This window comes from Pezoporus flaviventris, unplaced genomic scaffold (genome assembly GCF_033815535.1).
Source record: "Pezoporus flaviventris isolate CSIRO_AGI_PZ_B2104156 unplaced genomic scaffold, CSIRO_AGI_Pfla_v1 ptg000090l, whole genome shotgun sequence".
Classification (NCBI taxonomy): Eukaryota; Metazoa; Chordata; class Aves; order Psittaciformes; family Psittacidae; genus Pezoporus; species Pezoporus flaviventris.
In genome coordinates this window covers 704,264-822,394 of record NW_026892638.1, presented here as the reverse complement: position 1 = coordinate 822,394, position 118,131 = coordinate 704,264, and the positions used below count along the sequence as shown (strand labels likewise).

General features: G+C 38.2%; 1 protein-coding gene across 2 annotated transcripts; it reads right to left on the bottom strand.

Annotated features, from left to right (window-relative positions):
- Positions 1-5,825: 5,825 nt before the first annotated feature.
- Positions 5,826-71,640, bottom strand: TNPO1 (transportin 1). 2 transcript variants are annotated; one of them, XM_061475865.1, is made up of 25 exons: positions 71,509-71,640; positions 71,181-71,294; positions 67,390-67,465; positions 46,142-46,291; positions 41,409-41,515; positions 39,804-39,937; positions 36,704-36,785; positions 35,916-36,038; positions 33,589-33,707; positions 31,430-31,490; positions 30,619-30,787; positions 28,404-28,556; positions 27,125-27,350; positions 24,747-24,918; positions 23,196-23,282; positions 22,272-22,379; positions 21,915-22,073; positions 21,733-21,820; positions 20,578-20,676; positions 20,263-20,358; positions 17,318-17,393; positions 16,427-16,526; positions 14,933-15,007; positions 12,770-12,912; positions 5,826-11,281 (listed from the first exon to the last, which is right to left on the bottom strand). In XM_061475865.1, exons 2-24 carry the CDS (start codon positions 71,283-71,285, stop codon positions 12,805-12,807), a joined length of 2,673 nt encoding a protein of 890 aa, XP_061331849.1. In that variant the 5' UTR covers positions 71,286-71,294; positions 71,509-71,640; the 3' UTR covers positions 5,826-11,281; positions 12,770-12,804. The 2 variants fall into 2 exon arrangements, 1 of the variants encoding a protein (XP_061331849.1); XR_009747303.1 differs by lacking the exons at positions 5,826-11,281; positions 12,770-12,912; positions 17,318-17,393.
- Positions 71,641-118,131: the final 46,491 nt, after the last annotated feature.

The window sequence follows — 118,131 nt, the reverse complement described above, 5'->3', positions numbered from 1 at the left end:
ATGGGGATGAGGAAAAGGAAGATAAGTGAATTGTTAGCAAAGTCCCTTTCAAGAGTTGTTTAACTTTGGTATGTAGTCAGGTTACTTTTTAGGATTTAAAGCATATTTTAAAAAGCATTATGTTCTAACCAAGCAATTGTACGTGAACACATCCAGGCATTACCCAGAAGTTTAATAATTTACTTGCTCATGACCTACACGTTACCTTCATGACTGGACATTTATTGCAGCCTTTTTGTACAAAAAGTGTAATGAACTCCTACAGACAGAAGTTGAAGCTATAATAGTTTAGGAGAAAGATATATTTGAGTAGGAGAAAGAGATTATGAAATTAGCAGTAAATGCAGCTAGCTTGAAATATGTATTCAAAGGGTACTGACAGTTCTCCATCACAATCTTAAGGCAGGCTAAGCACTTTTTTTAAGTATATGTAAAAACTCAAATTGTCTGACAAGACAACACCGTTGAGATTATGGACTACATTATATATGTCTTATTTATTTTGGATTTATATTTATATAAATGGATTTATAATTATATATGGACTACGTTATATATATATCTTCTGGGTAGGATGGATGTTTCTAAAGTCTTCTCTGAGTTTTAGATAAGCAAAAATACTTGTGCACAGAGTTACAGGTAGCCATATTTATTGCAGTAATAGATCAGCTGATTTTTTTTCAACTTGGTGCAATACTTCATCAAAGTTCTGTCAAAGTTAGTGATGATTTCTGTGTTCTGTTGAAGATTGACAGCAATTTTTAATGACAATTTTCAAAATCCCTGGAACAATGTATGCCATTAGGCTGCTTTATCTGACTCACTATATATTTAAACGCACAATTCTACTGATCTAGTCACCAAGCTATATTGCATCCCATTCGTTACTTTGGTTACTTGAATTATGAACCCAACAGGATTGTTTCACAATGAGTCACTTGGAGCCAGTACTCCACCTTTATTACTTTTCTGCTGTGTTGCTTCCAAAAGTATGTTTTGTCAAATTAGCCTTCAATCATATAGAAGGATTAAAAAGCATTGATGAACATTAGTAACTACAAACTGGAATACTTTAATGGCTGTAGTTTGCATTTTGACTTTTGCTAGTCACACTCCAGGCCTATGAGAAAAATCCTGGGAGATTTCTAATATATTCAGAAGTTGCATTACTATAGAAACACTATACTGAGTACAGTATAGTGGAATAAATGGCACTTGTGTTCTTAATTAAATCAAATACAACTTATAATTTACTATACTAACAAAGAAGTGCAAAGGTTTGAGAATAAATTTCTGAAAGACAGTAAATGAAGTAACAAAAAAGAGGTATTAGTCTGCACAGATTTATTTAGCTGCCTAGGCAAGAAGCAGCTGTTTGAAATTATTTGATTATACAGGTACTTAATTAGGATTGCATATTAAAAATCAGAATGGCAGTATGAACAGAATGGGCAGTGAATGGTTTGCATTGGGGCAGAAGTCATGCTATAATATATATAATTCTTACCTTTGATTCTTCACTGCATCCGTATATAGATTAGGTTGTGCTTACTAATGGCAGCCACCAGCGTGAGTGGCTGGAAGAAAGTCGTGAACTTCATAATGTCCTTATCACCTTGATAAAAGTCTTAAAGCCTAAGTGCTTACGAAGATACACAAACTTGTATTAGTAGCAATATAGAGGGCTTCCTGTCTTCACACACATTGATTAACATCTTGTTATTTATGCCAAATTTGAAATTAAGATATTGAGATTCAGGTGTTTTTTTTGGAGAGAGAAAAAAAAAAGAAAAAAGAAAGTAGAAACCTGCCTATGGTTCTTAATCAGACAAACTAAAATATTAAGTTGTTACATTAGACAGTTCTTTGCCCAACAGAGTTGGGCCGTGTTATCACTGCCATTTTATGGACTGAGAAACAGACAGATGAGTGAATGCTTGCAACAAAAAAGAGTTTCGGCCTAAGGTTCCAGCTAGCTTCCATCTCATTTTGGCCCAAAGGTGACAACAGTTTTGGTGCTTAATAAGGAGAATGGGGATAAGTAAAAATAAAATTAGGTAAATCTTCCTATGGGACAATACTGAGAAAAGGATGCAACTATCTTACTCACTTATGCTAAGGTCTGTAAAGAATTATAGAAAATGAATACTTGAATTCTTACTTTATCATGTGATTAATCTGTTCTTCCAAAGTATTTACTACCGCTAGAAGGAAAATGTGCACGTATATACATGCTTAGGGTTAGTTGGGACATGGTTCCAAAATATTTATTTGAGCATGTACATTTCAGAATGAAAAATATATATGTAAGACAATGACTATCAATTTGTTAAGGAGAAAAAAACCCATCACCATGTAAGAGGACTCAAAATTTCTTTTTGAGATAATGACAAAGTTGAAGGAAGACACTGAAAGATGCCTTGGGTCAAGATGCAATTGTGGGAAGAAAAACATCACCTCAGAATTTAGTTTTAAAACAATTTGCTTTTTTTTTTTTTTTGTTGCTGTTGTTAGTGTCAAAAGCCATCCATCTTTTTATGGTCTCATTCACTATGTTACATTTTTCAATTACATTTCAATGTAACAATGGAATCCTTCAGCTTCAATACCTACAAGCCACCCCTAACCAAACCCATGTGAATGTAAAACTGAAAGATATTCCGAGAAAACTGCAGATTAAATATGCTATACATGTAAGTGCATTCCTTGACAGTCATTTCAAGGTCTGGCAAATTAACATCATTTCTCATTGCACACAGTGCTTTACCAGAGAAACAAAACTCTATTTGGCATTTGGGTTAAGCACAGGGGGTGCAGAGAGAAATCATAGAAAAATTTAAAATATTGATATCAATTATATTAATACTGCAGTAGTTACACACCCAAATAAACTTGTACGCTGTTAACACAGGGAAAGACTTTACGTTCCCCTGTATGTTTAATAAAGGAAATGTATGACTATCCGTTTTACCAAGAAGCAATAAGAAAAGTTAAACTGGGTAAAACTGTCGGCATAAAATGTTGTATTTGACATGTTTTATTTCCATATTTTAAATATAAATTAAGGTTCAATAAAAATGATTTATACCTGAAGCTACAAAATAAATACCTAAATTTTCACTTTTCTAATTCAAATGAAAGTCTGGCAAAAAAGAATTGCTGTCACAAAAGCCCCCTTAAAAACTATGTTTCAAAAAGGAATTCCTTATATGCCATCGCTTCATAGAATCATAGAATAGTTAGGGTTGGAAAGGACCTGAAGATCATCACGTTCCAACCCCCCTGCCATGGGCAGGGACACATCACACCAAAACATGTCACCCAAGGCTCTGCCCAACCCAGCTTTGAACACTGCCAGGGATGGAGCATTTACCACTTCTTTGGGCAACCCATTCCAGTGCCTCACCACCCTTAAAGAACTTCTTCCTTATATCTCACCTGAACTTCCCTTGCTTAAGTTTAAACCTTTTACCCCTTGTCCTATCACTACAGTCCCTAATGAAGTGTCCCTCTCCAGCATCCCTATAGGCCCCCTTCAGATACTGGAAGGCTGCTATGAGGTCTCCACGCAGCCTTCTCTTCTCCAAGCTGAACAGCCCCAACTTCCTCAGCCTGTCTTCATACAGGAGGTGCTCCAGTTCCCTGATCATCCTCGTGGCCCTCCTCTGGACTTGTTCCAACAGTTCCATGTCCTTTTTATGTTGAGGACACCAGAACTGCACACAATACTCCAGGTGAGGTCTCACGAGAGCAGAGTAGAGGGGCAGGATCACCTCCTTCGACCTGCTGGTCACGCTCCTTTTGATGCAGCCCAGGATACGGTTGGCTTTCTGGGCTGCGAGCGCACACTGAAGCCAGCTCTTGTTCATTTTCTCATTTACCAACACCCCCAAGTCCTTCTCCACAGGGCTGCTCTGAATCTCTTCTCTGCCCAACCTGTAGCTGTGCCTGGGACTGTCCTGACCCAAGTGCAGGACCTTGCACTTACATGTATGTGCAGCATAACTGCGTCTGCTTTCCCGTGGGCCAAGGGGACAAAGAAGGTGTGCTCAAGGAGAATGGGAATTAACAATGTAGCAAGAAATGGTAGCAGAGAAACACGTTCATGTATCTGGTTAAAAAGAGTTGCTTAAGCAAAGAAGCATGGACACTAATGCGACTGGCTGAAAGGGCACATGATCCATTGGCTGGAGACACACATGGTGTGCTATGGAGAAGGATCATTGTTTCGTGATGGAAAAGTACTGAAGGAGCTAACCGCTACTAACCACTAGGCAGAGTACTATAAAAGCCTGTAAGCTCACTCAGTAAACGTCTTTAGTTGCACCACAGCTGGATTCCGTGCCTCATACGCCACGCTTTCCTTCAAAAGTGGACTGAGTATTGGAAACAACATCACTTTAAGCCTGCTGTTACTAACATTTGGGTGTCTTTTGGTATATACTGCACATATACAAACCAAGGGTAAATACCTCTGAAAGAAATGCACTTTACATATTTATTTATGTAACAGTATATTTCATTGCAAGTCATTCTGGGATAACAAAAGCTACTAAAATCTACTCTTGATATATATGAAATATTTTATACACTATTCCTACTGAAATACTTCTTCATTTGTCTTTAAATTAGATGTATTTTTTTAATTAAAGAAATAGCATAACCCATTTTGAAAGTACAGGGCTTTGCTCTTTTGCAATCTGACCACAAACTTAGTCACTAACATTCATTTCACTTATTCAAGATGCTCAGACTCAAAATTAGAGGCCATAGCTTAAGATCAGTCCATAAGCTGATAGCTGGAGACTTGAACAAAACATTGGACAGCAAGATGTTCTATCCTCAGTATCCCACAGGACTGGCGAGGGCTAGTGGAAGGAAAATAAAATGTAACCCCATGCCCTCCCACACAGCCGCTGGTACACTCAGCCAACAGGAGCTCTCCTGCTAATCAACTTGGTCTCTACACACCTGCACTGCTGTTAACAGATATCCCATAGCCTTCTTCCCTTTCCAGAGGCAGAAATCAAAGTCCTTCATTAAGCAGAGTTTCAGCTGAGTATGCAGCAATTAATTTTTCTATCTATTTTATTAACATGTAATTATAAAGATGCATTTTAATGAATTTAATAATTGCACTATGGAAGCTGTGCTAGACACTTGCGATTGTCTGAATTGTCTACATGCTACTGACCAACTGCTAAATATTGGAACTGAACATAAAATGTTCCAATCAACATGGGTGGATTTTGCCTAGAGAGCTACTACTGTTAGTTTCATACTTCCATTTGAGAGACTTGTGTATCAGAAAGTTATATAAATGAAGGACAGATCCTTAAATAGTTTGTATTATCACAGTCCCATAAAAGCTAGATAAAATTAGACTAAGACCACTTCAAGTTTTGGTGCAAAGTTTTGAATAATTTTAGTTTATTTCCAGTTAGCTCCTTTTTTAAGTCACATTATTGATAGCACAAACAATAACTCCCTTCCCCTCCCATCCCCCTAATTTGGTCAGACTTAGCAAACATCAGCTGTTTGAAACAAAAATACAGTCAATACAGCATGTCGCAATAGTAAAGCAGTTACCAGTTATCACCCAACACTCCTATTTATACATCAATCTGCCAGCATAAAGCATCTAAACTGAACTGACTTCCTTAACTTATCCAAAGACAACTTTATTTTAGGTCAAATATAAATCCTTATGCAAGAGACTCCAGAACTTTCATGCGTGAACCAGAAGAGTGTGCTACTGGGTTGGGCAAAAACCATAAATTTAATATGAAAATTTAATCTCTCATTAAAAATTGGAATGCAACATCTATATTTAAACAACTTTATTAACATAGTCAAGCAGTGATTAACATTCACATCTATTATGTCACATCATACAAATGTAAATACAAAATTACTACAGTACAATATATATTCTCTGCATGATCCAAAATATTTGGTGGCCCCAAAAACTCTTTAAAATTCAGCAGCTTATCAAAAATTAAAACCATATTCTATTTAAAATGAAGTTCTGTTAGCACATAGGCAGACTTCAAGAAATATCACTCAAATTTAGTACAGTTTGAGAGGTTGCAGGAGGATATGTTTGAAGGAAACATTCCAACATTGTGGCAGATACAGACACATCAGATTTAAAGCTTTCAAGCAAAACTCATACAACCTAAGTTGTCAGCAGAAAGATCCAGTCACCTTTAGTTTTAAACTATTTTGTATACTGCATCCAATTAGAAATTTTAGACGTGTCTAGTATTAGTAAGTCAGACAATGCACAACATAACTACCTATCCCCATGAAAAAAAGATTACACTGGAGATTTCAACAGCCAAATGGACGTGCTCATACCAGTGTGTTGTTTTTTTTTTTAATCACTCTCCTCACAAAAAACACCCAGGCCTTCTCAATTTTGTTGCTCACCCAAAATAAGGAAATAGATACCCAAGGCAAAAGTAGCACAATAGAAGCAGCTTATAGAAAAATGATACTGTACTGTAAGTGCTGAATTCTTTGAGATGTGGATTCGGCTTATTTTGAAATACACTGTAACACCACACAACAATTCATATTGTGGAGCCATTTTAAACCTCCCTCATGTAAGTACATTCAAGTAAGCATCATGGTTATTCTAGCAGAGTATACTCTACAGGGCAAGCAGCCAGAGGACTCCCCTCAGTGTCCCATTTAAAATAATCTAAAGCTGGCTTGCTCCAACCATTAAGTGCAAAAAGCAAGCATCAGCCTGCATCACAAAATTTCTATTGGAGAATAATACCTAGAAGACTGATGGATGCAAGTCATTCTGGAGAATGCATAGGTGAGTGAAACACACAGCTACTGAACAAGCTTTATTTAGCCAAGATGAGGTTACTGGAAATACTTACATAATATATAACAAATATGTACGCAAACTACACCAGCATCTGAGATAACTGCAGAATGTTTTGCCATTTCACTGTAAAGCTTAACCTTTATCTAAGACAAAAATTTACTCTTTAGACCCTATATAGAAGCTTTATGCATCTATCATCCCCATGAAAAAGACAGTATTGAAGCAGTTAGTGTTAAGTTGCCACTTCTTCCTTTAACAAAATCAGAAACAAATTATTTCCAATATAATGCTGCATTTAAAGCATTTTGCAATAAATATTTCAGTTTTTTGAATATGGATGCATTCTCCTCAGGGGAAGAATGGTTTTGCATCTTATCTGTTAATACATTCAATATGAATAAAATAGGTGAAGCAAAAGTCATTATTGTCCCCAGTAAAAGGTTAATTTAGATTAAGATAGAGGAGCTGTCTGAATGAAATACATAAACTGATATAATTAAGACACATTTTTGTTAGCATGTGTTCTAAAAATGAAAAAAGAAAAGAAAGGGTACAAGAGTATTCACCTGAGATAAAGCTAGTATTTGAGTATTTCTAAGTAGCAATGAGTTTCACTTGAGGAAAGCCACTTGAAGTTTGAAAATATACATTTTACTATTATACAATATATGCAGTCTAAGTAATTAAGATTGATGCTAACATAAAAGTCCTAACTAAAGTCCTAAAAAAAAAAAATCACAGTGTGTATCCATATTGTTACAAAATTTATGCTACTTCAGAACTTTTAAAAATGATAATGATTATAAACTTTAAACCCATTCTTCTGAAAGTTATCTTCTGAGTACAAGCTTTAAGGAGCAATAAACTAAAGCATAGGAATTATCTTATTACAATTTAAATATATACATATTCATTGATTTAGAAAATAATCAAGCTTTGGAAAAAAATTACAAAATTTATTGTTTTTTCTTGCACTGGCTAAAATAATGAACTATTCTGATATTTCTCCCCTAAATGAAACAAGTTGTTTCCTGAACGTGTAATGAAAAAAAATTTAGTATTGAACTTCACTTAAGACTAATTCAACAGCAATTTAGAACTGCCAAAAAGATGCATTTATAAGGATTTTCAATACACTTTCTGTTACCAACTTAGGTTGATCAGCAGCTTTTTTCACTCTCAGAATCCTTCAAAAGGGAAACTTAAAACAGGAAAAAGGCATATATAAAAACAGTAAACACTGACCTCCTGAGGTTCCTACAACAAAAGTATTCAAGTAGAAAATCTACATCATTACTTAGCAGCGGCTATTTCTGTAGTTTAGCACACTAACAGCACTTTATTCAGTGTGTAAGGAGCAAATGAAGTAAGCCGTGCTTTTAGCATGCCAAGAGGCAGAAACACTGGAATGTAACAAAGACAAACTCACAATTCTACCAGTAGAAACATTCAGTCAACATTCAATAACTGTCAAGACTACACCACAAGAATTAAGATGCTTTTTATATATCCCATGATGCAATAATTGAATTATAAATGTTAACGCTGATTCAGAACTTTTCTTGCCTCACAGTATACCCTAAATGGCTTCTGCAAATCTCTGCGCTATATGATGTGTTAGGAATATGGTTTATTTGCTTTAAAATATACCATGAGAGAACTTACTGATACAAAAGACTATTTTTGTCAGTACTGTTTATTTCTGCCTTATTTTATTTATTTTCCTCGCTGTTATACCAGATCAGTTCACATCTGTATAAATACCTATTAAAATATGTATATACAAAAGTGGCATCCTAAACTAATACAAGGTGAGGTGGAGTGGTTTTATTTGGTTAAAGGGGCTTTCTGAAATTTAAGAAGTTTAGTTAAACTCAGATTCTAGCTGTTATGCTACAGTATTATTTGAGCACATTTTCTATCTACAGACTTTTTAATGTAATTCCTCTGAAATTCTTCCTTAATGTTCAAACACACTCAAAACAAGTTTGGGTCCAAAATAATATCCCACCTTGTTACATATTAAAGGTTTGGGGTGTGTGTTTTTTTTTTTTTTTCCTTTCAGAATTTGGTTTTAAAGTGTTTTTAGTGACTATCACTAATTAACTTCAGAGTAATTAGTTAAGACGGAATTTTATACTTGTGACCAAAGCAATGCCATTTGAAAGCAAGTTATCACATGCAATTTTGACCAAATCAAATAAATACTATGTGCTAGCATTACCGAATGCACTTCATATAGTACATGTTCAAACTCTTCTTCAGGCATAACCCATTAAAAATTTGCAAAGCCAACAAAAACCCACGGAAGGGAAGTGGGGAGCATTTAAAACGTGCATGCTACCATGCATTTAAAGAAAAAAAAAAATCAAACCTCTTTAAACAGCATTTATAAGTTCACACTCACACAGCTCCAACTTCAGTGCAATGGCTAAATCATTCAACAGTCAAAGAACAGAACCATGCAAAGAGCAAGTTCTTAAGGAAAAAGAAAACCAAAAACAAACCCCAACAAAACACAACCAAACAAAAACCTCCAGAACTGTTATCCAGTATCCATTTTGCAATGCAAAGGTGAGAAACTAAATCTACAAAAAGGCTGTTATGGCTTAACTTTGTTTTGCAGATTAATTATGCAGCACTTGAAAAATGGAAAGGTGTGGCTTCACCTCTGACCAGCAGAGTTAAAAATCTCTCCATTTTCCTTTATCATCATGGGATACTCTTTAGGCAATCTAAATTATTAAAGACTTGCCACTTTCAGATGGACACAAGATCAAGTGTACCAGTTAGGATTTCACATTCACAGTACATAAGAAAATACACATGGAAGGAAAAGTAAAGGGTTAACTTAACAAGGATTTATTCACAGGAATACATGTAAGTAGAGGAAAAAAAAAAAAAAAACCACAACAGAAAAGCTAAACAAATGAAATGAAGAGGATCCAAACCAACTTTCACTCCGTAGCTTTAAACTTGCACCCTTGTGCATTTAACTACATCACAAAGGGCCACCAACATGCGCCGATACAGTGTAGATACCCTGCATTACATCCATCAACTTAAACATCTCTTTAAGATCATGCTTTGAACAAAAAGAAAGCGTAGAATATGTTGAGTGGGAATAAACACAAATAGAGCAATCATGTCATCAACTTCTACAATTGTCTTTACGTGCCAACTAACATTTACGCAGCCTTTAACGGGTCTTACCATGTAACTCATTTTTAGAGATTCTGATAAAATCACTAGTATATAACCATGCAGAAAGCACATCACACTGACAGCACAGAGGCAAGTATTTTGCACAGCTATATCAGCTTTCCACATTGTGCAGGTTACACACAATACAATATCAATCTTATTCTTAACAGATCCTAAAAAGGTATTTCAAGGCCTAATCGTTAACTACAGTACTTTATATCTATATTCTTAATAAAAATAAAATCCACAGAATCTTAAAAGGAATTTTAAATGCAGGGCTATATTGAATTGGTAAACTGTAACACAAAACTGGCGCAACATAGGTAAATGTATACCAATTTCACTCTATGTGATGCAAGCATGCTACTTCCCCACTAATTAAAGTTACTTCTGATCACTATGAGCCAGAACGCATGCCTGAACCTTAAACTGCACGTTAAGAATAATGCCTTACTCTAGAAATGAAATCTAATGAAGTACAATAATCAAATCATATCCACTACTTTAATTCTTCTTTTAATGTTAAAAATTAAAATGTCAATCTTTCCTTTGAAGTGACCCTCCCCTTACCCTAAACATGAAAGGAGTGACTCATTTGGCAGCTTGCAGGTTGCTTCATTTTGTCCAACTTAACCTTTATTACTTTATGATGGGGTTTCTATAGTGTACACTGCAAGTGCCTGCTCCTAACACAGACACAAGCTGCATTTTAACTGTACTAACTTCATTTGTGTAGTTCTTCATCAACATGCAAATACCTAGGAATCCCATCAAGCAGGATGAAATAATGTAGAAAACCCTTACTTAAAAAACATAAAAGAAAAAAGAAAGCCTTTTGCTGTTTGTGACCCCCATTCTTAGGTTTCTTTTATTGTGCGCAAAATAGATTTCCTCTTTACGTATCCCTATGGTTCAATTATATGGTTCTTATTTTGGTATAATTCCCCACAGTATTCCAAAATGTGCTGTTTTGTGACTAGATTCCTTTTTTTTTTTCTTCTTCACATCCAGTGCAGAGTTGTAATAGGAGACAGATTTCCACCCACAAAGGCTCCAGATGTTAAAACATTTCCCAACATCGACTTAATACAGTGACGGCAACACCTCCCTCCCGCCCCTCCCAGTAGGGTTGGGATTGTACTGTTTTCCCTACTGGTTTACCCTTCCCCCCAGTAAAGGGTAACATTTTCCCTGGGTGCAGAGGCTCCCTCATAGTCTCCCAGACTGAAGGACCTGTAAAGAATAAGATAAAAGTATAATTAAATCTTACCTTGAACCTTAAGTGACAGATCTGTGATAAACAATGAGCTTTTTTGCTTTTCTTTTTAAGCAGTAGGTGCCACCCTTTAACATAAAACAAATTTATGCCTAGATTTTTTCTTTTTTTAAGTCTGTTAAGAAAAGAGTCCATTTATATCAGGTAAATTATTATTCATGAAACAACAATGTAAGCTTTAAAGCTACAATAACAGTTCCACTATTGTGGCTAAGCTTAGATTTCAAGTAAGAGCAGTCCTATATATTCTAACAAGCTTATCCATTTTTAGCACAAAATTATGAGGTAGTTATAACATTGAGAAAGAAGATTAAACATAACTGCTATTGAACTAACAACTTCACAACTATGTTGTTAGAGAAGGCATAGTGTCTTCTCAGGTCAAGCTGAGAATAATGGCAGATTTTATCACTTTGGATTCCTCTTTACAAGAGAACTAAAATGCCCTCATTAGAAAATATTTAAATGTTTGAAATTCGTTTATTTTTAATCCACTGGCCAGATCACCATGCAATTCAAAGAGGACTTCTTACATTACTGACTCTGAAAAAATCTTAGGCTGACTTTTAAATAGTTGTCCATTCAACAATAAAACAGAATTACACGATTTACTCGTAATTTTAGTACAAAATTATACAGCAAATATCAAATTCATAAAAAGGGTGAATGAATAAACAATTCACCCTGTTTTTTGGGTAGTATATAGTATCACACTACTTCACACATGGGAAATTTGCTTCATACAATGTGCACCTTGCAGATACCAAGGTGGTATAACAACATAACTATTTTAGAATGTACTATCACTGTTCTTTGTTGTTCTTTTCACTCTCTTCAGAAAACTGTAACAATTCTGAATTCATATACAAAGACATGGCAATAATAAGCATATCAAACTCCCCAAAACATCAAGCTCTACAGTTACAGTAAAGTTACAAATCAGCATAACATCCTTTATTCAGTGCAAAGATCACCTAATATGTGGCTATGAGTATGTTTGACTTCTCATTGCTAAAGTGTTAGCAAACTTGCTTTCCTATCCTAGAGGAATAGTCCTCCTTGGACCACATCTGCCATTACTAATTTGTAAGACATAAAGTAGCCTGTATCTTTCATATAAGGGATTGACGATTATACTCATAATTTGCTTCTTAAACTTGAACAGGCGCTTTGTTAGACCTATGCTTCCAACCTTATCATGATGCATTAATTGTGCATATCATACACTCACTTTCTATTTCGCTGTAAAAATAAAGCAAGACAGTCACGTGCTTTCGCTACAGCTACCATCATTTAGGTATACTATCACCCCTTTTTTTTAACTTCTCATAGGAAGCACATCTGAAAAATTCCTAGTCTGATGAATTATTTATGTTTCATGTAATGCAAACAGGGAGGAAGTTTGTTACACAGCTCTGTTTAGCAAGGAAGATATGGGCGCTTACCTCTAATTATGGGACTGCAGCTACAGTGCATGAGGTTAAACTCCATAGTAAGCTGCAAGGCGCTCTTTTAAGGGAAGAGGAAACTGGTCAGAGAAACGCCTCCAATTCTCATCCCCAACTTGATTTTTAAATCCATGAAGAATCTACAAAAGAGAGAGATGGGAAGTCAAGATAATTACTAAACAGAGGATACATTATTTACTAGCAACACATACAGTGAGGTGCAAACTGTATATATTGCTGTACATCTGTCCATTTGAATTCTCCAATTTAATACTGAATTAAATTGTATTTAATTGACTTTATTGTATTTAATTAATATTGAATTAAATTGTACTAAGAAACAGAAGAAGTCTAGTAATGTCTTTCTTCACTGAAATGCTTTCTTTTAAGGGTGACATACTCAATATAGCTTCCCACAAAAATTAGTCTGTGTATACATATCTATATGTATTTTTAATGAGCAAAATTACTTAAAACCTAGTTAGGCCATTTCAGAATGGTATATATTTTACCAATTGACACAGTTTATATACGTTAAGATTACTGTATTCATGTTTCTTTTTTAAATGTACAGTATGTTGTGGGAAGAAAGCTGAGCCAAAACTACAGCCAGCTGTTAACTGCAGTTTAACAGAATGAAAACCTGTCAATTCCTAGCACAAATACAAAAGCATACTATGAGAACTCTTTTTTTTTTTTCTTTTTTTTTTTTTTTTTTTTACCATGGAACCTGTAAGACAACTCTTACTAAAAAGGAAGCTCTTAACATTTTTTGCGTTTTGAAAGAACAGGGATCCACAGCCAAGGGTAGTCAAAAGCCAGTGAAAGAGGGGAAAAAAGCCCTACAGGTTTCAGTCTGGACCTTCCAACATAATAAATTAACTGAAACCCACAAAAGAAGTTCTTAGTATGCTAGCTCTAAAAACAGGAGGTTGAAAGGCAAACGTTAGAAAGAACAAAAGCAGATGAAACAGCTCCTCCTCATAGGAAATTATGCAATGATAGTCCAAAGTTTTGGTTTTCTGTTCTAAAGTCAATGATACTAAATCGTGGAATAGTCAGTCATGAACATATCCTCACAGTAAAGTTAAAGCTCATGGCACCAAGTTCAGGCTCAACACAACATTCTCAAGCAAGCTGTTCTTCAACAGAACATAGTGATAACGACGTTACAGTATCACCAGTTAACTTTACTGCTTTTCTCCCTGAGACCTTCTATAAGCAGGCTCACCTCTCTTTCCTAACTCAAAGGGTCAGATTAGCCAGCTGCCAAGAAACTACTGAAAATCTAAGAACATTCAGGTATGACAAAAGGAACACTATTAAAATAATCTTCCAGTAGAGTTAAAGCAAGTGAGCTTCAGCTACAGTCTTCAGTCTTGCTTTTACAGAGTGATAAAATTCTTAGGGCATATATCAGGTTTCAACACTGGCAGCTCTTCTACCCATGCTCTTGGGAGTGGTATTTTCTCTCAGCTCTAGTGCTACAGAACAAAACAAAACAAGCAGGTTTTTTGAAATGTTTCTGAAAGGCACAATTATTGCTGGACAAACACCTAACTGGACTACAGCAGTTATGTATTCATGAAGAAGTAATCTAAAAATGCGCATGCCATCACTTGGAGAATGCTTTGTCTCCTTTCCTGAATGGCAAAAAGCACAACAGAATAAACTTTAAAAAGGAAGGGTGGCCTTATACTGCATGAAGAAGAACCATTGTGTCTAGTTTGAATGCATTAGATCCCACACAGACGACTTCGGAAGAATCTGAAAAAGAGGAGTCTTAACTAACTGAAGCAGGTGTCCAATGCTGAAGGACCAGTGCAGAAACACTCACTGAGACTGCTTTGGACAATCATCACAGACTGCATCCTGGACTTCCTTTTGAGCTTGTAAGTATTTGCTGTTTCCTACTGCTGATACGAAAATACTCATCAGCTGTGCATTTCCTGGACATGATGTTCCTTTCGAGACCAGTTATCCAAGAGGCTAACTAGGACAGGATTTTTATATTGTTTTGTCTGAAAACGTATGGCCTTGCAAAGAAGCCTCCACAACCACACATACAGTAAGTGCTAACAGTGGAACAGAAAACAAGAAAAAACCCAAAGGATCCAAAACAACTACCCGTAGGATATACTGTCATATTAGACACCTTACCTTACAGAACATGTCTCGGAGATCATCTTTTGGGCTAATCCATGATGCAACAGCATCACAAAAAAAAATAAAGTCCTATAAGATTAAACAATCATATAGGTTAGAAATCTCAATTTACATGTCTGAAAACAATACTTGATGTTCATTCTATGAACTATGTAGGGTCTTCAATCATAATTAACAACTGCTTTTGTTTTTGTGTATTTATTTTCCAGTTAATTCAGACAATAGTAGTAAGCTATTGTATGCCTAAGTGTTCAGAAATAGAAATAGCTGATTGTAGGAATTGCTTTGTTTAATCAGATTTTTGATTTAATAAAACCACAGTTGAAACCCCAACTGTCCCCTCCCACACTACAGCTGTCTAACGTTAATTCTTTCAGTACACATACCAAGTTCAAGAATCAATCACCTTAATAACCAGCAAGAAATTCAAGAATACGGTTGTAACACTCTCTCACACATTTCCAATTGGGGAAAAAAGCTGTTTTGTTTCTTTAAGCAGAGCCAAAAGATTTTTCTAGGATACAGAGAATGTTCATCACACAGACTTAAAACTAAAACCACCCCGAAATCCCTAATCCCCCAATCCGCTGTCATGCATTACCTCCCAGTACACTAGTAAGACATGAGTCTTTAATCATTAAATTGGTGATGCCCATGTTTTTGGCTAGGTACTGAGGATAACAACTACAAAGACAGAGAGATGGGATAATGAGGAGAATCTTTGATCATGCCCTCCCCTTATGGAATGTGAAAGAACAAATGGACAGCAGCAGAGAAAAATGCTAAGTACAGAAAAAGTGAAATGAACTGAAAATTTCAAAACAAGGTGTTCTTGTGTTTCACAAAGAATTACAGACAGAGAAGAGGGAAAATAACCTTCTTTTTCCTCTTAGAAAATATTACACTGGTACTTTATTTTGGAGGTGTGGAGACTAAAGAGCAAGTCACACTGTATTCTTCAGATGTACCTTTTATTTTAAAGACATGCATGTTCCTCGTCACATTGACTAAGCAACATATCCAAAGTTGAAACAGTATCTTCCCTACCCAAGTTTTAAGAATGAAGGGGAGGTTCCTGTTTTTGTCCTGTTTCTTGTTTTAAAAACATAGGTTACATCTAGAAAATAGGTTTAAGTATGTAAATTTTTGCCTTAGATTTTCATACAGATCCTGACTAGAACCCCACAAGTATCAAAATACAGTTATTTTAACCAAAGTTCATTACTTACATATTCTTTGTAATTAAAAGGCAAAATCTGAATTTAGTAAGACTCTTCTCCTTTCATTTGCTAGGTGATAATTACTTAAGCATCCTGATATGTATCATTAGCAATATAAACATTTTGGCCTCCCTGACCTCATAATAAGGCTACATCGTGCACTGCAGGGAATCACATCAAGCTGAACTTTTTTTACACTCCATATACAGCTTTCACTACATTTCACATGAGTAAAGAAAACAAGTTTAAATCTATTCATGTATCTTACTTGGACTACTCCACTGGGGTTGACTGAGATCATGGTACATATCCCACGGAACGCTGAATCCTTTTCCTCATTGTCTCTTATGTTTCTCAGAGAGGTGCACCTAGCAGGTTGGAAAGCAAAACTTAGCTAACTCTACTACTTTTTTCTTCAACCAAGTTAGAACTAGATCATGGTATCTGATGGAATAAGTCACACTGATTAAGATGATTTGAAACCCTATTTTGAACTCTTAGAAAAACATTTGTTGCACAGTCTTTATTAGTAAATTCCCATGAGGGATCATCTACAGAATCTCGTTCTCCTGTTGCACTATATACAGTTAGAAAGTGTGACCTGCATTCCATTAAATACGAAAGAGACATGTATCTGTAATATTTATAAAAACTATCATTATTAGAAGCGGGACATATAATACTATCACAGTATGAATTATGTCAGATACCACTTACAGAACAGCTATTTAAGTTTTACAGCAGCAAGCAAGCTATTTTATACATAACAAATCTATAACATATATTCCTTACAGCAATTCAAGCCTCAGACTGAATTTTAAGTAATGCACGGTTTAAATTCTACAGTATTTGCATGCATCGTATTATCATTCTGGTGGATTTTAAAATGCTCTTTCATAGTCAAGCTTTAACACAGCAAGCATGTGACAATCTTATCCCATGCATAAATTAGTCGTTAGCCACAACATAAAGAATACATGACGGTGCTACTAAAAACTCACAAACCTGATAGGACAAGATTAGTCACATGGTTGGCAATGATTAAGGATTGAGATTTTGTAACCAACTGAAAATATATCTAAAAGTGAGATAGAAGAAAGAAAGAAAGAAAGAGAGTGAAGAAAAATGAATTAAAAAAAAAAGATTGAATAATACACACCAGGGTCTTATAAACTGCTGTAGCATGGGGGCCACCTCTTGAGGACAAACGTAACCAAGACGACCAATTGTTATTGCTAAGGTAACGCAATCACGGTTATACACCACCAAACGCCAACCAAGACATGAGCAAATGAGGGGGGAGGAGAAAAAATAAAGAAAAAACAACAAATAACTCAGAAACAGAAACCAACAGAATCTGTGTATGATAATAAACATAAGATTTCACCAGTGCTGTTTATTACCACCCCCTGTATAAGAGGCAGCAACATATATGGTATACTCTCCAGGGTAAAAGAAAAATTAAAGAAGTAAATGAGAGAACACCAAAAACACAATTTAAAAACCAAAGGCTTTGTCATGTAAGCGGTCATTCTGTCCTCTTCAGAGTAATCTCTTCCAGTAAATTTACCTAAGTTTTGAAATGTTTATTAAAATGTAATTTTATGGATACTCTTGATAAAAAGGAATTAATCGTTTTCAATTTTAGATTCAAGCATTCTAAATTTTTTTTTGTCAATATTTAGAACTCAAATTTTAATAGGTTTACTTTATAAGTAAAGATACATTTATAAATACTTTTGCATGGAAAATACTGTGGTCTAGAAAATGCTTAATAGATGAAACACTTCTCAAAGAGCATGAAATATTTGTCTTCTTAACATTGTAATTATAAATGATATCATAAATCCTCTGATTTAAAGTGGTTGCTAACTCACAGCAACTGACTGCAAGAAAAACTGATTCTTTAATCCAAGTATTTCTCCTGTTCACAAAAGGCTTCCTCACAGGAGCTGTGTTAGAATCAGACTTCTGATACCAAGGCATAAAGATATATGAAAAGCAAAATTGCTTCATTACATGATTAGGTAGGTCTGTCCTTTGTTCTGAGGGACAGACTGAAGGAAAATATCATCATGCAAATGTGTTTTAATGGTGTTTGCTCAACTCACAAAAGATTAATCTTTAGAAAAAGGAGAGGGTGGGGAATAATGTATCAGGATCACTTGAAGCAAAATACATGAATAATACTAAAATCCAGCAGATTTATATGAAGCAGAGAAAGGAAACCTATGTTCAAGGGACATACTATGCAACACTCTAATTAACAGGCATTTGTGAACAGTTTCATGAAACATGCAATAAAGCAGATGATGCTTTCTCCAACAAAAGTTTGGTGTAGGATATACTAGCAGTTTGAAATATATTCACTTCATGTCATCTGCAGCTCACTGGCAATGTACTTTTTTGTCCTGATGTTACTCAATTTCAATATGCAGTGTCTAAAATCTTCAGCACTTATAACTTACAAAACTGCACTTGAAGTGCTACTTCCAAATGAAAATATATTTTTAAGTTTTATCTGTAAATTCTCACAGCTACGGTCTGTACAAGAAACAGTAATCTCTGTGAAAGCTCAACTTTTTTGTATGTACTGTTTATTTTCTACGCAATTACTTTTATTTAAGGTGGTTTAATGCTTCCGTGGAAGTGTTTTCATAGCTCACTGCATAGGAAGCTAAAGCAGAAAACAGTGATATTCTTACACATACTAGTGGCACACAGCACAATACCCCACAACAAACTTATAATAAATACACCACACTCAACATTTATTTGCAGTTATGCACCCACATTTAAAGTAACTATTCAGAGAATTAAAAAAAAGAAAAAAAAAAAAAGAAAAAAATGTCAGTGTTTGGATGCTTCCAAAAATTTTCTAACAATGATGGAAGCAAACATTTAAGTACTGGATGCCTCTCTGTTACAGGTGCTACACATCCATTAGTGTGGAGTAAGGGTGTCTGGGCAGAGGCATGAGGAAAGAGAATTTTTATTGCTATACTATTCCATGGTGTATTTCACAACAAGTAGGTGTATGCTTCAAAATTATCTTCGCAAGAAGTAGTACCTATAATATGCCAGACAACTAGGTAATTTTTTACTTTAAGTTCACCTTCCATGCCAAATGGGGGAAGGGAACAGGAACAGAGAAACTGCAGCATTTAAGTTTAGAGAATAACAGAGGAACAATATGCATTGAAAAATCTCTCTCCAATTAATCCCTTGTTTAGCTCAAAAAATACAACTGTACCACTGTATTTGCATAATTTTAAATCTTGTCAGGTGCAATGACTAAGCCATACTTTCCTTACAAGACAATTAGTTTTCAAACAGAGGGGGTGGGAGGGGAGAGTCTCAATTAGTAAAATAGTAAAACAGAAACATAATTATTAATAAAGTTTTGCTAAAGTATGGAAGGTGCTCCTTATACCAGAACATGCCCTCTATAAATGCAAAAGAAACAAGCCTCAGAAATTTCAATTCAGTAAGGCATTTGAGGATTGATTTGGAAGGCAAAGCTATGGTCCAGAACAGAAAACATGCATGCCATTATTGGAATTCTTTTCAGGAATTTGTTAAGTGACCAGATAGTAGAAGGTTTACAGAATCTTAGTTATGTTGTAAAACTGCCATCACAGATCTAGATTTTTTTAACTTTATCTTATTAAAAAGTACATTTTTTTGTAAATTCAGAAAGTTCATTATTTGTTTTATATATGCCAATTATGTTTGTTTCAGAAACTAGACATATATATACAGTACACATGTAAGGACATGCATATATTAAAATCAGTGTGAACTAAGTCTTTAAGTGTTACTGCATACATCTGTCAATTCAATACATAAATAAAACTGGAAGAATACTTAAACAGATAAATAAATATTGTAAAAGTGAGAAAGCACTTAGGAATCTAGATATATGATAGTTTTCTTCAAGACTGAGACTTGTAAGAACTTCTGCAAAACAGAGTTGCTTTTGCTTATAAAAGCCAAATACATAGCAACAGAATCAGTCCTGGTGTGGTTGCCCTATGCAGTTTTTAAAATAATTATAAAAAATATCTAGTTCTCTTCACCATGTATGGATCAGTTTTTGGGTACCTGTGTTCTCTAACAACGTCTTTGGTGTGTTGGGTCTGTTAATTATTTCTACAAGCTGGTGCAACACCATTGGAATATAAGGCTGCATCTCTATACCTGAAACAACCAAAGAAAAAAGAATATTCAGAAGAAAATGAGCTTTAATACACATAATCTAAATAGACTGGGTACTTACTAAACTGGAACTAACTGAAGTTACTAAAAAGGAACAAGACTCTTGGATTTTATTTAAATTTTTACATGAGAGTATCACAGTGCTCCCCACCTCCCAAATCATGCTAAATGTGCAGAGATTCAAGGAAAAAAACATCTTACCCATCTGTATGGAGATTTCTCCAATTGCCCAGGTGGCATTGTTACACACAGAAATGAATTCAGGGTTTAGGTTGGTTCCCAAAATTGGCATGAAATCAGCTAGAAAGAGCAACATTTTAAAATCTCACCACACAATACAATTATCTTGTCCCATTACTGTAAGATCATGGGGTGGGGGGGGAGGGGGAAGAGAAGTTTTTTAAAGAAATAGTGTAAGCCTATTTAAATGCTTGGAAAGTGTTACACATGAATTTACAAGAGCTATACTTCTGCTATATGTCAGATTAACCTGAATTTTAGAATCTAAGCAGATCAATGCAGATCTTTCCAAATTCTGTTTTAAAAATGTTTCTAATAGGCTTTATGTAACTCTAGAAACCTTTATTCTCCCCTTCCTTTGCTTGGGTAGGGGGAGTGAGGGTAAGAGGGGAGAAGAAAAAAAAGCTACAAGTACTTGCAAATTGATAGTATAGTTGAACAACCCTCAAATCACCTGGATAGCTATGTACACAGCTATGCTTGGGGGGAAAAAAAAAAAAAAAGCTGAGGAGGCAATCACATTTTTGATTAAATTTGAAGAAAAAATTAGTTACAATGATAGATTATAGCACCAGCCAAATGAATTCTAAATGCCAAGCTTATCCAAGCATTCACTTGGCAAGTTAAGTTTATCTCAAGAGTATCTGTGGGTAAAGCCAGCAAACATCACGGAAGTGTGTAACTGATGTTACTTCCTTACTGCAATTAAAGCAAAAAAAAAAACATCTAAAACCTTTCTTCACGCAAAGTTTTCTAGTTTATGTATATAATTTTATATAACAGTATATTCTAGTAGAACAAAAAAAGCTGTAAATTCAAGAATTTATCAAAGCAAGCAACTATACTAATTGGAATATATCTGTTTTGCTGTATTCCAGCACAACAGGCAGTTTGTTACATCATAAAAATCAAGGACAAAATTAACTTTTGCACTGTCTACAAAAATAAGAACATTTATTTTAAGCACACAATTTGAAAGACAGAAGACTAGATACTGTTCCTGATGAAGGAAAATGGAAACTTACATCATGAAAAGGCAACCCACAGCTTAACAATAGCTAAACCAGCCTCTTATCAGTTCGTAAGACAATTATTTAATATGTAAATGAAACATACCAATGCAAGGCTTAACATGCTGAAAACACGCCTTTGTCAGATCACCTAACAATGCAAAAGAACTCTGCCGTACCTCTGGCATTTTATCCTAAAGAGAAGAACAAAAAAAGTAACAATTCTAGGAGTGTTTCTGTCTCTCTTAAGAAAGAAAATCCTTAGATCAAACAGGTTACTCATCTCACCTGCATGCATTGGTACATTAGCGTCAGGATATTACTACGAGCCACTAGCTGTTCAATGTTGCCTCCAAGTCCTTCAGCTAAACCACTGAGCAAATCAAGGGCCACGATCATGAAATCTTTATCTGGAGCCTCATATTGGTCTGGCTGAGCATTGTGCAACTGCAACAAATAAGTACACATTTTCAACATATTAGATTTTTCTCAGGGGTATGCATAAAAAAAAGTTTCAGAACTGCAGCGTCATTTACATATTCAATAGTTACGCTACAGATTTCTCTGCAAACCCTAGCTTTATATAGTTAATACACTGGTTTAAGGAGATAAAATGCAAGCACTGGAATAGCAATAGAAAAATACCATGGCTTGTGCAAGTGTCTTCTGCACCAGATTTACACAACGCTGGTACACAGGTTCACAGTATGGAAGAAAGCCAGATTGCAAGGCAGTAGCAACTGACGACAGGCACTGGAATTAACAAAAAAGACAGAAAACAGTCACTACCTTTCCCCACATTCCTGAAGTGCCTTTTACTTGGAAGCGGTAAATTAAAATATATTAGTATTTTAAGTATACCCACATGTAACTGATTAAGTAAACACAACCTAGACAGGCAGTACCTGTTAGCTGAGCCAAGGCAACTACCAGCAAGTTGTTACTCTCTTCTCTGTATGCCAGTTGAGAAAATTTCTCAGCAGCATCATCTTCTTAGACGTAGCCAATATAGTGCATACAACACCAGTTACGACAATTCTGCCAGCATTTATATTAAGCTTCAGTATCTTGAGTATGTACAAGCCCTAACATTACCTAAGAGTTATGAAATTAATTTTTCTAGAGATGCTTTCTTGTTTCAGACTTGAAAAGTACAGAGAATAGACTACATGATCTGGTTCATACCTTCAGCTTGCCTGACAATAGTTTTAATGGAGGGATGAAGGGAGAGCAAGGAGAGAGAAGACAAGAATAAAAGGATAGAACATTTTTTCCTCTCAAAGAATCCCATCAAACACTCCAGAATGGCAGAAAAAAAAAAAAACACAAAAAAAAACCCCAAACAACAAACCAAACCAAAAACAATAAAAACCTAAAAGACTTCCTCTAAACCTAAGACAATTTCTCAGGCACAAAATTTTCCTCCTACAGTCAGAATACTTCCTCCATAATAGGAAATACCTAGCACTCTCAACTTTTATAGTCTTACTTCATAGTAGGAGTATGTATAGTAGGAAGTATAGTTCTTAAGATAAGTTGATTAAAAAATATCCCAATTCTAACATTTACCTCTAATAAAGGGAAGAGATCTTTATCCTCATCCTTCAGCATGTTCCACTTCTGGATTAATGGAGGCATTAGCATCTGAATATATTCCTGTTTAGGATGAAAATACACCAACTGCTGAAACACTTCACTGCATACTATTTTATTTCAAAGCTAGAAAATTATGTATTATGAACTTATATTCTACTTTTTCAGCAAAAAGACCCTGTTATAATGTAATTCAATCATTGTTGCAATATGCATATATAGTTCAATATTCGAATTTACCATTTGTGTTCTAAGATTTACTGCTGCAGTATGTAAGTCCCTTTGCAGAGTGAATCTGCTCCTCCAGGTTTGGGGTTCCAGTCTAGCTGCCTGAGTTGTTATAAATCTGTACGATTGCCTCAGGGACTATGGAAAATGTTTTTACTAGCCATGCAGTCTGGCTGTGCATCTGCCACCTGCTTTTCTCAACTATTTTCCACTGCCCTGATGCTACAGCTCCACCCCCACTAGTTCCTGAAACCACTCCATCCAGCAACTAACTACCCACGAAGAAAGTAATTTCCTATCCCTCCAGAAGTATGCACGTACTCATTCTGTATAACTGCTGCATGTTGCATCTTCCCTGTCACTGCACAGCCAGAGTCACAAGGACATTGAGCATGGCATCCCTATCATGCTGCTACTCCCAGAAGGTATCTAAAGAGCCAACATGCTACCAGCTAATGCTGTGTCCGAAGATACAAAATTCTGTGTGACTGAAGTCTCAACATCACCAGGAGCTTCCATTTAGCTTCCTCCTGGTACTGTTAAATGTTAAGATGGCTAGGGCCAAAGAGATTGAAAAAGAGGTCTTCTGATGGTGTGGGATTTTCACTTGCAAGTAAAATGCTATGGAAACAGCTTAAAAACTTTTATTCTAGTGTGTCTATGTCATATGAAGCGCTACAGAGAAATAAATTTCAATCACCATCATAAGTTGCACACATGTGACATGTATGCATATTCCATTAGTTAATATATGTGTACTAAAAAAAAATATCCCACTATATTTGCCTGTGTGTTTTCTGTCCTTTGTCCAAAGGACTCTGTTTTGATATATAAAATGTGTGTCTCCCTGATAAAACAATTTCTACTGACAGTGTGCTCCAATACATTAGAAAGAGACACACGGGGTAGCTTAGTTATGTTTAAAAGTGGTCACTGAAACAGTGTGGTCATTAGAAATTAAAACACACATTCTGCCAATTTCTCTGAAGTCCCATTTCACATCTATATTGAGATACTATCTATTCTGAGCTGAAAAACTTTGAGCATGAGAAAAAAAAAATCGAATCACAGTAAGAAACATGTTTCACAAGCCACCACCACACTGAATCATGTATTCAAAATGGCAAATGTTTGTGTATATGCAGTCTACCTAATTTACCCATACATATTTAGTGTTACTGAAACCTACACAGAAATAATAGTGTTTCTGTTTTATAGCATGTAAATCATGCTTCAAAAAACACTGAACCAGTTTTTCAATTATGAGGAGTGCTTCTACAGAATATAAGGTATACTCACTGGTTTATTTAGATGATGTCCTACAGAATCTGCTAGAGTTCCTATAGCATCATAAAGAATGAGCAGGTTTTTATGCTGGTATTTACTAAATGCGAAGACCAAAGTGTCAAGTATATATGCAAGATAAGGAACAAGCTCTGTACAAGCCTCCTCTTCTAGAGTAGCAAAGGCACTGAGGAACAGAAAAAAAAAACCAGGTCAGTTACTATTCTGGAAAAAACAAACTAAGACAACCCCAAAATGCCCCAACCTACCCACTTTTGTTTAAACATAAAACTGTATTTAGTCCTTAAATTCATCCCAAATGTTTTCAGATTGGTGTTACTGAGATAACCTTGATCTATTTTGACTGAACATGTAAGATTTAGCTCATACTGTAATGAACAAAATTAAAATATACTACCATAAAACCTGGTGTGTATATGCATGAAACCCCCACCAAAAAATATTACTGTACACAAGTTTCAGTATACTAACTGAAATAGTAGGAACCATTAGAAAATCTGTTCACTTCAGTTAAAAACAGCCCACTCTCTTTATGCTGTAACTGCATATAGAAGCCCTAGTGCTGTTATGCCAGTAGACTGCCAACATCAGCCTGTACTTTCAGGAGTTCACACAGACAAAATGTTATGGGGAAAAAAAAAGTCACAAAAACCAGATACATAAAGAAATGGAAAACTAAATGCAAAGACAGAGGACGAACACTTTTAGCCAGCCTTGGTCAAAGCACACACCACGGCATCATGGAAAAACATTTCAAGTTTTCTGTCAAGTGTCTGAACAACAGCATTAAGAAAACCCACCCAAAGCAAACAAAAAAAAGCCCCCACACTGGACATGCTGCTTTAGAAAAACAGTAGAGAAAGGAAAAAATTATGAGCTATTGAAGATTTACTGGCCTAGCTTGTGTCAACAAGATTATTATTAGCCTGTCTCTGCACTAAAAATGCATGCATCACCACATGAAGCAAACAATCCCCTACTAGCATGCTACCAAATACAGAAATGCTTTTTTCTTAACACAATGCAATGGTAAACACTAAGTAGCTAGCATTCTTATTTATCTGTTATTCTATTGTGTTATTATGAATTATTTTTTCAGAAAGGCATACAACATGAGCAGAAAAACATGTTTCAATAAAATATCTTTTTGGGTGTCACCAACTAAAGGCGCAGGGAGCAGTTTCTCAACAATACAGAAAAGAACATTAGACATCTGTTATGATATAGAGGTTAGCGATGGAGAACGCTGAGTATTCTATGACTAATTTTCAATTTGATAGACCCTAACAATCTATGCAACTATTCACTGCAGGAAAGCAGCTTTCTACCCCTCTCCAAGAAAGAACATTGTATTTTCTTGAAATTTAGAAAGCTAGTAAATGTTTTGACTTGTAACAGCTTTGTATTTTCGTTAAGTGGAGTTTCCCAGACAGTTGATTTTTTTTACTTGCAACAGTAATTTTAATGAATCTCTGCTCTAAACAAAGTATTTCAAAACATGCTATAAATCTGATCTTGAACTTTAAATAAAACCCCAAAACAGGTGTACTGTTGTTTTTATTAATTCCATGAGGTTATTTAAGAACCGCAACACAGCTGTGTTCAACTACATGCATATTTCAACCAAGTTTTGGGTAAGAAAAGTGTTAACAGATTTTGGGGGGAGAAGCTGAATCTGTTAGTCTTATATCACCATTTTCCTGCTGAAACAGTTTATCATCACTACGAAAAGACAGACTGGAACAGGTGTTAAAGCCTAAGGTATTTGCTAGCCCAATGCTTGAAAAGGTTTAGAGGCAAAAAGGAAAGTGTTTAATATGCAAATCTTGCGAAGCATGTTTCATTAAATTCGTTGTATCAGCAGACAAGGGAGATAAGGGAATCTTATCTTCCAGGATCTCCCTTCAAGAGAAAGAGACTATCCCTGGAAATAATCATAAGCCAAATGTTTTGGTAATCCTGAGCTAAATATAAACAAAATCAGTTATCAAATGATAGGATAGTATACCATTGTGATCAGTATTGACCTTTTTCGTATGTGTATTAAAAACCACCCAGATTTCTGGTCAATGAAATATCATATATTGAAAATAAACAAGTGTCACAAACAGACAATTTCTTTTACTACAATAACTTACTTAGTTTGGTGAGTCTCATACTCTGAAAACAAAAACTGGACAAGAGAAATACTAAATAACTTTTTTTCAAGTTATAACAATGTGGAATAACTTGCGACTACTCCAGGAAATTATGAATTTACTCCGATCTCAAAAAGAAAGAGATGGAGTTGTGCATTGATTGATAAAGGCATTAAAATAGTTTCCAATAAAGAAGTGTCATGGATAGTGCTGTTTGCTTAAGCTTTGGCTTACCTGCAGGCAGCTTCTTGTACTCTCTTGTTGCTATCCAGGATACGCTTTAGCAACTCAGTCATTAATGGCTTCAAGTATGTGTCCGGGGGTTGACTAACTACCCAGTGTGCATAGCGACTAAGAGTCCAGCATGTAATGGAGCGCACAAGAGCCTTTTTGTCGGAGAGGCACTGAATAAGGTGAGGGATCAGCTCTGGAAGATACGGAATCATCCCCTGCATGCAGCCTAGGAGAAAAAATACAGCTATTGCAGTACCAGAATTAACAAATTTTTTTTTTTGTTTCCTAGAAGGGACATATTTTCATTCTCTATCATGTAGGAATACAATTTTACAATATACAAAGCCTGCCTAATTTATATTAAGTACTAAAAAGAAACCTTATATAAAAAAAAATAAAATCTCCAATTATTTCAGTCACATTTCTACTTCAGTGCTTCCCCAATCTCCAGAAATTCTGCTTTATTAAATGGAGTATGGCAAGTACACCCAAATAAAATTAGTTTATAAAGGCTGGAGGTCCTTTTCAGTCTACTCAAAATAACCAAGACAACAAGTACAGAAAGACTTGACCTTGACAACAAATCATCACATCATTAAAAAGGATTCCTTAAGAAATTTATTTTTTTTGTTTTCTCCTAATATACAAATATGACTAGCAAGGAAAAACTGCACATTTCTAGTCAGCAAAGTTCTACCTTTCACAACTTAAAACAGTTTTCTATTAAAAAAGAAAAATGTTCATGAGACACTGTGGGAAAAGGATGATAATCCAGGCATGGACCCAAATGTGTTTCTTCAGCTTGCAAAAAGGACAGAGATGCTGAAAATACAGGCAAAAAGCCAAGCAAGAATGAGTAAATACAAAGGAGCAGAAGTCAACATATTTAAATTGGAGAACCATCCACAAAAAGGAGCTCAGAGCAGACATCACAGGAGTGTCTTCTCCATTTCTGAAAACACTTAAATGAAATACAAGGCTCAAATTTATTAAATATTCCTCTTCTAGGAAATCAAGGTAGTATTTCATGACAGACCAATAAATATGTGCTGCAGAGTTGAGAAAGGGAGAAATAAAACAAATTACTTAAGCTATTTTGCCTCCCAAACATGCACAGATTTGAAAATGAAAGTTAAATAACTCCAGTCACCAATTAGTAGATGTAAAGATTAATCAATGAAACCAAGCCAGCTAAGGACATACACTTGTTTGCATACGTAAATTCACCTGTAAGGAACGGATCAAAAATTCAGCAACATGATATGCACTGTTGCCTTACCTTCAGCAATCGCTCCAAGAACAAGGATACCAGATTCTTTAACTACCCATTCAGGATGGAAGAGCAATTCCTTCAAAAGGGGCAAAATGTGTGGCAGAAGTTCATCACGAAATACATTGGCCAGGACATCTAGAGCAGCAGCAGAACACTTCCCTGAGGGGAATTAACAGTGTTAATCTCTGCTTATTACACAAGTAGTTGTAGTTAGGAAATATAATCCCCATTTTAACTTTAAGCTGCCAGCAGAGTCTCAGGGCATTAAAAGATATTTCTATTTCATTACAATACACAGTGATCCACTTATGCTCTGGTGCAAAACCACTGCTCTAAGAAAGCAAGTTTTGCAGCACCTAAATAGCCATTAAAAGGATTTATACACTGGGAATATTAAAATCCTCACTGACAGGAACCACTCCATTATATTGCAACACTACATACAACTACATGATTTCGGGATGGCATAATAAAGTAAAAGGGAAGGTCTGTGACACGAAGGTAGCATACTGGATAAACTAATGAGAAATGGCCTACAAGTACCAGCACTTGATTAAAAATAAAGTGCTCAAAACCAGTCCATGCCTCAAAGTAAAAAAAAGGCAAAATGATTCAACTCTATAGAGACTAAAAGGAATTTGCTGGCCTCTGCTCTGAGCTTTTATACCTTACTCCTCTGCTGCGATACACCAATATGAAGAGAAACACCACAAAATTTGTTTGCAAGTTTTAACCTCAAGTTTTTAGCAAACAAAATCTCAAAAATCAGCAACAACTCTGAATATGAATCAGAAATCCTTACTCTTTCTTTTCTGCTGCATGTTGTCATGTCTAGTAAAAATAACGTGAAGGTATTTTTATAAAGAATGCTCATATAACAATTTATAACACACTTTTTGCTCATTATAACCTCAGTTCCTCTGGATCCAACTGGTCTCATTAGTAAGCAATGATACTAATTGTCAGGCTGCACTGATGCTTCCTCTCTGTTCAAACTGAAAGTCAAATATAGAACACCAGATAAGAAGTAGGGCACACAATTCTGATTTTCAGCTAATCCAAATTTCCTCAAGTCTAGATAACATATGTTAATACAGATTCTTAACTGTTCTGCTCTTTCTCTTTCAGGCCCCCATTCCTGATAAACTTCAGCTTCCTTACTACCTTACTTCCTTACTACCTTACTACCCTACTGTGGACCACAGGGCACCCTCTGTCATTTTTCAGAAAACATGTGTTTAATTCTGCAATCTCTACATATAGCAGTGACCAGAACAGCATTATGAATATAAAACAACACTATTTTTAAAAAGAGGCTTTATAGAACCAAGCTTATCAGTATTAATTTTAATAATAATAGCATATGATCTCAAAATTCATAAGCTTTAAGGTACATTAACCTTTTGTGAAAACTCAGGACCTTGGAATGAAAAAAGTTGTGTGGATGTATCTGAATCTCAAAACATTATTCCACAGTAAGACTGCTTGCAAAATGAATTTGTCAGATTTGTCAGAATTTCACTATTTTCTACCACTGAGCTTAAAAATCAGTTTGTGGTGTTTTCTTTCCTTATCATAATGGTCTATTGGCCTGAAGGTCCTAATGACCTGCACACAGGTCAACTGTGGTTTCCTCACACCTATCTCCTGTAATAACTAAGATAACTGTATCTCTTTTCATAACTAATGTACTATAGTCTGGTCAGAAGCAAACTCCTCACATAGAATAGAACTACTAGTAATGGCTGTCAGTGGTGTAGCATGTTCACATGGAAAAAAACTGCAACAAACAACAAAGGCACAAACAAAACACCCCACAAAAACCACAAAACAAAACACACAAACTGATTTTAGAGGGAAGAATGAAATAAACAGAAGCATTATTAAGCCCCCTACAGCTATCAGTGTGTAAAGGGTTGGGTTTTGTTTTTTTTTAATTGACATTAAACAGGTGATACATGGTTTTCGTTATCTTGTAGAAATAAAATTTTAAGTCCAAAAGTTCTGTTGAACTGCATCCCATAAATGTTTGTTGCTCGATCTGCCATATTCAAAATAAGAAATAAGCTTACAGATGGCTAACTTTTGCCAGTTACATAGTCAAGACTCCCCCTCCATATTCCATACTCTCAATATTCCTACAAAGTCCTCTTTTTACTGTGGTCCTCTTATTACATAAATAGTTGTGTTTTGAAACATTTTACACATTACTTTGACATACTTAAATTCCAGTCAGAAATAGTATCATCATCATCAAGTTCATCGTCATCATCATCATCATCTTCAATACCATCTTCTTCATGTTGCTGAGCCACTGTCCGTGAACGATGAAAACGAGGTCTAATGTCCTGTTCACTATCTGGAATAGCTTCGTCTTCTTCAACATCCCCCTGTCACCAAAATGTTTTATCAGATAAACTACTCCAACTATATTGGCCAAGGAAGCTAAAAACGTAGTTTTAGTTCAAGATTTTGTAAGCATATAAAAGATTCACATCCCACTTGTGCTGCCCAGCTAACTAAATTGTTCCATTGTTCCTCCATTCTGCTGCCACATTAAGCAGAAATGACAGGAACACAGAAGCAAGAAAGGTAAACTCACACTCAAAGTATATATCTTTTTAAGAAATTACTCTTGATGGAATAAACTAGAAAGACAGTAATAAGGAAATGCTGGTACACAGATATATTCTAAAAAGTAGCAGTGGAAAAAGCTGTGTATTCAATCTAAAAGGCATTAGAACTAATTATGAACTGTTTTTTAGGCTGCACTGTTGCAGTAGTTCATGGGTAATATTCTGCCTAAACTGGATGGAAGGGAGTAAGGCAAAGGAGGAAAGCTTGCAGATTATTTTGCGACAAACATGACAGCAGTTGTGTTTAGTGTTGAAACAGCACACCTTGCCCCTGAAAGCTAATTCTCCATTGAATAGATGGGAGGGCAGATCTGCCCATTCTGGTCTGAATCATTCTGACTTGTAGGTCGGAAGCTAACCAGATATTCTTACACAGTGAAAGAAGTTGATGCTCACCTTCAACAAAATAATATCAATCTCTGAATATTTCATACCATTTACCAGCACAGGTATCAGCCTACAAAGAAATATTGATATATGTCAAAATAATACATAAAAAAGCAAGCCAGTTTTCAGTTACCTGGACTGTAATCTTGGCTGTAACCTTCATCCCCAAAATAATAAACCCCCCAACAACTTAACCTGATAACCAAAGCTAGTACCTAAACCAAGCTCCATAAGGCTCACGGATACTTTGTAACTGAAAGTGTTAACTGCAAATAACAGATTTTTAAGCAGAGGGAGCCAGATGGCATAACTGAGTTTTAAATAAATTAAAAACCAGATATTCTTCCATATGATTAATTTATTCTGAAACACCTTTAATAAATTAAGTCTACAAGTTTTCAGTAAGAATTCAAACTCCCATAATATGCATGACAAATAAGTTGGCTCTCACAAATAATGCTCATCATTTTATTTACTTGTGGTTGAAGACTCTACCTTACTTTCATCTTAAAATGGAATACTAACTACATGAAGCCCTCCTATCTTTCTGTCATTACCTCAGTAAGACAAGTCTCCAACATTGCAGAGATCTTGATTGATCTACATTAAAATTTACTTCATTATTAAATTGATTATGGCTATGTACGGCTGTAGAGATGTATAGAGAGTATATACTTCACATCAAACCACGTTCTCCACTAAAAATATGTCTTAGAAGCCAAATCAAGCTGATAATGACCATGGACTGACCCAGCCCCACTGACAGACTCAATTTCTCTATATTCTGCAGCTGAGAAGTATTGTTTTCAAAGGTACTAGGCCAGCAGTAATATTCATGCATTGCAATGGCACGTTACCTTCTAAATTTTGAATGAAGGAATAGTAAGTATACGTATCAACAATTCATTGTCATTTCTGCAGCATACTTCATGAAGTATGCAGGAGCTACATATTTCATAAAAAAAGCCTATAGGAGCTAAATGGATAAAAAGATATTAGCTGAAAAGATATTAGATACTACATGTGTGGGTTTTTAGAAGATCATGTTCCACTTTCAATTGAACATTTAAAAAAAAAAAAAGATTATCATCAAGTACTGATAAACTTTTATCACTCCCGAGTTAAACGGGATTCACCAACAAGTAAGGTGCTTTGCACAAACATGACATTGCAAGGTTATGAGAGAAGTGTCATGTTACTCTTATGTACTTGTTCTTCTAGAAATTTAAAAGCTTAAAAAAATTAGTATGATGCTTCACAGTGTCGATATTCATGTGGGCCAAGACAGGTTTAATACCAGTAGTTAATAAACTACTGTTATTCTCAGTATAAACATGACGTGTATTGAGATGTGGGCAGTCACTCAATTGTGCTACCCTTCTTTTGTCTTTTGAGCTACAAGAGTAGGAAATAAGTAAAACCATTCTATAATTTAAAATTATTTCTCATAGCATCAGTTCTCCTGTTTTCAACTCCTATTCCTCCACTGCTACAACAGGTGTTTTTAATCTCAGTTATCAACTTTCTAATTGCTTATGAAAACCAAAAATTTGCTGATTGTTTACATCTCAAATATGGATATTCATTCCCATTTAAAGACCTACATTTTGAGGCATTTTTTGAAACTTACATGACTATCAGGCTGCAGAAGTAAAACGCTTCTTCAAGTTTAAATTGCAGTAGCAACTGATATAAAATTGATTCCTAAATCCAATGATGTCATTATATTCTTTATAAAACAGGGAACATTCTTTACACGGCTCTGCACATAGAAGCATTGCCCAGAGATGGCTACCTCAGTGGTAGTCAAGACAACATGCTCACAGCATACCAGATATGACAGGTAATGGCATGTAAAGATTTTTGTTTAAGTGCACATTAGCACATTTTTGCATCCATGTGAAGCCTGTTAAGCTTCATGTAAAGCACCACAGTGATACAACTTGAACTGCTTCTGGAAGTCACTGTGTCTGAAATCCTCCACAGTCCTTTCGGTGAACTCTGTGCTACAGTCATTTTTATTAGGCACAGGAAATAGCTACAAGAAAATTCTTCTAAGCATACCACAAGCTAGATTCAGTCTTTGTAAGACCAACCAGGAACGAGTCAACTGAAGTTTCAAGATTACTATTTCAAAATAAAAAGGAGTTATAATTCTTAATACTTACTTAGTAAGATGCCGACATAATACCTCTTTACAAATTGGCTGTTCAGCCAAAGTCAGCCAAAACTCACAAGCCTCCAAAGCCACATTTTCATCTTGGTCCTGGGTTCTCTGAAGCATGTACTACACAATATAAAAATGTATTACGTGTATAAGATAGAAGTTTCAAGTGTCCAGAAGTTACCAACATTGCAAATTATGGTCACAAAACCAGACTATTTCTCTGGGGTGAGAGGAAGAAACAGACATGAAAGAGTACTTAAGACTACTGTGAGAATAAGCTAAGAGACTTCTTTATTAATACTAGATGTTCAGATTCTAAATTTCTCCATTGCTTAAGTGAGAACATAATTACCAAGAAACTGAAGAGACCTAGTATAATAAACAGCGTATTTTTTTTTTACTGCCCCTTTGCAGTTTTGAATCAAAAGGTACAAATATATCCTTAGTAAGATGGAAATATTTTTATTTACAGTACCATAAAGAAACTTCCCTTCCAAATCTTGATTACTTGACCGGATGACAATGTTGGGGGGAGAAGGAAGTGTCAAATTTTCAAGCATGACTACAATTCATAGACTCGATATCAAATCTTTAAGCCTGCTACTAAAATCCAGTCCTCCTTCAATCAAAAATAATCAAATACCTGCATAAAGAAAAAGCTAAGTGGACTGCTGCTACAACAGTTATACACAGCTACCAAAACATTCCATGCCAGCCCTTATTTCTGATACAACTGATTCTCCTGTTCATTTTAGAAAACCTCATGGAAGTCCATGGAGCTACATTTCCTTGCACATGGATCTAGAGCAAAAGAAATCCTTCTTCAGTTGATTCAAAATACCATTTATTCTCAAAACTAAATAAAACAGAGGAACCTTTAATATCACTATTTATTTCAAGGATGCAAAACTTGCCAAGAACAGCACCCCATCCTACAGAATTGCACCATACCTTGAGCTTTTCCTGAAGAGTCACTATTGTGACTATGAACTCATAGAAACAGAAATACTGCTCTGTTCTGTGTTGCCAACAGACTGTATCTCAGTAAAGCTGAAGAATGTCCTACTCACTGCAAGCAAGGTTTCCTTAATGCACGTGGGCATTTTCCCCAAAGGGCTTGAAAATCCACTATTTTGTTGTAGATTTGTTATTCATCAAGAAGACGGAATGACGAAACGTAGACTGTTTAACAATGCCCCTCACACTGTCATTTCCTCTTTAAGTATCTATTATAAGTATCAGACTATATACTCCTTGAAGTTAAGATAGTGGTAGACTGAAAAGGCTAGTTGTACTCAGGGATGTAAGATAGCTGTATACACAGCCTGAAAACCAAGGACAAAGAAGAGCGGCCCTAGTAACAAAGCCCACTATAGGGAGGATATTTAATTTTTTTTTTTATTTTTAATATTGTAATGCCAAATTTTAGTAAGTACTTTTAATGAAAAATTTCTACTACTTTAGGCTATGCAAATAGTTGCTTTAGCACAATAAATTACAAACACCATACAGGAAGACTAGACAGCAGGCCAAGGCTGTGAAGGGTCACCTCAGTTTTACGCATCTCTAATGCCTGTGTATAGGAGCAGAAAAACATTATCACCTTCTTTGTGTTGTCTGGACATATTCTTTATGGAATTCGACACTGGGTTATGACCCACTTGTCCACATGAAATCTACATGAGAAACATTATGATCTTAGAAGTATTTCTGGTCTGGCAAGTAGCATATGTTAAACACTACCTAGAAACTGCCAGTATTTCACAGAAATTTGGAAATTACTCACATCTTGAACAGCTGAGCAGACAAAAAAACAGAGCTGACTGGTCCGCTGGTAGACAAGTCTGCACTAGTCTAGAATGGTAAAGGAACTATCAAACTACATTAACCTCTACAACTGAATGCTCAAAGAGTATCTCAGCTATATAAAATAATAAGCCTTATCCTGTAATGATCAACACATCTGCAAAAAGTGACAGCTTCAATGTGTAAAATACCACAGTATCAGCACAGGTACTGGACTTTTAACATGATCTTGTAAATTAGGGTTCAGCAGTGTCTGGCTGCTCTAGAGTATAACTGATCCTAGCCATTTCGGGATCAATAAAGGAAGAATATACAACTGTTGTATGCACTGCCTGTCAAATACTGTGTTGAGTTGGCAATTAGCTAAAAAGAAAGTTTTGCAATCCCAGTCTTGAAGGAAAATTGAAGAGTAGACAACTGCAAGCGTAACATAATAGTTCTGATGAATGCTTTTTATCTGTTACTATTCATGCAACCCCAGACATTTTTTTTTCAGCATGCAATCTGGGAAATAAGACTCACCTCAACTATACTAATCATATGAGGAAGCAGACGATCCATTCGAACTTCCAGCAACATTACCAGAGCACGGCAAACATTTTTGCGTACTTCAGGCTCCTCATCACCAGCCAGTGCAAAAAGATTCTGTTGGGAAGTAGTACCAGTTGAAAAGTCTCAGTTCATCAAACTGAAGTATACAAAAATGTACTTCTGTACTCTTTGACCCCACATCTCGGAATACCATTTTACTTCTTAAAGACATATGGTTTAGCAAATGAACTCTTCAGACTCTCAATGTGTATTGTACACATAACCAAAACACTATATAATGTTAACACTGGCAAAAGAACAGTGGTTTGGGTTTTTTTTTCTCTTAAGCATAAATGAAGTTTTGAGACTAGAAAGCTCCATCAGTACATAAGAGGAGAAATCAAATACTCTAGGTAACCCAAAGTACCACCCTTCTAATCCATGTTCAGTAGCAGTATTCAGAGGAACACAGGACTCAGTGACATGATAATCCTTGTACTGACTGCACTTTCCACGCCAGCTAAGTGCCGTTACTTTTACACCTTTCTGCAGCAAAAGTTTACTCTAGTCATGGAGAGGAAGCATCTTTCAAAATACTATTTTTTGGGCTTGGAGCGTGCTTAGACTAATCAATTCTGAGCAGAACCACACAGAATGAGCTTCAATCCACGAGGACTGAAACTAAGAATAGGCAACCAGAAATGGGGAGTTTGGGGATAGAGGTGGTTGTAAAACATAATTCAAAACACTCAGACCCCAAACCAAGAATGCACACCCACCTCAATAAAAGAATCTATGTGCAACATAAGAGCTTGAGTTCTGCTGATGATAAATTGATTGACGCATGCAACAGCATGAGATCTACAAATGGAACAGTTAAAATACACATTTTAAATGAGTTAAAAACATTTTCTAAACTGTACATAGATATCAGAAACATTAGGAAGCAAATTACAATGTCCAGTCATCATCAAGAGGGAGCAAATCTGCACATAGTATTACTAAGCAAAATTACTAAGCCAGTTATAAGTTTAGTAGTCTAATTAAACCAACTCTAGTTTAGTTAATAATGCTTATATTCTGACATATCTAATGAATATTTTAAAATAAAGTCTTCAGTAAATAAAAACTAAAGCAGGACGTTTGGCATATTTATTTCAAGCAGCACGCAAGGATGCTCTTTTTGAATATTTTATGATTATTGATCTTCTCAGATACTAACAATTCCATACAAACCAACTTGGTCAAATTTTTAAAAGCCCTTCTTTGTTGTCAAGTATCCAATTGCTTTTGCAATATTTTTAATATTTAGTGGGACCAGTAAGTGTCAACAATGTATCTGTAGCTTAGAACACAGACATACTTGTAGTAGGATACAATAAAACACTTGTGGTAGAAGCATATGAAAAATTTAAACACTGGTTCTGCTCCATTTCATGCAAAGCCATTACTTCCAGGCCTTTCTTATTCTCAGACACAGAGAAGTCAAATTCCATAAGTAAACGCACAAGGCTTTACCTGTAAAAGCCTTTGAAGTTTCGTTAAATTGTTTTTACTAAAGTAACTTCGAATTTCTACTCTGTTCAGACATTTTTCATAAAACATTGTTCAGAAGTTGCCCTGACAGATCTAAAGTATTTTACTGACACTAGTAACAGTTTTCATACGTCAGCACTATACTGAAAAAAGGCTGCAGGTCAGCAAGTAGCTTGCTTTAAACCTGAAACCGGTTTAATAGTTTCAAAGATACAAACATCACAGCACAGGAAAAAAGTGAAAAACTGTATAGTGTGATAAAGAAAAAAGTATGTTTTAATCCATCTCTCCTAGCTCCAGCAAAGTACTAAATTCGTATTTCCACAAGAGCAAGATACTGCTTTGTTACATACTTTTCTTAGTGTGCACCTATTTCAGGTGAGTTTCTAAATCTTGTTTGAATCTTATGATATATTACAAGTTATACTCCCTCCTCTTTGTCTTTCCCAGCTACTACTATTGGTGATAAAGAATTGCCACCTTCAAGTTGCAGCATCTTTCAATGTAATTTTCAAACGAGTTAAAAATTCATTTCACAGAATCATAGAATGGTTGAGGTCGGAAGGCACCTCTGGGGGTCATCTGGTTCAATTCCTCTGCTCAAGCAAGGCCAACTACAGCCAGCTGCCCATGTCCAGATGGCTTTTGAGTATCTTCAAGGATGGAGACTTCACCACCCCTCCGGGCAACCCATTCCATTGCTCACTCACCCTCACAGGCAAAAAAAAATGTTTCCTGATGTTCAGAGGGAACCTCCTGTGTTTCTGTTTGTGCCCATTGCCTCTGGTCCTTTAAGTGGGCATCACTTAAAAGAGCCTGGCCATGCCTTTTTTTTTTGTGCCCTCTCTCCAGATTTTTACATACATTGATAAGCTCTCCCAGCCCCAGGTCTCTCAGTCTCTCCTCACAGGAGAGATGCACCAGTCCCTTCATCGTCTACATGGCCCTTTCCTAGACTCTGTCCAGTATGTCCATGTCTCTTTTGCACTGGACAGCACAGAAATGGAAACAATACTGGCCTCACCTGGAAGATGAGGGGAAGGATCACCTCCTTTAACCAGCTGGTAACACTCCAGCACAGGAAACCATCAGCCTTCTTTGTGGCAGGGGTACACTGTTGCCTCATTTTAGGGTAAGACCTACCGTTCTTTCTAATGAATATTAGCAAAAAACATTTAACTCTGGAATTTTCACTCTATCCAATACTTCTTTTACTTTGGAGAGATTAATACAGGTTTACAGTGAAAAGATGATGAACCTTTTTAATTTGATTCAGCTGAAAGATAAAGAGCTTTCCAAACTTTGGTGCAGTTAAACCAGATTTTTTTTCCTGCAATATCCCAGAAACTACGATCAGCAAAAGAATTTTGACTCTCCTACTGCTGAAGTCATTACTAAATGAATACAAAATTGTTCATTCTGAACAGAAGGCTAAGTTCTAACCACAGCACTACATTTTTCCTAATAATATGCTATCATAGCTTAAGCCCAGGTGTTCCTGCCCATGGCAGGGGGGTTGGAACTTGATGACCTTAAGGTCCTTTCCCGCCCTAACTATTCTATGATTCTATGAACTACGCAGCTGCTTGCTCACTGTCCCTAGCAGCAGCACAGGAAGGAGAATTGGAAAAAGGTAAAAAAAATGGGTTGAGAAGAGTTTAATAACTGAAATTAAGTAAAATGTAAATAATAGGCAATAAAGAGAGAGAACAGAATAACCATTCTCAAAAAAAACCCTAGTGATGCACAGTACAACTGCTCACCACCCACTGACTAATGCCCAGCCCGTCCCAGAGCAGCGTTCAGCTCCTTCCAGCTAACTCCCCCCCCCCCCAGTTTATACACTGAACATAATATTCAATGGCATGGAACACCCTTTTGGCTAGTTCAGGTCAGGTGTCCTGTTTCCGCTCTCCCTCCTGGCTTCATATGCACCTCCTCACTGGCAGAACTGAAAAGCTCTTGAACTAGAGCATTACTTAGCGACAACTAAAAAATCAGTGTGTTATCAGCACTGTCCTCAGACTAAAGCCAAAACACAGTATTGCACTATCTGCTAGGAAGAAAATCAGTACATATGCAAAAACTTACAAGAAACAGTTTGATTTTCAAAGTCACAGGCTAATTGTACATTTGGAAAAAATGTATAAAGAGGTGAGACTGTTCATTAACTAAGCAGATAAACACTGAAATTACTAGTGCATGGAATCTCTGGATCTCTGCAGCACCATTTAAGAAAAACTATTCATGTTTTAAACAGATCTACAAATAGCAACCTTGCTGCTCATGTAAATAAAAGTTACATAAATAAAAAGGTAACTGTAGTACAACACCTAAACCTACCTTATTTTTGGACTGCTGTGCTTGAAGAACTGCAAGAACTTAGGTATCATGATATTAAGTGGTCGGTCCAATACATCACTATCTAAGATTTCAGCAGAATCTTCACATATCTTCTGAAGAGCACCAAAAGCACCCTATTAAAAAAAAACAAACAACAAAAAAACAATACAAAACATCAAACAAACCAAACTAAAAACTTTTTCACATCTGATCAAAGCCAGATTTCAGGCTTTGCACACAACAGGTAATTTCAGCATAACACAATAAACATAGCTATTTAACACAATAAATGCACCTAACTAAATACAGAATTGGAACATCACAGAATCATAGAGTGGTTAGGGTTGAAAGGACCTTAAGATCATACAGTTCCATGGGCAGGGATGCCTCACACTGACCATGTCGCCCAAGGCTCTGTCCAGCCTCGCCTTGAACACCACCAGGGATGGAGCATTCGCAACTTCTTTCGGCAACCCGTGCCAGTGCCTCACCACCCTCACAGTAACAAACTGCTTCCTTATATCTAACCTGAGCTTTCCCTGTTTATATTTAAAACTATTACCCCTTGTCCTGTTGCTACAGTCCCTGATGAAGAGTCCCTCTCCAGCATCCTTGTAGGCCCCCTTCAGATACTGGAAAGCTGCTATGAGGTCTCCACGCAGCTTCCTCTTCTGCAGGCTGAACAGCCCCAACTTTCTCAGCCTGTCCTTTAATATCCTTAAAGGGTTTTTATTTAAGCACTTTATACCAACATCTGTAAACTCTCAAGCTGAGTGAGTCACTAATGGATAAGTGGCAATTTTAATTTTAGCATTCAGTGATCATCTATTCAATCGTATTTTTAAAAATGCTTAAAAGCTGGTTCTTATTTGAGAAATAAATGTTCAGATGCCAAAGTATCCCTTTAATATATAAATAATTGTATGCCATTTATGGTTTGTTATGGGGCAGAGCTTTGGATATGATGGTCAATTTAAGATCCACTTTCAAGTGGTTGGTTGTTGTTTTTCTTTTTCTTGAGAAAACAGCACTAAACCTCCACATACCAGCATTGCATCCTGGACCATTATCCTACCTCTGAGCATTATTTTATACCAAATGCTTCACACACTCTCATGGACACAGTATCAAGCAATTAAAGTCATGTTATCGCAGATACTTGTAGATCAGACAAGGCCTTTTTTCTCATCATAGTTTAAAACAGTTAAATTGGTATTTTTAAATTTCCTTCATACACACTGAACAATAGTTTATTTCACCCCGATACAGCTTTTCCAGATTAAGTTACAAAACAAATGAACACTACTTTCATGTAAGAGAATTCAGGGTTAGCTTTATGAGAGGGATGATGCCTAAAAGATTAGACATTACAAAGTGGTAACTTCAGGACACTTCTCAGCTGAGATGCCGTTACTACCCATCTGCAGTCTTATTCTCCTTTATGCAAAGTAAACTAATTTGTTTGAATGAACAGTAAAAACATGGAATTCAGGCCAAAGTATCAAATTTGAGCCACTGTTCTCTGAGGAGAACATATGGGCATGTAAACACAAAGAGAAAATAATCAAATTCAGATTATAATCTGTTTTTGATAAATCTCCTTACCTCACAGGTATTGTAATCTTCAGAATCCAACAGACCACAAAGCTTTGGTAAGAGTTCAGGCCAATTCTGTAGTTCTCCTTTTGAGGCAATGGTTGTTATCAGAATGCCTAGAGGAATCAGATGGATGAGGGAAATGAGATTTCACATACCTCCACGTGTTTCATACCAGTTTTTCTCATTTTTCTCCTTTCAAAGATCTAAAGAGTTGAGAACTTTCTTGTTTTGTGAAGAAATGGCAAGCATAAAAAGAATTACACTTAATTACATTTAATTAGTTTTTGAAGGGCTTTGAAACGCAAAGGTGGGTTGCTCCTTCCTGCTACTATGAAGGGCTCAGATGTGCAAAATCAAGTAGAGTCACTCCAGTTAAGAAGATAATCATACTCAAACACTGCAGGGCAGCTTTGGCACTGAATTTAACAAACACTATAAAAAACTTGACCTTCAGTAAATACAGAGTATCCACCTCAAGTCACCGCTTATTATGGTACAAAAGCATGAATGTGCAAATATGTCATTCAATAAATTAACCACACAGCAGTAAGTTATGTGATCACAACTTTACTGTGTTTACACAAAACATTAAGGAGATATTCTAAGACCGAGATACCTACTAACAGCTTACACACTATGGCAGGTCATCCAGTGATCAGCTGTAACGATTGGCTGGTTGAGATCCAGCAAACAGGTCAGCCCAAAGAGTCACAAATAGTTTCCAGCACATACAGAAATCCCAGGAAAAACTAATTAGGTCATAGGAACAGGGAAAGCTACTTATAAACTAGGACTGACTTTGTATGAGTCCATTTTGCCTCAAGACAAAATGAAACAGGTAGAATAACCCGTTATGCTACTGACAGTTACTTCTAGTAGACCATATGAATACAAAAAACTTGCTAGTACTACAACTAGTAATCTCCCAAGTGACAAGTGATGGAAAAAAAATTCCCAAACTTTTTCATTGATAAATCACAACACACAATTTTTCCTTGCAATAAAATGTTAAAAATCTTGTTAAGTACACAAGAATACTGGACAACATTACAGAGCAAAGGGCATTCTGGCTAAGACACATAGTAACTAAAAGATACTTTGCATCATGTTTCCTTTGATGCAATAGGCTGGAGAACCCACACAGACAAAAGGCAAAAATGAAGACAGAGGTAAAACACAATTTTACAGCTCCAGAAGTAGTATCCATTTTCATAACTGCAACTGAAAAGATTTCCAAAAGCCTAAGGAGACCTATAGAGTCATAAAGACTGCATTTCTCCTGAATATTATGGTCCTACAATGCATTAATACAAAACATTTATTTTACTGTTGCTGAATCTTAATGATAAACTTCTTAAAAAGTAATTTCAATTTTTTAGATTAAACTGAACTTCACAAGAACAAAATAAATGCATTTTCTTGCCCCCTAGTCAAACTACTTAAATTGCAAAAATATCTCCCCAACTGAAATCTGGCGGATTTGTTTGAAAAATGAATTCCTGGAACTCTTTTGTACTGACATGTGACACAAGCTGAAAGACTCAAAGGAGCAGGTAGTTTTGGAAAAGAGTTGAAGATTTTTTCAAAGTCCTAGAGGTGGTTTCAGAGGATGACAAATGGTCTGGATATACTTGTAATCATATGTGAGCTTTCACAGCCAAAGGGAAGACTATCTGAAAACTACTTTAAGTGTTCTTCCAAAAGGCAATATGACAGCAACATGATAACCCGGGAGAAAATACTTCCAGACGAATAGGCAAGAAGCATCTTGAGGCCACTGCCCTTTGCAGAAGAGATATATGCAGTCCAGATCACATACATGTGGGACTTGGCTCTGACATCTTTTATGATGTCTCAGAAAATCTTAAGTTTCACCTTCTGTTCAAAACGGCCAACCAAAAAAGGACGACCGTGGTCGCACAGACCGTGTATTAGGGGCTAAGCACACCTCAATGTCAGCCACGAATGCCCCCTTTCCCCCTGCCTCATTCTCCTCCTGCTCCTGTTCCCGTGCCACAGACACTGATTGGCTGTGGCCAGCACCCACTGCAGGTACCCAGCAAGCAGCAGGAGGGTCAGGGATGTGAAGGTCCCGCCCATGCCCAGCAACACTGACATCACCGAGAAAGCGACTGGCATAAGACGTCTCATGAGGAATGAATCAGCGAAGCTGCAACTATAAAAGTGTCACTGAAGAAACCGTGTGTGCACCCACCGCCGACTGCTGAGGACTGTCAACAGATCCACGGGATGCTGCGGGATCCAGGTTGTGACTATTTTTAATCGCTTTTTCTCTTCCCCTCTTTCTCTCTTCTTCTCCATACATTAGATAATTACCCTCAGAGTGTAACTAATAAAATGATACGAGCTTAGGTTACCGTTACCGTGCTTTGTTCGAACTCAAGAGATCTCAAATCTATTTATCAGTCAGGATTCTTTAGATAGGTGTGCCCTCTATCCACAGGTGCATAAAGCACAGCAATAAAACTAGAGGCCAGTTCCACGTGGGGCTGACTGCACTGTGTTCAGTGGGGGCTGCTGTCAACGTCCAGGGGCTGGGTGACCATTGAAGCCTTGTGCTAGTAAAGCTGGCAATGTGTCATTGTGAACTTTCTTTACAGGTCTGTGGAGAAGCCATTTAACACTGCACTAGTGTTATTGTAATCATAGAGGCACTTTAGTGGGGACAAAAAAAAAAAAAGAGTAGTATCAGGAACTTAGAGAGGCAACAGCTTTGGCATTTGAAGCTTTGCAAAAGGTTTTAAAAACAATGAGGAAACAGCCACACAAAATTAAGTTTTAAGTGCTTATGTTCATGTTAAAAGAAATCTTCATGGGCTCCTAATGACCTTCATCATCTTTCAAATGTGAAATTTTTCCCACCCACCTGCAGCTTTATTTGGCCAGCAGAGAACCAATGACACCAGAGATTAGCCTTTGTGGCTTTCTCTGCGAAACTTCAGGCACAGAAACATGGACATCAGAAGAATAATCAAAGTAAAAAAATTATCAATTTGATAGCTTGCAGCTTTTTGATAGGTTTGGGTTAGAGCTGACAGTTAAAACAGGCCCATTCTTCTGACCAACATACTAAGCTGCAGGGTTAGAAATCTGAAATCTTTACAAAGGTGGCCTTTGTTTTTTATGAACTTCAAAACAGTATTACAGAATCTGTTGATACTTCATTTGACAAATGTGAAATCTAATGAATATAGCAGTTGGGCTAATTGAACAGTAAACATATGAGAGATCAAAACTTCAGAGGGACATCAGAAATTGCTAAAAACATAATTGTCATGACAGCATCTTTTATGTCACTTTCAGTTACATGCAACCTCAGTTTACAGCATCAATCTATAATTAAAAAAGTAGAACATAAAGAGAAAGCAGCTATGCTTCAGCACTTTCATGCCAGTAACAGGACAGTGAGAGGCTGTGTTTTTTGGGGTGGTGTTTTGCATCTGTAGCTCCTCAAGCTGCTTTCTGAACTCCTTTTCTGAAAAGCCGGACTTAACAAAATTCTTCCTCACAGGGCAATCATTAGCTTTCACTTTCCTTCTGCAATAAAGCTTTCCAGACCTGCTACTACTCTTAAACACTCAAACTATTTCCCTGTTTGCTTTTAAGCACAAGCTACACTACACTATAGACTAGAATCCCTAGAAGGTTTTAAGACCAGTTACAGACACTGCCTAAAGAGATGCATTTATTTCCTGGTAAGTCTGTGGGTCCTTAAGAGATGCAGCTATCTTTTTTGAACTTGAATCTGTATTTCAACATTAGCACATGGAGTTTAAAAACCTGTACTGTATAGCACAGAGAACTTCCACACTGTTACTCATTTGAAGATTAAAATGGGGAAAAGCTAAGTAAGGATATAAAAACATGTAGTTACCACTTGGGCTCAAGTCACAGCTCTAAAATAAACTATTGCCATGCTCATTCTCCTCAGAGAGGTGATTTCTGGGATTAATCAGCTTGCTTCCATCTTTGCAAAAGCTCAGGGTGAAAGCAAGTGCTAAATGGCAACTTGCACAAGCATACAGTTCATCAGTTGCTAGCCATCTTCAGAGTTCATATGTGTTTGAATAATCCCTGCAAGGATCACTCAAAGCTAAGCAGTAATTGAGGTACTAATCCACAGACATTTTGTACTAGGAGAAATCGAAGAATAAGTGCTTGAAAACAAGCAACCCAAACCATTCTATGATTACTGTACATCACACCTGATCTACTGTTTTCTGACAGAAGATATTTAAAAACTGAAACTTGTTATGTGAATGTTATGCATCGTATGATGATTCCCTGCAGGGATGTGTGTGTGTGTGCATACAGGGGGCGGGGCACAGCAAATCAGCCAACAGAAGTGCTTCACTGATGCAAGCAGAGTACCAAAAGAGTCCTGAAGTCAGACCTTTACCTTGTTCCTGGTTTTAGGTATAGAAATTGGGAGCAAGCTCGATTTTCATCGATTCAAATAAAATTATGTTCAGTTACATTTCGAGAGATATTAACTGAATTTCTAAATAATTTCTAAGAGAATAGGAAGTAAAAGAAAGTGTAACTTTTGTACATTCACACTGAAGATGAATATCAGCATTTAAACATGGTAAATTTGTGACAATTATCAGAAACAAAGAGTTTCAGAAGTTTCATAACTCTTTATGTCACTAGTGCAGCTCTCACTCATATCAGTAACATTTTCAGTATGCAGAAGACAGCAATAAGAGCAAACTTACCTACAGTAGCTCTAATTAAGGGGGAGGAATCACCAATGTTGTTCAGACATTCACTTTTAATGAAATCAGTTACCCCATTGGGAAAGTTGTGAAAATGTGCTTTTACATTATTCTTCAAGATGAGACCACTCAAGGAACGCGTCGGCTCATCTGCAACAGACAATAATTACAGTCAACTATTCAATCATAGGAATAAAGCAGATTTCCACAGCAATACAACAAGAGCAAAGCTTATACAGAGATACGAACGTTCATTTCCTTATCTCACCCTCCAACTGCACCCATCAAGTCACATAGCAAAGCTTTTCAGGTTCAGAGTTCACTATTTCTATTTATTTAAAATTAGAATATCAGTATTACAAAATCTACATTTTATCAGGAAGTTTCATATACAGATATAGGCAAGGAATAGACCTGAAGTCATAGGATCTAGGAGACTCATGAAAGAAATTGGTCAAAGACATTCAGACATTCTGATTATACTGACTTGACTTCCTGCAACACTGATACTGAAGGAAAGCGATGACAAATCTTGTTTTTCACCACAGTAATATATAGAAATGATGTAGGGACAGTAAATCCTCCACCCCGTAGTCCCACAGAAACACAGTATTCACTTTTTCTACAAAATACGGTATTGTAATCCCTTCAGACACCAGCTGTTATATCAATCTATTAATGTAATAATTAGGTGAAGAAAAAGTCTTCAAACTATGTTAGCAGGTGTTATGCAATGTGAACCATTCAGAATTGACCTGAACTAAGTAAGAATTTAAGCAACAGTTTGAGTTCTCTTCACTGAGCATTTTTTTGCCTGCAAATTTCTCTATATTATTGGGACAGGAGGAGGAGAAGAAAAAGAACAGCCTAGATTTTTCATTTCTACTCTAGCAGACTGGAGTAACTTGGTATTCTGAAATATGCTGGAAATGAGATCTGGATGTTTTACAGTCAAAAGACTAGTTTATAGTATAAGAAAGTTTAAACTTACCATTTACAATAACCCTAAGCACAGAAAGCAAAATTTACTTAGCATTTTAGCCATTTGTTTGGTTTCTTTTTTTTTTTTTCTTTTTGGTTGGTTTGTTGGGTTTTTATTTGGGTGGCGGTTTGTTTTTTGTTTTGTTTTTTTCTGTTGTTGTGGTTGTGGAGTTTGTTTTTTCTTTTTTTTTTTTGTATAAAGCTCTTATTTGGGCAAGAAATAAGGATATTTAAAGTTCTTTTGAGCCAAAAATTAGCTTACACATGGATCTGTCCGAGGCCTTCAAAGGCCTTCAAAACTGTTAACATCCCAACAGGAATAAGGATAAGCAAAGTAGGAAATAAAACTTTCAAATATAAAGTATTTTCAAACTAAAGTTACTGGATCACAACACGAAGACTCACAGTACACTCATGATGCCTGACTGATGGAAATTAAAGACACTTTCTATTATGATCTGTGCTAGTTAGAACAGAAGCAGCACTTTTCAGAAGAGGGGGGGGTTGTTTGGCTGATTAGAAATTAAAACTATTTTTTATCAACTGATAAAAACTGTGTCCTGGGTTCAGCAGTAGCAGTCATGTTTCTCCTCCTTGGTAGCTGGTGCAGTGCAGTGTTTTGACTTTCGGCTCGGGAACAGAGCTGATAGAGATGTTTTGGTTTGGCCAAGGACTTTGTGAGCCTCATGCTCTGCCAGGGGGGAGGGGAAGCCAGGAGGAAGCAGAGACAGGACACCTGACCCAAACTGACCAAAGAGGTATTCCATACCACAGCACGTCATGCCCAGGATGTAACTGGGAGTTAGCCGGAAGGGCTGGGAGACTGCAGGGTTGGAGGAGGTATCGGTCGGAGCTTGGTCGGGCTTGGGGGGGAGTTATCGGTCAGCTGGTGCTGAGGTGTTGTATTCTCTTCCCTTGTTATTTCCTTTGTCATTATTATTATTGGTGGTAGCAGTAGTGATTTGTGTTATACCTTAGTTACTAAACTGTTCTTATCTCAACCCGTGGGAGTTGCATTCTTCTGATTCTCCTCTCCGTCCCTCCGAGAGCAGGGGGAGGGCAAGAAAGGGGGGAAAGCGAGTGAACGAGTTACCTGACTGGGTTTAAACCACGACAAACTGATAAAAAACTATTTTTTTATCAACTGATGGACAGTGGGATTGAGTGTGCCCTCAGCAAGTTTGCCGATGACACCAAGCTGTGTGGTTCAGTTGATAAGCTGGAGGGAAGGAATGCCATCCAGAGGGACCTTGACACGCTTGTGAGGTGGGCTGATGCCAACCTCATGAAGTTTAACCATGCCAAGTGCAAGGTCCTGCACCTGGGTCAGAGCAATCCCAGGCACAGCTACAGGTTGGGCAGAGAAGAGATTCAGAGCAGCCCTGCAGAGAAGGACTTGGGGGTGCTGGTCAATGAGAAAATGAACATGAGCCGGCAGTGTGTGCTCGCAGCCCAGAAAGCCAACCGTATCCTGGGCTGCATCAAAAGGAGCGTGACCAGCAGGTCGAAGGAAGTGATCCTGCCCCTCTACTCTGCTCTTGTGAGACCTCACCTGGAGTATTGTGTGCAGTTCTGGTGTCCTCAACATGAAAAGGACATGGAACTGTTGGAACAGGTCCAGAGAAGGGCAATGAGGATGATCAGGGAACTGGAGCACCTCCTGTATGAAGATAGGCTGAGAAAGTTGGGGCTGTTCAGCCTGGAGAAGAGAAGGCTGCGTGGAGACCTCATAGCAGCCTTCCAGAATCTGAAGGAGGCCTATAGGGATGCTGGGGAGGGACTCTTCATTAGGGACTGTAATGACAGGACAAGGGGTAACAATTTTAAACTTAAACAGGGGAAGTTTAGATTGGATATAAGGAGGAAATTCTTTCCTGTTAGGGTGGTGAGGCACTGGAATGGGCTGCTCAGGGAGGTTGTGAATGCCCCACCCCTGGCAGTGTTCAAGACCAGGTTGGATGAAGCCTTGGGTGAGATGTCCCTGTCCATGGCAGGGGGGTTGGAACTAGATGATCTTAAGGTCCTTTCCAACCCTAACTATTCTATGATTCTATGATTTTGAGTGCCAAAATTGACTGCCATCATACACTTTTTAATCTTTTTTTTATGTTCATACTTTATTCTCCTGAAGAAGCGTTATTTTTCATTGTCTGTTACTATAAGTGTATTGATCTGCAAACAACATGTCCTTTACCTAGAATTCTAATGTTATGAACCAGGAAGCCACCCTATGCATAAGTATTTGAAACAATTCTGTAACTTTAGATATGCTGTATGTTTTAAATTGATGCCTTTAAGGATACAAGATAGAAGGGGTATTAAAGAAACAACTGATAGGCTTCTAAAATATGATTAGTGGAATGTGCATTGGAATATAACACCCTAATTTTACCAGTAAAGAAAGCAGACGGTAAAAGCTATAGGCTACTTCAAGACTTAAGGGCAATAAATAAAATAGTAGAGGACACCCACCCTGTGGTGGCTAATTCATATACTTTACTGACCAAACTAAAACTAAATCAGAAATGGTTTGCTGTCCTGGATTTAGAGGATGTTCTCTCTTGCTTACCATTGGCCAAAGAAAGCCAGAATTTATTTGCTTTTGAATGGGAAAATTCTGACACAGGAAGGAAAACTCAATTAACTTGGACGGTATTACCTCAAGGGTTTAAAAACAGTCCAATGATTTTTGGAAATCAGTTAGCACGGGAATTAGAATGATAGAAGCCACCCACTCAGACAGGGACTCTGTTACAATGTGTGGATGACCTATTAATTGCTACAAAACAAAAGAATGTGTCTAGTGGACAGTGGGATTATTAAATTTTCAGGGACTGAATGGTTTTCGGGTATCCAAACAACAGGATCAACTAATACAAACCCGAGTTTCCTACCTAGGATATGAAAGAAGAGGAGGACAGAGAGAACTTGGAATTGCTAGAAAAGAAGCCATTTGTCAAACTCCACGACTGTCAACTGTCAAGGAACTCTGGACATCCCTGGGAATACCCAGATGGTGCAGACTTTGGATCCATGATTATGGTGTTCTGGTAAGACCACTGTATGAACTATGAAAAGGAAATCCTCCCTCTTTAGAATGGACTGATTCAGCAGAGGAGGCTTTTAGAAATTTAAAAACGGAGCTAATGAGAGCTTCAGCTCTGTGACTTCTGGATGTGACTAAACCCTTTTGGCTATATTCCTGTGAAGAACAGGGAATAGCTTTGGGGGTCCTTGCTCAGAAATTAGGACCCTATAAAAGCGCAGTGGCGTATTTTTCAAAACAGCTGCATGAAGCGAGCAAAGGATGGCTGGGATGCCTAACGGCTGTGGCAGCAGTTGTCATGAATATTGAAGAGGCTCACAAACTCACACTGGGACAAAAGATCACTGTATCAGTGTCCCATGTTGTATCAGCAGTCCTGGAACAGAATGGAGCGCACCAGTTATATCCTTCACTTTTTTTAAAATACCAGGCTACTCTTGTGGAACACGATGACATAGAAATTGTGGTCACTAATGTTCTGTATCCGTTTTGCAGGAAGAATCAGCAGAACCACCAACACATGACTGCTTGGCCACTATAGAGACTGTATATTCAAGCCTACCAGATTTGAAAGAAAAACCTCTGGAACATGTTGACTCTTGGTTTACTGATGGTAGTAGTTTCATGAAAAATGGTGAATGGAAGGCAGGATATGCCGTTACCACCACTTCACAGGTAGCAGAAGCTAAACCTTTACCTGCAAACACCTCTGCCCAAAAGGCAGAAACAATAGCCTTAACGAGAGTCCTGGAATTGGCTAGAGATAAAATAATAAATATTTGGACTGATTCTAAATATGCATTTGGTGTGGTCCATACACATGGTGTCATCTGGAAAGAATGAGGACTTTTGAACACACAAAGGAAACAGATTAAACATGCTACAGAAATTCTACAGCTACTGGAAGCTACCTGAGGAAGTATCCATTATGTATTGTAAAGGGCATCAACAAGCTGACTCTACTCAGGAAACTGGAAATAACTTGGCCGATTTTGAAACCAAACGAGCAGCTGAATAATCTAAAATCATGTCCTTAATCCCTGAGGGCAAACTAACAATTGAGAAATCTCAACCTATATATTCAAAAGAGGATAGAAAGTTAACTGAAGATCTGAAAGGACAGGAAAACAAAGAGGGCTGCGTTCAGATACCTGATGGGTGAATTGTAATTCCCTATAATCAACTCTGGAAGCTAGTTCAGGAGGAACATAATAAAACTCATTGGGGTAGCAACTCTTTCTATAAACATTTAGACAAATGAATTGTAGGAAGGAATCTATACACCATAGTTCAACTAGTGACAAAACAATGTCAGCTCTGTCTTAAGAATAATCCTAAAACTGAAAATAGAAATCAAATAGGGACAACTGGGAGAGGAAGTTATCCAGGACAGCAGTGGCAAATAGATTTTTCTGAATTACCAAGAAAAGGAGGCTACCAGTATTTGTTGGTGTTAACAGATACTTTTTCAGGGTGGCCAGAAGCATTCCCTTGTAGAATAAATAATGGAAGACAAGTAATTAAAACATTATTAAACGAGGTAATACCTCATTTTGGAGTACCAGCAGCAATTTCTTCTCACATTTTAGTGCAAAATTGTTACAAGAAATTAGCAAAAAAAATTAGAAATTGATTGATCGAACCTACAGGACCCCTACGTATAAAACTGCGTTGGTTATAATCTGGACTTTATGATAATCAGCATACAAGCTTGGGACCAAAATTTATACCTGAAATTAATGCACAGTGCTACTAAAGTTTTTAACTGTAGTGACTGTTGGGTGTGTGCACAGTTGCCTAAATCAGGAGAAAATCCAAACTTTCCATTAATTGGCGTTTCAATTCCCTGCACTATCTCATGGACAAATTTGTGGGTGAACACCAGCAATCTATGTCCAAGCGAAAAGTTAAAACTTGAGATAGTTAATCCTAATCCAAGTAGAAAATATTATACCTGTGTACAAAAGTGTATTACACCAGGAACCAGAGTAGATTATGTTTGTTTAAATGCCACAGGTGTAGGTAACTATTCAAATTGCAATCACACTATTAATACAGATGGTATCGTAGTCCAGTGGTGGGCCATTCCTGAAGGGAAAGGATGGTATTGGTTATGTAGAGAAAATCCTTATAAGACTCTACCCCCCAGTTGGAAGGGGGCATGCACTTTAGGTGCTGTGGTACCCAATCTTACTATTATTGACATATATCTTTCTGGAACCTGGGTTAGAAGTTTTTGTTAAATGGACCAAGCAAGGGTTTAACCCTATTACCGAATGGCACACCACATTTCATGATTTTGTGAGATGGCTAATTCCACCTTTGGCAGCAAGTGAATTAGAGAAGGCAATTATAAATATCTCAGCAACCAGACAGGAAACAGAAAGTAAAACTATTGATACAATCTAAGCAGAACAAAAAGAGACAACTAGCCTATCTAAACTGGTATTACAAAACCGAATGGCTCTAGACATGTTACTGGCTTCACAAGGAGGAGGAGTTTGTTCCATAATCAATGAGAGCTACTGTTCCTATATAGATCAAAGTGGCAAAATTGAAACAGATCTGGAGGAACTTGGAAACAAACTAAAATATTTCATGAAATGACCAATGATGATACCTCTTGGGGTTTTGAAGAAATATGGAAAAAGTTAACTTCATGGTTAACTAATCTCCCCTGGTTGAGGCAACCGGTTGCAGGAATATTAATTCTTTCAATACTGATTACTTGTGGTAGGATACAATGTTCCTTCTGGTGTTGTAAACGATCTATGATAAATTATGAGGATTGGAAAAGGAATGAAATCAAGCATCAAGTAGAAACAGGAAACTACTTCAAAAAGACTCTAAATTGTAATGCCGATATATAAAATATTGCAAAAAAATTTATAAAAAGAACAGAAAAAGGGGGATTTGAGATTAGAAGGCACAAAAATCACAAGATAAAATATAAACCTTTGTAAATAAGTAGAATCAGTTTTGGGTAGCATTAAGTTTGATAGCTTTGTAGCAGTAGCAATGGAAAATAACTGAGGTACATGTTTCACAGAAAAAAAATAGTAGAGTGCAGCTACAGAACATAATTAGAACTCTTGTATAAGATAAATCGTTGTAGTTGGCGTAGTTTTAGGTCCTTATGACCTTAGTACAAAAATAAGTGTAAGAAAAACAGGATAGAAAAACAGGATGTGTGGATGGGGAGTACCTGGGACTGTCCAGGATGGGCTGCAGCTAAACTAACTGGTAAGTAGAAGGACAGGGTGATTTCTATGTCTGCAGTGTTACCGAGCCAATTAAGCTGGTATAAATATTATCTACTGCGCGTGCTTCAAAGGCTACCAAAGTGATGAAGGCTGCTGGAAGAAGTAAATGACTCTCAGAGACCACCACCACATTTCTGTACGCATGTGGGGAAACTTTCTGGAAAAATGACGTAATTCATACGCAGCCGCATGAATATGCATGTATGTACGTAATGAACATGCATGCACAGTGACTATATAAAGATGGCTTGTTTAGCAATACGGGAACACATGTTAGGTGAAGCTATGCCCCATGTCTCCCAGTGCCACAATAAAGAATACCTGTCAGCTTCAACTTTGTTGGCGAGTTCCTGGAGATTTCTCCAAATCAAAATACCCACAAACTTCCAAACAATATAAAACCAAAAATCATTTCACTTGCACAGCTCTGCATTTCAAGGGCCAACAACTTTTCTGGGAGAGTGGAGAAGGAGGGAAGAAAGGGTTATTATTTTAAATAAAAATATTAAAGACTGGATGAGTGGACAAACTTCTCAACTACAGAATTTAGCAGTGAGACCAGACAAGTGCTACTCTACTATTACTTGGCAAATCAAATCACGTAATTTTTAAACTTTGCTTCAACTTTTGAAGTACCACTAAAGACCATGTGGAAAATGACCTAAAAGAGTTCTGACTTGAACTACTGATCAGTCAATCTCAGGTTTGCCTGAAGCACTCTCCCAGTTAAAAGTAAAATCTCTGCATAAACTCTTACACCAATATAGTTATGTCAAACTCTGAATGCTTTACATAATTATAATCCATTGACAGGTATATACATCTTGGAAGAATCCAGTCCTCCATAAATGATTATTAAGATTCAAAGTTGTACCTGGAGAGTAAGGAAGCAAAAGAAGTTTGACTTTAAAACCCTTACAAGCCACAATAAATCATTGTCAGCAGCCACAGTTAAGATCAGAATACACTAGTTACTCCTTTTGTATCAGCCAAGAATATCTTCTTGGGGTGAAAGAAGTCAGAATGCCAACCAAAGGCTGATTAGAATATGGTACATCAACGAGAATTTGTACAAGCTCCAGCATGAAAACATTGAACAGTGCATTAAGGAAAAACATTAATCCTTTAGAATGCCTGGTTACAAATACAAAACGAACAAGGCAACAGCTTCCATTTAAACAAGCAGAGATACTATTATGTCTCTTCTGTGTCAGAAATAGGCAGATTAGCCACCTGGTTTAGATAAAAATCAAGGTCGCATTAAGGTGAAACTTCAGCAACATTTTTTTTCTTCATAAATAGCAGCATGAAACATCTTAAATCCATTGCTTTAGCCAAGAAAGACTTCTCCTCATAGCAAGTGTTTTTTCCCACAGACCTGCAACAAAGATTCCACAGGACTGATTCATAGTAAAAGTCACATCTCTGACAAATGAAAAAGAATTCATGGAGCAAGAAAAAGATTAAAAACAAACAGCAAAACCAATTATCACCATAGTGAGACGTGACAAGCAGAAATCACACAGAACTTAAGTGCTAAACAAATAACAATCATTTGAGCTTGAGATGTAGCACAGAATCTGATACTCAGGCATTTAGAAGAAAACCCAGGCATTAAAAAAGAACAACAGTGCTCTGCACCGCAGCCGGGGAGAATGGTCCTGCTTGGAGCCTCTGGCAGAAAGCTCCAGGGGAGACTCGAGGTCAATCCCTCGGATTTTGGAGTCCGTGATACAGAGGATCCAAGGCCAGCTATACCCCAATTGAAAAGAGATACTGGCAGCCTATGAAGGAGTTTGAGCTGCTTCAGAAGTGACTGGCACTGAAGCACAGCTCCTCCTGGCACCCCAGTTGCCTGTGCCGGGCTGGATGTTCAAAGGCAGGGTCTCTCCTACACATCATGCAACTGATGCTACATGGAGTAACTGGGCTGCACTAATTACACAATGAGCTCAAATAGGAAAACCCAGTCATGCAGGAATTCTAGGAGTCACCATGGATGGGCCAGAGGGCAAAGATTTTGGAATGTCACCAGAGGAGGAGGTGATGCGTGCTGAAAAGGCCCCATCATACAGTAAACTGTCAGAAAGTGAAAAGAAATATGCCTTGTTTACTGATGGGTCCTGCCATATTGGGGGAAAGCATCGGAGATGGAAGGCAGCTGTATGGAGTCCTCAACAACAAGTTGCACAAACTGCTGAAGGTGAGGGTGAATTGAGTCAGTTTGCCGAGGTGAAAGCCATCCAGCTGACCCTGGACATTGCTGAACGAGAAAAGTGGCCAGTACTTCATCTCTATACTGACTCATGGATGGTGGCAAATGTCCTGTGGGGGTGGTTGAAGCAATGGAAGCAGAGCAACTGGCAACGCAGAGGGAAACCCGTCTGGGCTGCTGCACTGTGGAAAGATATCGCTGCCTGGCTGCAGAACCTGGTGGCGAAAGTATGTCATGTAGGTGCTCATGCACCCAAGAGTTGGGCCACTGAGGAACACCAGAACAACCAACAAGTGGATAAAGCTGCTAAGATTGAAGGGGCTCAGAGGGACTTAGATTGGCAACATAAGGGTGAATTATTTTTGGCCTGGTGGGCCCATGGCTTCAGGCCATCAGGGCAGAGATGCAACATATAGATGGGCTCCTGATCGAGGGGTGGACTTAACAATGGACACTATTGCCCAGGTTATTCATGAGTGTGAAACATGTGCTGCAATTAAGGAAGCCAAGTGGTTAAAGCCTCTCTGGTATGGAGGACAATGGCTGAAGTACTAGTATAGGGAGGCCTGGCAAACTGATTGTATCACTCCCACCAACCCACCAAGGCAAGTGCTATGTCCTTACCATGGTGGAAGCAACCACCGGATGGCTGGAAACGTATGCTGTGCCCCACCCCACTGCCCAGAACACTATCCTGGGCCTTGAGAAACAGATTTTGTGGCGACAGGGCACCCCAGAGAGAACTGAGTCAGACAATGGGACTCATTTCTGGAACAATCTTATAGACACTTGGGCCAAAGAGCATGGCATTGAGTGGGTATATCACATCCCCTACCATGCACCAGCCTCTGGGAAAATCGAACGGTACAATGGGCTGTTAAAAACTGCACTGAGAGCAATGGGTGGTGGCACTTTCAAACACTGGGATACACACTTACCAAAGGCCACCTGGTTGATCAACACCAGACGATTTGCCAGCAGGGCTGGCCCAGTCCAGTCAGAAATTTTACATACTGTAGAAGGGTATAAAGTTCCTGTGGTGCACATAAAAAATTTGCTGGGGAAGACAGTCTGGGTTATTCCTACTTCAGGTAAAGGCAAACCCAGCCGTGGGATTGCTTTTGCTCAGGGACCTGGATATACTTGGTGGGTAATGCGGGAAGATGGGGAAGTCCGATGTGTACGTCAAGGGGTTTTGATTTTAGGAGAAAACAGCCAATGAACTCAATTGTATGCCGTTGCCTGCTATGTAGCACTTTTATAGCCCACCTACTACATGTCTTCAGGTCACCAGTGGCTGGCCCTGACTTCCCTCTGACCATCATCCCAACAATGACGAAAGCAGACAAGCTCAGCAGTGACCAGGCAAGTTCTGCAGTGTCAGCAGCAGAAAACAGTCTAACACTGCACAGTCTCTCCTGCTCTGAAAGACTGTTACAAGAGATGAAGTCCAACATAATGGATCGGATGAATTCAGCAGCTTTATAGAGACTGGTCCATGCACTAAGGAATGATACCTCTCTCTCTTTGTGTGTGGGTGGATGTATATACATGTGTATATATATGTGTGGGTGGATATATATATGTAAATATATATATGTATGAGACGAGTTATGCTATATTGAAAAATGTGAGATCCGAGCATGATGTGAATGGTATGGAAAAAGGGGTGAATACTGTCCTGTGTTCAGCAGTAGCAGTCATTTTTCTCCTTCTTAGTAGCTGGTGTAGTGGGTCAGCAGGTGGAATTCTTTTGATTCTCCTCCCCATCCCTTCGGGAGCAGAGGGAGAAAGAAAGTAGGGGGAAGGGAATGAGCGAGCAGCCGCATGCTTCCAAGTTACTGGCTGGGCTTAAATGACAACATACACAGATATCAATTATTTTATGACTACTGCAGTGCTTTTAAGAACTAGAGTGTGTCCTCATACATCTATATTTTTTCTCTAATAAGGGTTTGTATGATATATGGTGCACATGTAAAAGCAACAATGTTTTCATAGCTCACCTGAAAGTCCCGGTTAGCATTTGTTTCACCATGCCTTTTCATCCTCTCTTCCTTAGAGCCTAAATTCCTAGATGGCTAAAAGAACTGAGCGACTGGGATGAGGGTTACATTATCCATTCACAGACTGTGATAAAGCGTCTAGAACACAGCTGTATTCTGCCCTATTACTCTTATGGTACTGGCAACTTTAAAAGCTAGGGTGAGATTAGCAACTGTAAAAGCTAGGGTGAGACTTTTTCTAAAGAACTGCTCTGTCTGTTGATTTCAGTTGTATAGCTGTTAAGACTTTTTCAGAAACAGAAAAAAAGTTCTCCTTTGTGTAACTACTGGTATGGATTTAATAATACAAAATGTGATTAAAAAAAAAATCATGAAGTGTTACTGTTACACATGAAGAGTTCTGATCCATTACTGAGTGACTGGCTCTCTTAGAAGAGCTAAAACAAAAAAAAATAAGGATCCCAGCAGAGCAGTGTCAGATAGGAAGTACAAGATCAGTAATTTCTTCCATCCAAACATATAAGAATACAGTAGAGACACCGTCATGAGCTTCCTAGAAGAAAAAAATCCTATTTTTTTTTTAATTTCTTTTTTTAATGTTTAAGTAACCTTCAGTATAACAATACAAACCAGTATGGTTTGCTATCATGTCAAAAGCAGGACTGACAATGTTTCAAAACATTTAGTGTATCTGAACACATAAATGACCTTGAAATGTAGTAGCCAGTCTGGAATTAATCAGTGCTCAATTGACTCATGTGAGTCATGGAAAATAATTTGACACAACTGCCTAAGCTTAGGAACATTGGTAAGATACCGAAACAAAGCTGGAAGTGTTTTACTGATGCCGAAACTATGCTTCTGAAGACAGTGTTGTAAATAAAACTGAGATGTGGAAAATATGGAAACGGTGTTGAACTGCTGATCAACCATTACTCTATTGTATTACTTTTAGTTACGGAAATTTCTGCATTCTAACTAATAATGACCACAGGTCAATCAGAATGCCAAAAACTGTACTAATCTACAGAGTGGCAAAACCACAAAAAACTAATCTTCTGGTTTCACTCCTACTTTCAGCTTCTCTATCATATCCCTACAAACTGTCTCAACACCTTTTCTCTCTAATGACATTTTACAGATCACTTCGTGATCTTGCAGTTAAATCCATGGTAGAATTCTACAAGAGTGAAAGAATCCTCACTAAGAAACGGAGATTCAGTGTGATGAGAGTATGATTCACTACAAGATCCCAAACTACATAACCAACACAGGGTACTACTGCAGTTTAAGAACATTTAGAAAATAGAATCGTCCTTCTTCTGTGCTTATTTGTTGGGTTGGGGTGGACAACACTGGGGCCCCCAATACAACAGGGATGTGGACCTGCTCAAGTGAGTCCAGAGGAGGGCTACAGAGATGATCAGAGGGATGGAGCGTCTCCCATGTGAAGATAGGCTGACAGCTGGGCTTCTTCAGCATGGAGAAGAGAAGGCTCTGTAAGACCTTTTAGCAGCCTTCCAGTACCTAAAGGGACTTACAAGAAAGCTGCGGAGCGACTTTTTACAAGGGCCTGTAATGACAGGAAAAGATTTAGTTTAGATATCAGGAAGAAATTTTTTATCCTGAGGTTGGTGATACACTGGCACAAGTTGCCCAGAGAAGCTGTGGCTGCCCCATCCCTGGAAGTGTTTAAGGCCAGGATGAATGGAACTTTTAGCAACCTGGTTTATTGGAAGGCACCCCTGACTGTGGCAGGGGGGTTGGAATTAGAGGATCTTTAAGTTCCCTTCCAACTCAACCCGTTCTATGATTCCATGACAAGGACCTTTGCATTAAGTGCACAGGGAAAGAAACTGAGCTTCCCATTATAGAAAAGGAAGAAATGAGTTTAAAATGCTTTGCAAAAGCAGTAGTAATGCATAGCCTCAAACATGGCATCAAGATGCGCTTTTACATGGCTTTTGTAAAGATACTCAGTGCTGGTGCTGGGCACAAATGCCATGCGCACTGTTATTGTTGGCATTGGAAAATACTTGATCATTTTCTGTGTTCCACTCCCTTTTTGCATTAAAGAAAAGGTGCTTCCCCTTGCACATGAAAAGTGGTAACAGGCATTCTTTTATAAGGCTAGACCTGACTTTATGAAAGTGGTCAGATATCAACTGCTCCTGCCCCAGCACTGCAAGATAACAAACGCATTGAAACAGTTTTGTCATCCTAATGCCTCAAAGTAAGGTCACTTTCAGAAAATCTAGAAAAAGGTGGTGATGCTACTTCCTAAAAGCCATCACAGTCTAAATCAGACACCTGCACGTAGCCTCATAAGTAGGAGGCACCATTTTTTCAGGTAGGAGGCACCTCAGAACTGTATGAAGTAGTATTGTTTGGCAGTCAGAAACGCCTTTATAAATCACACCAACATTTCCCCTTTTTGTAGGAAAAGACTATGTAGGGATGCTTGATACTTGGCATTTTAAGTACACTTGAATTTGACATGAGAAACAATCAAACACCACTAAGTAGCAGAGTCTGACTTCAAAGCATACAAAGAAAGACCTCTTAGAGCAGACTACATACAGCTCATAAGATGCACTAAGACTTCAAATAGCTGGCTAAATACCTCCAACTTATTTCCAAAAAGTCATATTCATTGTGAGTCCAAACCAGACCTTACCAAAGGTTACGTGAACTTCTGAAAAAAAGGCATAGCAAAAAATCCCTAGAGTTTGATAACCTTAAGAATCAAGGGAAAACTTAAAAAACACCCTTTTTCTCCATAAACTACTTGAGAGAAAATATATTCCAAGACCGAACCCCAAAATGCTTACAGTGACCAACACTTTCAAAGAACCTAAACCAATGCTAATAAGTACATGAGGACATTAGGCTAATTAACAGGCAAAAACACTCCAAAATTGCCTGGGAGGACCCTCAGCAAAGCACAGAGCATGAACTTGCCAGCATACACAGGACTCCTTAGGTGGCTTTCTTGCAGGAACCTGGAAACAGATATCTCCAGGCGTGTGATGGTCTTCTCTGGAGATAGGTGAATTTCCGTGCAGCAGCCACAGACTCTTCTAGAGTATTTACCTGAGGAGCACTCTATATGCTGGTGAAAGTCTGCCCCATGTAGATCCCTGGAAGTTCCCCCAGGCACCTTCTGAAGTGTTTGCTTCCTCTGGAGACATGTGAATTCCCAGGTAGCAGCACTAGATTCCTCCAAGGTAGCTACCTAAGGAGTTTCGTTGATGTTAAAGGCAATTCCATTCCTGTGAGTTCCCCATGACCTTGTGTAGGCATCTCCAGAAGCACTTTTGTCTCTTCTGGACACAACTGAATTCCCAGGTAGCAGCTCCAGACCCTTCTAAGGTAACTTATCAAAGACCATTATGTATGCTGGGCAAAGATTCATGCCCAGTAGCAATTTCGGAACTTTTTCTACGATCAAACTTGTTTTTTACTTATTCTTTTTCAATAATTTCTTTGTATGGACCTCAGGGATAAGGAAAGAGATAATACTGGAGATCCCACACTCTGATTCTGGATGCTCAGAATAAGGACCTTCAGGAAAGCATTCCTGAAGCATTGAATCACATAACACAATGCACTAGATAACTTCAAAGTTTTTTCAAGAACTAAAATAAATAAGCAAGCAACCCACTTCTTACATTTCGTATGTATGCCATACAACTTCCTAGGAAAAGCCTTTCCCTTATATCTCCACTACAGTATCCCTACAGAAGCACCGAAAGGAAGAATTAGCTATCACACAGGGAAAACCATGGATTTTTTAGTAATCTATCAAAACTCATTATCTCAAAACTTGTTTTCCCTTAAGATATTTATGCACCTCCATTACTTCATGTATTGATTACTAAATCTTAGTCAGGATTAATTTCTTTTTGTACGTAACTTAAAGGAAAATTTTTTTGCTGTTGCTTAAGTAGGACACTTCCTATGTTATGCAGCATTTTAAAGTGTAAGGGTACATTAATCTGTCTTCTGAATTACAATGCAATCAGATTCATGCCTTGTCAGTTAATCTGAGGATACTTACCAAGGACATCATGAGGAATGATGGTATAAGGGGAGGGGCATTTGTTTTAACTGAACAGTTAAAGCTGCTGAACCACTTTTCTGGATTTAACCTATTCAAAGATACCTTCCTGAAACTGGTAGCTAGCAAATTAACATCTGACTTCACACGAAGGTCTTTTTCTTGCTCATCTTGAAATTTCTTTCAAAACCAACATATCATGAACATTCATAATGGAATAGACTCATGAAATCTTCTGTCCATATCAAGTTTAAATTTCAACACTTATCAGAAAACATTCACACCAAACCTACAAGACCACTCTGGATCCCAGTAACAGCTTATAAAAATCAGTTTCAAATTGTCCTTGCAGAGGTAGATGAATTATTAGCATCATGACTACCAGAAAAAACGTTACCATCTGAGCAGACTTCTGCTGAAACAAGAATTTGGGTGGGGGGTGGGGGGAGGAATGTGGAGGGAGGGAGGAGAGAAGAGATGGGGACAGGACCTTCCATCATGGCAATGTTCCATGTCAAAGTAAGGTGCAGTGTGATTGCCTTCTGGTAACATTTCTGTGTTTGTGATTGACTAAGTCATCACATGAACAAGATTAAGAGTTGCAGAGACATTGTTCTATCTTCAACCGGTTTATAGATTCCAAAGCATTTGGAAATAAACTTGAAAGACTACCCTTAAAGCTTATGATAAAAGCAGTATTAAAGTAGTGTTCTCAAACCCATCTCATTCACCTTCAGAGTAAAAGTTCATCTTGAGATTCTGATCCCTGACAGTGACAGCCTTACATCAGGTCATGAGCAATCCACACTGAGATAACTGTTGAGACCAAAGACCAGAGTTTCCACATTAGCATGGGGTGAAGAGTCAGTCACTAAAACACAGTCCCAGATAACAAAGGCTTTGTATAGCTGCAACAGAATACATAACTATGGCTACACATGTCAGGAGAAAGCTACCAGGACCATCATGTATTTGTCTCTGTGTTTTCCCATTAGCCTAGGTCCTACAAAGAGCCCACTGGAGGGAGACAAATGCAAAATTTTACAGAAACCATGCACAAACTAACCATATCCTCTGTTGTCTAAGAAGGATAAAAGGTAGGTCTGAGAATGGAAATGTGCATTTTTGGGAATAAGGATGAGAGTCTGAATCTTAACTAGAATAGACATTATATCAGTAGTTCTGTTCTTTTTCCACCACACAGATTCATTAGGTATGCCAAACCTTACCTAAGAAGTGGTAAGCTTTAACACCACTTCTGTTCTTGCAATTTTTTTCATATAAAACATCTACCAACATGAAGGCTATATTAGGCCAAGCAGAATGTCACATTAAGTCTTGACCTCACATAAAGACTGCTTCCCATTTTGCACTGAGAAGTGTGAAGATAACAAAGAATGGATACATGCAGAAACACAGCAGGAATGGTCTGCGGCAACTACAAAGTCTCAATTTAGTTTCTCCTTACAGAGAAGTATTACCAAATGCAGTAGACTTTGCTCATGCAAGTAGGACCCGTCATGACACAGTATGCTCACACAACCTTGCATCGACAAAATACTACAGCAGGATTGTGACACTCATCATACCCAATGCTACCTAACCAACAAACTGAATTTATGAAGATTAGAGAGTATTCTTGGTGAATAGCAATGGACATCTTTTGTAATTCAGTGCAAGCCAGATGCACCTCTCATTCACAAAATTCGGGATGCTGTGTGAGGTAAAGTATAATAATGTAATTCTGGGTTAGAAATAATAAGAAAACACCAGGGAATTGACGAACTTGTCCTACAATAGGACAATACAGATGATTTAAGAAAGATGCTTTTTTTTGGTCAGCCTATTTTAGTCTGGGGGGTTGCGGCATATCTTATAATCAGTCACACGCCGAAGGTATAAACAAACCAAGGCTTTGATACGGGCAACTTTGGGAACTACATCATTATGATCAACAATGCCTGAAACAAACTCTGAATTTCTGCTTACAATATGAATTGTCTGTATTATGACACTTAGAGGTCCTTCCTCTGACCTGCCTCAGGCTTCAGATGTCTTGGACAACTGCATCAATTACCTTAACTAGACGCTAGAACTAGCCTTTGCAAGACAGCAAGCAAGCTGAAATTAGGATAACACTTTCATCTTTTCCTTCAAGGGAACAGACTTGGACTACAGAAGCAAAAACGTGGACAAGGAAGATTTAGACATATGGCTTGGAACAAAGAAGGGAAGCTGCAGGTAAGCAAGCAGCAACAGAGGCAAAGCTGATACTTCCTTGCAGCACTGGATTATATCAATCAGGCACACATAAAAGAAAGTGATCTGAGAAGCAGCAACATGCACACACTCCAGAAAACAGCTCATTAACAGAACACAGAAGCTTACAAGATTCTGAGCTTAGTTCATGGGACATCAGGGGAAAAACAAAACAAAAAGCCCACACCAAAAAAGAAACCAAAAAAACCCCAAAACAACAGCAAAAAGGAACAACACTAAGGCAGGGCAGTGCCATTACATTACCTGAGAGGTTTTACACCTGCGAAACCAAGAATAGCTATACTAACAGAGCATCTGAACAGTATTTTCAGTTGCAGATAATTTAGTAAACCCAAGCTTCCTTCATTCACATACATTTTAGTTAATCTGGACTCCACCTCACCCAAGGAAGATCTGAACATCATGCTTCCAAGTACACCCTGCAGACTTACACCAAAATCTTTAATGTCTGGGATTGTATTTTACTCCACCAGCCTGCCTACTATCTGACTTCCAGGACTGAATGCTATTTCCTCAACATTTTTTATATTCTGTGATATTTGTAACATTGGGGTTTGTCCAGATTCACAACACTATCTTTAAAAATGTGCACTAATTAAAAGAAAAAGGAAAGAGAAAGTGTTTAAAGGTAAGGCATGTGTATACCAAAGCTACAAGCCAGGCCATACATTTTCACTGATCAAATGGTAGCAGGGCAATACATGCTTCCAGGAAGACCAAAGCTGAACAAGTTTGAACTGATTAATAGAGCCCACAGAATTTAAGAACAAAACCAACAAAACCACTACATATACACAGTAGTTCCACAATAGACCTAGAACCAGCAAGTCACAAGCACAGAAGCCTGATCAAGCTAACACTGGTGAGAAAAAGAACTTAACACTTTTCGCAACTGAAAAGTAGTATGCCTGGTACTAACCCAATCCATGTTTGCTATACATAAGATTTACCTAAGTATCTTAAAGGCAGGCCTCAATGAAACATTCAGCTTTGCAAGCAAAGTCATTTCCTTGCAAAGTTATTTGCCCACAGAGACAAAAAAAACTAAGGCCAAAGATAATTTGGTTCAAAATCTGCTGCAGTAAAATGACACCCATTTTAATCAGCCATTACAAAATTTCCACATTCAGGAGCTGTCACCTAAATGTATCCTTAAGCAGTTTTCTCAGCAGTAGTTCCAGCAGTGGCAAAATCTGGATGAAAGGTTAGTCCCATCTGCTATGAAACCAAGCTCCTTTTATCATGCACTATGAAATCACCTTAAATTTTACTGAATAAACTGACACTGGTGTTGGAAGCTTATTTTCATGGCTCCTTCTGCAGGGATGGTATGGCCATAATAAAAGCATGAACTTCACAGAGCATAAATATCTATGCTATGGTGTGTGATGGAAAGCACGCATTTGTTTCCATAAAAAAAAAAAAAACAAAATAAAGTAAAATAAAATAAATAAAATATTAAGCTTGGCAAAGCTGTAGGCCACTAACAGAACCCTCTTCAGGAGGGGAAAGGAAGGAATACTTTCCCAGATGTACTGAAGACTGTTATCAACCTGATGAGTCCATGACATTTTCCCCTACTGGCACAAAAGAGCTATTAAATGGCAGTTCTAATGGTCACTTTACCTTGCTTAGGCAGGTATAATGAAGGACTACAGACGGCTATTGGCTGGATTCAAAGCAAATCCAACCAACAGTTCTTCCATCATCTCTCATTAGTCTTACCCAAGCAAGGTAACAGGATGTTTAAACTTGGCAAATATTAAAAGTAATAATATTAAAAAATATGAATATTAAAAAGTATTAATATTAAAAAATATGAAAAGTACCAACACCGGATTCACATATAGCACTCTCAATATTGTGCAAATTTCCTGAACTAGAGATAGAAAGTTAAAATACAGTTCCTTTGGAAAAAAGATTATTACTTTGTCACTGATGCAGAAAAAGAGCATTTCTAAAGCAAAAGCTGCTTCTCAGCAGTCTCACAAGAAACCTGTTGTACCTGTGAGAAGTATCACTGCAATTGGATGCTAAACCCCTCCTCTTAGAAGTTAATTTTCTACTTGTCCCCTACTTGCTTGCCTCTTCAACCTGTCAGATCGCTTTTTTTTTCCCTAAGATAAAACACCTTTATAGAACCGTTTTATAATCGTTAACATCTCCTAGTCTTCATCCAATTTCAAACTATTGATATGTCTAAACATTAAGAAGGGTAAAGACTACTGGATAATCTAAGGAGACCTGTTTGGAAGAGAGATTCTGACACATCACTAAAAACATCAGCGTGTAGAACCCTAAGCTTAAGTAGTGAACAGAATGGAGAGGGGGAAATTAGCATCTAAAGCAGAGTTAAAAACAATTTCTTTTTTTTTGTGGGGAGGGGAAGGGGGAAGTGGAACACACTTCTCATCACATACTTTGTACAGACTCCAGATCCCACTAATCGACTCATTCTGCTTTTCATTTTTCTGTTAATGGTGTAAGGCATATGGAGTATCTACACTGGCACCTTGCTCAAAAACTTAACATCCTGATTCAGGCTGATTCAGGTCTTGAAACCCGTCTCTCTTAAATTTCCCCCAGTGCCTTAGTAGATGATCAGAAGACTTCATATGTATCCTATTCTATGATAGAATACACAGAAACACTGGGTTATACTCCAGCCTTTAATTATGAAATCGTACTTTCATCCTCCTCTTTCTTCCTTCCTCCCAAATCTTGACAGAATTTTTTCACTATCATAGACCTCAAAAATTAGTAGCTGTAGTACATTGGAAAAAATCTTCCATACATTCATGATCACTACTAAGGAACTGTCTGGATTTATCAACTAGTAGAGGCTACACAGTATGCTGTATGCAGTCTGGACTAACATTCATAAGAACAGGACAACAGTAAGTAGTCAGTTGATTTCTAACTGTATTTTACTAGAATGAAGACTTCAGAATGAAGACTCTGAGAGACATCATCTTCAGACAACTCTAGAATGTGATCATCAAAATATTTAAGTCTCATTAATAAGGAGATCATTATCATAACTGAATTTAGCAGAACATTTTATAATGTGTATAGTCATGATTCATGAAAATTATTACACAATTTCACTGCAGTCTGATAGAGGTATGATGCTCCCACATTTCTGGGAAGATTTCATAGGACATTTACAATGGAAACTATTCCAAAGTTGAAACTACAAGCACCATTATGTCACCAGATTTTTTTCAACAAAGATTTCTGAGAGGATAAATGAGTTCTACTGACTATGGAGCACAACCAACCAGCAAACTGACTATAGGCATCAGTTTCTCATTTCTTTCAAGCTAAACAAAATAAATTATTTAAAGAAAATGGGGGTGGGGGGGAAGGAGAATAAAACAGTATCTCAAGAACTTACCTTCAGACTTCAACTTAGTAAGAACAAAAATCAGGTAGTTGTTGAAATCTGGATACTGATTGAGTTGTTCTAGTTTCTGAAGAGAGAAAGCGTTAAGGAAAGTTGAATCGTCGTGCACAGCATTTACAGCTTTCTGGATACAAAGATTATTAAATCAATTACACATTGCTGCATTGCTTCAAACAGCGGTGAATATAAGCTCACAATACACAAACTATGAACCATCTAAAAAGTTTCTGTAATTTTTTTAATGAAGCAATTGCTTTCAGTTATGAAGAAATCTGAAAATAAAATAAAATCAAGGGACAGACACAGAAAACAACAGATCCTTAAAAATATTCGTAAAACCACTAAAAGAAGCTTCCTCCTTCCAGTTTTGGATTTCAGTATTTATACTTAGAAGCCCACAAAACCTATGGAATCCACTGAGACACAGTCCCATAATACATTTTTTCCCCTCCACAATAAATAAAAGCATTTCAGTATTAAAATGCAACAACTATGAATTTGATAAGATACTAATTCTAAAACTAGACATATGCTTCTTTACAATGCTAACTAGTCACAGCCTGAGCTTTCAGCAACAGGAGCCTGTTTAATCATAAATGCACAGACAGTTGTACCAAGAAATTCATGCTTATCCCCAGTCTCATTAAAAAAAAAAAACAAAAAACCCACCAACCCCAAAAACCTAAAATGACAAAAATTTCCTCATCTGCAGAAAGAAATTAATTATGTCTCCGAACAGCTGTGAAAGTAGGTAGTTGTTTCACCCAAAATTGTCATTACTTTGGCCCCAAATTTCCCAGTATTTTGACACTGCTTGGCTAGAGCACTGATCTGGCATTCTTCTTGTATCCTGTTCTCACACCCTGGAACTAATAGGTATTCAACAGCAACATTTTAAGGCAGTACAGTGTCACCTCTGAGTTACTAAACACACTACATATCATCAGTATGGCAAACAATCAAGAAAAAGAAGAAGTAAGATTATTTCCTCCACTAGCATTTAACGTGCTGTTTAGCTAAATCGCTAAACATTCAAAGTAGCTAAGCCTTAGCCAAGTACATGTATGTTAGGACCTGATGGCCCAGTAAATCCCTTCCAGTAACTGATCTACTTCCTTCCCATGACCAACAATCAGTGCCTCAATCACAAGCTTAACGAAACTTGATTTTGGATATTTGGGCTGTCTGGATCAAGTACTAACTTTGCTGGAGAAGCCTGCCCTTTTTCTACTTAGCAAGAGTAAAGAGTGCTTATCAGAGTAACAAGCTCCTTTGCTGTGAAACACACAAAAGATGAAATGTAAAGAGGATGGTCAGGGCAGTAATAATAACGGTCAGGAAAAGTAAGACAGAACACTCTACATGGCTCCTAGAAATGAAAAAAACACACATGCAGACATTCTTGTCAAAGATGCCAAGCCAAAGAGCTCCTTCAGTAACAGCCAGGAAGTAAGGTAGCACATTTTAAAACATTTTTCTTCTTCTCCAAGCTTCAGAGACATAATCACCAAAACAGTCAGCCAAACATTACTAACAACTGTGAATTCCAATGGATGAAGTAAGAAGCAGCAGCAGAAGTGAGAAGAACTGAAACAGCAGTATTTAGTGGAAACTGAGTAAGAAAACACTTAGTTGGTCTGGGAATCAAAAAACAGTTTATTAGCCATATTTTCTTGACAACTTCTTCACTCACTTTAATTTTTTTACTCCAAGAAACATCTGATATCTTCATTTGAAAAATATCTGAAGCCTTACTAATTCATAACTTTGTTAATGATAGGTTCTGGCTATAATCCCCCACTTGCTTATATTTGAGTTCTAAGCACTCAAATGTACCAAACCCATCATAAATATTTTAAATCCGAAACCATTAACCACCACCCTGCTTTGGAATGTTACAAGTAGCACTCTACAATACAACAGCCATAAGATATATTTTTTTTTTTAATGGAAGCGATCTCAAAGGACATATATATATGATTTTTTTTAATTGTAGAACATGATCTGCCAAATTCTAGTAAACCACCTTCTCAAACTCATGTATAATACAAAAGTAAAAATGTGCCGCTTCTCTACAGACCAATGTACGAAGACCTCCTTGAAAGCACAGGAATCTCAGCACAGCAGGGAGTTTACCATTTAAAAAGAATTTCAAATATTAGTTAACAGCACTTTTGCTCAATTAATTTTTACTCATCTTCAAGACATACACCATCACCTATACTGCCCTTCCTGCACTTGCATTGCTACTTTTCAATAAGCAAACTACATGCTATTAAGTTACCTGAAGCAGAGCTTTAAAATGTAATTTCACAGTAAAGCTACACTATAAACACTGTTGCTGTAAAAACTTTTGTATTTTAAATACCAAAAAGCACCAGTATAAGTTTGGGGCATTATCAGAACACTCAGACACTTCTGATTTTTCAAAGAAAGCAATAATATCTTAAAAATCTGAAAGAGCTGCAAGAACAAGATGATTGAGATGAATACTACTATCACCTTCCAGGTAAGAGCAGAAGCCTTCCTAAGCTTGACCACATCTGTTACAAAAGCCTACAAGTGAAACAAACTTGGCTTCAAGCTAAGCTCTTAAAATAATGTAAATATACATATACACACATGTACACGTTCTTACCTACTTAAATAAATTCTGCTGCTTTCTGGAGACCTTCAAGCAAGTGTCTTTTTAAAAAATAGGATCAAGATGATAAACTCATATTCTTCAAAGAATTTCAGGACTTCTAATTACACTTACATGGCTAGCTCAAGAAGCAGGCAACAGTAGGTGCCGCCTTTATTTTTCAACACCTATATTTTAATTAGTCTTAATTTAAAATTCTAGTATCTCAATATTTTTTTCCCTAAACCCTTGCTACTTCACTTCCAAAACCAAGAGAGACCTCGGGGAGTAAAACCCCAACAATCCACAGTATCAACACGAAACGTGCTGCAAAGCAGCAAAAGGAGCCACATACAGGAGATTTTCCCCTTCCCGTTAGCTTTAACGAGTGTAATAAGCAGTATTTCAGGCTCCGGCTTCTAGGCATGCAGAAACATACGACGTAGCGAACCGCGCCAGGTCAGAGCCAGCAGGCCAATGAAAGCGCGCAGGCAGCTTTCGTCTCGAATCCCTGCGCCGAATTACCTCGGGAGGCCCCGGCTTTGCCGCGCCGCCTGCTCAGCCCGGGGGCTGCGGGGCACCCCCGGCCGCTCGGTGGGATCCGCCAAGGCGAGGGCCGCGCTCCCGCCCGCCCGAGACTGGGGGCTGGGCGCTGGCGCTGGCCCAGCGTGGGAGAACCCGGGAAAGCGGTTGACACCGGCGGGGCCGTGCCAGAGCCTGGCCTTTAAAAAAAAAAAAAAAAAAAAAGCACCTCCCACCACCAGAAAAATAAAAAGAAAGGGCTGGGGGGCAAAGAAAAAAAAAACAACAAGGAACAAACAAACAACAAAACCAAACCTCAAAGAACCCCACAAAAAAACCAAACCCGCCCCTTGGCTCCAGGCTCGCAACAGGTGCCCGGGCCCCGCAGGGGTAGGGCTACCCCGCGGCCCACAGCCACCCCGACGATTTAAACGCCGCGCCACGGCCTCCCGCTCTGGCTGCGGTTCGGCCCACCGCGCTGTGGCGGCTCCGCAGGCAGGGCAGGGCAGGGCATGCCCGGCCATCGCCGCCGCAGTGCCGGCCCGCCGCCGCGTAGGCCGCACTCGCCGCCCGGGCCTCCCCACCACCCGCTAGGGCCCCCGCTGCCCCCCGCCGCCCGCGCCCCGGACAAGGATACTTGTTGCACCGCTCTCTGCGTGGTGGTGTCCGGGGACTGGGACTCCTTGAGCAGCTGCAGGATCTGCTGGAGCCCCTGCTCGTCAGGCTTCCACTCGTACTCCATCTTGGCTAACTGGAAAACACCAGACAACAGGCGGCCGCGGTTAGCGGTGCGGCAGGGCCCAGGCCGAGGAGGCGGGCGGAAAAGCAGACAGGCCCGAAGGAGGGAGGGAACGGAGAGGAGGGTCACCGCAACGCCTGGCCCGCTCTAGCTCTCAGTCCTGCAGCGCGCACGCCGCCAGCCGCCTGGCCCACCCCCCAGGGCCGCACGGAGGGACGACACCGACCTGCTCCCGCTGTGCTCCGCGCCCAGCAGACTGAGTCACGGCGAATTTGTAATCCGGCCCGCAGAGCTGCCGCGCGTCCTCCTGGGTCCTAGCGCCGGGCACGCCTCCGCCCGCCCGGGCCGCCTCGGGCCCGACGGCGCCGCCGTCAGCCTTTCTCCGGTGCGTCCCACACCGTCAGGAGCCTGAGGACGACAAATCGCGGACCCCTCAATCCCGCCCGCAGGGAAACGGGGCTCTTTCGCCCCAGCCACCCACCGCAGGACAGAGAGGAACCTCCGGCAGCCGCCACAGCCCAGGGGAGAAGCAGCGGCCCAGCCCGGGCTTCTGCGACAGCCGCGGTCGCTCGCCGCAGGGCCTGGCAGTGAGTGGGGAGACTGCGCCAGCAGAGGAGAAGCGGGGGTGCGAGAGCAGACCCAGGAGTCAGGAGCGTGGTACTTGCGTTGCCGTCCGCTGTTCTACGTGATTTGGCTGGGTGCTGAGCAGATCTCAGAGGCTCCAAGTTCCACTGCTAAAGAGGGAACTGGACCAACCACGCAAATAGAGGAAAGGGGGGCAGGGGAGGGAAATTCAGCCATTGAATATTTAGCTTCAATATATATCGAGGAGATCTCAGGTCAAACTTTAGACGTGTGTATATATAAACATGTATACATTGCATTTTATATATGTAGCTAATTTAAAATATTCTACATATGCTAATGGGCAAAATATGAACATATGCTGCTTAAAACCAGCCTGAAAAATGAAAAATGGTAATACCTTGGCTTTTTCAATCCCACTTTTAGTCACCTTGTTTGTAAACACCTGACTGTATGAAAACTAGTTTCACTTTCTGCTGCTTCTGCTGCAGTACAGAATTCAGTATGACTGCTGCACATCACAGCCTTAACAGCTGCTCAGAGGCACTGAGGACAGGAAACACTAGTGTCTCCCAAAAGGTTCATTCCAGGTAATTTGCTGTGTGGCAATTTGTGTCATATACCCAACACTGACAGTCTCAGGTGCTAAGCAGCATCCTGAGCCAACTTCCCTTCTATTACTATGAGCCACTATTCTTGAAGAAGGCAAAATCAGTACTGCAGAGACTCCAGCAAAAAAAGCAAAAGGAGCTGTCACAGGCAACAGGACAGGCAGCATACTTATAATATCTATATACCTGGATAATGAGAACAGTGAAAGAGGGTACTTGATGAGTCAGGAAAGCATGTACACTGGAACAAGAAGCAGGAAATGGCTAAATAGTAGAGAAGTATGCTACACAGCACACAAGACAAAACCAAAAAAGAGAAAAATGTTATTTTAAAAAGCAAAAAATAGAATGTTTCTTAAACTCTTCAATTTAAGCAATTGCTGAAGTTATCACAGGGCTGTTTGGGAGATTACTAGAGCAGCATACCTCTTGAGAGCTTATTGTGCTGAACTGGCTACAAGACAAAGTCAGTAAGGCAGGTGCGTAAAGGTGCACCACCAGTTTTTAGGTAAGGATAGGCACAAGGTTTATACAGCGTTTTTGTGAGCAGGGTGAATCTCTGCTAGTTATGTGGACCCAAGCCATTAAAACTGATGCTAGTGGTTCGCACTGCATGAGGACAGTTCTCCATAGTGAAGCTTGCACAGTTGGAGCAGATGAAAGCTGAGGTCCAAAAAGTCAGGGAAATTCTAACTTGGGCCTCATTTCCCTAACTCCTGCCTTACTAGGAAGGTTGTAGATACTTGATTATCTTTGAGACTTCTGGCCCACTGTCAAGTTTGTTTGAAACTGATTACAGCTTCAGAAGTTATTAGTCAGAAATTACGACACAAGGATTACATTTGTCTGATTTTATCAGGAAACCAACTGCACTAGACAAAAATAATATTAAGTATGAGAAATGAGGGAAGAGACCAGAAAGGAAGGTTGAGAGACAGAACAGGAAAAAGCAGGAAGCAGGCCATGGATCCATAACTACAAAAAAAAATAGGTTTCTTTTCCAGAATTGTGATCAGAATTAAATCTGGCAATATCCTTCTACAGCAGAGAAAAAAAAGGCCTACAAATCAGGAGCATAAATAGGAGCGTCTATAGTTAGTGAGGACATAAAAATGCTTTAGACAATCATCCAAGGTAGATTCCTCCTTAGGATGAATAGGTACCATACTAGAATACTGGACACGTCAATATTGGAGGCAAATAAATCCGTAATGTGATTTGCTCTCCACTGAACATCAGGTTGGTGATGGACTTTTCCTGAGAGTACCTACAGTTGTAACAATGTACCTGCTCTGGAAATCTGCAACACCGTTGCCTCTGAGAAGAACAGCTTTTCTGGCTCCGAGTGGTGGCATTACTGCCCACAATTTCATGGTTTATTTTCCCAAACGTAACGAGTGCTATTTCCTTTTGCAGAAAATGTCTGTAAAAGCCTGCACTATGGAATCCCATTGAGCAGATGAAATAGTACATATGATAACCTGACAGCCTGTAATTCCACTCTTCTGACAGAAGTACATTCCTTATTTAATGAATACCTCTACTCCTCATGTATCCGTTGATCACAGAGGAAAAAGTAATATAGTTTCCATATATACAAAGGCACAAAAATCACCATGCTGCTACAGATAAAATGGATGACAGGTCACAGCATGCACTAACATTTGATGTTTGCTACAACAATTACTAAAGATTTAATGCAAATTAGGTTTACAAACATCAACACATAGGCTTATGTGTAAGTCAGAACTGAAAACCAAGTCTATTACTGTTGTTTGGTTCAGTTATATGACATTGTCAGCTGCAGAAGCAAAAAGCTGTTAAGCTTTCACCAATTTGGAAAACATCAGGAGTGCTTTGAATTCTACTTTAATTGGATGAAACAGCATTCTTATAGTTCATTAAAAGTCCAGCTGATTGAACAAGTGCTAGACACTGCAAAACTACAAAGATCTCTGAATTTAAAATGCCTTTGATCAACTAATCTTCTGGACAAGGATACATTCGGATGCATCATCTCTTCAAACTTGCTGTTACTTCATTTCCACAGCTAGAGATACCAAGTGGAAAAATACTCTGTTGCTAATGATTTGCCCAACTGTAATCACACATGCTAGATACTAAAATTGCAGTACATGTTCTTATTGCTGGGAGTTGTAAAACAATCTGAAACTGAATGAGCAGTTGCATAAGAAAATCGTCACCTCCTGAATTTGTGGCAGAAGATACCAGATCTATCACCTGAAGTATCTAATTGTTAAAACCTCTTAAAACCTCCCACACCTGGTTTGTTTTGTTTGTTTGGGGTTATGGTTTGGTGTGTTGTTTTGGTGTGGTTTTTTTTCCTTCCCTCTTTTCTCTAGGACACAAGCTTCTTCCTCCAAATTTCTCCAAAAGTACTTTGCTTTCCTACATGAAGCATACAAACCTCTGTATTTGTCCAACATACAAGGGATTTTTAAAGGCGCAAGAAATAAAGATTAACTACAGACTGGGAGGTGAAAACTAAATGCTCTACCCTGGGTAACAAGCCGTACTCATTACTGTAACAGACTAAATCTACTGTACAGGGGTGAGTGCATGTGCAAAGTCAGGACTGATTCCCGGGAGTCCAGAGTGTTATTTAAACCTGTCAAATTTCATGTCTAATTCAACATGTGCTTTTTGCCATCTTAAAAATCTTTCAAGCAATATTAGCATCAGGTTCTTATGAACCCTATTCAACTTCCTATTTACAACTGTGGTAAGGTTTCTTAGCTGTAGGAAGCAAAGCAGCTGGTGTCTGATGTAGGGTTTTGATCAAAATTAAGTTTCAGTAACTGATGGTTCAGGCTGTCCCAAGACAGAGATAAAATCAAAATGATACATAGCTTCTAAACCTGTTCCTCATTTACAGAGCAAAACTGAGACTTGAAAATACCTGACAGAAGTAGCAGATATAATTTAAAAATTAAGTATGTATTGACTATGGTTAGAGAACTGATGCTGTATTTGCTCCATCATGGTACAGATTTTTCAAAGTTAGTTTAAGACAGATAGCAAATTACTCAGGAATTTCATTAAATAAACAGAACTTGTAAAGATACTGAGGCCCTTTTACTAGGAGAAAGAAGTAATGAATGCAAGACATTATATATTTATTCGCAAGTATGTTTTGATGCATAAAATGAGAATAATCTGAGGAAAAGACAAGCTACAAACATAAAGCAAAATTAAAACCAAATATACAAAATTAAACTTTTTTGCCTTCTGAATTAGATTATTAAAATCAGTTATTTCACACTGTTTAAGTCAGACCACTGTCTTTTCACAGTACAAATAAGCACCAACTGTAAAGAAATTAGTAGAAGGGATGTCTCAAAAAACCTGAGTCTTCTCCGCTACAAAACTCATCTGCCATTATTAGGAATAGTGTAAGGGTCAAGGCAAAAGTGATATGGGAACACTATGAACTGATTAGTCAGGATTAGGTTTTATTTTTACTTCTTGGCAAAATACCTTGTTCCAAGATGCATAGAATTTAGAATTCAGTGAACTCACATACCTTCCTCACCATTTTTTTTCTGAATACTCAGTGTGTATTAAAACATTCACACACAAAACACACATTAAGACATGCAACTGTCAATGATACTACCATTGTCAGATCTGTCACTGGTGGCAACACTGGTGCTTTGGTGATACTTACAATACTGACAGTAACACTGTAGGCTAAACTGTAATCACTGGTCATTGTCACAGAAGGGTAGTGTATCATTTCCTGAATGGCTGACGAATTTCCTCACTGACTTAAGTGGCTTATCTAAGGCCCTTAAGATGCTGTTGCCTCAAGGAAGTGACAGTGTTTGTGTTTATATTAGTCCCTTCTTGACTCCAGGTATCTGTCATGCACAGGGATAAATAAGAATCATACATGAAATGGCAGACACACAAATGGAAGATGACTTAAAAAGCTTCAGATAGAAATGGGAATTCAATCTTGCATCCTGTGAGCCTAAGTACAGTTGTTTGGCTTTCTCTAATCTCTAATGTCAGATAGATACTCTGATATTACATTCTCCTGGAAAAAAGTGAGGAAATAACTACTGACCTGGAATCGAATTCCCTCCAAAAGAGACAAAGCTATGCATATGATCATCAGTAAGGGGAATTAACTGCTCCAGTCATACTGGCAAACAAAAGGAATGATGCCCTAACCCCCTTAATCAAAAAAGCAACTCTCTTAAGACAAGTAAGCAAATAGGATTTATTTGATCTTACCAAGACTGCTAAGCAATGACTGCAGACTTTCCTTGTCTTTCAAACCTCAGATGAAGAACAGGGTAAAAAAGAATGAAGGGTAAATGTAGAAGTACAGACACTGGTCCTGTTACCCCCAGATTGCTCCTACATATACGTACACAGTGGAATTTGCAGATGCATAAAACCCAACATTTTTGCCTCCTCTGAATATCAGCAATTTTTGATGGCAAATAATAATACGAGTTGAATTCATTACTGTTTTATATAAAAAACAGTGTGATCCAAGTGCCTCAACATTATCTCAGCAGGAATTCTGTGAGACAAAGAGAGAAGTACCTTTAGAAATTAAAACAGTGTTAAAAACTCCTTTACAAATTTCCTTTAGAAAATTCCTGGTCATCTGACCAGAACAATAAACCTCACTGGATAATCTGGTAAGGAAAAGAACATAATTTTAGCACTGAAAACTATTTCATTAAATAGATGCACACAGAATATCTAATACAAATGGATGTTTCTATGGAAGATTGCTTCAACCTTTTCAGTTTAAGCATATTCTAAATGCTCTTGCATACAACATCTGAAGATGAGATTTAAGAGAAGTTTTAGACTTTCAATTAAACAAGATATTCAAGTTGCTACAGCTTGAAGCCAATAGACATTCCAGAAGAAAGCCTTTAGTTGTACACAGATCTTCATGGCCCTTTCCAGCATCCCTTTCCAAGAGATCATGGAATTATTCCAGGTAGACAGGTGGACTTATACTGCTTAAAAAAGGCAGAAATGCAGGATGTATTTAAAAAAGTAATACATAATGGTATAATTATTTTCTCTTTTCTATAATTCTGCAGTCTCTCATTTCTACCCTTGTTTTTTGAAAAGCATTCTCACACCTCTAAGACCAGCTTTGAAAGAATACTGAACCAGTTGAAAGGAAATTGCAAGCAAGTCTGAATGCAAGCAATGAAGCAATGAACCTAAGCTACAGCTTCTGTGCTAAAATGGCTTTGTTAGTGCTTTTACAGAGATTTTTGTTGCGTAGATGAATGATCTGATAAAATATCTTGGCCAGTTAATGCTGCCTTAGCCAAAAGTGATAGACATTCAAAGTACTACAAGTCCCCTTAGCAATTATTTTACCTCATTCTAGTTTAAAAGCAGTATTTCATGCCAAAAAAAATAAAAAAAAAAGAGAGAGAAACATTAGAAATAAAACTTTACATTAAAAATATATTGTACATTCAGGTCAGAAAAGGCAGACAAACTTCAATAATTTCAGCATGGAATAACGTAATCTGATGAAGAACCTCATTGCCATTTTTTAACTGATTTGTAACTTTTCAATATTTTATGTATTTAAGTACTTTAATATTGGTTTGTGAAGGATATCAGAATGGTATTTGATTCAAAGATTAGCTGCAGTGATTGGTTGTTAGTCTAAATAGCTATATATGTAACAGAATTCCCTTAAAATGCTACTAATAACACAGCCAATGCAAACCAAATATTTCAAGGTGTTCAAAGATTTCTTTTTCCCAAGCTCAAAGGTAAAGGAAATTTACTTAATGGAAAAATTGTAATTGAAAATAATTCAATTTAATTTAAATGCACAGGTCATTTAATAACTTTAAGGCCATTTTAATATGCTTTTAATAAAAACCTACTGCAAATAGCTTCACCAACTCCACTAAATAAGTTTGCTGGCATTCTACATGCATCTTTGTCTTAATATGTAACCACTACATGAAACATAAAACGATGAAGGGTTGAAACCATTGTCACAGATTAAAATGTACACACAAAGAGAATAAGTCAATGTCTCAGACCTACAATCAGTTGTCATATATTATCACAATGCAAAATCTGGGCTTTTTTTTTTTCCTACTAGTGATTTTAGGATCTTCACTTTGAGCTCAATTTACCAGCCTGCAGTTTGCTTTCCCATAGGCTGCCTTTAAAAAACAAAAACCAAAAAAGCAAAAGGAAAAGGCCCTACAAGGTACTTTCTGCTCTCTCTCACGTTTATGTGGAAATTCTCCTTTGGTGCAGTGTTGTTTTAAGTCGCTCTCTTTCTCCTTGTAGCTGCCTATTGTAAAACATGCATCTTTTGTTTTCTAATTCAGCTGGAAGCCATATGCAGAAAAGACTGTTGTTTTACACTCACCTAGTGTGTTAGAGCCTTAATTCATATATGGAGCTTCTGGTCACTAACATAACTCAAATACGATCTATAAAATATTACATTCAATTGAAAAAAATATTTCGGCTATTTTCTGCATGAGATGGCAATTTTTTCCTCCTAGGTTCTTTTTCTTCAAATTTTATTTCAAATTATCTTCAATAACAAAACTAAATATTTGACAGTGTAGTAGATTCAAAATAATGTCTGACATACAATTAAAAAAAACCCAACAAACAACTTTGTAAAACTTGGTCTTACCATCACAGAACAGCCACACAAACGGTGTTGCCCTGCATGGATAAGACCAATTCTTTCAAGATTTCAAAGTTGAACTTAAAAGTCTAACCAAGGAAAGCAGATTTCATTCCCAAACATGTTTTTGACTAAATTAACATTATACATTAATTAATACATAAACATTGTTATATTAAGGACATCTGTATAATCAGTTTTCTCTAATACGCACTTACCAAAACTGTAGACAAGACACCTAAACTTCACTCAAGTAAAAAGATATATTTGCTTCCCTTCATTCAGGTCATCCTAGATACAAGGCTGAAGTAATTCATCAACAATACTGTTACAACAGTCTTACAAATTTTATTATCTTAAATTGACATCATTTCCTGGAGGACACAGGGGTTAAACTGCAATGAAAACATTACATTATACTTGACCACTTTGTTGAATTTCCTCTGAACCTGAGGTATAACTTGTAAGCTTCATGGAAGATGCTGTAAGGGATGTTCCAGAGCTCAAAAGTCTGAAACTGAAAACTGGATGACAAATATACATGTTATTTTCTATTACTGTTATCCCTACCTGTAAAATTTTACACTAGAACCAAATATTTCTAACTACCATGTTTTATTTGTGAAAACAGCAACTCAGATTATCAATAACTCACAGGCAAAGTTTCAAAACTTCTATCGTAGTATAAACCCAACTTGTATGACCACAGATAATTAAGGATAGTTATTTACTGTCAGGGGTATACTCTTTCTCCAAAGCTCAAAGAAATGTGTGGTAAAGAAGTTTTAAATAATACTTATGTCCAATTAAATCTGAATTACTTTTGAATTTAGAAACATCTGGAAATACATTTATCCAAAGCAAGACCTGCAATGGGATCCTGAAAAGGACAGCAACTTCTGCCTTTTTTTTTTGAGAAATAGAGGGAGAGTCCCATGCCAGTGGAGCTGAGGTTATCAAAGCCTCACTATGACCCATTAGCCTCATTACCTAGCATAAAAGAAACAAAGCAAGTGCAGTAATCTCAATGTCTGCTGCTTCTCAATGTCACTTGCCAACATAAAAATCCATATTCTAAAAAGGGAAATGATTAAACCACACAACTTTGTATATTCTATTCTTTTTTTTTTCTCCAAGAGAAACCTACCTCACCTTTGAAACACATTGTACAGCAATTTAAAAAAAGACTGAACTTGTGGTTGTTACATGCAAGACTAACTTTTTTTTTTATAGAGTTCCTTTTTCAGTATCATCTTTTCCAACCCACATTATATAAGACTGTAAATGGAAGTAGCAAACAAAAGAAAGCATACCTTGAACTGTAAACTGCACATAACAGAAGCTCTGACTACTGCCAATTGTTCTTCATTTAATTTCTATTTGATATTTTAATTCTGTGCAATCACTGAAAAAATAACAGAATCACTAGAACAGCCAGTGCCTAACCTAAAATATGCTTCCTTGCTAAACTAAAGACATATTAATGTCATGAATCGTAAAATACATTACAAGTACTCATTGGCTCAGAGAACCAATAGGGTTCTCTTTTGGGAGAACAGGGAATTCTCCAGAAGCAGAGAACTGTGTGAAATAATAGTGTGTTACCCAGATTTTAGTGGAGAAACAGAAGACAACTACAGAAAGTCTTCTACAGACAGGAGGATGATTTTGGAAGGGAAGGTGTCTGAAGAAATTTCAGAAAATTACTGAAATAAAATAAAAAATGTTGAAAGATTTTAAGATAAGCAGATATCCAAAGATGTGGTATACAAATACACACATACTACCACTAGTGTATACACTTCTATGTTAGAATCATGAAGACTAATTTAGCTTAAACATGTCTATATATCAATTCAGAAAACCCTGTGCAAAGAAATTTATTTTAATTTAATGTTGGATTATGGAGGTTTTTTCACTGATTTGGCTTCTTTGGTATAAAAAGCAGATCTGTGCTTGCGTCTCTGGTGAGAATTACTCTTGCTTCTCCACACTTGTCAGCAACTGGCTTTCCTTGTTTCTCTGTAAAAGAGGTGGCCAAACTGTAGTGCACATACCACTTGTGTCTGCTTCCGTGATATGTTCAATGCTGAACTGAGCCACAGCTTAGGGGTCTCACTGTTTTTATACAGGCAGCCCAGTAATTGCCTCCTGGGTCCTGTAAAACCTGAATGAACACAGTTAAGAACGACTGCAGCCACCACCTGCATTCAGCAATAATGAATAACTGTGCTGCCCCAAGGCAGACTTGCACTTCTGGTTCAGGATATAGGAAGAAGACCAAGAAATGGTGGAGTAGGAAGAACAGGATTAAGAAAATAACATGCTCACAGGGAAGCTAAGTTTCCACTTTGTCTTTGTTGTGACTGAAGATCCACCATTTGAGTGTGTACAAGAGAAAGGATGTGGCTAAAGTCTGAAATTGCACTAAACTTCTGTGGGTGCACGAGTGGATAGGGAAGTTTAAGTGTGAGGATTAGACTACAATCCTAGCTTGGAAGACAGGAACATGCAGTTGGAAAGCTAGGAGAAGAGCCATAGATGAGGCTCTGGCTTTGTATGGTTAGAAAAGCACATGAACTGAATGACAGATGTTACTGAAGATAATCATATACGCACTTACTTAGGTTTGGAAACCCCTGCTCTGTGCTACCTCACCATCATTTTTGTAAGTGTCCCCTTTTGGGGTCCTAATATAGTAACAGTTGTCTTGTATCTTTGTACCTATTCATCTATTATCTATTTTCTATTCTCTGACAAAAACATTTTGTCTTGCCTTTCCCTCTTGTTTGTATATTTAGTATTGATCTATTTTTTAAATTAATGTACTTAGTGGCAGGCTCAACATAAGTAGCACATTTTGAATGTTTAAGGGTATCTCAACAATGGCTTACAGAAAATGCTCTACAAAAATAATTATTTAATAGAAGAATAATGTAAGAGTAAACGAAAGTTTTATTTAAACATAAATCTTATTTGATTTTATGCCTTACTTCAGATTTGACTCACACACATATATACAAACTCAAATTTCAGAAGCACTCAGTACCCCACAAATTAGCAGGGTATCTTTTAAATTTCACTCTGGAATCTGGTTTGGGAAAGAAAACCTCCTAGAGGCTAAAAGTGACATTTGAAAGTTTATTTCATAATGTAATACTAAAAGATGCCATATTTCATGGCATCCCTGTGTACATGCATAAAAAGATTATTATGTGAGAGGTGTCCCTGCCCATGGGCAGAGGGGTTGGAACCAGATGATCTTAAAGTCCTTTCCAGCCCTATGATTCCACGATTATGTGCACTATTTTATCATGTATATGATGCTCACATACATAAACCAAAAAACACTGAGTCTACACAAATAAGTATCAATATTTAAAAACCCCAACAAACACCTCTGTATGAATCGCATAGTATACCTATATATCTTTTTATGTATAATGTCTATAAATACGTTAAAAAGATATATTTATATAAGTATAGTAATAGAATACTGTTAGTATTAGGTTGGAAGGGATTTTAAGAATTATTGGGTGGAACCTCTCTTGACAAACGCAGTCTATACAAGATGACCCTGTATCCAACCATAAACATGATCCTTAGTCAATATTCAGTCTAACCAGAGGTTTGCTCCTTTAAAAGTCAATAAACTGCCTTCTTAATCCTGTCTTTGCAGGATCATAATTATCCTTTTATATTACATTGCTCTGAGCAGAAGCTAGCTAGATTTCAAAGAAAAGCATTCTAAAGTAAGTCTGATCGTATAGAAACTATTCTCCCCAGTTGTAGGCACCTTTCCTCCATCCTCCCACGTATAACTCAAAAATAACAACAGTTCACACAGCAGATGCAGAATGAGAACCTATGGGCTCAGTTTCCAATTCTGCCAAAGGCTTCTTATATGATGTTGGGCATGTGATTATTTTTTCTGTTCAGTTACTCATGTACAGAGGGGACATGTTCAACGAGTGGTACAAGGATTGAACAGCATCTATGAGGTATACACTAAATACTGCTTATGTATGCAAGAAGGCAAGCAAATAAGTTATGAAGCTGTGGTGGCCAGAATACATTGCAGAACAGCCCTCACAGTAGGAGGCTCTCTCAGGTCCTGAGCAGAAGCTAAAGTGAAAGGAATTATCTTCACAGAAAGGAGATGGAAATCTTACAGACTAATCAAGCCATTTATTTCAACCCAAGAAGCATTCCTGCCCTTTGTACAGTCACCCCGCGAAAGCTGTACAATTTCCAGTGGTTATTACCACTAGGCGTCTAACTCAACAACTTCCCTAAGCAAACAAAACGGTACAAGACAAACACGAGATTTCTCTTCTAGTATTTCGTAGAGGAAAAAAAAAAAAATCCCACCTAGCCGAACAGCAGAGACCCACGTACTTCAGCAAACAAGGCAGGAAACACGGCCACGTTCCTATATTCCGAGGCGACTTTCACTTTTCGGCTCGCTGCAACCCCCGAGTTTATAGCCCTGCTGCGGAGAAGGCACCAGCAGTAGCAAAGGAGGAGCCGGGGCAGAGGATTAGAAAGGGAGAATTTGCCCAGCCCTCAGGTCCCGGCCACCCCTGTCCGGACCACCAATCATCTATTCATCCACCCACCCGTCCATCAATTCATCTATGCACCGACACGAAGCAACAGAGGCCACGGCAACTGCCGGAGGGGCCGAATCACCGCGCTCCCGGACCCCACAGCTCCCCAGCCAGCGCAGAGGCCCCTGGCGCCGGCCGGACCCGCGTCGATGGGGGCCCCGGCGGCGGCTGCAGCCCCGGCTCGGCATCCCACTCACGAGGCGGCGGCGGCTGCCGGAGATGGGACGTCCCAGCCCGCCCCTCTCAGCCCGGGCACCTACCCACACCATCACCAGAACGCGGCGGCAGGGGAGTGGCGAGCCAAGGCGCAAAGCAGCCCGTCCTCTCCCGCCACAGCTCCACACCGGCTCCGGCCCCTGAAATGGCTGAACAAAGGGAACCTCGCTCCGCCGCCACCGCCTCTCCGATTGGCAGGGGGGAGCGCGGGGGGGCGGGGCCCGGCGGGCGTGGGCGCCACTGCCCGATCACCCTGGCAACGGCGGTCGGTCCGGGCTGCGGCCTGTGGCGGCGGATGTGATGGAGCCGTCAGTGAAATGGCCGCCCGGCCCCACCCAGCCTGTGGCTGCGCACACCGCCTACCCCGGGATCGCACACAGGGGAACGCCTCGGCCTGCCGGCTCCCGGCGGCTCTCCGCCGCAGGCGCAGGCAAGCCGGCTTCGTGTCCGGGCACGGCCCGCAGTGATTCCCCTGGGGACGGGTTCATGCTCAGATGCACCCTTTCTCCAGGCCCGCCATCACCTCCCTCAGACACAAGTGCGAAAGGCCACCAGCCCCTCGGGCAGCACTCACCCCTTCTACGGAGCTCTCTTTCCTCTTCGACAGCGCCTGTCTCTCTGACACACCGGCACTAAATGGACTTCTCACAGGCGCCCTCCCCTCTGGGCCCTGCAGGGCTAGCGAGGCTGGGCTTCTCTCCCCACACCCCCACTACCCCCCCGTGCCAGCAGCAGCAGAGAGCCGCAGCAGCTTCACAGGGGGTGTCAGACGCATGTGTCAAAAATCATAGAAATGAAAAATGAGGCTAAGGGCAAGGAAGCAAAAGTAAAGCACCCTGGATTTCATCTTGAGTAGGCAACAGAAGTGCACAGCCAGGGCCCTCCTGGACTTCTCTGGGGGTGAACGGATTGAGAACAGCCCTGAGGAGGACTTGGTTACTGGTGGATGAAAAATTGGACATGATCTGGAAATGTGCGTTGCAGTCCAGAAAGCCCACCTTGTCTTGCACTGCATCACAAAGTGCGGGCAGTAGGTCGAGGGAGCTGATTCTCCCTATCTACTCTGCTCTCATGGCACCTTACGTGGAGTACTGTGTTCAGCTCTGGGGTCCTCAGTATAGGAAAGCCATGGACCTGTTGGATATGTTCTAGAGGAGTCCACAAAGATGATCAGAAGGACGGAATCTTATGAAGACAGGCTGAAAGAGTTGGGCTTGTTCAGCCTGTAGAAGAGAGGCTTTGGGGAGACCTTATTGTGGCCTTTCAATACTTAAAGGGGGCTTATAAGAAAGATGGAGACAGACTTTTTGCCAGAGTCTGTACTGTAGGGACAGAACAAGGGGCAATGGTTTTAAGGTAGCTTAAGATTGATATAAGGAAAGCATTTTTTATGGTGAGGGTGGTTTTTATGGTGACGAAGTTGCCCAAGGAAGTTGTGCGTGCCCCATCACTGCAAGTGTTTGAAGGTTAGGCTGGACAAAGCTTTGAGCAAACATCTAATGGAGAGTGTCCTAGTTAATTTTTGAAGATCCCTTCCAACTCAAACCATATTGCGGTTCTATGATTCTATTACTTGTGTAGACAGCTTTTGTGGCAAGAAGACAACTGAACATTCAGGTATGGGTACCCAACAGGTTACATTGGTAACCTGTCCTGGGTTCAGCAGTAGCAGTCATTTTTCTTCTTCTTAGTAGCTGGTGCAGTGCTGTGGTTTTGACTTTCAGCCTGGGAACAGTGCTGATAACACCAATGTTTTTAGTTGTTGCTCAGTAACGTTTACTCTGACCAAGGACTTCCTCAGTCTCATGCTCTGCCAAGGAGCAGGGGAAGCTGGGAGGAAGCAGGAACAGGACACCTGACCCAAACTAGCCAAAGGGGTATTCCATACCACAGCACATCATGCCCAGTATATAAACTGGGGCAGTTACCCAGAAGGGCTAGATCTCTGCTCAGGTTGGGCTGGGTATCGGTCAGTGGGTGGTGAGTGGTTGTATTCTCTTTCCTTGTTATTTCCCTTATCGTTATTATTATTGGTGGCAGCAGCAGTGGTTTGTGTTATACCTTAGTTATTAAACTGTTCTTCTCTCAACCCATGGGAGTTACATTCTTTCAGTTCTCCTCCCCATCCCTCCAGGAGTGGGGGGAGGAAGAAGTGGGGGGGAGCAAGCGAGCGGCTGCGTGATTCTGAATTACCAGCTAGGCTTAAATCACGACATAATCTCTACTTGCACCATAATCTTGCCTCCTTGACTGCAAGCAGTAGGTACTCTTTTATTAAACAACTATCACAGTTTAAGACCAGCCAGCAGCCAAATACTACGCAGCCACTTGCTCACTCCCTGCCAGTCCCCTGTGGGATGAGCAGGAGAATTAGAAAAAAAAGGTAAAAACCTGTGGGTTGAGATAAGAACAATATAATAACTGAAATATAACAACAGCAACAATACTAATTAAAAAAAGTAGGGACGGAAAGGAAGGAATAAACCCTTCCCCCCTGAAAAAAAAAATAAAAAATTATATACAGCATAATTGCTCATCACTCACTGACTGGTGCCGAGCTTCCAAGCTTGTCCCCTGGAAGCAATCTGTGCCTCCTGACCAGCTCCCGCTATTTATACACTGGGCATGAAGTGCTGTGGTATGGAATACCGCTATGGCTGGTTTGTGTCAGTTGTCCTGTCTCTGCTTCCTGCCGGCTTCTTATACCCCTCCTCACTGGCACAGCCTGAGAGACTGGGAAGTCCTTGATCAGAGTAAGCATTACTTAGCAACAACTAAAACATCTGTGTGTTATCAGCACTGTTTTCACACTAAAGCGAAAACACAGCACTGTACCAGCTAATAGGAAGAAAATTTACTATTTCATCAAAGCCAGGACAGCACTGACAGCTAAACATTTCCATCCAATTTCTAAAGCTTAGAAAAGCACAGTCTTGTGACAGACTCTGAGTTGGTAACTTTGCTTATGTCTCCCTTGTGCATCTCATGCTCCTAGGGACACACAGTCTTCTTTCAGGCGCTCTCCTTATCCAGAGGATCCTCTCTGTCTGCCTCTTAGGTACATGCCCCTCCCGTCCTCCCCTCCACCCCAGCATACTACCAAGATTTCACAACAATTGAAATCTCTTGAGCGTCTTCCATAAAGTGAGCTGCTTTCGCAGCTACTTGTCTGAGTCATCACAATCATGTTGCTGTGCTACATCAGCCCTAGCATTTTGCAAGGCTACTTCCAGATAAATAAAAAAACAGTATATTTTAAGGTCATTTTCTTATGCTCATTGCTGGAGAGGAAGACTTGAAAATGCAACTGTGTGTGTCTGAATACCAGAAGTTTATACTGATAACAAGTCCATCATCTCTTTTTCCAACACTTGAGCCAATTTCATTTTCATGGGACATTTCTCGCAGCTCGCGAGAAATGTCCCATGGATCTATGGGTGCATTCCTTGTAAAGTTGCAAGTACTTACACTTACGTACTATGTCTAGATCTTGTGCTGAAAGATCTACATGTGCACATGCCAAAGGATGCTTCCTCCTGTAGAAAGGCCTACCCTCAAAGTTCAATTAAATACCTGATATTTTTTCAAATACTATTGTACTGCATAGTTTTCAGAGAAATTGTATTGCAGATACTGGCTGTATTAGGTACACTACACTGATGTATATCTTAATACTTACACCTGCAAAAATTACTGTACATCCACAATTTCACAATAAAACCCAACATCTCAGCTAACATGAAAGTAGGTATGTGGGGCTATGTCTTCCAGTTCAGACTTCCCAAGTACAGACGTAAGTCCTATAGCTTGCCTCCAGCCTTGGGAATCTACACGCCAGCCACAGCTACAGCAGGCAAGATGCCATAGTGATAGGATGCAAATGTGTTAGTTGCAATTCCTGATACCAGGGAAAATAACATAAGAGCCAAATTCTTGACTCTCATATTGAAAACACAAAATTTGACAAGCCAGAGTAAAAGCTGCTGGTACAAATTGTTAAAATTGTTTATTAATACTTTGTTACATTGAAAGAAATGAAAAAAATATTCCAAACAAAAAGAGATGAAACAGTACAGCAATAAAAACACATTTACAGTTATTCGCACAACATAAACTATATGCTTTATATGGTGATATCTGGCAAATAATTACAAGATATAAATTTATGTAAGCTAAATGGGCCCATTTAACATATTGACTTTTTACATTTACTTTTAAATCTACATTTAAAATTAACCCCACCACCATATTTACATTTTTACAAGATAGAAGACCTAACTAGACGCTGCAAATACATCAGCTACTTTGAATCTAGGAATCCTGGCTTGCCTTCCTCCTGACACAATGCTGTGTAACTCTGATGTCTGGCTTGATGCCCAGTCCTCTGCTATTCTTTTCCTAACAGTTCTCAACCTGTTGGTCAGCTGCAGTCAAATCTAACTGACAGGTGGAGGTCTACAGAAGATAATGAATTTCAAGTCCCGTGACAAACAACAGGGAACAAGGCAGAGGAGAGGGACTGTATTAATGAGATGATATTGGAAGGGGGTGGAAGTAAGGGATAGTTTGTAGCCTACCAGTTTATCAGTACCAACATACTGGTTATTCTACCTCACACATGTAATTTAAACAAAGCTTATAATACTGTTTCAGTCAGTCCAAGGATGGGGGAATGAGCTCATTATAGCATAGACTGTTTAGTGGCTATGGAAGGAACCAGAAATACCAATGTTACGGTGCGTATCATGGTTCCTACTATAGGTATTTTAAGCCAGTTCATAGTACAAGAAAGCTATAAAAGTGACATAACAAGCTACTCAAGTATTTCTGCTAAAAGTGATAGCAAAGCCAGTGTGGCCACACTATTCTTGAATTTAACAATCTCCCATTGCAGAGCAGCTTTTTGGTGGCTATCACAATTAAAAAGATTCAGGCCCAATGTGTTCTTTCACCAGCTAGAGACCCAGGGATGGAAGAATAAAAGATGTGAGTTACCTTACTTTGATTTTAACCAGGTTTGAGGTAAATACAGAGTACTGCCTGAAAACTTAAGATTTATTTGTTTTAATTGAATGAAATGTCAGAAGCAATCAATGCTTTTCAGTTAGGTAGGCTCCATTGAAATACACCTTCAGACTTCATGTAGCAGGCTTCTGTATATAAACAAGGCCAATGAAACTGTATCTTGTATTTCCTTTTTGCTCTAAATATAGACAGCAGGACAATAGTCAACCATGTCATAGAATCATAGAACAGTTTCGGTTGTAAGGGGCCTTAAAGATCCTCTAGTTCCAACCGCCCTGCCATGGGCAGGGACACCTTCCACTAGACCAGGTTGCTCAAAGCCCCATTCAGTCTGGCCTTGAACATTTCCAGGCGAGAGGCATCCACAACTTCTCTGGCAACCTGTTCTATGTGTAACTTGGGCAGTATGTTTAAATAGTTTCTCCTTTCCACGCATGCTCAACATCAAGTGAAGGAGTCCCTCAAAGACATCTTCCATACAAAGAAAAATCTTCCCTGGTGGTCCATTTCAGGTGGTACTGATGTTGAATGAAGAACATATGAAAGAAATGGGTTATTGAAAAATGGACTCTGTTCCCATGTTTGTATACAGGCACTGCAGTCTGTTACAATGGTGGGTCGCCTGGGTACAAAACAAAGCCTAGCCATGACAACACATAGCAAACCATGAGCAAATCTACCTGTTTTCTTAGTAGAATAAGTTTGCCTGAGAAAGTCAAAGTTCTGTGCTATTCCTAAGATTGTTTGGAACCACCTTAATCATCTCCACATTGCTCTAGGTGGAGCGTTACACAGACATACATTTAATTTTTCTTTTGGTTGGAGACTGCAAATCTGTCTGTGTGATTGTAGCTTTTTTTTTTTTTTTTTGAGCAGATTTAGTTATTTTCACTATCATTTGTTATCCTAATCAATCGTCTTTTAAGCATCTGATTTTCCTTGGCAGGATCAAGCAGTGGAGATAAGTCATCTGGATGCAAGAGCAGTTTTCTTAGTCATAAGAGAAGCTGTGTAGTTTCCATGCAAATTTGTTCTCTAGCTTACACAGAATCATTTAACTGAATTTTTGGTTTGTTGAACAGATAAATAGGAAACAACATGAGGTATTCTATGACTGTGACTGGTACAATTTTTTTGTCTTCTAATGAAACCTTAAAATTGATGTGCAGGTGTAGTGATATTTGCCTGAGAGTGCTAATTTCAGAAGAACAGGTGGGAGAAGTGTTACTGTCCAATTTACATTAGTGAGACCTTAACTTAGATGGTCATGGACTATATTTAAGTGTTAATATTGCTGTTTTATTGACCATCAAAGTCAGGGAAAACCAAAATTGTGATTCTCCATCATCTAGTAGCTATGATGTTTATTCTTGATTAATGTAGGTGGATTTGTCAGAATATTAGCAGTTATTGTGTTCCTTAGACAAGAAATAACTGAGATGAAGAAACCTAGCAAAAAATTGAGAAATCTGACAGAAAGCTGCTGTCCTAAAAAGGGAGAACAAGGTGCAAATATGAGTATTTGCAAATGTATGTATTTGCATTAATACACTTTTTTTAAGGGAACAAGAAGGATAAGATGGATGGATTAACAGAAGGAAGGAAGGAAGGAAGGTAGTAGTTGAGTATATATTTGTGTACCATTAATTACTGTAGTAAAATATAACAAGATTTGTTCAATAATATGCAGTTTGCATCTCTTGGAAGCATTATATGTAGAACAAAGTAAGATGAATAACTTGGCAAAGACCTGGTTGCTAACTGTGAGAAGTACATGATTAACTTAGGTTCTGCTCAGACAGAAATATTACAGATTAATTAATTAATTTAATAGAAAAGATTAATTAATTTCATAGGCAAAATTTTTCATTGACCTTCAGTATCTGCAAAATTACTAACTTAACTAATTCCGGGTCTGCAAGAAAGTGAAAATATCACTGCTATTTTGCCTATTGAAAGAGTATTTCATTCTAGGGAAGTTCATGAATGATCTCTATTAACCTGGGTATGGAAAGAATTCACTGTTAACAGAAATGACATGTAAAATTTTTATATTTGGGTTACTGATGTGAAAATTTTATCCACGTCTTTCTAAGCAAAACATATTTTTTTCAACTGCATACATCTAAGAGGGTGTTTAGTGATTGCTGCTGAGATCTATCTTTAGTTTTTTTCTATTTTCTATCACTACAAAGGAATAAGCTGCCTTCCTAAAGGTTTTGATTCACAGTTGCAGATAAATTTAACAGTAGAAACTAAAGCTGTTATTGCCTGAAGCAATCTACACCAGCCATTTCTCTGAGATTAGTCACAGAATGCCAAGTACATTTTAAGTAGAATTTAAAATATAAATGCTCTGTAATAAAGGTAAAAATATATTGCATATAATGTATTTAAACTAAAATAAACAAAATACATGATCTAAGGATGTAGTTTCACTGAGTGGGCTGAAGGTCAGAAAAGCTAAAAACTGGTGCGTTAAATAAATGATCAGGGAAAATGTGCAAAGCAGGCCATCAACATGTAAACCAAGGCTGGTGGCAGTTGCAGACATAATAAACAAATCTATCATCTGTTCAGGTACCATATTTAACAGAAAAATACTTCATGAACATTTTCTGTCATATTTGTGTTCTTGGTTGCCCAACCAAGTATTGATAGAACACTGGATCCTATTTGATTCCTGTTTGATAAAGCTAATGGTTGTCTGTCTGTAAGCAGTAGGAATTCATAGAAGAAATCTTCAGAGATCATCTGAAGGAGTTCTAGGAGCTGCACTGAGAATGTCATCCATTGCCACTATCACTGTGTTTCACAACTTCTTTCAGTTTGCAACTCCTTTCCTGTGAATGGAAAAGTGATAGTAGTAGAACCAGCAGAAAAGATGTCAGTGCTTACCAGGCAAAACTTTATTACATAGGGATGACAAAATTTTTAAAAAGTGGGGTAGAGACACAGGTATAAACTATTTACTTCTGTCTTTGCAATGAATGAAGGCAAGAGTACTAAAGGAGCACTGAAAGCCGCTCATCTTTTCAGGAGCAGTGATGGTGACCACATTAACCAATTACTATTGGTTGGGATAAAAGGAAGAGAAGGAGGATTGTTAGCTTTCTTCTACTGCTTTTAATTTACCTAGTTCTTTTATAGAATCTAGTGTTGTATATGTTACTTTGTTGCTCACAGATTTAAGCTTTTATTAATTGGTATATCTTCGGTCACCACTTCCCAAATCATGAGGTGTGGAGTGTACCAGGTGAAGCTGTCTTGGCCCTAAAGAAGGAGCCTGGGTGTTGTTGTATTGTGATCCTGGGACTGGTGTGCTGGAGAGCCAGGGTGGAGCTAGCCGCAATGCTGATGCAGGATCCTGTCTGCCTGGTGAGCCTGTAATCATATTTGTCCTAGCTTTATGCTAGCTGTGACATAGCTGTGATTTCTGTGTGCCCTCTTATACTGAAACTTAAGAAGAAATACAATTAATGATCCATCAGGATACACCTTCCCAAAGTGCTCAGCCATGAGGACATAAAAATGGAGAAATTGATTGCTTGCATTCCAGCAAGTCATATTTGTAAATATCTTAATGCTAAAAGCCAAAGTGATGTCATGACAAATGTAAATTGCATGATACAGTAACAATTGTATAATAAAATACCTCAGTATTACAAACAAGGTTGGGTTCCTTTTCTCTCCTGTTTCTTCTGTTTCTTCTTTTTTTTCTATTATGTTTACAGTTATATAGAAAATAAAAAAGTATGTTTTTCATAATTACGGCTGAAAATATGTTACAATATCCAAATCATATCCAGGTCTAAATAGCCAGGGAAGTTGTATAATAAATATGAAATTATAACATCATCCCTAACTAACTCTGGCTTCATCAAAAACATTGGCAGCATTCCCACATTTTGTGTGGTGCTAGGATTTCACTCATTGCCCAATGGAGATCAAAAGGCCAAAGAGCTGGATTTCTCAGGACACCAACTTCTTAAATATGGGAATAATTAAAATGTATAATCATGGGGTAAATAATGATTATGTATTATATACATTATTATATTATATTATTACATTATAATATATATAAAATATTATATATAAAATAATCATACATAATCATGAGGTGAAATTTAGTATTTAGTAAAATGCTTATGTTAAAATTATAAAAATGATTCCAAAGGAACTCTGTGTGATTACAATACTGCTTTGACAATCACCTTTGAAAAATGTAATAACATCTTTTGAGCAAGGCATCATTGCTATAATTTAAAAACACCGCTGTTTTTTCTTTCCGATAAAAATGGCTGATGAAATAATTAACTCAAAGTTGATTACAAAACAAAAAAAATGTAATGATGAACATGATAGGCATGAGAGAAAAAAATTACTCTTTCTCTCTAATGCCCTGAAAGAAAGAATGAGTTGTGTTTACTTAGATATGGGAAATTTATCAAAGGACAAATATCCTGTAAAGTGTTCCAGTACAAACTGTAAACATTCTTGCTAAGGAAATGTGTTTAGAAATGGCTGACCTTTCCAGGACAAAATATTCCCCTACAGAATATCAGAGATTACCCTGAAAAAAACTCACAGTCATTAATTAAGTTAATTTACAGTATTTGAGGTATTAAGTTTGGTTGAATGGCAGCAGAGCTCTTGCTTTGACATGCATTTCTTCATGATCCCCAGAGGCATTCTGACTGCTGATAACAATCATCCTGGAGATTACTGAAGGCATTTATTGCACAACCTTTCTTACACTCACTGTTTCAGTTTGAAGCAATAATAATTTCACTGTGACCAGATTGTGTCTAACCTTCTTGCAGGTATAAAAGGAAGGGTGGAGACTACACAATGTCCTTTTATTTCCTTTGCATATCTGTGGACATGGAATATTGTTAGCTCTCACCTCCATCTCAAAGGTGGAGGATTGAGGAGGACTTGGTAGCTGTGGTCCATTCCCTTCTGGTGAATTCCCTTACCTCTGCAAGCCTGGGCATTGGAAAGGATACTTCCAGGAAGGCAGAGACTCTCAGAAAGGTACTTTGTACTGTACCAGGGACGTTTCCTTTGGAGATGTGGGAGCGGAGAAAAGTAATGTGCCCCATAAAGGATGAAAGTTAGCTGTTTATATCTTCCAATCATAGCAGCACTCTGTTATTAGATAATGTTTTAATTTACAAAGAGAAGGTATACGCTTAATCTATTTTTATACTGAGTCTTTGTCTTTCTTTCATTGGCCTACAATAAAAGGATCGCATGATCTTCATCCAATGTTATTTTCTAGTGCTGGCTATTGGAAGGAAAACCAGAGAGCCACAGTGGGCAAAATTTTATAGACCTGGATTTTATTTTATTTTTTTTTCTGTTAAATAATTAATATAAACATGAAAAACTTAAACACCAAAATTTCTAGTTGAAATTCTTTCAAGGTTGTGAAATCCTATTTATCTTCAAATTCTTAACACTAAATTACAAAATTATTTCTTTCCCAACTCTTAACAGGGAGGTGAGCATCCTTTCTCCCTGTTATATTTAAATCATATTTATATTTATCAAATGTATTCACTTCCCTAGCAATTAAAAAGGAAATGATTACTGAAGTGCCATTCCTGAAAAGATTTATGTCAATGCCAAGTTTGAGAAGTTTTTTTCTTGTTTCTACAAAAGCTATGCTAATGATTTCTTTATAGATGTAGTTCTTCAAGACTAATTTACCATGTTTGTCACTGTGCTATATCCCTTCTGGAAAAGAAAAAAAATAGAAAAAAAGAATCATTTTGAACCAGAAAATGTGTTTAGGTACAATAAGTCAGTTTAATATTTGTCTCATTCATTCCCTTCATATGCTAAATTTTAAAACTGATGGACAGATCATTATCATTTGCTGTCAAGGGAATTCTAGGTGAGAAAAATACATAACAGAATGTAAGTCCATATAAACTTCAGAAATGGCTTTATTTCATTTTGAAGATATTTTTCAAACCATAATATATAGCACACACAGAATGGTTGATGTTGGAAAGGGCCTCTGGAGGTCATCTGGTCCAAGCTTCCTGTTCCAACAAGGCCACACAGATCAGGTTGCCCTGGACTTTTCGAGTGGCTTTTGAATATGTCCAAGGATGAAGACTCCACATTTTTGGGCAACCTGAGCCAGTGCTTTGTCACTCTTACTGTAAAAAAAGTGTTTCCTTACGTTCAGAAGGAATCTTCTGGACTTCTGTCTCTGGTCCTGTCACTGGGCACCACTGGCTCTGTCTCCCATGTACCCTGCCTTCAGATATTTAGATACATGGATGAGATCTGCCCAAGGATTGTCTTCTCCAGGCTGAACAGTCCCAGATCTTCCAGCCTTTCCTTGGAGAGTTGCTCCAGCCCCTTCATCATCTTCCTGGCCCTTCACTTGGTTCTCTACAGTATGTTCACATCCCTCTTGCAATGGACAGCCCAGAGATGGACAAAATACTCCTTGTATGGCCTCTTCAGTGCTGATGAAAGAAGGATCACCTCCCTTGACCTGGTGGCAATACTTCACCCAGTGCAGCCCAGGATATCATTAGCCTTTTTTTTGTCAGCAAGGGCTTTAGGTAACAAATATATATCTTGGATTGTTTTTATTAGGGACTTCTTTGTAGAATATTCTTTTTTCAGCATTTAAGATATTACTTTTTGCTGTTGCTGTGCTTTTCCGAGGGACAGTGTGATGGCAGTAAGTTTTCTAAAATCAACCATAACAGGATCTACTTCATTATTTAATCTGTAGTACATAATTTGAGATAATTTCCAAATAATACCCCAACTCTAGTGCATCAGTTTTTTAGTTCAGCACAACTAGTATTTTCCCAGGATGGAGTCCATGAATGAATAGTTATGGACATGTACTTTGTAATTTTGCCTTAATATTCTTTGTACTTTCGAAATTTATGTCATGGTATAAATGTGTTACATTGACCATGGAAGGGTGTTGAAGAGAGCAGAAATGGAGTAGCATGCTCTTGGGTGTTCAGATGGGTAATGGACTTTTAAGAGCACAGTCTTGAACATTCTCACCTCTCTAGGTGAGTTTTACAAACAGATTATTCTTTTAGTTGAAATTTTACCAATTAGAACTGGCTGTCATCAATTAGGACAAGGTGGCACAGAAAGTGAAGGGGTAGGCAATCATAGGAGAGCAAAGGAGATTAAGTTCTTTGTGTATTTAATCTATCAGCCTCTACAGTGGGGTAATCAGCAGGATGAGAGGTTACTACTGAAGGGTGACTACTCAAACCTGTCCATTTGAGGCTCAATAAATATTTCTAAGGAAGGCAATATAACTGGAAATTATACAGGTCAAGTAAAATGATGCTATGGTAACAGAGTGAAAATAATCCCAGTAATATTTGTTGACTCATGTTAACCTGAAGCTGCATCCACTTTTCAGGTATGGGACCTCAAACAATAAATATTCTCCTTCACGTTCATTCACCTTTATTGCATTAGAGTTTACCTGTACTGGGGGCCTTATCTGGGAGAATTAGAGAAAGATATTCTGAGCTGCTGATAATTTCTATCTTCCATTTTTTCAAGGTCATCTGAATGAAGAATTTTGAAAACAGACAATTAGGTGACTTGGCAGCATCACCCAGGAAGTCTTTGGGACAGCTATCAACCTCACCTTAATCTATCAGTTCTAAGATAACCACAAAATTGAGGACTCTTCATTCATATCTGCCACCAGGTTTCAGCCATTTTCTTTTTTTTTCCAGTGTTGTCCGTTATTTAACATTTGAAATATAACATCTGGCAGATGCTATTTGTGTTTAGATTTTTGTTTTTCCCTTTCATCACTGAGAGCAGTAAGGGCATTAACACTTTAATGCCATTTGTCCTTCAATGAAGACACCTGATATACATTCTTTCCTCACTTAGATAAAGAGGAGTTTAATGAGATTTGATTGCTGTTTCTGGTAAAAGGCCAGTAGCTTATTAGTGAACTAACAGTATACTGACCTCTTCCTTTAACCTGCTTTATATTCACTGCATGTTGACAGTATAAAATTTAGAGCCAAGTATTTAATGATGTTTCCATGATTCCACACTCAGATTTTTGCTCCAAGTACCTTTATGCATGCAACAGGCTTACTCAATGCTATTTGATTTCTGCAGTTCACCCCTGAAACTGAACATGTAGACATATATGCTAGCTGTGTAGGACCCTATGCTTCACGTTCTAGAAATGATCATTGATTTTTACATATTTTGAAGTATATGTAAAAATATTTTGATCAAGATTAATTTCTTTAACAATTTTGTAAGTGGTTAAGCATGACTTGAGAAAAAAAAAATACTATGTGTCTGTATTTTTCTTCACATAATGGACCATATCTGTGCTGGTATTTGCCAGATGAAATTTCAGAGGAATACCAGATATTTTTTAAATGCCATTAAACTGATTTTTAGACCTGGATTGCATCAAGTAATGGATAGAAAAGGGTTACAGCAGAATACATCTATAAAAATTCTGCACCAAATCAAACTATGCTGGAATGTAACAGTTTCTGCCTTCATGAGTGTCAATGCTATTTGCTGATGCAGCTCAGTGCAGTTGAACCACCACAAGGGAGACATTTCAAGAGCTCGGTGTTCAAGCATCTCTTGGATGAAATCCGTTAAAGAGGAGACATGAACTGAGTAATAAATCCTGTTGACATGTACGCTGGTGCCATGAAATGGTATCAGTAATCCTATCGATGGTTGCAATTAAGATAAAGTTTACTAATATTTTTCCTTTTACAAAAAAAAAAATCACAAAAGTAACGAAGTAAGAAATTAAATAATAAAGATTTTTTTTTGCAGTTATTAATGTCTCATAATGGTTATATATATGACTACCTATATCCCTCTAAAAGCTGAAACAAAAAAAGTATGCCAATAAAGGCCAGGCCTTTAGACATTTCACACACAAATAGGCAAGCATGAAAGATTCTGCGTATATCCACTAATGTGCTGACATTCTTAAATTCCACAGGAGTGTCTAACAGCCGGTAGCATATACTTGAACATCTCAAGGTGGCTTATGGTACTGCAGATGAAAGGCTCCTAAGTCATTACAGTCTACAGAAGACTTCCAAGATTAAATAGAAAGTTGCAGCCTGCTTTCTGCAAGGTTATGAATCAAAAAAATGTTGAGAACATGGTTTTCAGGACTGGGCATAATAATGGAAAAATAATTCAGAATTTCACGATCTCGATTACCAGGCTGTTACAAGAGCAAATCCATCCTGAAGTACCTGTAACCCTCTCTTTCAGGACTTCTGAGGTTGCTCTGTCAGCTGTCCTCTTTGACTAAGTACGTCTCAGGATGTAAAAGTTATTTTGCCAAAAAGCTAGCATGGAAATTAAAACAAATAATAGACAGAATCTTCAGCACAGGATATGTAATGGTAGTTAGATTGCATTACAAATAAATACAACCTAAATCATACATAAGTAAGTTACGAATAACAAGTAGCTATAAGGCTTGCACGGAAAAGCTTTCATATTGTCTCCATCATGATCCATTAGTGTATTTCTGTATTAACTTTGCTAACCTGAAGATTATGGGCAGCCGTTATTTGGGCAGGAGAAATACAGTTCCTTTCACATGGAATATTTAATGATTAAGAACAGAAAGATTATTTTCATATACTTTGTATCTCATTCAACTTCCTTTTCTTAGTGGTTCCATTGATTTGACACTTGTTTTAGTGTGAATTTGACTAAAGTAAGTTTGATCCTTCATTGCTAAGTCAGCATTTTAATTTAGTTTCTCTAGTGAGCTAGAGTCTCACAGTGTGCATTCAGAGCAGCACTAGCCACCTCTGTGCTTACGTTTTCCTGTACAAATCTTTTTCAAATAAATGGTATTAATATTGTCATCATAAGGTGGACCATGTTCCTGGTGAAGAGTACAAGAAAATATAAGACATAATTTTGAGTGTGTGTTTTATTTTACAGTCAAAGGGTAACTTCTGTTATGTGACAAGTGCAGGAAGAATTTCAATGTCTGTGTGTACAGATTTTAAGATACGTGCACAGCACACACACTGTGTCTTCACTACAATTTGATAAAGTTATTTCTTCCCAAGAAATGCAGAGTGGCCAGTGGGTTTTGCAGTTGGCTGCTGGTAAGTAGGGCTATTTTATATGCCACACTTCCTTGGAGAAACACTTGGAATGAAGCATCTTGTGGAAGGCGCATTTTGATTTGTGAGAGGACTTCTTTCCCTTTGCTACAGATTTTACCTATTGCATTGAATTTAATATAGCTAGGGAAGTGCATGGGCCTTTATATGCACTATATTTTAGGAAGAATCAGGGCTCCAACTTGCCAAGGAAAATGAAGTTGGCTTTGTTTAAGCTATTGGAGGAATGCTGGAGGAGGTGAAAATGGTCAAAATAAAGATATATTTGAAATTCATTTGTGAATGGACAGGGTAACAACAGCAAAACCCCTGCACTGAGACTACTTGGTACAGTCAGTGTAAGATCTTTTTAAATGAGTTGGGGAAGTTGAGTTTTACTGGTCTTTCTCAGCTTTACTGTGTTAATGCTGATAGCCACACTAAAATGCATCATTACTTAAATACACATATGCCAACAGTTGTTATCTTGACTCAATATTAGGGTTTTTTAAAATCTGATTAATTTTTAATTTGTAACACACCTACATTTCACAGGGATAATCACATAATCCAGATAACCTGGAGACAATCTGTTGATGACCCTAACCCAGACTGCACTGTGTTATATTCTGTACTCCTGTCCATTCATAAAGCTATTTTTAACAACATGATTAAGAAACCAGCCTTTACTATATATAAAAAGGCACAGCTCACCATCTCAATTCTAAAAAAATAGATTTATACTGATAATAAGTTAATGAAACAAAGGCTGAAAGTAGCCTGTCAGAAGGGCCAGATGACAGCAATATAACTGTATTGATGCCTTATATTTATAATGGGGTCCCTTGTCCCATTTAATCAGTTGAAGAATCACGTAGTTATATAGTGTATTTTTTCCTACTTACTCATTCTTTTACTTTTTGAGTGGGTGAAGAGAGTGTTTGGCCATAGGATAAGAAATAACTTAATTTTTTAAAGATTAACTTGTTCTAGACCAACACATACAAACACATTGACCTAACTGCTTAGATACCTTTTAACTCCTAAGAATAGAATGGCTGACATTTACTTTTTAAAACTAACTTTTCAGAAAGTATTTAGAAACATTCAACAATGTGCTGACATTACAATTACATAACTAATTAATCTTTTGAAGCAGTCTGCTGTTTTTCTGCTGGTTGTGATAATTTTCTGAGTTATCAAATCCGACAGATAGATTTTGTGGTTTCGTTGTTGGATAAAGAGTTCAACTCTGTTTTTCTAAAACATTTTTCCAACTGGTACCCAAGACACTTAAAGCAATGTTTAGATCTGCAAATGTCTAGATATATTTGGGAAATTAATATTATGGAAGAGAAAACAAAAAAGCAGAGTACAGTTTACCTGAATTCTGGGATGATATTGTGACATAAGATAATACATAGTTCTAGTTACTAATTTTGGGGTAGAAAATTGCAGTGCTGATACCATCATGAAGTACTTGCCGAAACTCAAAATGTTGGTAAGAGCAGGGTTTTTTTAGCTTGTTTATAGCTATCTGGTAATTCATGGGGCAAGCAAAGCAAGTCTGTATACTAAAATGACTGTTTAATTATTAAAATGATAATGTAACATCATCTGAAGTTTTTCTGGAGCATTAGATGAGAAGTCAGTTTTAGACAAATTGCTTCCCCCCCCCCCCCCTTCAGTTATTTTGCTTAAAAAGTTTGCACTGGCCCTGTGCTAAAGGATTTATTGAGGCTTTAGGGCAATCAAAGATTAGCTGATGAGGTTTTGAATGGAAACAGAGTGAATTTTTTAAGTTATAAACCATTCAACTGTGGAGAATTCCGTCTGAAAATAAATGGTTGGGAATAAATTAGACTGTAAAGCAGGAGTACATAATTACTTAAACTCAATATAACAAAAAGAAATATATTTGCATTACTGGGAGTATGAGCCACAAGGGGCTGACTAAGGCTACAGTGTAGCTAATTACCTAAAAATGATTTCAGTTTCTTTTCTTTTGTCCTATATCCATCTACTCCTTTTTTAAGTCCTCCACATGTACCAAACCTTCACCCTGCCTTTTGGAAGTTCAAGGTGCCAATTCTGACCCATCCAGTATGCAGCAAATCATTGCAGAAACCATTCTCCAAAAGAATTCCTGAAATATCTGTCCAAAGAAATCACAAGGAAGAGTGCTGAAAAACACGAAAGGGTCTGGTTTGTGAAAGAAAAGGAAGTACCAGTTCAAATGGTGGGTATCTGGGAGGCTGGATTCTGATATCAAAAATCTGTCTTTGGAATAGCAAATCTGAATTTTATTTCCTTACTACTGACACACCCAGGCTAGCAAAATCCTTTCACTGGGGATATCATCAAACAATGACACATCGATGATATATCAGATTGCCAGACAGTGTGAATTTTTCCTTCCTCTTCATGTGCATATAATTCCATTACACAAGATGAACATTAAAAGAAGACTTTTACTTTGCAGCCTTCACTCTGTTCTCATCACTAAGTTGCACTGGTTAGACTGTGTTAATAAATCATAAGACCTCTTTGTGTTTTTGAGCCTTCTGTCTTCCAGTGTGCCTTGAACATTTACAAGATGCCTAACTCTAATCTATTCCAAAGAGGAAAGAAAAAATCAGCCTAACCCTTGCTCCACTGTACCAGAATGCTGCAGTTAGTATCTTCAGTGTATTTTAGATCGTGCCAGCCAGCTTTCTCATTTAAGAATCCACTGCTTAATAGACAAGGATCTGTGCAACTGAGTGAAAAAGAGCAGGAAGGAGGTAAAATAAGAGGATTGATCACTTGAGATGAAAGGTTGCCTTCAGAAACTTCTCAGAAGCTAATTCCATTCTAGAGACCCTGCAAAAGATGTCTGTGCTCATACTGGACTGAAAGCCTGCTTTCTCAGTTGGTAGCAGAATTACCATTCTCTGTTTATTTATTTTCATTCTCTGTTAGTTTCTTTCCCACCTAAAATATCTGAAGGATTGGAACCACCACTGAAAGGTAATAAAGCCGCTGCAGTGACAAGGGATCTGTTTCTACTACTGTTTTAGGACTTTCATGATGATGAAAGACATCTGAACTCCCACTCTGCCTTGAAGAGTATGGAGATGTGTTAAAAACCCCGTTTGTTCAGACAATTCCTTGGCCTGTCAGTATTCACATTTCACTGATGCTTCAGCAGCTGAGTCCTTTAGATACATTGACCTGGAAGTTTACATAAGAAAAAGGAACAAGTGAAAACACTACATCATTTTCAACATTTCATTTTCATCATGGCAGATGTAATATCATTACCTGCCTTTTGTTACAGGACCATATTTGTTTAGATTCAGGCAGATGTGGCCAATGAGAAGGAACATGCTAGGACAAGACAGATCTCTGGAAGCCACTAGATAAATCATAGTGAGTGTTGGAAAGGGAGTGGAGAAACTTGCACCTTTCCAAGAACTTGTGCAAGAGCGGTGGCTAGAGACAAGGCTGAAAGTCAAGCAGCTACAAAGGTCATGTGCAAAACAAGCTCTGGGATGAAAGGCAAGCCAGCAGTGAAGTCAGGCAGACAGAGGGAGACACCAGTGCTGATGAAATAGAAAAGAGAAGCGAAATATCAGTAATACCCAAATGACATATGGTCATTGACACAGTCACTGATGGGAGAAAATAGCATTTGGCTCACGGTCAACTTCTGTTTCTCTTCAATCAGATCTGGGTTTTTAGGTCTTACTCACCATAGATAGTAGTTGTAGCTGGGCTGCCAGTTGTCCAGGCAGATATATTAATATGCAGTTAATTAAAAATACCAATATGCAGGAATAGGACATCCTGACACAACTTTGAAATGGTAGTTCGGATCTGACAAGCAAATTTTTGTAATTAAAGTTGACATTTTTCTACAGACATTGAAAGTGCAGCTGTGAGGATGGTAGCAATGAAGACATATACTCAAGATTCATACTGAAAAGTGAATCTCTGTCTAAAACATGAACACTGTGGACAAATTTCGGGGATAGAAACACTGAAGGAATCTTCCCTGCCATATAAACCCGTCCAAAATGGATTAGGAAGAGTCTGTGGCAACTTGTCTGTGGTAAGCATCCTGTGGCTTCCCTCCGAATTTCCCCTGAAATTACCAGCTGGAAGTGAGGCAATTCCACAAGGATGCCACAGCAACGACCCCACACAAGTGTTTCCTCTGCTAAGGTGGAAAAGCTTACCTTTCATTGTAAGAATAACTTCTGGCATTCCTATGTTTATTTTACCAATATTTAGCCAAAAAGTAGTCACCTATGTGTCCCTTAGAGTTATATCTGCACTACGGTCATCAGCCACTATGTATGCTGGAACATACGGGCTGTAACACTACTTGCATTGTACCCTTTTTGTTGTTTTCTTAAAAAACTACAAAAATATACTTATTTCCACAAAATGCATTGAAAAATGTGTGTGGTTCAGGAAGAATAATAAAAAATTCCGGGTTTAGCATCTTATAAAAAAGTATTAAATATCAAATGCCAACTTGAGGGAAACATTTATATTTAGTTTTTAGGATTAACGTGCAACTCCTGGATTTATGAGCTTGATCTGAGTTTTGGGGTTTTAAGCCATAGCTTAAATTGGCCATACTCTGCAGAATTTCTATGAATGCATCACATATTTTGCTCTTTCTCTTAATAGATTTTTCAGATTTTCCAAAGAAATAAAGTGTAGTCATCTGTAATCCTCATAGTCCATGAGTTCAGTAGCTTCCAAAGTACAGATACATAATAACACATGAATATTCACAGCTACTGTCAAAGCCATGGTACATCTCCGTGACATTAATACCAAACAGAAGGAACTTCCCACTGGAAAGCTGGTGCAAGTAGGCTTAGGCAGACTGTTCATCTATCCAATCATTTGCTGTCATACAAAACTGGCACAATGACTTGTTAACAGGCATAATGTCACTGCAACATATCACTACAAACGTAACTACAAAAGCACATATGTACACCAGATTGTAGGAAATACATGTTAGGAACAAAACTCTTGGCCATTTACCCTAAGCTTGCATGTTTAAGTATCAAACAGTAATTATAAATACTTCATAAACTCTCTTACCTCTCTAAATATCAAGCACTTTTACAGAGGATATTTTCAACAGTACTGAAAGGAAACTGGCAGAGAGATAGATCTAGGTTGAACTCTCCAAAGTGGCACAAATCAGTGTCACCACAGACAGAAATACTTCTTTCTGTACTTCAAGAAGTTTGTACTATGGATGTTACTGCTGCAGCTGCGCTGGGGAAGTTGCGCCACTATGTGAATGATACTGAGGGGACAAAAGCCCTGCTAGTTTCTCTTGACTGCCAGCAAAGGTGCAGTTACATATTGTTGGAGAAAAGTTACATTTTGTGTGTTTGAAGGTTTCTTCTCACACCTTCAAGCTCTAACTCCGAATTAATGAGGTAAAGCAGAATAGTAAAATGGTGCTAAAATATAGCACACCAAAAAGAAAAGCATTTAACGTCTATGCAGTTAGTTTCTGTGGCAGGCTGATACAAATTCATGTTTCTGCAAAATGTGGAAATAATACTTTGTGTGTTAAGCCCATCAGTGCCAAAAGTCACAGTCCTACAGGATGTACGGAACTGCTAGGGATCCAGCTGCTGCTACATGAGGGAATGTAACAATGGACACTTGAGAGCCCATTCTGCAGTCCATAGCCTGGCTCTGTTCCTGTCCTGGCTAGGTACTGGCCTTCTCCTGTCTGCCTTTCATGCCCTGCTGTTTTCACAAACAGCATTTTCCAAAAGTAATTATTTAGTACACTAACCTCTCTGAACTCTGTTTTCCTCCTTAATTTCTTCTCTCTCTCTTTCTCCACCTGCCTTCCCTTTATGCAGGTAAAACCACTTTGTCACAAACTTGTCCTTATGTAGAATTTATTATATTCTTTTTTACCAAAATTAACTTCTGGTTATTCACTTGGGTCTGGCTTTTAAACAAATAAAACGCATTATTCTGTGTTTAGATGACTAAAATGATGTTTCAGATATTCATTAATAATAGGCAGATCAAGTCAGCCCAACAAGCTTCCTCTTGACAAGAAAAGCTTTCTCACTCTGGATGAATAATGCAAATTGGAGAAATAACACCGCTCCTGCATTTTATGCGTAGGCAGATAATGTTCTATCCTTCAGCAAATGCATCAGGCAAACAAGAACACTTTGGGGAAACAGCCATCTCCCAGAATAGAACATTGTGTTCTTGCCATAGGAGAAAGAACTTTCTAAGTTGCCATATTATCAGCTTTGTGTTTTAAGGTTTTGATGTGCAGCTCCTGTGAGTGCTTTGCCTTTGCAGTCATGACTGAATTGCTGCAGCAGGAGGTGTTGCAGATGAGGGGTCCTTCTTACTGTCAACAGAAAGGCTCCAAAGGGCTCATGCCATCCCCAGCAGGTAGGAAAACAGGTTGATGCTTGATACTGATGAAGCAGTAAGTTAAAGATGCAGGGAGGTTGAAGCGTCCTGCAAATACGTGCTCAGTACCAGCACTTATTTTACTTAGGGATACTAGTTTTCCCAGCAGGTCCTTAGACACTGAGACAATGTTCTCTGGAAGGAGCTAAGTTATGCCCCCTTTTGCTGAAGAGAGTTACTGTGATTTGCAGGCTTTGAATACCCTGAGGTTCTCAGACTTCTCAACGGCTTAGGTGAGGAAGTCCCCACTGACTCAGCTGGTTCAACATATCTTATTCTCCAGAAAAACCTTGTTAGGCTGGTGTTAAAGCCATGGATTTTTATACATGCTGATAAAGAAATAACAGGAAAAAAATTGTCCACAAGTCTCATGCTATCAGCTCTCCAAGGCAAGGAGTTTCTGCCAAACATTCTGAGATACATATTCACATGATATAAAAGAGTATGTATTTATATAACATATATGAATGCAACATGCATGTTTTATACAACTGACACATTTTTAGACTGTTCTGAACTAGGCAGTAATTAAATTACTTAAGTTTGTCAAGTTACTGCTGTATAAAAAAAACCAAAACAAACCCAAGTGTCTCTGTCTGAACTATTTAGGAAATAAATGCAGACAAAGTAGGATGTTCTGACACTCCCATAGAAAATGTCATCATTTTTCTTTTCACTTTCTTCATCTTAAACATGTGGGTAGTGAAGACAGCTGATTAATGTCTGTGAGTTCACAAATAAACTGGGTCTCTGGAAAAGATCCAAATAGAAGGCAAGAAAGAAGCATGGACAGAGACAAACAAACAGAAAACTGGAGAAGGAAATAGAGGAGTCAGTTATACCAGTGTCTTTGATAGCTCCATGTTGAATGTGTGGAAGATCAAATGCAACCTGAGATGGGAATGAACAGAATATTGAAAATTCAAATGTAGTGTCAACAAACCTCAATGCATTGGAAAGTAATTTCAAAGCTAGGATTTATCTGTGAGATGGCATAATACACATGTGACATATGTGGCATAAACAAAATAGAAATAATTCAGTAATTTGGAACAGCTTTCCCACAGGAGTATAATGAGACATGTACCTGTGCAGAAAATACTGGAGTTATTAATGTCACCAGGAAATCTGCAACCTGGATTGTGGTTCAGTCATGTCCTGTGAATTTTGTGTACATGTTCGTGAAGGTACTGTGTCCCTTCATCCTCCAGGGCAGCTGCTCCTGGCCATCTGCTCAGTGCCCTGGTCTATGCTGCGTCTGTGCACCTAGCCATCCTATTGCATCTCTACCAGCATGATCTGGTGACCTACTGGAGTTGTGTCGGGGGTCTTGGACTGGACTGCAGCATTGACTAGTGATGATTTTCTGGCTTGCTGCCTGGACTGAAAAATTGTTAAAAATTTAATGAGAATTTAAATGAGAATCTTAAAAAGGAAGATGCCCTAGAAGTTCTGGCTACGGTTTATGGATTTTGAAATCCAAGTGTCAGGATGAGGCAGAAGAGGCTGTGAACATACCAGGGAAAGTTCTAGTTTTCTTACTTCATCTAGCAGGAAGGTAAAACTGACCTTCTGTTGCCACAATCTGATTATTTTCTCTGTGCTATTGAAAAATATGTTTTTCATCCTGACTCTAGACACAACAAAATACCTGGCTAGTACATAAAAGCTCCCTGAGTAGCATGCTTTTTCCTAAAACACATAAAGAAGATATAAACAGGTACTGCCAGCTGCTAGTCTTATTTATTCTTTCCACTTCAATGCTTAGCAGCTCAAGCAAGTAATCTCTGCTCATACATAACAAGTCAGTGATATGCTGGGCACAGAAATCAGGTTTCTCTGTGCCCAGCATATCACTGTGCAGTGTGCACCAGAGCACATAGAATCATAGAATGGGTAGGGTTGGAAAGGACCTTAAGATCATCTAGTTCCTACCCCCTGCCGTGGGCAGCGACACTTTACGCTAGACCATGTCGCCCAAGGCTCTGTCCAACCTGGCTTTGAACGCTGCCAGTCCCTGCTAAACCTGGAAACTAGTTTGAGTCTGTCAATGTAAGTGCTGCAGTGTTCTAGCTTCTATTATTTTGTTAATTAACTATTCATTAATGTTGCTTTTTAAATCTAATTTCCTGTAGTTAAGTCATCAGCAGGTCAGTTTACGCCATCTTTAGGGTGAAATTAATTAATCTCTCAATGTGTGACAGGGATTTCTTTTACATGAAGAAATTAAGTCATTTGAAATTAATAATCTGCCAAAGGGATATTTGGAAGAGGTAAGAAAGTTCTGTGGCCCTGCTTGTATTTCAACAACAAAACAACTGCTCTCCCTGTCGCAGCTCACATATTTTCTTTTTATGGCAGCTTTTAAATGCTACGAAATTTGCAGTGGTAGCATTTATAGAGACCTGTCCAGGAATGTAATAGCAAGAAGCAGTGAGACAGTTTTTGAGAACACTGGAAAATAAGAAGTTCTTTCTAATAGTAGAACACATGCTCAGTTTCTGTTGAAACACAATGATAACGTAATTACAATTCGTTTGAAACCTTCCTTGTAATATATGGTAGAAACACATGAGAGTTATGGTATACTACTATAAGAGAAATCATGAAGAGAAAAAAAATTGAAGGAGTGAGAGAAATCCAGTCTGAGAACTGGGACTTACTTTGCATTCTGGGCAGAAACACAGATTTCATCATATGTCTGTCAAAACTGCCAAAAGAAGGAGCTGAATAAAGTAACTCAAAAAACATACATGGAAAGACTCTCTAAAAATGAAATTTTCAAACCTTGGGAAATATTACTCTAAAAAATTCTGGTTTTGAGATGAACAGAGTTCTGAGATAGCCAAGGTGTTAGTGGAGAATTTTTTATATCTCCACGTTAATTCTGAATTCTATAATACCCACACAGTTAAGTCATGCTAAAAGTGGCTACATAATTTGTGTCTGCATAATTTTAATAGATTCCTAAAACTACAGAATACCACTTAGCACAGGAAACCAAACTATATTGCTGTTACTTATCCTGAGTAGTAGTTACTCCTTGAGTATTCCCTTGAAAACATTAGGAGCACTTGCTGAGAAAACTGCTACTTGTTCTGAGTAACATGTAAGTAAAAGGAGTGAACAGTTTGACTAGTCAATCCCAAACCTTGCAACACGTGTGCCATAGTGCAAGAGTTGTAATAGCTTGACAGCTTTTTTGGCAACTGTTCAACAGCTCGAATGCTATTGTCAGGTTGCAGGGGCCTAACATCTACAGTGGTCAGTGCTTGCCAGGAGTTGCAAATCAAGGGAACACACCACTCGGTAGAACTTTGAGGTTAGAAAGGTCCCATGTTTCGTAAGAGGCAAAATGAACAGTTGTTCATTCTTGGTTTTAATCTTTGCCTTGATAGGTATTTGTGCTTACTGAGGGACACCTGTACCAAACCAGGGGCCATAGAGAAGCAACCTTCACTGAGTTCTTATTAGAATTTAATATAAAGTGATCTGTAATCAGGGCTAATTCAAAGCAGATTGCACTCATCATATTCCAGCTATAGGCTTATAAAGCGGAATGCTGATATAGGAGTCAGAGAACTACAGCATGCTTACCAAAGCAGCTGGCTTTCTGCACACTTGAATTAATGACTCAAAAAGCCAGTTGCTCATAGCCTGAATGATAAGTCAATTATCTGGTACTGCAGTGACAGGAATGCTAGCATGGTTACAACTAGCAGCAAGTTACTCAAAACCACAAATAGTCTCAGTTTTATTCTATCACTAGCACAAACTAATTTTGGCCATGCTTGCCTTGTCTAAATTTGCCTTAATTCCTTACTCACCCAGGCTAAATTGAATTCCCTGTGCCTGATTTTTCCTGATATCAAGCTGTACTTATACTTAGGATCTCTGAGGTTCTGAGGCTCACAGAAAATTCACTGTGTGGCTGAGACCTGGAGATTTATGTATCAGGCAAAAGGAGCATGACCAGCAGGTCGAAGGAAGTGACCCTGCCCCTTTACTCTGCTCTTGTGAGATCCCACTGGAAGTACTGTGTACAGTTCTGGTGCCCTCAACATAAGGACATGGAACTGTTGGAACAAGTCCAGAGGAGGGCCACGAGGATGATCAGGGGACTGGAGCACCTCCTGTATGAAGACAGGCTGAGGAAGTTGGGGCTGTTCAGCCTGGAGAAGAGAAGGCTGTGTGGAGACCTCATAGCAGCCTTCCAGTATCTGAAGGGGGCCTATAAGGATGCTGGAGGTGGACTATTCATCAGGGACTGTAGGAATAGGACAAGGGGTAATGGGTTTAAACAGAGGAAGGTCAGGTGAGATATAAAGAAGAAGTTCTTTACTGTGAAGGTGGTGAGGCACTGGAACAGGTTGCCCAAAGAAGTAAATCCTCCATCCCTGGCGGTGTTCAAGGCTGGATTGGACAGAGCCTTAGGTGACATGGTTTAGTATGAGGAGTCCCTGCCCATGGCATAGGTGTTGGAGCTAGGTGATCTTAAGGTCCTTCCCAACCCTAACTGTTCTATGATTCTATGAATTAGACTAACCCTTGACCTGAGCTTTATGAGGCAGCAGATGACATCTGCGCTTCCGTCTTATGCAGTTTGGTGCATAAGAAGTTTTGGTGTCGTGGTTTAAACCCAGTCAGGTAACTCGTTCACTCAATCCCCCCCCTTCTTTCCCTCCCCCTACTCCCAGAGGGATGGAGAGGAGAATCGAAAAGAATGCAACTCCCACGGGTTGAGATAAGAACAGTTTAGTAACTAAGGTATAACACAAATCACTACTGCTACCACCAGTAATAACAATGATAAAGGAAATAACAAGGGAAGAGAATACAACACCTCACCACCAGCCAAGTGATAACTCACCCCCCAGCCCGACCAAGCTCTGACCCATACCTCCTCCAACCCTGCAGTCCCCCAGTCCTTCCCGCTAACTCCTATGGGCATGACGTGCTGTGGTATGGAATACCTCTTTGGTCAGTTTGGGTCAGGTGTCCTGTCTCTGCTTCCTCCTGGCTTCCCCTCCTCCCTGGCAGAGCATGAGGCTCACAAAGTCCTTGGCCAAACCAAAACATCTCTATCAGCTCTGTTCCCGAGCCGAAAGTCAAAAACACTGCACTGCACCAGCTACCAAGGAGAAAAATGACTGCTACTGCTGAACCCAGGACAAACATGGGTGAGCCTCTCACAGCAAGCATGCCATAAACTTGCCATGTGCTGCATTATTTCAGATTGTGAGTAAAAAAATGCACCTTACTAAGTAACTGAAGGGTGGTATGTGTGATGGATCGTATGTGGAAAAGTAAGAACTTTCTCTCTTAATGTCTGCAGCCAGGTATGATGTTAGTGGCAAAATGAAGAAGGAGGAATGTGTCAAGATCTTAGGAACAGTGATGATAACCTTTGATTTTGCCTAATAACAGTAGAGAGGTGGTGCGAGAGAGATATCACATTAGAGACAGTTTGTGGGACAATTTCCTCCAATATTCCTTCTTCTTTCTTCTGAAAATGTAGGCACTAGTGTTGTCTGTGAGAATTCATTTCTTTCTGAGGAAGTCTGGCGTTCTTAGCTTTCCAAGCACTCGCACAAATCACAAAACCATAAACTGAAGCTGTCTTAAGCATCTTGTGAAGTGCGCTTTTTTCTCAAAGGGAGAACCCATGAAAAGAGATGATGAAAACACAAACTGTATAAACTCTCATTTGCAGATAACATCTTAAACCAGGCTAATTCAATGATTTCACTGATGAAGATACCTTCACTTAAGCTTAAGAATATTTTTCAGACTGTCATGGATATTAACTCTCGTGAAAAATTATAGTAATTTTTCAGTGCATCTGAAAACCAAGACTATTAGTTTGTCAAGTTACTGAGTTGCACATCTGAATTTTGTTTTTAGACACTCTGGTTTTGAAAGTGTTGAACATCTCCTTTACAGTGCTTTTCACCAATTACTCAAGATTTTGAGGGTGCTACATGAGAACAATTAGGGATTTACCACCTTTATCTCAATTTAGACTCAGAGTGTGTAACGTCTGGGCGCTGAAGAATTTGTCTTATTGTCTTATTTTCCCCACAGTTATTTGGATCTTTTTTACAGAGCCTTCCGTTTAATCACATTGCCTTGGTTAGCTCTCCAAGCCTCTTGTTAAGGGGCAATAAGCACTTTAAAAGATAACTCCTTTTCATTGTAATTCAGAGAATTAAATGCCTGAGTCACACAAATTTGGTCAGGGTTTCAGTTTTGCCTTTACTAAGCACAATGGGAGAAACACTATTGATACAAAAGTTGTGTTTTGCTAAATATTTCACGGGACACGATGTTTCTGCTTTCCATTGTTGCTCTAAGTGATAGATTACTCTGTAAATCATCTTGTTGGTTCCACCGAACATTTTGTAAAACAAAAGAGCGAAAGTTAGACTCAAAGATCTTGGGTAACTTGTGCCACAAGTCTACTGAAATCCATCACCTGAGGCAAGAGCTTGGATAGCTGGCTCAGTTAGCGTGGCTGCTCACCATACAATGGTTCAAGTTTTCTTTGACAAATCATGCAAGCATAGAAAAGGCCAGGTTGGAAGAGATGTCAAAAGTTCATCTGGTCCAAATTTTCATTGTTCCAGAGCGATCTTGCATGTTAGAGCAGTCTTTCAAGTATTCATAATTTGACATGAGGTTAAATGCAGGTTGTATACCACAGCTTACCTGCAAAGCATCCAGGAAAGTGTTATGTTCAGTTTTTGAAAATGTACTTGCATTTATGAAAATTATGTGATGGGTTTATCTGTTGTTATTATTATTATGTCAAAGCCAAGAGATTTTGACTAGCTTGGGATCCCACGGAGATTATCTGTATTCTGCAGATGTGCAGCAAGCTCTGTCAAGAGTTTAGGATTTACATTGTTATCTAAACAGAAAACAAAGAGTAAAAGGAAAACACAAAGACTTTCAAAACGCCTTGTAGCAGGGCTGGGATAGAAAGCCAGTTCTTCCAAAATCTTTTTATGAGCCTGTCTACCATGCCACATTTTCTTATCAAGATAAGCAGATTAAGTTAAAATCTTGCCACATGAAACTGATTCTACATGTAAATTATATGCATGTGCATCTGTGTATGTACATATGTGTAAGAGTGCAGATGAATACCTACATATTTCTAATATAAACTTTTTGAAGTTTTCTTGGGTAGGTGAGATTCCTTGCCTACGAGCTTAGACTTTCTCATGAAACAGAAATACATTGTCTGTCTCCTTTCAGGATAAATTGTTCTATGTTTTTACCCTTTCTATTTCTTGTTTATTTTCTGCTCCAATAATTTTACTTGTCTTACTGTTGTCGGCAAAATAGTGAAGGAAAAAACCACTGGAAACAGTAGCACTTCAAGAGGAAGCTTGGTGCCACCTTATAGCCACCTGACCTTTGTTTTACCTTAGTCTATTTTTTTTAAAACAATGTTACAGAGGCTTAAGCCACTATATTGCAATTGCTTATTCACACGGGGCTTGTATTGCTGCCCCTGTGGAGATATATAACCCTGTGAATACATAAAGTACTATCATAGTACTTTTGAAAATGTTAAAGGAATTAGGTATCTGTTTGCTTGTTTGGACAATACATACCTAAAAAATCTGATAATGAGATATTGATATGTAATTTCTGTAATACAGAAAACATATTTGGTATAAAATAGATGATTGGTGTAATTATAAAAAATATGGAGAATGTATATATGTAATTATTTGCGCTAGGGGAACAATGCCTAGTGTTTTAAAAACTTTAATTGGTACAATTAAGATAGAAACTTTTCCCTTTATGTCTGACAAAAGAACTTATGAAAACCTAAATTCTGGTTGTTCCAGTCATCACTGGAGATCTGCTTGGTAGGCGATGACAGGGAAACTCAACTTTTTTTTTTTTTTTTTTTTTTTCTTTAATGCAGGTGAATTTATAGTGTTGGAGCCAAATTAAACATTGTTTTACTGAATTGATATACTGAAGGCACCAAAAATGTGTCTTATTAGAAAAGGGTAACAACATTCTTGATCCCTTCCTAGTTGTTCTCTCTCACTTCAATTTCTTTCCCTGCCTCTCACCCTTCCCCTGAGCTTGAGCAAAGGTGAATTTGTATGTACCACTTTTGAAGGGCCCACACAGATACTGAGCTGAAAGTGCACACACTCTGTCAGCAACGGAGGATGTGCATTCTACCATTCATTACCATGTTTTCTTCAGTATTTATGTGACTTTCAAGGACTAATATAACCCCTATATCACCAAGAACTGTCTAACAGTATTTGTCCTAGTAGCATGTCCCAGAGGTGAGACCAAAAGCCTGCATTTTTAGAAGTGTTACTCTGCTCTGTAGAAATTTGACAACTTTTTCCCTTTTCCAAAGGGATACTGACAAGCAGGATTCTGGCAGATGTGGTCCACTGCAATAAGCTCCAGAAAAATCTCAGGTCCTTCTGTCCTTAGCTGCCCAACTGTGTCCCTGTGCCATCCTCGGTGCCAGCTGTGGGACACAGGTTTGTGCCAGTCACTGTCAGGTATGCCAGCTTCAGCTGCTGTCGATGGTGACATTTACAAGGCTGTGGTAGAGCTGGTCCAGGTCTTTGCCAAAACATGTAGGAGCAGATGCCAAACTACCTCTGAGCAGACTCATGCTGTAAGAAGCTCTGGTAGCCTGCACACACACATGCACATGCGCACATACTCGCTTACACACAGTGGCATTTTTTTTCATGAATTATTGCTGCTGCTGAGGCTCTCCACTGACTCAGCTTTGAAGTGCCAGTGCTCGGTTGAAAGCACTTAACAGAAAAGTAGCCAGCACCTGCCAAGATTGCTAACAGCAGTTTATATGTAATTGGCAACTTGAGGTCATCTACAAACCAAGCTTGTCTTTTGTTCCAAGAGAACTTTGATAAATTTTGCAAGCAATCACCATAAACTACAACTGCCAGCACAAAACAGCAGTGACCATAAACCCCTGTAGTGCCCCGTGCTGCTGAGCCACTCAGTTTTGCATTTTTTGGAAACATTTGCCATCTGTTTGAAGACGAGGATCCCCTACAGCAACTATTTTCTTTTTTTCTTCATTTTGATGATAGGCTTTCTAATGGCAAACTACTGTCATGCAGGAGCTGTGAGAAAAAGCAGGTTTGACATTTCACCATATTCTGAAGCTGACAAGGACCTGCAAGACTTTTTGAAACAGTAGCAAATGGCCATAAATGATTACACAGGACACAAAAACTGAAACTTCAGGTGTAAAAGCTGAATTTGAATATCATGGCCACATAAACATGTGCTCCAAAACTCTGGATTTTTCCCTTTGAAAAATCTGAAATCTGGACAGAAAATGGCTGGAAATGCGAACAGAATTACAATTGTACTGAAACTCCTCTTGCTATTTGTATTTAACGAGTGTGACTTATGCCAGTATGATTGCTTCTGCTTTTGGTATGCTGCTGCTTTCTGCTACAGAGAGCTCTGCTCTGCAGAGATCAGCAGCCATTTTCAGGGGGATGTTACAGTCTGCAGATATATATTCAGGTCTATCTCCAGCTGAAATGGATTTAGATGCCATTGTTACGTCTTGTGATTAAGAAGGAAAGTTAGTGTCTCTTATGCTGTCATTCTCCTTTCAGATTCAGGAAACACCACCTGGAAATTTTAACCAGACTAATCATTTAAGAATTTTATACTAAAATTTTCAGCAGAAAAAGTCAGCAATTCTTCACATATAATTCTTAATGAAAAAAATCCCAGCTTTTTTTTTCTGATTCACAATTAAAAATTCATTTTACTGCAAAGGGATTCCTTGATGGTAAAACGTTGTGGGTAGTGTTTTATTTTTAGTTTCAATTAAAAACAGCTTTATCAGAAGTATTTTTTTCTGGAACAGGCTGTATCTACTAATGACATAAGGTATGAACATTAAAAGTTCAAATGAAATCCAGAATGTCAATCTTGATGCACTTAAGAATCAGTAGCTTTTAAATAAATAAGTACTACATATCTAGAGCAAAAGCTCTTGTCTTCAGGAGCTATAGTGACAGGCTACAAAGCTTTCCTTTCTAGGTCTGAGAAATACAAGTTGAGTTTTGTTGCTGTTGTTGCAAACAGTGGTAATAAAGAGAATTTGTTTTGAAAAGCTTTTAAAGACAGAGTGTTTAACAACACTCCCACTTGCCCAGAAGATTGCTTTGTTAACTGTAAAAGCTGAAGCAGCTGAAGAATCAGAAATGTACTGAGTGCTTAGACTTCGTATTACATACTTCTTAGTACAAAACAGTTACTTCTTAGTACAAAATTTCTTAGTATATCACAGCTGTGCCTTGTAGATCTCTAATCAAGAATGAGCTGGACTAGGGATGAAACACTTCTAAAGAGATACAGAACACCAACAAATTAGAGGGTTAAATCTGGTGCTATATCTCAACTGTAATGCAACTGTCAGTCAAATGAGATGATAGTAATAATGCACTTTGCTTTTATATATTACAGCTCCTTCCCACCCAGTCTCTAAAAAAACCTTTCTAATATTAAGGACTTAATATTGCCAGCTGTTTCATGTATTTTGTTAGTAATATAATATCTTAGTAATATAATATAATAGTAATAAATATGCCTGGGGACTATGCTGATTTTCTGGCTAACTGTTCACTATCTCAGATGACTTGCTGTTGGCATATTTTCTTTTCTCAGGTTGGTGTGGACTAGAAATACATATACTAGTGACTTCAATGAAAATTCTACTCTGAATAAAGCCTTCAGGGGATACACAGGTCAGTGAACAGGTTGCCCAGGGAGGCTGCAGAGTCCCCATCTTTGGAGATGCTCAAAAGCCAATTCTGCATGGCCCCAAGCAGCCTGCTCTCAGTAGTCCTGTTCTGAATGGAAGGCCCTTCCTAAGCTCAACCATTCTGTGAATCAGCAGAGGTGTGCTGGCTTTCAGAGCTCTGACGGGAATCACATGACTTGGGAAATAAATGCCAGTATCTTGGTAGTCAGTCACTGCACTGAGTAAACTTGCAAAGGCTCCTACAGCCTACAAGCCTAGATCTTATGTAATGGGGCCCCATTTTCAAAATAGCTCGACATATGATTGCTGCCATTCAGGAAATCAGATCAGAAAGCTGCTTGATATTTTGACAAATCCATTCCATGTCAACAGCCTGTCTTAACTTTAATGGCCTTATGTTTCTTATCAAGAACTTAAGAAGATGGCATTTTTCTTTGCAACTATGATTACATATCACTATGTAAATACATATGTAACTATAAATAACATTGCCCACATTTGCTGTAATATAATAGGCTCTGCTGTCACAACCTACCCTTCTGTCACATCTGACACAGCCTTTAATACGTGACTCCTGTGGCACTGTACCACACAGGGTTCCTCTTAAATGAAACTAGTAAGTCTAACTAAGCAGACAGCCCCCATTAGCCATAGAGTGAAAAAGAACAATGAGATACTTGTGTTTGTGTTGACTGCTTAGTTAAATGGTTACATGTGAGTTAATATTTAATCACGCTGGTTCCCAATTACAGTACTTCATAGCAGAGTTGTCTCCGCCTGTCTTAACAAATACAACGATGTAATGGGGTAATGTATCTGTCTGGGATACAAAAGCCATTGTATTATAATAGTTTGACTAAAATGATTTCTTTTGCTTTTTTAAAGTAGACTCATGCAGAGCTAGTTTGAAATGAATAGTGCTTCACACACTGAATCAGATATTGTACTACATGGACAATAAGACATGGAAATAATAAAAAAAAGTCCTTATTTTAGTAATGAAAAATAAACACTCGGGTCTTGAACAGCTACTGCAACTACTCCTGTGGAACAACTGGTGTGTATCACAGCTACAGAGTTTTCCAATTGCAAAGCATGAGCATTTCACAAGGCACATCTTGTGCTTCTAGTCTAAGGAAATTGTCAGGAAATCAACGAATTAACAGTTTAGATTTTGTGTAAATTGAAATTCTGGTGAAGGTATCTTTGTATCAGCATCAGGGTTTTTTGTTTTGTTTTTGTTTTGTTTTTTTTTTAGCTATGAAAACTGTGAAATAAGAGCAGAGAATCCGTCATGCTCCTAACATAATAAACAACCCATTAAAACTCAGAACCAACAGGCTATCCTTGGACCATAGTCAAGCTAGATCTTAACAACCCAAATTAAAATACAGATGGTGTTGAAAGGTATCCTGCAAAGGGTGCCTTATCTGCTACCTACCAGAGGCTGTGGTGACTCTAAGTCTGAAAGTGAATGTATTTTGAGCTCTGCCAAGACTTTGCAGAAATTTAAATGGAATAGCTGAATATATTTGTCAGTATCAGAACACTCAAGCACTTGGATGATCACTATGTTGTGTGAATTTCCTAACTGGTATGTGGAATTTGGCTGCCATCACAGAAAAGCGGTTTAAGAGCTGTTTTCTGGATTTATTCCAGTTATCGTCAAGGCTGTTGCTGCTGTAAATCATTTGAGTGTT

Coding starts and splice junctions, on each gene's coding strand:
- TNPO1 (XM_061475865.1), bottom strand. CDS start 71,285: ATGGAGTACGAGTGGAAGCCTGACGAGCAGGGGCTCCAGCAGATCCTG. Junction 27,351..28,403: donor TCTTGGAGCGATTGCTGAAG/GTAAGGCAACAG, acceptor TTTTTCTCCTAG/GCTGCATGCAGGGGATGATT. Junction 17,394..20,262: donor GACGTTGTTAGAGAACACAG/GTACCCAAAAAC, acceptor GCGTTACCTTAG/CAATAACAATTGGTCGTCTT.